Below are 130,383 nucleotides of genomic sequence, written 5' to 3' on the forward strand. Positions count from 1 at the left end.
TTTATTTTGCTCCTTTTGCGTCTGAAGTAAATGTTTATTTATTTAGCATTTTTTTCTAAATAAACCTGTTTGCTACAAGATTATGTGTCCCTGTCTCTTACTGGCTGGGTCTGCACCATTGCTGCTCTACACACTATAATACCCTATAGTGGCCCCTCTATACAGTATAATGTCTCACAGTAACCCCTCTACACAATATAATGTCTCATAGTGGTTACAGTGGTTCTTCCACACACTGTAATGTTCTATAGTGGGCCATACTTTTTTAAAAAGAATTTTCCAAAAATTTTATTTGTGCAATAATTCAACATTTTTGGTATTCACCACCCATAAACTATTATTATTCTCTGGGGTCTCTTCAACCTCAGAGTATATAATGAGGAAAGGCCAAGAAGGAGAGGAAATATTACTCACCTCTACTGGCCTCCGGCGGCAGTCTTTCTGCCTCTTCTGGTCACAGGTACATTATGAATGACATCAGAGACCCTTGAGGCCCAATCACAGTCACATTCAAGACATCTCTAAGACCAGGAGAGGCTAGAACACCAGTGCTGTAGCCCAGGAGAGATGAGTGACACTATTTATTATGTTTAAACACTTCCCCTGGGCCTCTGCTTGTTATACAATGGAGTATGAGACCACAGAGTATAATAGCTGCTTAGTTTCAGATCTGTTTGGTCTAAACTAACCCACTGGACAAATCTTGTGCAGTTTTCCCAACAAATAAAAAGGGCCTCTCATCCACATGCGATATGTCTGCCCCACCTAATAAGGGGTTAATAATATTGGGTCCCTGGCTGCCATTGGTAAGCATTAACATCCACTACAGATTAGTGACTCTCCTGAAATCCTTTTTGACAGAGTCGATTCTGTCTAAATAAATATAGTTAGAATTGAAAATTCACCAATTACTCTGCATATTTTTTTATTGAATTTTTTTGATACCCTGTCATAGCTGGTTTAGAGATGGGATAACCTCCTAAGACTCTTTTTGCAAATGTTGATGAGGTTCGCCTGACAGTTTTTTCGAGTGAATTTGTTCACTCCAAACCAGGAGAGCTATTATTATACTCAAGTCTCTACGGAGTACAATAAACAGATGCCCAGGGGAGGTGCAGAAAAATTATAAACAATTATCTCTTCTGCATTCCCATAAAGGGAGGAAGCCCAAAAATGGTGAGGGAATGTATCAGTGTTTTACTTATTTTTTGGAAACTCCCCTGGGTCTCTGCTTAAATATGTGGCTGTTTATGTGAAAAGGGCCCACACTGTCGATATGGAGTTCTTGGTATCATTGTAACGGTTATGGTGTAACATTGTCCGAAACAGCAAATTTTTTTTTATTGAAAGCACAATTGACATATTTTTAAATAAAATTTTTGCATAAAACAAAATTGTGATTTTTTTACCCAAATATGTTTTGGACTATTTTCTCTATAATTAGTATCGACGATCTGGGCCCTTTTCACGTAAACAGCCACATATTCTTGGATCTGAAAAGACAACAGATTATACTTATGATTTGTAGGCAGCGAATCCCAATTTTGAAAAATAAATTACAATCCATTTTGCTCAATTTTATTTAGATTATGCGGTCTGCAAATTAATCTCTGAACTAGTGGCAATCCAGCTGCTGACTGCAATGCCTCCACTACGGAGCTGGCCTTATGGTCATGCCATAAATGCACAGCATGTTATGTGAACATTCTACTTGGCATGACATAAATTAACAGCATGGATGGGAGAGGGGCTAAAGACCCATGATAGTTGGGAACCCTGTTTTTTTTTTTTTTTTTTTAATCTGAGCATTGTAATAATTATGGAGGTCACAGTGTTTTAAGCCAGGGGTGTAACTAGAAAAGACTAGGCCTCATAGCAAACTTTTTGCTTAGACCCCCCCCCCCCCACACACACACACACCATAGTGCTCCCTTTCCCGTCCCCCACACAATATTACATCCCATTTACACACACTATAGTGACCCATAGTGGCCCATGCACACAGTATAATGTTCCATAACGGCCCCTGTACTCAGTATAATGTCTCATAGTGGCCTCTCCATACAGTATAATGTCCCTTAGTGGCCTCTGCACACAGTATAATGTTCCATAGCAGCCACCATACAGACCCCTAAGGTCGTGGGCCCTGTACTGCTACAGAAGTACTTATGCCACTGGTCCCAGCTACAACCCCAGAAGCCAAGGTGGACTACTGGATACCCTCAACTGGATAAAAAGTTGTATTGCAGACTATGGGACATGCAATAAACAGATTGCATGTTTAAACCACTTAGTGCCATGGTGATGAAGCTATAGCTCACGTGCCAGAATGGGCACTCAGAGCTCTCTTTGTGGGGACACGTGCCTTTGCCCCAGCCAGGCTACTTGATCACTCGATAACAGGGTATCCAGTACAGCTGACCAAAATTTCATGGTGAGCGATCCAGCATTTTTTTCAATTGTGTGCATATTATTCGACTGTGTGTGCACTCAACGTGAAGCAGATTGGACTGTGTGGGGTCCACCGTGGAGCAGATTGAACTGTGTGGGGGTCACTGTGGAGCAGAATGGACTGTGTGGAGGCCACCGTGGAGCAGATTGGACTGTGTGAGGCCAATGTGGAGCAGAATGGACTGTGTGGAGGCCACCGTGGAGCAGATTGGACTGTGTGGGGGCCACCGTGGAGCAGATTGGACTGTGTGGGGGCCACCGTGGAGCAGAATGGACTGTGTGGAGGCCTTCGTGGAGCAGATTGGACTGTGTGGGGGCCACTGTGGAGCAGATTGGACTGTGTGGGGGCCACCGTGGAGCAGATTGGACTGTGTGGAGGCCACCGTGGAACAGATTGGACTGTCTTGGGACCCTTCACTATTTATATCACACAGTATGTTTTATAGCAGACATAATATTAGTACAGGCTGTCATAACATTGCACGGTCACTATAAAACAGATTCTGTGCGATGTGAATAGATTGTTCAAAAGTACCAAATGCAAACTTCTCGTTTTCATTTCAAAGTATTGAAGTTAAATTGTTGTGCTGGCATTGATATAAATTAGTGGGTTTTTTGGGTTGCAGTTTGGGGACTCAGTCTCTAAAAGGTTCGCCATCACTGACCTAGGGGGTACAACAAAATAATAAAAAAAACGTTTTTAAAATGATAAAAAAATAAATTAAAGTGACCCACCCTTTCGCTAGAACATATATAAAGTAAATTTAAACAAAAGTGAAACACATACATATTAGGTATCCCTGTGTCCAAAAATACCTGATGTACAAACTTATAAAAATATTTTTCCCATGACATAGGAAAAAAAAAAAAAAAAAATTGCTGAACTGACGTTTTTTCACTGTTTCACTTCTGATAAAAATTTGAATAAAAAGCGATAAAAGCAATAGACATTCTCCAAAATGGTATAACTAAAAAGTACATCTGCCCTCGCAAAATAAGACTCCCTATTCGTCCCTGTTCACAGAAATGTAAAAAAGTTATGAGTGACAGAATATTCCGATTCCAAGAAGATGAATTTTGTGCAGAGCTTTTGGATTCCTTTTTAACAGGTTAAAAATGTAAATAAAAATATATAACCGCAAATGCAGTTTTTCTCCAATTTCACCCCATTCTGATTTTTTTTCCAACTTCTCAGTACATTTTATGGAAAATTAAATGTTTCCATTACAAAGTACAATTTGTTCCGCAAACATTAAGTCTTCATATGGCTCTGTGATTGGCAAACTTAAAAAGTTATGGGGTTTGGAAGACAGGCATTTAAAAACAAAAATTGAAAAATGCCTGTGGTGAGAATGGGTCGATATTACAATTACAACACTCAACAACCATGAATCTCTACTGAACTGCACTTATATTATAGTACAACTACTTGGTGATCTTGGTGAAGTTTATTCCAGTACAACAGACATCTGTATGAATATAACATGGATATTATAATATCATCATATTAAGGCCATGTGAATCTGACCTACATTACATTCACATTCTGTATAAAGTCACAAAACTGCAAATCTGGTAGTACCCAGGGTCGGACTGGCCCACCGGTAAACCGGGGGATCCCCCGGTGGGCCCCCGAGGCTGACTATTAGTTTCCATTTCCAAATGTACTTTCAGGGACTTCAGGGGCCCGATCGGGATATTCAGGGGCCCGATCGGGCTCCTGACCATCCCAAAATGGGCCCCTGTACCATTCCCTGCGAGTGTGTGAGAATTAGCAGGCGCGAGGCTTCTCCTCCCTGCGCTGTGCACTGCCGGCATGTAGCAGGACGTGTGCTGCCCCTCCCCCACACAGATCGTAGAGTGCAGGGGGAAGTCTGCCGGCTACTGCAATGAAGCAGAGCTTTCACCACAGGCCAGACGGACAAAGCTGCACAGGAGCCTCCTCCATATCCAGTGCACCAGGCCAAATGTAAGTACATTTTTTGGGTAAAAATATGTATATTTATATGTATATTTAATGTTTGTATATTTGTGTAAAGTGTCTGATATACTGTGTAAGTCCTGTATGTTTGTAGATAGGTGTGTGTGTGTGTGTATATGTGTATGTATATTGTATATGAATGTATGTGTGTAAATATATGTTATATGTATTAGGCCTGGTTCACACCTACGTTCAGTATTCCTTTTTGGGAAGTCCACTTGGGGTTCCCCCGAACAGAAACCTATACGCATTAAAAAGCGGTGAGCAATGAAACCACACGGACCCCATATACTATAATGGGGTCTTTGTGTTTTCTGTGCGGTGTCCACATGAATCACGTGGAGAGAAAAGGAGTACTTGCAGCACTTTTCTCACCACACGATTCATGCGGACACTGCACGAAAAACACATGGACCCCATTATAGTCTATGGGGTCCGTGTGGTTTCATTGCTCACCGCTTTTTAATGCGTATAGGTTTCTGTTTGGGGAAACCCCAAGCGGACTTCCCAAAAAGGAATACCGAATGCAGATGTGAACCAGGCCTAAGTATATCCAGCATATGAGTGTGTTTCTGTTTTCTTCTGTACATGTCTACCATTATGCATACTAGAATTGTATTTTATAGTGTGATGTTCAGTATACTGAGATGTTACAGGGGTTATCCAGGAATTACAGTTCTCTGCAAGGGAAAGGTCACAAATAAGAAAAAAAGCAAAACCCATACTCGCCTGTCTCCGGTGTCTCCCACGTCCGTCTGGTCCAGTGGCTCCCGGAGCGTTGTTCTGGCAGATGTCATCGCCACACGTGACTGCTGAGGCCAATCAGCGGCCTAAGGAAAGGACACGTGACATCACAGGTGACATATGTGAGTGATATCGCGGTTTCTTTCCTTAGGCTGCTGAGGCAGATCATTGACTTCATCAGTTACGTGTGGCGAGGACTGAAAAAACTCTGGGGCACCGCTGGAGCGGACAGGGGTAGGAGAATCAGGGACAGGTGAGTGTGGGTTTTATTTTTTTTTTCCTTCACCGGCCTCCTTGTAGAAACCTGTAATTCCTGAGCAAACCCTTCAAGGATTAGGCCCTACTGAGCAAAACACAGCTAACGCTGGATTCACACCAGAGTCTGGTCTCCGTTCTGAGGTTTCCGTCTTCTGCATGCAGAAGATGGAAACCTGTCGGACCAAGTCTGGCCGTGAGCGCCGGTGAGCGTTTTATGTTCTCTGCGGCAAAACCGTTTTAAACCGGACACAAAGTCTTGCATGTCCGACTCTGTGTCCGGTTAAAAAAAACAAAAACGTTTTGCCGCAGGGAGCACAAAACGCTCACAGGCGCACACTTCATTTGAACGGGTTTGAAAAATGCCTGCAGGTTTCCATCTCCTGCCCAGTTTCGGGCAGGAAACGGAAACCTGAAAGTGGAGAGCCAGGGCGCAGATGTGAAGGAGCCCTTAAAAACACTTTCTATTTTTTTTAAGCACACGCATACTCTCCTGTTCCCAGTGTCTCCCAGTGCGGTCCAGTCCGGCATGTAACTACCAGCAGAACTGCAGGACCGGAGCACTGGGAACACATGAGTGTGTTTTTTTTTTTGTGTGCTTTGTTTTTCACCTCCCCGGAATAATTATAATAATAAAAAAAAAAATTATTCTGGACAACCTCTTTAAAGTGTGGGGCATTCGGGGGGAAAATTAAAGTGGTTGTCCAGGCATAATTTTCTATGGTTTATTGTCAGCATAGGCTATAAATGCCTGATCTGTAGGGGGCCCACACCCAGCCCTCAGACCGATCAGCTGTAAGGAGCCACTTCTGGCACCAGTCCTGTACACAATACGGGGCCAGAAGCAGAAAGCTCTGTCCACTGTATATCAGCCGGCACCTTCTCTGCATCTCGGCACTTATTGAAGTCAGTGGGAGCTGAGCTGCAGTGAATCTGCCAGGCAACTATACAGTGGATGAAACTTTCTGCTTCCAGTCCTGTATTGTGTACAAAACGGGCGCCAGAAGTGGTTCCGTACAGCTGATGGGGCCGCGTATCAGCCCCCTAATGATCAGGTATTTATGGCCTACCCTGAGGATACACCATAAAAATAATTAAGCCTGGACATCCCCTTTAATATGTATATGTGTGAGTGTGTAGGTAACTGTTGTGTGCAGTTTTTGGAAATCGCAGCATGTCATTTATACCTACAGAAACACTTACAGTGTCCCTATAGGTATAATGGAAGCAGAAAGTCCTCGGAGGAAACCTCTGTAGAGTTTCTGCAAAAAGCGCTGCAGGAAAACTGATGTGTCGGCGCCAGGGGTTTTCCTGCAGCGCTTTTTTGTTGCGGGACACTTGTGTTAGGCCTTGTCCTTATAGTGTGGTGTACAGTATATTGAGATGTTAAAGAGGACCTTTCACCTCCTGGGACACATGCAGTTTAATACACTGCTAGAGAGCTGACAGTGCGATGAATTCAGCGCACTTTCGGCTTTCCCGTTCTGTGCCCCCCGGTGAAGAGCTATCGGTGCCGGTATCGTAGCTATTCAGTGTCAGAAGGGCGTTTCTGACAGTCAGTCCGGAACGCCCTTCCTCACAGCAGCGCCTATAGCACTGTACTGTGCGCTCAGCGTCATCGCTGCCTGGTAAGCAGCGACCCCTCTCATAGTACAGCGCTATAGACACTACCGTGATGAAGGGCGTTCCTGACTGACTGTCATAAAGCCTTCTGACGATGAAGATCTACGGTACCAGCACAGAACGTGAAAGCCAATAGTACACTGAATTCAGCGCACTGTTGGCTTTCTAGCAGTGTATTAAACCTCATGTGCCCCAGATGGTGAAAGGTCTTCTTTAAGGATTAGGCGCAACAGCGAGATGCAGCTAAAAAAAACATTGCGGGAAAAAATTGCAGTAAATCTCAATATTTTTTTTCCACAGTGTTTTTCATTGAGCTTTTGTCCCCAGCACTCCGTTGTCCCCGCCTGTGTCTGTTGCACATCGTATGGCGGGTGAGCAGCATGGCTCCTGATATGTTATTACCTTCAGCTGCCCTGTCTTGGTATCGCTGGTTTGCAGGGATCCTGATGGTGGGCCCCTAGACACCCCAGTCCGACCCTGGTAGTACCATATGAATTTATAAGTAAAAAGCTGAGTCCTAAATATTTCAGAATAAGTCTAGGAAATATGAAAAAAATTCTGCATTCAATTGTGCCACCTTGTGGTTAGCAAGTGGTAATGCATGCCCTGTATTAAAATTCTCATTTAGTACATCACTTTTTTTGCTTTAATGATTATAGGTAGCTCATTTAACCCTATATTTCCATGTTTTCTTTTACTTTTCTTTCTTTACCCCTGCTATAACCTTGTGAGATATTGTTTGGAGGTACGTACTGAATTGCATTGTAAAACATATGCTCCGCGAAAAGCCATTCTAGTTTAACTGGGATATTTTCAGTCAGAAGAAGGCCAAGTTGTCTTATTCCTTCCTATCTGACTCCATTTCCACATCCCAATATCATTCCTAGACAATTCCCTTTTGTTTATTCCTTTTATCTTTCTCTACTTGTTTATGGGTATCTTGTGTTACTGGTCCACTACTTCATTACTTTAGTGTTCATTTTGCTGTCTTGAAATGTTGAATATTAAAGAATATGATTGTACCATTGTTTTGGTGGTTATATACCCAGAATGTTTGTACTATGTTTTTTTTCCTCTATAAATCTCAGGGAAAGGTTACACAAGGACAATTCGCCTCCATACAAAAGTGGTCTATGGAGACCACTAGCGTTCTTTTTTCCCCTAGCGGCAACATGCAAGCTGCAAAAAGAAGCGAGCTGCCCTTTTTTCAGGCGGATTCCGCGGCTCGCCGAGCCGCGTCTTCCGCCTGGCGGCAGTAACCTCATTCATTTGAGCCGACTCCGGAGGGGGAAGCCGCGACGGTCGTGGCAGGCGGGTTTTGACCCAAGAGTGACACAGCTCCCTGCATCACCCTTGGTGCCAAAATCCACCCCACTGCCCCCCCCATGTGAACGAGCCCTAAGGTTCCATTCCCACGGAGTAACGCACCACGCATTCAGACACATATACACGTGCCAGAGTGTGAGTGCTCAAAACAGATCCCATTCACTTCAATGTGTGCCAGCTTACAGAAGCTACACATTGAAATCAATGGGATCTGTTTTGAGCGCTCACACTCTGACACGTGTATATGTGTCTGAATGCGCGGTGCGTTACTCCGTGGTAACGGAGCCTAAGAGCTGCCTGTGCTTGTCAGCAGATCAAACAATCTTCTCTTTTGTTTTTGTGTCTGGACCTTCCAGATTCTGTACTCTGTATATGCATGTCTTCTTGTAAGCAACGCTCCCAACATCTCCTAACAGATAAGGGCTCGTTCACATCTGCGCCCAGGTGTCCATACTTCAGGTTTCAGTTTCCTGCATAAAACAGAGCAGGAGATGGAAACCTGCAGGAGTCTTTCTCACCCAATCATTTGAATGGGTGAGAGAGATGTCCAGCCATGAGCGGCAGTGAGCGTTTTATGCTCTCCGCCGCGAAATCGGGTTTCATAATCCGGACACAGAGTCGGACATGCAGTACTCTGTGTTCGGATTAAAAAAAACGGTTTCGCGGCGGAGAGCATAAAACGCTCACCGCCGCTCACGGCCAGACCGGTCTATGGTTTCCGTCTTCTGGCATGCAGAAGACAGAAACCACGGAACGGACAGCTGAACGCAGGTGTGAACCTAGCGTAAGTCAAGTTAAGGAAAGCCTAGATGGCAAGTAATTTGTCAAAACAGCCATTCTGCTTCTCTCAGTCCAGTGATACATCCTCTGTCAAAGTCTGTCAACTGGGAAAAATGGCTTCTAGAGCACTGTAGTGGTATGTCTAATAGTCATCATTATCTCACCAAAGTGGTGACTACCTAAAAGTAGCCTCTGAGAGCATTTTCATAGGGCAGCGAGGGAAGCACTTTTACACCTTCTTATGGCAAGATCCAGTGTCTAAATAGACTACACCCGTAATCACATACTTATCTACCTGAGACATAACTATATGCAGAGTTTTGCGGCAATCTGATATTTCTTTCTGGGTGCGTTACTTTATTTTTTGTCAATGAGTTAATTTCAAGTATCATATGCTTTTTGCTTTATTTGATGCCCCTAATCCTCTACACATAATTCCTTGACACGTTGGCATTGGTAGTGAATTACCAGGTAAAAAATTGCATATTACTCTGCATTCCATTGTTTTACCCGAGAAAATCTAATGAGAAAATAAACTTTTTTATGCTTCTCTAAATATAAAAACAAAATGGTTGCCAGTATATAGCATACTATTAGCCTAGAATAGTTGCCATGACTTGCATGATGTCTTTTGAGGATTGCACTTTCTAAAAATGCTAGTAATTGTCAATTTGCTTAGATTGTAAAATACCTTGGTCAATCCCTTCTCCTTCCAACCGCATCTTCTCAAATATCGATTGCCAGCAAATAATAACAGATTCAGCTAAAGAACACTGTGTTTACAGGAATCTAGTGAACATGAACAGAAGGAACGGAGGTCTCTCCTTATTTCTGACTCATTATTTGGATAAAGGACTGTAGTGACTCGATAATGCAGTAACAATGTAATAACTTCTCATTTTACGTATTTATTTTATTAAACTGCCCACCAACAATTAAGTAATTTCATGTTTGGCAAGTTCAATGCATTTAAGAAGTTGTCTTGTGAAGTCATTAGGAGTCTGTTTGTGACTATAAGGTCATGCTGCAATTTGCAATAGGCCTCTGTATAAAATGTAAAAAGTTTTTTTTTTTTTTTTTAAATTGTTGTTTGTTGGCACTAGAGATAGTCGAACCTCTCAGGATTTATTTAGGGTTTGGATGGCTTGAGTCCAAGATTGAACTACACTTTAAATTTAACATTTATGCTAAGGCCCACATTGCAGAAAAGCTGCTTTTTTTTTTTTTCCACAAATTTTGCTGTACATTTTTCAGACAAATCCAGAAGTGAATTGGGCATAACTCCTGACTTTGGCTCAAAATATGACAGCAAAATCTGCAACAAAAAAAGCTGCCTTTCCACAACATGGGGTCTTTACCTGAAGCCGGCCATACACATTGGATTTTAAACTTCCCTGCTATTGTTAGTCATTAGAGATGAGCGAACACTAAAATGTCCAAGGTTCGAAATACGATTCGAACAGCTGCACACTGTTCGGCTGTTTGAACGAATTTCGAACCCCATTATAGTCTATGGGGGGAAACGCTTGTTTCAGGGGTACGCAAAATTCGATAAAATTATACTTACCAAGTCCACGAGTGACGGTCGGGCTGGATTCCCCTTGAAGTCTTCTCCCGGCGCAGCGCCCCCGGCGTCTTCCGGCTGGAATTCACTCTGCCTAGGCATCGGGGCCTAGGCAGAACCGACTGCACATGCGCGGTTGGCTCTGCCCGGCCCGATGCCTGAGCAGAGCCAACTGCGCATGCGGGGGCATGCCCGCGCATGCGCAGTTGGCTCTGCCTAGGCCGGATGCCTAGGCAGAGTGAATTCCAGCCGGAAGACGCCACGGGGACGCTGCACGGAGAAGACTTCTAAAGGTAAGAGAAGAACCAGTGTTGAGCGCGATGCATTTTTTGGCGTGATTTTTACACATGTAAAAAATGTCATTGAAATCATTGGGAGTCTTATTTTTACACGTGTATTTTGCCAAAATGAGAGTGCGTTTACTCCGTGTGAATGGACCCTAAGGCCAGGGCCCCATGGGATGTAAACGCCGAGATTTACCTTCAGCGGAGACACTGGGGAAAATTGCGGCGTTTTACAGCGCAAGCAAAGGGGATGGGATTCATGCAAATCCCCTGCCCACTTTGCGGAAAAAAACGCAGTGCAGACACGCTGCGATTTATGTCAATTATATCTACGGAAATGCCAGCAGCTTTCCCGTAGATATAATGGGAAGAGAAAGTCCGCGGAGGAACACTCTGTGAACATTCTCTTCAAAGCGCTGCAGAAAGAACCGCAATGCGATCACGCCATGGGTCTTTCCGCGCGCTACACATTGAAATCAATGGGAGGCTTTTAAATTCATTGATTTCAATGTGTAGCGTGTGTAAGACTGGCACACATTGAAGTCTATGGGATTCTGTTTTACAGTGATCACTTTGACATGTGTTTACATGTCTGAATGAGTGGAGCTCCACGGCTCAGAATGAGCAGAGCTAGCCATACACGCAAGCACTTCCCATTCACTTCAATGGGAACGCTCGTAGTGAAAAAAACAGCCCATTCATTTCAATGGGGAGCGCTCATATGCCGGCTCCCATTGAAATGAATGGGAACTGCTTTATACGCACTGATTCTGAACGTGTTTTAACGTTCAGAATCAGGCAGCGTATCAGTAGTGTGAATGCACCCTTAGGGTGCATTCACACTGAGTAAACGCTAGCTTATTCTGAACGTAAAACACGTTCAGAATAAGTGGCGTCTAAAGCAGCTCCATTCATTTCTATGGGAGCGGGGATACGAGCGCTCCCCATTGAAATGAATGGGCTGCTTCTTTCACTCCGTGCAGTCCCATTGAAGTGAATGGGGAGTGCCGGCGTATACGGCAAGCTCTGCTCATGCCGGAGCGTACACGCCGGCACTCCCCATTCACTTCAATGGGACTGCACGGAGTGAAAGAAGCAGCCCATTCATTTCTATGGGGAGCGCTCGTATCCCCGCTCCCATAGAAATGAATGGAGCTGCTTTAGACGCCGCTTATTCTGAACGTGTTTTACGTTCAGAATAAGCTAGCGTTTACTCAGTGTGAATTCACCCTTAGGCTGCATTCACACAGAGTTTTTTGGTCAGGAATTTAGTCCGGAAAAATCCACTCAGGAAAATTCATGAGGCTTTTTTTGAGGTATTTCCTGAAGACTTTCCTGAAGTGTTTTTTGAAGCCTTTTTTAAAGTGTTTTCCACTTGAAAAAAATCAATGCAAGTCAATGGGAGGCAAAAAACACCTCAGAAAAAACGGTAGCGTTTTTTCCGCCTCCCATTGACTTGCATTGAATTTTTCAGGCGGAAAATGTCTGAAGAATGGACATGTCGTTTCTTTTTTTTCGCAAGCAGAAAATCTGCTAGTGGAAAAAAAAAATCAGGTTACATAGGACTGTATGGTGAGGCGTTTTTTGGAGGAGGATTTTGAAGCGGATTCCTGACCAAATTCCTGACCAAAAAACTCTGTGTGAACGCAGCCTAAGGAAGCATACACACTAGCACCGCTGTCACCCTTTGTGAGTCCATCGAAAGCTAGGCAAAACTGCATAGGGATGGCTTGCCGGCAGTCAGTTTAAAAACCCATTCACTTCATTGGGTTTATAAAGCAAACTGCTGGTGTCTGTATTCAGCCTCTGGACTGTTTTTTTGCACGGACACAAAGTGCAAAAAAAACCAAAAACGGTTTCACAGCAGAGAGGCTGCATACGGACACCAGCAAATCCATGGAAAATCCATGGAAATGAATTGGTTTTTAAACTGACTGCCGGAAAGCCATCCCTATGCAGTTTTGCTTGAATTTTTGATGGACTCACAAAGGGCAGTCAGCGGCGCTAGTGTGAACGCCACCTTGCACACATCCATGAAGTACACTTTATTTCCTTTGAGCACTTTATTAGCACCAAACAACTTTCATCTCTTTATTACCCAGATGTCTGGGGTACTCAGATATCTGCCTGAAGGTTTGTGGTTGTTCATGTGTTTGTAACATTACACATTTTTTACTTTTGTTTATGTGGAGTTTTTTTTTTTATTTGTGACAAATGTAAATTTCTCAATGGATTTTTCTGGAATCTCTCTCTTTTATTATAGAGAATACAATATAAAAAAGGCCACATTAATCCACAGCATGCTGCATTTTATAAGAGCATGTAGATTTTATATGCCCCTTCCCATCCCTTGGTTGAACTTGATGAGCATCTGCCTTTTTCAAGCTTGTCACGTATGTAACTATGTAATATTCTGCAACTGCCCTCTGTGTTTCTGAGAAAATAAATGAAAAATATCATAAAAATATAGATACATTGTTTGTGTGAAACTGGCCTAAGGAGGTTGGGGTCTGATAAAAAATTGATGGAAGCTCTTCACCCACATTTGAGACCCCATTTGACCCTTTATTGCAGTCAAAAGAAGCTCTGTCTATATATCTGGAACTGTTTAATATCTTATATTCCACCGTACGATGCAAAGAGATCGTGTAGTTCTACAAGGTAACATAATGTCTCATTTCTCTAATTCATTGCACAAGTCTATGAGAACTAACATTGTTTTCTATGTCTCTTATCTCGTAGTAAGAGCATCACAGAATCATTCTCTCTCTTTCAGAAATATATATTGCACAGTTCTCTAGTGATTGAGGGCCAAGGTTCTCCACATCAGCTATTGTAATACCAGTGGCTTTCTCGATGGTCTTGGCTCACTTATAATAAGATTGATCTTTGCTGACATTTTGTGTTTGTGAAGTAAAGGCTGTAACTGAGATGTCAAGTCTTTACTTTGCTCTGCCCGTGGAGAAATCTACAAGGTCATCTATGTGAGCCTTGCTCATTCTTAATCTGAGTTTCTCTGCCTGAGTGTGCAACTTTTTATTAACAAGGACCTGGAGGCAGCTATAAAATAAATGCAGCTCTGGTCATTTAGAGCAACTATGTATCTTCTCTATTTGGATGTAATAAGTGTATGTCAGTGATTGGTGAGATACCATACTATTTCACTGTACTGTTTTATGTATAAAAAGGATTGTCCACTCTAAAATGAGTTTATCTAAATGCCGTTCAATAATAGTGTTATGTTACTTACTATAAGATGCTTCTGACACCTCTGCAGCCTTTGAAAGCTTTCATAGTCACGGATGCAGATGAGTTGAATCCAGGACATACCTCCCACCGACCAGGACCACAGGACAGGACCCGCAATCCAGGACTGTCCCGTAGAATCCAAGATGGTTGAGAGGTATGCTCATATTGTCAGCATCTGTTCATACCATGGTGACAGCTGAAGGGACATGTGACCATGCTTAGTATGGAAGAGGCGGAGTGACGTAATAGTCACATACCCTCTTCCGCCCATCTGATGCCACGTGCACATTTCCATGGTCTGGTACCTGTCAGAAATCTAGCCATGATTGTGTTATTGTGTCAGGTAGGGACACTACATGCATGAGAAGATAACCCAGCCACAATAAGTAATCATGTCTATGATTCTGACAAGTCCCAGAACATAGAATGCTCCTCTATTCATAGTCAGCCGATGAAGACAACAGATGTCACCACTGAGACAGTTAGAGGAAATCTTAAAAACTCTGAAAAATACTTAATTACTTATGTTTGAAAAAAAAAATGCTTAAGTTTTAATTATTTGCAAATTTGCATAAATATGGTTATGTTCATAAGAAAAACCCTTTAAGCATCATTGCCCACAGGAGTATAAAATGAAGCACCTAGCTATGCAGTCCATTGGGTTATTTTAAACAACTTAAATGGGTTTTCAGGGCAAAAAAATAAATAAATCATTTTTCAAATACAGGCCTGTTAATGCTTTTAATCCTATCCTACTAATATTATAAATATGAAAGATTGGGTATTTGGATGTTTGTTCCTCAATCATACAAAAATGGCAGAATGGATTTGAATGAAATTTGGCTCATAGATAGTTTGTAACCTTGATTAAAACATAGGCTACTTTTTATCCTGGTAAATGACATGGCTTCATGATTGTTATGAATTTGAATAATATGAATAAACACACGCTAACCCTCAGTGGATTGTGTACAGGCATTTGCATATTATCTGATCTGCTCCAGGCAGTGCTGACAAACTGACATGGGCAAACACCTTTAATCCAAATTGGCAGTTTGCCAATTTTAAACATGCCTGGAAAAAGAAAATCTAATTTGTCGCAAGCAACGAGAGCTATGAAGGTAGCCAGAAGTCAACAAGAGTTCTCCTCAAGCGGAGCTGACAGGGCTCATCGATGCCAACAGCACACTTATTATATGGCATCCCAGCGAGCTGCTGAGATACCGGAACAATCACAGGCATGGTGTGAGGAACAAGTTCAGAAGCAGGACAGCTTGAGAGCTGCCAAAATGCCAGAACAGGCAAACCATTGACGGCAGCAATTTGCTGAATATAGGTGGATCATTGACACCAACAACCTGCAGACGAAGTTGCAGGCAGTGGCTAGTAGGTTAATAAGTGCAACTAAATACCTTTAGCAGTGTTTTGAGTGATTTCTGGGGTTCTCATTGAGCTGCTGGCATATTCTGCATTTGTTTACATCCTACCTTCCTGTGGTTTCTTTCCTACAAATCCATGATGCTTCACTTCTACTCCCTCTCTCACTTACCCCCTCCCTTTCTCACACACTTCCCCTCCCTGTTTCCCTAGCTAGCCCTACCACTACACCCTCAGCAGCCATCTTTAGACTCCTATTTCTCACTCACCACACCTATCACTCTCCCGCACCCTTTCTCACACACTCACCCTTCCTGTTTCCCTGTTCTTCCCCCATAATCAGGTATTGAACCAGCAGACTTTGCTGGAGGAGACTGCCAGCTATCGCCCATGCGCATAATCAATAGCCTCTCATGTACTTGCTGAATTCCAGAAGTTTGAGCTGGGAGAGAATGGGAGAGAACAAGCGCAGTTTACACGTGATTGCACTAGCCAGCATCTCCCCAGTTTCCCTATTATGCTGGGTTCTCACATGATCTACATATATTACTGTCTAAATATCCAAAATGTTTAATAAACATATGCTAGAAAATTGTAGGGGGCATGAGGGGCTTAGTTTAAAAATATTGTTTTATACTGGACTACCCCTTTAAAGAGGACCTTTCATGTCCTCGGGACTCACAGTTTAATACACCACTAGAGAGCCAACAGTGTTCTGAATTCAGTTATGCTTTGTGCTATGTTCAGTGTGCTTTCCAGTTATGTGCCCCTGCTGAAGAGCTATCAGTGCCGCTACCATAGCTCTTCAGTGTCAGAAGGGCGTTTCTAAAAGTCTGTCAGGAACCCCCTCCTGACAGTAGAATCCATAGCGCTGTACTGTCAGAGGGGGCATCCAGTGATGACGCTAAGTGATGAGGAATGTCGCCCCCCAGCACTAGTCTCTGGATGAGTACTGTCAGGAGGAGGGGATGTTCCTCACCACTCAGCGTCATCATGATTGCGCTCTGAGGGGAAGAACTTCCTCGAGAAAAAGGACAATGGTCGCAAATGTATGAGGATCACTGAGCTCTCAATCAAAACTACCCCAACCCCTACTTCTGAAGCATTAACCTCTACCACAAATGGTTGATCTCAGTCATGTGGCACTAAAACAGGAGCTTCAACAAAACATGCCTCAAGTTTCTCGAATGCCCATTCAGTGTCTAGCTGGTCAAATTGGAAACTTCCTTAGTAAGATCAGTCAGTGGCTTAGCTATGATATAGAAATTTTTGATACATTTCTAATAATCAATGATAGAAAAATTGATTGCTTCTTACCACTAAGTTGTAGTGTTGCGGGGTGCTAGACCAGCCTCTGGACCAACGAGGACGTCCACAATGGAGAAAATGTAAGAAGAAATGGCCTGCCACGCTCCGGAACTACAAAATTACTTCTTTATTTAGTCCATTAAAAACAGATCCACATAGAAGACATCAGAAAAAGATAGAAAAGATACACATGGTGCTGTAAAAATCGCTTACGCGTTTCGGGGGTAAGAAGACCCCCTTAATCATAGCAAGAATGCCATGTCAGACTTCATGGGAAGAATATGCAAATCTTTTCTTCAGTTAGGTCTGGATAAAGGCCTAAAGATCAGCACCATCAAGGTTCAGATTGCTGTTCTCAGTGCCCACTTGGATTCTAGACTGGCTGGGCTTCCGGTGTTGAAGAGGTTCATTAAATGGGCTTCTAGGTTACGTCCCTTTGTTCGTCCATCTGTTCCTCCTTGGGACCTCAATCTGGTGTTATCTGTTTTATCTGGTCCTTCCTTTGCAGTGGCGGATCCAGGGTTTGCGGGGCCCTGGGCAATTGACTTTGGCGGGGCCCTAAGCGCAGCGCGCCGCAGCAAATTAGGCCCATCCCACTTTTATGTTGACTCTGCCCATTCTCATTCATTTTTCATGTGATTCCACACAGTATAATCCTCCTACAGTCACCCGTAAATTATATGTCCCCCCTCCATCTCTCCCCATTTTCATATACACCCTTCATCTACCCCTAGTTTCATGTCCCCCTCCTCTATCTATGTCCCCAGTTTAATGCCATTCTACCCCTTTATCTGCCCACAGTTTCATGTCCCCCCCCGTCTCTGCCCCAGTGTCATGCCATTCTCCCCCCTTCATCTGTCCCAATGTCATGCCATTCTCCCCCCCTTCATCTGCCCCAATGTCATGCCATTCTCCCCCCCTTCATCTGCCCCATCATGCCATCCCCCCCTTCATCTGCCCCAGTATCATGCCATTCTCCCCCCTTCATCTGCCTCAGTGTCATGCCGTTCTTCCCCCCTTCATTTGCCCCAGTGTCATGCCGTTCTCCCCCCTTCATTTGCCCCAGTGTCATGCCGTTCTCTCCCCCTTCATTTGCCCCAGTGTCATGCCGTTCTCGCCCCTTTATCTGCCCCAGTGTCATGCTGTTCTCCCCCCTCCATCCACCCCAGTGTCATGCTGTTCTCCCCCCTCCATCTGCCGTGTCATGCCGTTCTCCCCCCTTTATCTGCCCCAGTGTCATGCCGTTCTCCCCCCCCTTCATTTGCCCCAGTGTCATGCTGTTCTCTCCCCCTCCATCTGCCCCAGTGTCATGCTGTTCTCACACACACACACGCGCTCACCTTTCCTTGTTCCCCCGCAGCTCTCTCCCTCATACACATATTGTAGGCGCGATGTGATGTCATCACATTGCGACTACAAATGCCGGAGCTCAGCGTTAAAACAGGAGCTGAGCTGTGACAGCTCCTGCTTTAAACGCCTATGTATTCAGCTCATCGGCATCCGTAGGAAATTGGGACATGCTGACCCAGGGCTGGCTCCAGGTTTTTATGGGCCCTTGGGCGACAGAGCCTCAGTGGACCCCCTTGTAAAGGAGGCGGGGGAGTCGAGACACTGTGCGTCGCAGATGAAGTGAGTGACGTCATGCAGGAGTGTGGCGTCACCAACGCCATACCTCCCAATTTAAAGAGTAGAAAGAGGGGTAAAATGTGCGGCAAATTTGGCTCCACCCACTTTTATGTTGATTCCACCCATTCTCATTCATTTATCATGTGCTCCCACACAGTATAATCCTCCTACAGTCACCCGTAAATTATATGCCCCCCCTCCATCTCTCCCCCAGTTTCATATACACCCTTCCTCTGCCCCAAGATTCATGTCCCCCCCTCCATCTCTGTCCCCAGTTTCATCATGTTCTCCCCCTTCATCTGCCCACAGTTTAATGTCCCCCGTCTCTGCCCCAGTGTCATGCCGTTCCCCCCTCCCCTTCATCTTCCCCAGTGTCATGCCGTTCCCCCCTCCCCTTCATTTGCCCCCCAGTTTCATTGGGCCCCCTCCATCTCTGTCCCCAGTTTTATGCCGTTCTCTCCCCACCCCCTTCATCTTCCCCAGTGTCATGCCGTTACCCCCTCCCCTTCATTTGCCCCCCAGTTTCATTGGGCCCCCTCCATCTCTGTCCCCAGTTTCATGCCATTCTCTCCCCACCCCCTTCATCTTCCCCAGTGTCATGCCGTTCCCCCCTCCCCTTCATTTGCCCCCCAGTTTCATTGGGCCCCCTCCATCTCTGTCCCCAGTTTCATGCCGTTCTCTCCCCACCCCCTTCATCTTCTCCAGTGTCATGCCGTTCCCCCCCTCCCCTTCATTTGCCCCCCAGTTTCATGGGCCCCCTTCATTATGTTCCACCTTTATATTTAATACAAAACAAACACTTACACTCACCTTCTATCACTCACCTTCCATCGTTCCCCTGACGCTCCTCTCTCCAGTCACATACGCGATTAAAGCAGGAGCTGTGGCCTCAGCTCTCGCTTAGCTCCGGCCCGGATTGCGTGTGTAGGCGCAATGTGATGACGTCATCGCGCCTACACACGCAAGCCGGGCCGGAGCTTTAAAGCAGGAGCTGATCTCACAGCTCCTGCTTTAATCACGTATGTATTCAGCTCATCGGCGGACGGACGCCGATGAGCTGAAATCGTGACAGGCAAGTGCCGGGGGGCCCCCAGAGGCTCTGTGGGCCCCGGCACTTGCCCGACTATGCCGAGCTGACCGGGACCATTTTGTTAGCCTTTCTCGGACAGTGCCGCAGCTCTAGTGAGGCGAGGTACTGCGGAGGGGGCAGCAGCATGGGCAATTTTTTTAATTTTACTTTTTTTTCCTCTAAACTAACGCAGTAGAGTTGCAGCTCTCCTGCACTGGTTCAGACATCTGTGTCTCAGCACAGGTAGCATCATCAGGCCGCCTACGCTGAGACGCAGACGTCTTACTGCCGGGTGAAGAGGAGGTGGCAGTGGGAGCAGCGCGAGGTTGGTAAGTAAAATAACTTTTTTTTTTTTTTTTTAAATAATAGGCCACTACCTGCTGGAGTATCCCCAGCAGGTAGCGACCTATTTACCAACCTCCCTGGACCTGTTCACTGCCACCCCCACTTCCCCTTGTACTATAGGCTGCGGAGGGCAGTAGTGAATAGGCCCGGGCCCAGGCCGCGATCCCACTACAGCTATTATTATACTCGGGGGTCTTTTCAGACCCCCGAGTATAATAATTGGAGCCCCGGGGAGGTGAGAGAACATAATAAACAGTGTTACTTACCTCTCCGTGATCCGATGTTAATCCTACCAGGCTTCGGGCCTATATGGTAATGTCACAGACGTCACATGGTCTGGGATATTACCATTTAGGCCCAAAGCATGTGCTTGCAGTACCATATAGGCCCAATGCCTGTGCTAGTAGTAATAGCCTGTTAATGCTAGCACAGGCTTTGGGCCTGTATGGCAACAGGATGTGACTGCTAGCACAAGCTTTGGGCCTAAATGGTAATATCCCATATATATTCCCCGAAGCCTGCTAGGATTAACATCGGATCCCGGAGATGTGAGTAACACTGTTTATTATGTTCTCTCATCTCTCCTGGGGCTCCAATTATTATTTTCGGGGGTCTGAAAAGACCCCTGAGTATAATAATAGTTCATGGGTGTGGAACTGTGGGGCATAATAGAGCTTAAAGGGTTTTCTGTGACCCCTGTAACCTCTATTATGCCCCACAATTTCCCCCCTGCAAACTCTATTATGCCCCACAGCCTATTGTGCCATATATATGAAGTGGTCATGAGATCCAAAGGGAAGAGACGGGAAATGTGGAAAGATGTTTCCTGTGAGTATTACTGCATTGTATTTATTGTAATGTTACCGCTAGCATCCCCAACCCCCCTGCTGTCTGAGGCAGACGGATGAACAACACCCCCTCCCCCACCCCGGACTCAATACCGGGGCGGGTGGGCGTCAATTGATCGGCCACTTCAGGCAGCAGAGAGGCTAGGTTCACCAATACTCTCGACATTGCTTTCCAGTGGCTGACCTTCAAAACTACCACTTTCAGTTGGCCATAAACACGGCCAGGCCTGTGGAGGAGATTCAGGCCTTTTTCCTGTAAGACCCTTTTTTGACCATCTTGGATGACCGTATTATCCTTAAACATCACCCTCTTTTTCTTCCCAAGTTAGTCTCAAAATTTCAATGCCTTCAGGTGTTCTTTCCATCATTCTGTCAGAATCCTTCACCTAGGAACAGGAGTTTCACAATATTGATGTGAGAAGATGTGTTTTGCGCTACCTCCAGTGCACTGAGGGTTATAGGTCCTCAGATCATCTTTTGGTGCAGTCCCAAGGAAAGAATAAAGGGACTGCTGCTAATAAAAGTTTGATTAGGGGCCACACGGTGGCTCAGTGGTTAGCACTGTGGCCTTGCAGCGCTGGAGTCCAGGTGTTCAAATTCTGCCGAGGGCAAAAAACCATCTGCAAGGAGTTTGTATGTTCTCCCTGTGTTTGCATGGATTTCCATCCCATATTCCAAAAAGACATACTGATAGGGGTAAAAAAAAAAAAAAGTACATTGTGAGCTCTATGTGGGGCTCACAATCTACATTTAAACAAAAAAAGTTTGATTGCCCAATGGATTTGTCTAGCCAGTTCTTCCTGTTATGATTTGAAGCAGATTCCAGTCCCGTCTGGTCTGAAGGCTCATTCTGCTTGTGCAGTAGCCTCCTCTTGAGCTGAGGGTGTCTCGGTTTCAATTAAAGAGATTTGTCAAGCAGCTACTTGGACAAATACTTGCATGTTCTACAAACATTTTAAATGTGATTTCAAATAGCTTTTGGCCACCAAGTACTGTCTGCTGTGCCCCCCCCCCCTTGATGGTCCTCTGTCATTCCTCATGTTGGTGCCATTGTAAAGGAGAAAGGTAAAGATAATAATGACTCTTATTGGTAATGGGATTTCTCTGAACCTCCACAATGACACAGGATTTTTCTCAACCTCAATTATGTATGATTTTTTTGTGTGTTTATATTTACATGTTTCATGTCCTCTGGTATTACTGTCCAGTTTTGCACTGGTGTATTTTGTATATCGTATGTGTGTTTCCATAAGCGTCTCAATTCGGATATCAGTGAAAAACCTGCAATCGGTTGTTATGGAGATCTGGAGTAAAGCTGTGTGTATGTGACCTTGTGTAACAGTGTCATCCACAGCACCCTGCCCCTTTAAAGCTGACATAGCTGGGTTGCTATGGATACCTGGAGTAAAACTCTAATATGTGGTACTCTGTGCAGAGCAGTGTATCTAATCCTCCGGCGTGTAAAACTGTGCGCATTGGCGCATATCCAATCCTCTGGCGTGTGGTATTGTGTGCAGTTGCGCATAGCTGTGGTATGTGGAACTGTGTGCAGATGTGCATATCTAATCCTCCTGCATGTGGTACTGTGTGAAGAAATGTGTATCTAATCCTCTGGTCTCCGTGTGGTACTGTGTGAAGACACATGTATCTAATCCTCTGGCGTGTGATAGTGTGTGCAAACGCGTGTATCTAATCCTCTGGCATGTGGAATTGTGTGCAGGTTCACGTATCTAATCTTCCGGCATGTGTTACTGTGTGCTGAGTTGTGCATCTAATCCTCCAGCATGTGGTGCTGTGTGTAGACGCGTGTATCTTATCCTCTGGCATGTGGAATTGTGTGCAGGTTCACGTATCTAATCTTCCGGCATGTGTTACTGTGTGCTGACTTGTGTATCTAATCCTCCAGTGTGTGGTACTGTGTACAGATGCGCTTATCTAATCCTCCCACGTGTGGTACTGTGTGCTGACATGCGTATCTAATCCTCTGGCATGTGGTATTGTGTGCAGACGCATGTATGTAACTCTCCCCGTGTGGTATTGTGTGCGGACATGCGCATCTAATCCTCCATTGTGTAGTATTGTGTGCAAATGCGCGTATCTAATCCTCCAGCATGTGGTATTGTGTGCAGTGGCGCATATCCAATCCTCTGGCGTGTTGTATTGTGTGCAGTGGTGCGTATCTAATCCTCTGGTGTGTGGTATTGTGTGAAGACGTATGTATCTAATCCTCCGGCTTGTGGTACTGTGTGCAGATGCACGTATCTAATCCTTCGGCCGGCGTGTGGTACTGTGTGAAGATGTGCGTATCTAATCCTCTGGTGTGTGATACTATGTGCTGACTTGTGTATCTAATCCTCTGGCATGTGGTTCTTTGTGCAGATGCGTGTATCTAATCCTCTGGCATGTGGAACTGTTTGCAAATGCGCATATATAATCCTTTGGCATGTAGAACTGTGTGCAGACGCACGTATCTAATCTTTCGGCATGTGGAACTGTGTGCAGACATGTGTAACTAATCCTTTGGCATGTGGAACTGTGTGAAGATGCGTGTATCTAATCCTCTGGCGTGTGATACTGTGTGCTGACCTGTGTATCTAATCCTCCAGCGTGTGGTACTTTGTTCAGATGTGTGTATCCAATCCTCTGGCATGTGGAACTATGTGCAGATGCATGTATCTAATCTTTAGCCATGTGGAACTGTGTGCAGACACACGTATCTAATCCTTTTGCATGTGGAACTGTGTGCAGACGTGTATCTAATCCTCTGGCATGTGATACTGTGTTCTGACCTGTGTATCTAATCCTCCAGCGTGTGGCACTGTGTGTAGACATGCATATCTAATCCTCTGGCATGTAGAACTGTGTGCAGACACACGTATCTAATCTTTCGGCATGTGGTACTTTGTGTAGATGCAGGTATCTAATCCTCTGGCATGTGGAACTGTGTGCAGATGCGCGTATCTAATCTTTAGCCATGTGGTACTTTGTACAGACGCACGTATCTAATCCTCTGGTGTGTGATACTGTGTGTTGACCTGTGTATATAATCTTTCAGCGTATGGTACTTTGAGCAGATGCGCATATCTAATCCTCTGGCATGTGGAACTGTGTTCAGACGCGTGTATCTAATCCTTCGGCTTGTGGAACCTTGTGCAGATGTGTATATTTAATCCTCTGGCGTGTGGAACTGTGTGCAGATGCGCGTATCTAGTCCTTTGGCATGTGATACTGCGTGCTTACCTGTGAATCTAATCCTCTGATGTGTGTATCTCAGTTTGGATATCAGTGTTGGATGGTACATGTGGAGTGACCATGTGTATTGCAGTTGGAATATGAGTGAAAGACTTGCAGGTTTGTATTGGCTAATGGGGGGGTCAAGGTGTTGGGAGAGCTGTATCTCCAGAACGGTACGTCCGAGTGAGTTGGGGCCTCATCTTAAACCTTTCCAGACACCTGAAGTATCTGTGTGCCAAATTTAGTGAAGATCGGTCCAGTCGTTTGGTCGTGCACAGAGAACAGACAGACAAGAATTCATTTTTATAATATAGAGACACACACACACACACACACACACACACACACACACACACGACCTGCTTCAGCACCTGACTGACATACCTGGGCAAGTACCAGTGCCCCAAGTTCCTCAGGGTGCCCATTGGGATGCCATGTGCTGATTGCCTCTCTTTGTCTCCCCCCACTTACATACCAAGTGTCTGCACAGGCTGACAGCTTCCTCCTCCACCTGGAGTCTTGTACTGTAGGGATCGATTACATTGGGCTTTGGCAGACCAGTGTAATCAATCCCGTACTCCAGGTATGTGCTGTGTCAAGTGTGTGTGTGTGTGTGTGTGTGTGTGTGTGTACATGTTTTATCTTGTGTTCTTCCAGACCTCTAATGCCTCTCAAGCCTGTAGATATAGCTACACACATGTTCCATTTTCTGTGTGTGTATGTATCCGGGTTTGTGTGGGCCCCTTTTTGAGCAAATCATGTGCAACACAGCACAAAAACATTTGAAAATGTGTGTTTTTTTCTGAGGCAGCCCATTCCATACAAGTAGGTAGAAAGAAAGAAGTTTCAAGTGGGCATCTGCCTTGGATTCTCCTTTATTTTCTGCCCCCTATTGATCTATCTATCTATCTATCTATCTATCTATCTATCTATCTATCTATCTATCTGTCTGAACCCTATATTTACAGATTATATATATATATATATATATATATATATATATATATATATATATACGCACACATGTTCTGTCTTCTGGGTGGGTTATATACACACACACAACACAAGGCAAAGCACATACCTGGAACCAAGTCAGTGATTAATTACACTGGTCTGCCATAGCCCAATGTAATCGATTGCTGCAGTACAAGACTCCGGGAGGAGGAGGAGTGTGGACACTTGGTAAGTAAGTGGGGGGAGACAGTCAGCACACAGAACTTGCTGACACCAATCAATAAAACAGCAGTTTGCATGAGATGCAGAAATACATCTTTGTGTATTGTGTGTGATTAGTTTTATTAGTATTTGTTATTTATTTTCTGCACCTATAATAGCAGGTATTAGGTTCTGCTTATACAATAACTGGGAAAATATTTATTCTGTTTTATATATCAACATACAGAAACATATATGCATTTTTTCCTACTATGCACAGCTGATACAAAAATATTTTCATTTGAATGAAATGCATTTAATAAAAGTTGCAGTCATTACAAATAAATATTATTGGATCTATACACAATTCTCCTAAATACTACAATAAATCTAAAGTAGCTAACCAAAAGTAATTGCGGCCCTTAATATGGCTTTTCTCTTACACTGGCATGCAGCATTATTTACAGCCAGAAGGAAATAGTTAATGAAATAATACATAATAGCACTATCCTGTCTTGCTTACACCGTGCGTTGCAATATTTAACATAATATCTTCTTCCATTCCTTGAAAGCATTTACAGTTCTTGGCACGAAGAAATTTCTGACACAAGGTTCTTGGAGAAAAATGTGTACTCTACCCAGGTTGGCTCTAGAGAATATAGAAGGAGATATTTTTAGAAAAATTCTCAAATCAATGTGTTCGGTCCCTTGAGAAGATACAGCTGAGGTGACCCAATCATTGTACAGCTTTAAGGCCCCTTATGGCACTGTTAAGTACATTACAGCCCACAGCATTAAATTAGTATGGTTAGGCTTACAGGCACCACAAGGATCCAACTTTTCCTAATTAGAAGAATACGTCTCTTTCAAGTGAAAAATAACCCGTGTGCTATAATGTACTAGTTTGTTGGAAATCCTATTTTGAAAATCTATTAAAAGGAATCTGCCAGTTTTATTTGGGTTATGCATCAATAGCCATCTTTAATAGTTTTTTCTCAGCTAACAGTTTTAATTTTTGCAATTCCCTCTTTTGCTTTTCCTAGTAAGTAGCTGCAGTGAAATTATTGTACATTCTTTACTGTTGTTATTATATGCCTTTCTATATGCCATGTTTTATTGTAGAAGCTCCAAGAACAGAGCCGTGGTGAAGCAGATGGTGTCTTGACCAAAGGAATCGTTGCTGATTTAGTGCAATGAGCTGGGATAGCCTTAGTGGCACAAAGAGACATCTTGCAGGGCTTTGTGTGGGCTATCACTGAAAACTGTGCAGTGGTCAGTTTGCTGTGGCTGAGGGTGCACTACGTGGCATAATACTGTGTGGAGGGGCCATTATGGGACATACTATTGTGTGGAGGGGCCTCTATGGATCATAATACTGTGTGCAGGTGCCACTGTTGGACATAACACTGTGTAGAGTCCACTGTGGGGAATAATACTGTGTGGAGGGGTCACTGTGGGACATAATACTGTATGAGGGGACCACTATATAACATGTTACTGTGTGGAGGGGCCACTATAAGTTTGCTGGGGGGTCCAGTTTTCATAGTTACGCCCCTGCACCAAGACATACAGAATGCCCTAAATATCAGCTTCCCACAGCATACCTATATTGTATGCAGTTTTTTGCCCTCCATTCAAGCAATTTGGAAAGTTGTACAAGATTATATATTTAACAATTATCAGGAGAATATTCCGCACAACCCTCCATCCATCCTATTCCATTCCTTTATCCCTCCAACCGCCACAACTACAACTAAGCACAAGCCTCCAACTATCATCCACATCACTATTTTAGTAGCTAAAACTGTGTCACAAGATGTGTATAGGCAGCACACAGATGGAGATGAGTGGATGTTCTGTGGGGGGGCTAAACAACTCCTCTCTAAACAACATAAAGAAAAGGAAGTAGAGCTGCACTCCAAAAATGGTTATGCTTCTTAATACAATTTGTAATGATGTACAAAAATGCAATGTTTTAAGTTAATACCCTTCGTCAGGCAAATAATGAACATATGGCGCGGAGAAAAATGAATATGGTGGCCTGTTTGGTCACATCTGTGGACCATAGTGGAGATGTTTACAAGTAACAGGTAAGGTCTGAGTACAGTTCAAAGCGGTAGAGCTGGTGAGCCTTCAGATAGTGTAGCTGCAGGGATGGTGATGCATGGTGTGAAGTTTCCTGGGTATGAATACCGGGCATTTTTGAAGTGTGGTTCTACTTCCTTTTCCTTATCGTAATAGCCAAATGATGCATATTAAATCATTTTAATATCCAACTCTACCCACGCAGACAGAAGTAACTTCATAAAAACCCCCACTATATTTATGTTGATAAAACAGAAACAGAGATATGCCGAGATACTAAGTCTAAATATTTCTTCCACAAATGGAAGCAATTCATTACTCGACATCTTACGCATGCTGAAATAGTGGATGTAATGGTCAGGTCTAAGTACACACCTTGGTACCAGCTGGATAAAAGCACACTAGAAACCTTGAGACAGAAATGAGGAGAAGGTAGGTGGCTGATACGCTCATTCTATCAATCATGTGTAGTTGAATAAGTTTTGTTTATACTTTATCCTTGTGGTACGTACTATTTCTTTTTGATGTATGATATATCCTTTCTCAGAATGTACTATGATTATTCATTTATTTCTTGAAGAACACTGTCAAGATTCAATAAAGGGTTTTGGAAAGCAAAGTCCTGAGATTTTTCAGATTACCAAGCAGTATCACTGTTTATGGGGTAACCATAAAAATTTTCTTAAACTGATTTTTCTGATTAACAGGCTGCGTCACCGTGTCACGTTTGGTAAACAAAAATAAAAACCCTTAACAAACAGAGATTTTTCAGATTAGCACAGGCAGAATCAGTATTTTGCTGCTACAATAGTAGTTCGCTTGTATTTTTTTTTTTTTTTTTTTAAAAACTTAACTTTAACCTGTTATCTTTTAAGGGTTTTTATGGCAAAAGTTTAACAGGATACTTTGTCAGAAAAAAACTATGTAAAGCACTCTGTGGATAGTGTCAGATCAAAATATAGTGCAAAACAGACTTTGAAAAATTAACTCTTTCATTTCCAATAATCTAAATTTTTCTGTGTCTGTACTACAGCAGTCAGGCTCAGAACACAGTGCAAATCCTATAATTTATCTCACCCTCTGCCGGTAATTGATCAAATCTGACTAAGCTCAGTTCTACTTCTCCTACTCCTATGACTCTCTAGTTTTATTTGTAAGTTTTGCTGCTGTATATTGCAAAAGAAAATGTATCAATTGGTTTAGATCATGCAGTGATGAATAACATGTCCATCCCTAGCTTGACTATTACCCAAACGCCTCATCATCCTGCCAACAGCATCTTACATAAGGAGTGTGACATCAGTGCTGGAGGCTCACCTACTGTTGATTATTGACTGAGAGGCTGTCATGCAAAAATCAGATGAGGTCAGGTCTCCTTTACATTTTCACTGTACAATGCATTTCATGGCTGGTTTGGTTTTTGTTCCATTACTAGTAACATCTCTTGTATATGATTAACAGTTCCCTCATACCCGGATGTCAAGAAGGAGATGTCAATTATGGCCAGGAGGTGTGATTATAATGGGAACAGTGTGACTAGGCTAAACCTGTTCCCGCTCACCATGACTACTTAGGGTCACTTGCATATGATTTTTTTTTTATATTTTCAAACATTTATTCCTTGCTGCAACAGAAAACTTCAGAAGAAGCGATGGGAGCACAAGAGAAGAGGAGGTCCGGAGAAGAAGACAGAGGCGTCGCAGGAGAGTTTTCAGACAGTACAGGGGACGCCCCCAGTGTTGTCTGAAAACTCATTTACATAAGGAAGAAAAAAGATATTTCTCAGGAATGTAGCACAAATCAGAATAATAAAGGTAAGAGAAGAATAGCCTTTCTTAAGGCTATTTCGATGTGTATTTAGTTAAAAACGGTATTCTAGTAATAGAATCCCTTTAAATGTCTTTTCTCCAGACTAAACAACTTTAACTCCTTTAATCATTCCTCAAAACTGACATAGACTGTACTGTACTACATAGCTTAGAGTCTTCTGCAAAATTAGAGACAGTGCTATTAATTCCATCTTCTATATAATTAGCCTATTTATGCCTGAGGTTGAATTTTTTCAGTTGTAATAATGGAACACTAGGCATAAATGGGTTAATAAATAATAGAGATGAGTGCACACTATTCGAAACAGCCGTTTCGAATAGCATGCTCCCATAGAAATGAATGGACGTAGCCGGCACGCAGGAGGTTAAATGGCCGGCCACCAGCAAAGTCTGCGTGCCAGCCGCTTTCATTCATTTCTATGGGAGTGTTCACTCATCTCTAATAAATAAGTTAAATAACATAGGCCCTAGCACTGAAGTCTGCCACTCATAACAGTCTGAGCTGCAGGAATTAACCACAACTCTCTGGATCCTTTAGACTAAGGCCTCACATAGTGAGCTGCAGTGAGATAACGCTACGGGAAATGCATTGTGGTTTTTACTGCAGCGCTTTTCACAGAAAGTCCGCAGAGTTTTCCTCTGTGAACTTTCTGCTTCAATTATACCTATACAGAAAATGCCAGTCTTTCTATAGATATAATTGACATGCTGCGATTTACAAAATTACAACGGTTTTTTAAATCGCAGGATGTCTGCTCTGGATATTTTTCTGCAATGTATGTATGGCATTAGCCAGAATCCCATCTACTTTGCAGGAAAAAATAAGGGTTGCACCGAGCTGATCCGTTACGTTGGTAAAATTAATTCTATTTAGTATCAGGTATTTAAGAGCAGCAGTTTAAACTACTTCCCCATAGGGAATAGTACACTGTAATGGAGGACAACCTATATGATCAACCTATGCATGGAGGATCAACAAAAAACTGCGCTGACCTGAAATCTCATTAAAAAGTTTTTAATCAAAAACACACAAATATATTAGTGTGTTTTTGATTAAAAACTTTTTAATGAGATTTCAGGTCAGCGCAGTTTTTTGTTGATCCTCCATGCATAGGTAGATCTACTTTGCAGGGTCTGTAAAAAGCAGCAGTGTTTACGTTACATGCAGCTCCAGTCTTAATCAGTTTTCAAACCAATTACAAACTATATTTCCCAAGCCAATGGACCTGTTTTTACCCATTAAACATCTACAGTATGTGGGCAGTGGCGTAACTAGGAATGGCGGGGCCCCGTGGCGAACTTTTGACATGGGGGGCCCCCCCCCATCCCAACTGACGCCGAAGACCTCGACCGACCCCCTCCTCCGCACTCATATTATGTCCCTTACTGGCCCCTGTACACAGTATTATCCCCCATAGTGACCCCTGCACACAGTATTAACCCCAATAGTGTCCCCTGCACACAGTATTAACCCCAATAGTGTCCCCTGCACACAGTATTAACCCCAATAGTGTCCCCTGCACACAGTATTAACCCCAATAGTGTCCCCTGCACACAGTATTAACCCCAATAGTGTCCCCTGCACACCGTATTAACCCCAATAGTGGCCCCTGCACACAGTATTAACCCCAATAGTGGCACCTGCACACAGTATTAACCCCAATAGTGGCCCCTGCACACAGTATTAACACCAATAGTGGCCCCTGCACACACTATTATGTCCCTCTGTGGACACCCATAAACAATCATTATACTCTGGGGTCTTTTCAGACCCCAGAGTATAATAATCGGAGACCCGGGGAATAAAAACATTAAAAAAAACACAAAACACTGTTGCTTCTTACCTGTTCCCCGGCTCCTGTGCTGTGCTGTCCTCCTGTGCTGACCGCCGCTCGCGTCCTTCGTTAATGACGTCGGACGTCACATAACCCGGGAAGCAGGCCGGGTTCATGTGACGTCAGACAAAGTAGGACGGAGGCCTGGCAGGATCGCGGAGAGGTAAGTAACAGTTTTTTATGTTTATTACCTCTCCCGATCCGCCGGTCATTATACTCGGGGGTCTGCAAAGACCCCTGAGTATAATGATAGCCCTTGTGGGGCCCGCGGTGTCACTTACCGATCCCGGCCCAACCAGGATCGGCAAGTGAATAGGGCCCGTGACAGCCTATTTAAAAAAATCGCAGCGGTAGCGGCTGTCACCGGGCCCCCTAATGGCCCGGGCCCTGTGGCAGCCGCCTCCGCTGCCTCTACGGTAGTTACGCCCCTGTATGAGGGACAGTGTTAAATGCGTTTGAAAAGTCCATGAACACTATATTTACAGCCTTCTCTATGTCCAGACTTCTACTCACCTCTTCATAAAAACAAATCAGGTTGGTCTGACAATGCCTGTCTTAATAAAACCATGCTGTCACTTATTACGTATAATCATTTACTCATGTATATAATTATAATTATCTTCCAAATATATGACCTATCTTATTTTCGGGGGATGTCTTATGCAGTGGCTGGAGCGAGGGACAATCGGCAGTCATGCGGTGCTTCCTTAGCGGAGCTCCGGCATGACTGCCGCTTGTAGGTGGTCAAGGAGGTGAAGGGGGGTGTCTTATTTTCAGGGAAACGGATATAGATAAAGAAATTTCTACTTTCCGTACATTTACAGACAATAGTAGCTCATTCAAGCTACTCAAACTTACCAGTCTGTAATTACCTGGGGAATACCTAGAGCTCTTATTGACAATAGGCACCACATCTGCCCTCTGCCAGTCCCTTGGCACTTACCAGTCTCTAGAGAATCCTTAAACATAAAGAATAAGGGTACAGCAATGACGGGACTGTGTTCTTTAAAGGGGTTGTCCCATCTCAAGAATCCTATCTATACTGCTAGCTTATGTGGAATTAAGACTTTTCCTAAATACATTGCTTCAATAAAACTGCTTTGCTTGGCTGCTATCTGAGATTATTCACTTCATTGTATACACTGTGTCTCCATAACCACAGACCTGGGGATGATTTTATCTCTTCGCCCAGGACAAGAGACATAGCTCACTGCTCTCAGGGAGGGAGGGGGAGCTGAGTGCTCGGAGCAGCTTGTATTTCTGAGCTGTTTATCTCTCTCTTCCAGTTATCAGGTCGGCTAATTGATAAGACCTGAGACAGGGAGTCTGTTACCTCTGTATGTAACACAGACCTAAAACTGAGTTTATTGCAAGCTGACTCTTGGTCCTGTAGCATGTAAGTTTGGGATTCTCATCACCTATCAAATCCAGCTCTGCTACATCAGCTTCATACTGTGCATCTTCCAGTGATACTGTGCTAATTTATTTACAACCATTCCTCATTGCTGACTGCAAACATGTACTGCTATGAAGAGAGCTAGCAGAGCAAGTGAAACCCTGCCCACCTTATTTACCAAGAAAACCAGGAAGTGAACAGAGCACACAGCCTGCAAGTTGGTGAACAGGTGAGTTTGGAAAACCCCTTTAAGTACTTTTAGTTTGTTAGCTTATTTATTTATTTTTATTATTTATTAATAAAGATATTACATGTATTCTACTTGTGACTCTACTATGTATACTTTGTAGTTGGTGTAGTTTGGGATGTACAGTTTTGGGATTTTGTTGCTGTTAGGCCCTTTTTTTTTGGGGGGGGGGTCGCAACAGAAAGATTACAGAGGACACCAATGAAAAGGGAATTACTTTATCCTGCACATGATGGGGCCAGTTTATAGTGGAAAAACCACCTGACAGGTTTCCTTTAATCTGTGTTTTACTTGGATTGCAATTTTACATTTTGTAAAAAGTATACATTTAATATTCACAAAAAAATATATTTTGCCTGGAGAAAGAGAAAATGTCCCACAGGAACATATAAAGACTAGAGATGAGCGAACACTAAAATGTTCGAGGTTCGAAATTCGATTCGAACAGCCGCTCAATGTTCGTGTGTTCGAATGGGTTTCGAACCCCATTATAGTCTATGGGGAACAGATACTCGTTAAGGGGGAAACCCAAATCCGTGTCTGGAGGGTCACCAAGTCCACTATGACACCCCAGGAAATGATGCCAACACCTCTGGAATGACACTGGGACAGCAGGGGAAGCATGTCTGGGGGCATCTAACACACCAAAGACCCTCTATTACCCCAACATCACAGCCTAACAACTACACACTTTACACACTCAATACCACCTCTCTGACAGTAGGAAAACACCTTGAAACATGTGTATTTGGCACTTGCAGTGAGGAGAGCTTGTCACCAGCAGTGAATTTGGCCCTTGTAGTAAGTTGAGGTTGGCACCAACATTTGTTTTGAAAATCAGGGTGGATTGAGCCTCTAACCAGCAGAGTTTGGGCAAATTCATGGTGGAGGGAGCCTCTAAACACCCCAGTTTGGGCAAATTCATGGTGGAGGGAGCCTCTAAAAACCCCAGTTTGGACCAATTCATGGTGGAGGGAGCCTCTAACCAGCCCAGTGTGGGCAAATTCATGGTGGAGGGAGCCTCTAAAAAACCCAGTTTGGACCAATTCATGGTGGAGGGAGCCTCTAACCAGCCCAGTTTGGGCAAATTCATGGTGGAGGGAGCCTCTAAAAAACCCAGTTTGGACCAATTCATGGTGGAGGGAGCCTCTAACCAGCCCAGTTTGGGCAAATTCATGGTGGAGGGAGCCTCTAAAAAACCCAGTTTGGACCAATTCATGGTGGAGGGAGCCTCTAACCAGCCCAGTTTGGGCAAATTCATGGTGGAGGGAGCCTCTAAACAGCCCAGTTTGGGCAAATTCATGGTGGAGGGAGCCTCTAAACAGCCCAGTTTGGGCAAATTCATGGTGGAGGGAGCCTCTAACCAGCCCAGTTTGGACCAATTAATGGTGGAGGGAGCCTCTAACCAGCCCAGTTTGGGCAAATTCATGGTGGAGGGAGCCTCTAAACAGCCCAGTTTGGACCAATTCATGGTGGAGGGAGCCTCTAAAAAACCCAGTTTGGACCAATTCATGGTGGAGGGAGCCTCTAAACAGCCCAGTTTGGGCAAATTCATGGTGGAGGGAGCCTCTAACCAGCCCAGTTTGGACCAATTCATGGTGGAGGGAGCCTCTAACCAGCCCAGTTTGGGCAAATTCATGGTGGAGGGAGCCTCTAAACAGCCCAGTTTGGACCAATTCATGGTGGAGGGAGCCTCTAAAAAACCCAGTTTGGACCAATTCATGGTGGAGGGAGCCTCTAAACAGCCCAGTTTGGGCAAATTCATGGTGGAGGGAGCCTCTAACCAGCCCAGTTTGGACCAATTAATGGTGGAGGGAGCCTCTAAACAGCCAAGTTTTGGGAAATTCATGGTGGAGGGAGCCTCTAACCAGCCCAGTTTGGACCAATTCATGGTGGAGGGAGCCTCTAAACAGCCCAGTTTGGGCAAATTCATGGTGGAGGGAGCCTCTAAAAAACCCAGTTTGGACCAATTCATGGTGGAGGGAGCCTCTAACCAGCCCAGTTTGGACCAATTAATGGTGGAGGGAGCCTCTAAACAGCCAAGTTTGGACCAATTCATGGTGGAGGGAGCCTCTAAAAACCCCAGTTTGGACCAATTCATGGTGGAGGGAGCCTCTAACCAGCCCAGTTTGGGCAAATTCATGGTGGAGGGAGCCTCTAACCAGCCCAGTTTGGACCAATTAATGGTGGAGGGAGCCTCTAAACAGCCAAGTTTGGACCAATTCATGGTGGAGGGAGCCCCTAAAAACCCCAGTTTGGACCAATTCATGGTGGAGGGAGCCTCTAACAAGCCCAGTTTGGGCAAATTCATGGTGGAGGGAGCCTCTAAACAGCCCAGTTTGGGCACATTCATGGTGGAGGGAGCCTCTAACCAGCCCAGTTTGGACCAATTAATGGTGGAGGGAGCCGCTAAACAGCCCAGTTTGGACCAATTCATGGTGGAGGGAGCCTCTAAAAACCCCAGTTTGGACCAATTCATGGTGGAGGGAGCCTCTAAACAGCCCAGTTTGGGCAAATTCATGGTGGAGGGAGCCTCTAACCAGCCCAGTTTGGACCAATTAATGGTGGAGGGAGCCGCTAACCAGCCCAGTTTGGACCAATTCATGGTGGAGGGAGCCTCTAAAAACCCCAGTTTGGACCAATTCATGGTGGAGGGAGCCTCTAACCAGCCCAGTTTGGGCAAATTCATGGTGGAGGGAGCCTCTAAACAGCCCAGTTTGGGCAAATTCATGGTGGAGGGAGCCTCTAACCAGCCCAGTTTGGACCAATTAATGGTGGAGGGAGCCGCTAAACAGCCCAGTTTGGACCAATTCATGGTGGAGGGAGCCTCTAAAAACCCCAGTTTGGACCAATTCATGGTGGAGGGAGCCTCTAAAAAACCCAGTTTGGACCAATTCATGGTGGAGGGAGCCTCTAACCAGCCCAGTTTGGACCAATTAATGGTGGAGGGAGCCTCTAAACAGCCAAGTTTGGACCAATTCATGGTGGAGGGAGCCTCTAAAAACCCCAGTTTGGACCAATTCATGGTGGAGGGAGCCTCTAACCAGCCCAGTTTGGGCAAATTCATGGTGGAGGGAGCCTCTAAACAGCCCAGTTTGGGCAAATTCATGGTGGAGGGAGCCTCTAACCAGCCCAGTTTGGACCAATTAATGGTGGAGGGAGCCGCTAAACAGCCCAGTTTGGACCAATTCATGGTGGAGGGAGCCTCTAAAAACCCCAGTTTGGACCAATTCATGGTGGAGGGAGCCTCTAACCAGCCCAGTTTGGGCAAATTCATGGTGGAGGGAGCCTCTAACCAGCAGAGTTGGTGGAAATCAGGGTGGAGGGAGCCTCTAACCAGCAGAGTTGGGGGAAATCAGGGTGGAGGGAGCCTAGTATTAGCAGAATTGTGCAACGCTTATGGTGGATGAGTATGAGGATGCGGAGGAATTGGAGAGGTTGAGTACAGACATGGAGTTTCATGTTGGGGTGCTTTACACAGGTGGGCACAAAAATGAAGGCTCTATCCAGTGGTGGTTCATTTTTATCAAAGTGAGCCGGTCGGCACTCTCAGCTGACAGACGGGTGCGCTTGTCAGTGATGATGCCACCGGCTGCACTGAACACCCTCTCAGATAGGACGCTGGCGGCAGGACAGGACAGCACCTCCAAGGCATATAGGGCAAGTTCAAGCCACAGGTCCAACTTCGACACCCAATACGTGTAGGGCGCAGAGGGGTCGGAGAGGACAGGGCTGTGGTCGGAAAGGTATTCCCGCAACATGCGCCTATACTTCTCACGCCTGGTGACACTAGGACCCTCCGTGGCGGCACTTTGGCGAGGGGGTGCCATCAAGGTGTCCCAGACCTTAGACAGTGTGCCCCTCGTTTGTGTGGACCGGTGAGAACTTGGTTGCCTACTGGAGGAACTGCCCTCCCTGCCGCCAACGTCACATGCTGGAAACATCTCCATCATATTCTGCACCAATTGCCTGTGGCAAGCATTGATGCGATTGGCCCTCCCCTCTACCGGAATAAAAGACGAGATGTTGTTTTTATACCGGGGGTCAAGGATAGCAAAGATCCAGTACTGGTTGTCCTCCATGATTTTGACAATACGCTTGTCGGTTGTAAAGCACCCCAACATGAACTCAGCCATGTCTGCCACAGTGTTAGTTGGCATGACTCCTCTGGCCCCACCGGAAAGTTCAATCTCCATTTCCTCCTCATCCTCCATGTCTACCCATCCGCGCTGCAACAATGGGACGATTCGAAGTTGCCCGGAAGCCTCCTGTATCACCATCACATCATCGGACAACTCTTCTTCTTCCTCCTCCTCCTCCTCCTCCTCCTCCTCCTCCTCCATTAAACGCAGTGAAGCGGACAGATGTGTGGACCTACTCTCCAGCTGTGACGGATCGGATGCTATCCCTAACTCCTCTGTGTGATCTGAGTTATCCCTGATGTCAATCAGGGATTCTCTCAGAACACACAAGAGCGGGATTGTAAGGCTCACCATCGCATCCTCAGAGCTCACCCTCCTTGTGGACTCCTCAAAGACCCGTAGGATGTCACAAAGGTCTCTCATCCATGGCCACTCATGGATGTGAAACTGAGGCAGCTGACTTTGTGGCACCCTAGGGTTTTGTAGCTGGTATTCCATCAAAGGTCTCTGCTGCTCAACCACTCTATTCAACATCTGAAACGTTGAGTTCCAGCGTGTGGGGACGTCGCACAAAAGCCGGTGTTGTGGCACATGCAGGCGTTGCTGGAGAGATTTTAAGCTAGCAGCGGCTACTGTCGACTTGCGAAAGTGGGCGCACATGCGCCGCACTTTCACCAGTAGCTCTGGAACATTGGGGTAGCTCTTTAGGAAACGTTGCACCACTAGGTTGAAGACGTGGGCCAGGCATGGAACATGTTGGAGTCCGGCAAGCTCCAGAGCTGCTACCAGGTTCCGGCCGTTATCACAAACGACCATGCCTGGGCCCAGGTGCAGCGGCTCAAACCATATTGCCGTCTCATCGAGGAGGGCATCCCTCACCTCGGAGGCAGTGTGCTGTCTGTCCCCCAAGCTGATCAGCTTCAGCACAGCCTGCTGACGTCTACCAACGCCAGTGCTGCAACGTTTCCAACTCGTAGCTGGGGTCAATCTAACAGCGGAGGAGGAGGCGGTGGCGGAGGAGGAGGCGGTGGCGGAGGAGGAGGCGGTAGAGGAGGAGGAGGAGAGGGGTGTTCTTCTCGTGTCCCTGCCAGGAATGTTAGGCGGGGAGACGAGGTACACCGGGCCAGTTTGGGAAGCAGTCCCAGCCTCAACTACATTCACCCAGTGTGCCGTCAGTGAAATGTAGCGTCCCTGTCCGCATGCACTTGTCCACGCGTCGGTGGTCAAGTGGACCTTTGTGCAAAGCGCGGAACTAAGGGCCCGCCTGATGTTGAGTGACACGTGCTGGTGCAAGGCGGGGACGGCACACCGGGAGAAGTAGTGACGGCTAGGGACGGCATAGCGAGGTGCCGCAGTTGCCATCAGGTCCAGGAAGGCGGGAGTTTCAACAAGCCGGAACGCCAACATCTCCTGGGCCAGCAGTTTAGCGATGTTGGCGTTCAAGGCTTGCGCGTGTGGGTGGTTAGCAGTGTATTTCTGCCGCCGCTCCAATGTCTGAGAGATGGTGGGTTGTTGTAAAGAAACGCCTGATGGTGCCTTTGATGGTGCAGGAGAAGGAGATAAGACAGGACCAGGGGAGGATGAGGTAGAAGTCAACAAAGTGGCGGAGGCAGATGAAGTGGTGTCCTGGCTCGTCCTCTGGAGTGCATCGCCAGCACAGTCAGCAGTGGCAGTGGCAGAGGCAGAGGCAGTGGCAGAGGCAGTGGCAGTGGCGTGAACGGCAGGCGGCCTTTGTCCTGCCGTTGCTGCCTGCCACTGATTCCAGTGCTTGGATTCCAAATGACGGCGCATTGAAGTGGTGGACAGGTTGCTCTTCTCAGAGCCCCTAATCAATTTCGAGAGGCAAATTGTGCAGACAACACTAGATCTGTCCTCGGCGCATTCCTTGAAAAAACTCCACACCTTCGAGAAACGTGCCCTCGAGGTGGGAGTTTTTCGGGGCTGGGTACGAACTGGAACATCTTGGGAGATTCCGGGTGTGGCCTGGCTTCGCCTAAGCTGCTGACCTCTGCCTCTGCCTCTAGCTACCCTTTTTGGTGCTGCACCTGCCTCAACATCCACACTACTTTCCCCGCTTGACATCCCCCCTGTCCAGGTCGGGTCAGTGTCCTCATCATCCACCACTTCCTCTTCCAACTCCTGTCTCATCTCCTCCTCCCGCACAATGCGCCGGTCAACTGGATGCCCTGACGGCAACTGCGTCACATCATCGTCGATGAGGGTGGGTTGCTGGTCATCCACCACCAAATCGAACGGAGATGGAGGAGACTCTAGTGTTTGAGCATCTGGACACAGATGCTCCTCTGTTAGGTTCGTGGAATCGTGACGTGGAGAGGCAGGTTGAGGGACAATGAAAGGAGCGGAGAACAGCTCTGGGGAGCAGGGACAGTTTGGGTTATTGTTCTGTAAAGCTTCGGAATTTTGGGAGGAAGGAAGACAAGACTGTTGGGTAATAGGAGGAGAGGAGGCAGAGTCTGACTGGCTGCTGGACAATGTGCTGTAAGCGTTCTCTGACAGCCATTGCAAGACCTGTTCCTGGTTCTCGGGCCTACTAAGGTTTGTACCCTGCAGTTTAGTTAATGTGGCAAGCAACCCTGGCACTGTGGAGTGGCGCAATGCTTGCTGCCCCACAGGAGTAGGCACGGGACGCCCTGTGGCTTCACTGCTACCTTGCTCCCCAGAACCATTCCCCCGACCTCGCCCACGGCCTCGTCCACGTCCCTTTCCGGGAGCCTTGCGCATTTTGAATTCCTAGTTAGAAATTGGCACTGTATACCAGTAGTAAAAATTGTGGGTGCACGTAACCCCAATATATTCTTTGAATTACCAGTCAGAAACTGGCACTATATGGCAGTAGCAAGAAATGAGGGTATTTGTATTCCCAATATATTCTTTGAATTCCCAGTCAGACAATGGCACTGTATACCAGTAGTAAAAATTGTGGGTGCACGTAACCCCAATATATTCTTTGAATTCCCAGTCAGACACTGGCACTATATGGCAGTAGCAAGAAATGAGGGTATTTGTATTCCCAATATATTCTTTGAATTCCCAGTCAGACAATGGCACTGTATACCAGTAGTAAAAATTGTGGGTGCACGTAACCCCAATATATTCTTTGAATTACCAGTCAGAAACTGGCACTATATGGCAGTAGCAAGAAATGAGGGTATTTATAACCCCAATATATTCTTTGAATTCCCAGTCAGACAATGGCACTGTATACCAGTAGTAAAAATTGTGGGTGCACGTAACCCCAATATATTCTTTGAATTACCAGTCAGAAACTGGCACTATATGGCAGTAGCAAGAAATGAGGGTATTTGTATTCCCAATATATTCTTTGAATTCCCAGTCAGACAATGGCACTGTATACCAGTAGTAAAAATTGTGGGTGCACGTAACCCCAATATATTCTTTGAATTACCAGTCAGAAACTGGCACTATATGGCAGTAGCAAGAAATGAGGGTATTTGTATTCCCAATATATTCTTTGAATTCCCAGTCAGACAATGGCACTGTATACCAGTAGTAAAAATTGTGGGTGCACGTAACCCCAATATATTCTTTGAATTCCCAGTCAGACACTGGCACTATATGGCAGTAGCAAGAAATGAGGGTATTTGTATTCCCAATATATTCTTTGAATTCCCAGTCAGACAATGGCACTGTATACCAGTAGTAAAAATTGTGGGTGCACGTAACCCCAATATATTCTTTGAATTCCCAGTCAGACACTGGCACTATATGGCAGTAGCAAGAAATGAGGGTATTTGTATTCCCAATATATTCTTTGAATTCCCAGTCAGACAATGGCACTGTATACCAGTAGTAAAAATTGTGGGTGCACGTAACCCCAATATATTCTTTGAATTCCCAGTCAGACACTGGCACTATATGGCAGTAGCAAGAAATGAGGGTATTTGTATTCCCAATATATTCTTTGAATTCCCAGTCAGACAATGGCACTGTATACCAGTAGTAAAAATTGTGGGTGCACGTAACCACAATATATTCTTTGAATTACCAGTCAGAAACTGGCACTATATGGCAGTAGCAAGAAATGAGGGTATTTGTATTCCCAATATATTCTTTGAATTCCCAGTCAGACAATGGCACTGTATACCAGTAGTAAAAATTGTGGGTGCACGTAACCACAATATATTCTTTGAATTCCCAGTCAGACACTGGCACTATATGGCAGTAGCAAGAAATGAGGGTATTTGTATTCCCAATATATTCTTTGAATTCCCAGTCAGACAATGGCACTGTATACCAGTAGTAAAAATTGTGGGTGCACGTAACCACAATATATTCTTTGAATTACCAGTCAGAAACTGGCACTATATGGCAGTAGCAAGAAATGAGGGTATTTGTATTCCCAATATATTCTTTGAATTCCCAGTCAGACAATGGCACTGTATACCAGTAGTAAAAATTGTGGGTGCACGTAACCCCAATATATTCTTTGAATTCCCAGTCAGACACTGGCACTATATGGCAGTAGCAAGAAATGAGGGTATTTGTATTCCCAATATATTCTTTGAATTCCCAGTCAGACAATGGCACTGTATACCAGTAGTAAAAATTGTGGGTGCACGTAACCACAATATATTCTTTGAATTACCAGTCAGAAACTGGCACTATATGGCAGTAGCAAGAAATGAGGGTATTTATAACCCCAATATATTCTTTGAATTCCCAGTCAGACAATGGCACTGTATACCAGTAGTAAAAATTGTGGGTGCACGTAACCCCAATATATTCTTTGAATTCCCAGTCAGACACTGGCACTATATGGCAGTAGCAAGAAATGAAGGTATTTGTATTCCCAATATATTCTTTGAATTCCCAGTCAGACAATGGCACTGTATACCAGTAGTAAAAATTGTGGGTGCACGTAACCCCAATATATTCTTTGAATTCCCAGTCAGACACTGGCACTATATGGCAGTAGCAAGAAATGAGGGTATTTGTATTCCCAATATATTCTTTGAATTCCCAGTCAGACAATGGCACTGTATACCAGTAGTAAAAATTGTGGGTGCACGTAACCCCAATATATTCTTTGAATTACCAGTCAGAAACTGGCACTATATGGCAGTAGCAAGAAATGAGGGTATTTGTAACCCCAATATATTCTTTGAATTCCCAGTCAGACAATGGCACTGTATACCAGTAGTAAAAATTGTGGGTGCACGTAACCCCAATATATTCTTTGAATTACCAGTCAGAAACTGGCACTATATGGCAGTAGCAAGAAATGAGGGTATTTGTATTCCCAATATATTCTTTGAATTCCCAGTCAGACAATGGCACTGTATACCAGTAGTAAAAATTGTGGGTGCACGTAACCCCAATATATTCTTTGAATTCCCAGTCAGACACTGGCACTATATGGCAGTAGCAAGAAATGAGGGTATTTGTATTCCCAATATATTCTTTGAATTCCCAGTCAGACAATGGCACTGTATACCAGTAGTAAAAATTGTGGGTGCACGTAACCCCAATATATTCTTTGAATTACCAGTCAGAAACTGGCACTATATGGCAGTAGCAAGAAATGAGGGTATTTATAACCCCAATATATTCTTTGAATTCCCAGTCAGACAATGGCACTGTATACCAGTAGTAAAAATTGTGGGTGTATATAGCCCCAATTCTATTGCTAGGGGACTTGCAGGGTATTTCTGGGGTGAAGGTGGGGGGGCACACCGTTGGAACGGGTATCGGGGTATATATCGGGTATACGGGAATACACTGACAGTGTATTCCATTCAGGATCCTGGGAAAGCTGGGTTGCGGCGATTGAGCCCGTCAGTGCCACGTTACACTGACAAGCTTCTCCCTGGAATTTAGCTCTTACAAGAGCTGTTGTGGTTGTCTTCTCCTTCCTATCCTAGCCTGTCCCTGCCTACCCAGAATCTAAGCCCTAGCTAGCTGGACGGAAACCTCCGTCCTCGGTGAATTGCAAGCTCAGAATGACGCGAACCTGGGCGGCGCTGTTCTTTTAAATTAGAGGTCACATGTTTTCGGCAGCCAATGGGTTTTGCCTACTTTTCTCAACGTCACCGGTGTCGTAGTTCCTGTCCCACCTACCCTGCGCTGTTATTGGAGCAAAAAAGGTGCCAGGGAAGGTGGGAGGGGAATCGAGTAATGGCGCACTTTACCACGCGGTGTTCGATTCGATTCGAACATGCCGAACAGCCTAATATCCGATCGAACATGAGTTCGATAGAACACTGTTCGCTCATCTCTAATAAAGACAACATATCCTCATGGGGACTTGTATGTGTTTTCTTTTTAGTACTTATTTCTCACATTCACATAACTGAGATTTATGTCATAGTGTTAGTCTTTTAAGCAATTAAACCTTTGCTTATACATACTCATTTTTGTTTGCAATTGTGTCAAAGTGTTTGGCAGTGATTTTCCAATATACTTTCTGTATTAGCTTCTAATGGTTTTCACTTGGCCTACGGAGACTAAAGATGAGCTAACCCATTCATCACAAGCCTGGTTGAACCAAATATTCCAAATTATTTAGTCTTTAACTGAACCAAATACTTTGTAATTTGTCTTAGGCAAAATAAAATGGCAGATGTGACATGCATTGCACAGTGAAAATACGGAGAAGACACGTGTCTGACATCCTGGCATCATCTGACAACTTCTTAGCCAATGATCAGTGGGAGGTGGGCATCTTCCAGTGCTGATGTCACATACCATGTGTGTATAACACCCCCCACCACCATGTTTTAAGCCAATTTAAGCCATTGTTTGTACCAAAAGTGTTTGCCTCAAAACACTGGCCCGAATCACTCGACACAAATGGAACCAAGAGATTCGCTTATCTCTGTCTAGTTTAAGTTTACACCACCTTTTAGTTTTTAATTTGAGCGAGGATTTATCTATAACCTGAATAGCAAATCTCAGTAATTGTGTTTTATGGAACCTCATCACAGCTGCAACATATGTGTAAACAGATACAGCACATGATCCTACTCATTCCTGGGTTGTGTGCTGTCTATGAAAACAAGTCTAAATTTTTTAAAAATGTTCTATAACTCAAAGTTTTTTGGGTCTGTGATTTTCCCATACGTACAAACTTTAATGGGTGCCTGTTGTCTATAAGATTGGTACTTTTACATGGGCCAACAATGATATGCAAAAAAAATTATAAATGCAAAGTGTGAAGTGGATCTCTCTCAGATCTGACTTTGTGGGCGGGTTCTGTTCTTGGAGACGGGTAGAGAGCACCAGGATCTGATTGGTTGCTCTCCTCAGCACTTTTGAGGCTTGGTACCTGATTGGATGAATTATTGGAGGGAATTTTGTATATAATTCGGGCTTTTCTTGTTTAATGTTTAAATGACTTGTAGCCTAGCCTTATATGCATTTTCCTCTCTCTCATGCCTATGTGAACGTTTTTATGGACATTTTTGGAAGACCGCCTTCTAAGAATACTCCGGTGAGTTCCACTCTATTTTTTTTTTTTTAACTTTTTCTACTTTTAAGTTCAATGTGCTATATACTGGGATATGAGCACCACCTGATTTTTTGCTATTTCTGACCTGCTAGTGCTGGCCATTAGAGATGAGCGAGTACTGTTCGGATCAGCCGATCCGAACAGTACACTCCATAGAAATGAATGGATGCACCTGGTACTTCCGCTTTGACGACGGCCAGCCGCTTAACCCCCCATGTGCCGGCTACGTCCATTCATTTCTATGCGAGCGTGCTGTTCGGATCGGCTGATCCGAATAGTACTCGCTCATCTCTACTGGCCATCATTGATGAGCATATGTTTTCCTGCTTGGTTTTTATGTATTATATATATATATATGTGTGCAATACTGACAATGACTATGAGCACAATATATGTGTCACAAAACAGTATCTTTTTACCTTTATAACACTCTGGAGGTTCAAGTGCGCCATCAAAACATTGGCTAGAAGCTGTATAACTGCAGGCTCGTGTTGTATTCTTGCAAAAAAACTCGACATTGTCTGAGTGATGCACTAGTCCCTCTTCAATTTCTGTAACCCAGACCTTCCGACCTTGGTAAATAACTTGACTTCGTTGCACTGGTACTTTGCACCTTGCTGTGTATAAAGCAGAAACGAAGACAAACAAATACTGTACAATTAAGAGAAAAACGTAAAAGAATTGTTGTACAAATTTCCTCTTTTTGGTTCAGGCCAAACATTGCAGAAATGCAGATTATTTTGGCTTTTACAGAAATGCAGCATATTTATTATAACTTACAATAGTTTCCTGATATTTCTAAACAGACTACATCTATGTATTAGTTGCCCAATAGCTAGAGTCCAGCCATGTATCACTTATCCCCACTTTGTCACATTCTTCACACACTTGAAACTTAACCCTTAACAAAAATTAAGCACAGATGTAAGATTATAAAAGTAAAAGAGTACCCCACTATACACCACTCAAACACAATGCAGTTAACCTTCAGGCAAACACATATAGCAACAATGTATACATTATAGGAGTGCTATTAGGCCTGATTCACATCTGCGTTTGGTATTCCACCCAGAGGACCCCATGAATGCAATACCGAATGCATTAAAAGGCAGTGAGCAATGAAAGCATAGACTATAATGGGGTCCATTTGTTATCCATGCCTTTCCTTACGAGTCATGTGGATTTGTGCGGACACCGTGCAGAAAACATACTGACCCCATAGAATATATTGCTTTCATTACTCACCACTTTATAATGCGTTTGGTATTCCGCTCGGGGGGGGGGGGGGGGACGACCTCAAGTGGATCCCAGGAATGGAATACTGAACGCAGATGTGAACCAGGCCTTACGTTACACGCTTAATATATAACACACTTGGAATAAAAAAAAAAAAAAACAATCACAAGCTTTTAAAGCTTCTTTTTTCCTAATCAGCAGCAAATGATTCCTCTGTAGCAAAAAAAAATGTGTCCTAGCATAGTTTATTTGTTATGTGTATAATATGTTATGATGTTCTTGCACTGAACTTGAATGTTCAAGTTAGGGTTGATTCACACTAGCGCTTGTATTCCGTCCGCAAGGAGTACGCATGGAGACCCCCACCGAACGGAATACCAACGCTAATGCAAGCGCTGTGCAGTTAAGCACACGGAGCCCATAGACTATAATGCGGGCAGTGTGTGGCAAGTAGAGATGAGCGAGTATTATTTGATCGAATACGATTATTCGATCGAATACACATATCAGTTGAATACCACACAGGAAAAATCCATTGAATTCAATGCAAAAATCTCCTCATGCTCCTCATCCTGCTATTTCTGGAACTTGGAGGATCCAAGGTGTCGAACTTTGGTTTCCATGGAAACCGGAACAACATAACCGTTTTTTCCCATAGACTATAATAGGATTCGATATTTGAACAAATACTACTCGCTCATCTCTAGCGGCAAGCACACGGAGCCCATTATAGTCTATGGGATCCGTGTGCTTAACTGCACAGCGCTTACATTAGTGTTGGTATTCCGTTCGGGGGGGTGTCTCCATGCGGACTCCTTGCGGACGGAATACAAGCGCTAGTGTGAACCAACTCTTAGTGTTCTAGTATTTATTGGAAGCTGAATTGTGCGGTGATTCCTTAGTGGTAGAAAGTAGTTGTACTTGTCAGTTGTACTCAGCGCCGCACCTCCCATGAGGCGACCTGAAGCAAGCGCTTCAGGCGGCGCTATGTCAGGACCCCAGGGAGGGCGGCATTTTTGATTACCTGAGCCAGTCCAGGACAAGCTGTTCTGGACTGGCTTAGCACCGACCGGTGGTTTGGGGAGGCCACTGGAGCAGCGCTGCTCCAGCAGCCTCCCCTCACGCTCAGGCAGAGAGCAATCCCTCTCCGTGCCTGCTCTCTGCCTGCAAACGGCGCTAAGCCCCTCCCCTTCGCTCCACCACGCCCCTCGCTCCGCCCCCTCATCCAGGGGGGGGGGCGGCTTTCTGTAGTTGGCCTCGGGTGGCAAAAGGGGTAGGTTCACCCCTGGTTGTACTGTGAGAGAATTTGGTTTTTGCTCACCTGTCGTGTTACACAGTGACATGAGATGTTGTCCAGGGTACCTAGGGAGAACATGGCTCCCTGTTCTCATGTTCTTGGGTAGTGGGCTGGCTTGGAGGACAGCTTGGAAGCAGAACCACTTGTTGGAGTGGAGGATAACTTGGACCATAAATAACTTGAGTCTAACTAGAACAGTTTCTTTCAACTGGCTAGTTAAATTGCCATAGATCTTATTTAACATCTAGGGCACCCCACAATCTATCAGCCAGGAGACTGCAACTTAGAGGTGCCCTGGGGAACAATAAACACTATCATCTGCACCAATGCATAGCCCAGAGCTTGTGGGAGTTTTGGCAGGAAAAGCCACTGTAACCAAACCATGATAGAGCCAAAAGCCAGAATTGCCTACTTTGGTCTAACTCCCGCCCCTGCACACCATTTTCCTGTGTGCTCTGCACAATTCCACATAGAGGGATCCAGTTTAAAAAAAACCCACAAAAAAACAAAAACATATACCATTTGCTTTTGGAAAACATGAATTCATATTGTTGACAGACAAAATCGGTCTTAGATTAACTGGCACCCTCTACAGAATGTCATTTAGGAACCCCAATACAGAAAAATAGAAAAGTGGAGGGTTTACAAACTTATAAACACCAGGATAGGTAGATAGATAGATAAATAGATAGATAGATCAATATATAAAAGAATGACCTAAAAAATTCTATTTTTTGTAAGAAGGTGACAGGCAGAGTGCTGGAGTCTCATTATATCAGCCCCAGACTCCTGGCATATGTGTGGTCCAGGGTGGATCTTGAATAAGCTACAGCCCAGGTGTAGGTCCTGGGGTCGTTACTGGGCCATAAAAGGCTGCAGAGCCGGCACTTCAGGGCAGATCCTGGGAGGAGAGGAAGTGGCTGGGTCTGCCCTGACACTGAGAGCTTTGTGTTACAGTACAGTGTTGTTTTGGTTGATTCGTATGGCTGGTAGTAAGCCACACGTACAGTTACTATTTTCTGTTACATGGGAAGAATATGCAAATCTGTCTCCCAATTCTGTTATGCTGCCCTCTATAGCAAGCAACCCTGAACAACATGACCGACTTCCCAGAAGCCTTTGGAGCATAGAGGGCAGCATAACAGAGGCACTGTCTCCCTGTTTACATCTTGGGAGACAGATTTGCATATTCTTCCCATGTTCCTTTGCAGTGGAGCAACTATGGCTATAAGTCTCCACACACCTGAGAAGGTGGTCTCTCCCTAAGGATAGATGTTATCCCCACAATCTATTTTCTGTTAGTTAGCGCTAAGATGAGCAGGTCTTGTTTTGCTTTTTGCCTAGGTAAGGCTGTATTTTATTTTGCTTATCCTGTGCCTGACATAAAGGTTAATTTATTTTGCAGGTTTTTGGGTTTTTTGCTGCAAGATTTATGTACCTGACTCTTGGTTGGGTCCACACCACTTCTCCTACCAAGCTACTACCTTCCCCACGCTATTATCTATCTATCTATCTATCTATCTATCTATCTATCTATCTATCTATCTATCTCTTGTTGGCACAAAATGTTGCCTATTGATTAAAGAGACTCTTGCCTACATAGGATCTTTATTCTGATTCCTTATAGGAGTGCACCCAATTAGGCTTACTATATGCTACTCTGGACATTCTGTTTTTTTTTAGATAGATAGTTAAGCAAAGTACTAGCACTGGTATTAGATAGATAGATAGATAGAGTGGTGCCTAAAAGTTAATGAATCTTTCAGAATTTTCTTTTTTCTACATAAACTGGCCTAAAACTACATAAAATGTTCACATAAAAGTGTAGATAAAGAGAACCAATTCAAACAAACAGGTAAAAAATACTGGATTTTGGTCATTTATTTATACAATTCCAAAAAAGTTGGGATGCTGTATAAAATAAAAAAAAAAACACAAGAATGCTATGATCTGGAAATCTTATATAACCATATTTTATTCACAACAGAACATAGAACGTTTTTGAGATTCGTTGCTACCATCAATTTCTAAAGGTGTTAAATGAAATGGAAAAATGTCTAACTTTCAACTTCTGATGTGTGTTCTGTTGTGAATAAAATATGGTTATATGAGATTTCCAAATCATAGCATTCTTGTTTTTTTTACATTACATTTTTTTTTACATCTTATACAGTGTCCAAATTTTTTTGGAATGAGGGGTACAGAAGCAAATGATCTAATATCCCCCCATGAACTGCTCACTTCAGGTCCTTCCACAACATTTCTATTGGATTAAGGTCAAGATTTTGACTTGCCAATTTAAAACTTTAACTGTATTCTTCTTAGCTATTCTATGGTAAAACAACTTGGGTCTTTGTCTTGTCACTTTCCTTTAGAATTTATTTTCTGCCTCAAAATCCTGACCTAAAAAACGTCTCCCACTGAAATCAATGGGGTCCGGTCAGTTCTTTTTTCCGGGAGCCGGAACAAACGGCTCCCGGAAAAAAGAAGCGACATGCTCATTCTTCAGGTGGATTCATCTCGCAAATCCGCCTGAAGACACTCCCTCCTCCTGACTAGGCCCATTCGTATGGGCCTGCACCAGCATCCAGTCGCAGTTACCCCGTATTTTGGGCAGGAACCTGAGGCGGCCTCCGCGTCAAGTTCCAGTCCAAAATACCCTGTCTGAACCCGGCCTACGGCAAACACAGCCAAAATTATGTATGCTGGTTTAACCATATACTGTTCTGCCACTCACTTTTATGTATTTTAATATTTAAAATGCTCTAAAAATGACCATTTATTGAGGAAAGGCGCCGTGGTTTTTTAGATACACATGCCAGTTAAACTGCAAAAAACAATGGTTTTATATACAAATTTGCCCATTTTGAATGTCAGTGCTATAGCTTTGTTATTTCTGAGGCCATTTTTTTGTTGTGAGCCTAGTTGAAAAGTGGCTTTTCAAAAAAAAAAAAAAAGCCGCCGAAAATTATCCATATATGGTAGAAGAAAGCAGCATCAACATTGTTTTGATGGATCGGAAAACTTTATTTGCAAATTAGCGAGAAACAAGACCAGGAGCCGGCTCCAATAATGTGTCCTACTCTTCTTATCCACTGATTTCAAACTTTCTGTCTGAGATAAAGTATCGAAAATATCTAAGTTCTTTAAGTATGGGTTTCAAGAGCTTGTGACAGCCATATTTCTGTTCACATGTTCTAATACCTTTGGATATGTTTGTATAACTTAGAATATTGGATGTTAATAACCATATCAGTGTGTAAGAGGTCTTTCATGGTAGAGTGATTGCGAAGCTAACTGAAGATGTACCTTCACAACCCAGTAAAAAAAATATGCAAATCTATTCTCCAGGATGTAATTAGAACAGTGCACTCTGTACGCCGCCCTCTAGAGGGCAGCATCCTTAACATCATGCATGACTTAGTTAAAAAGTCTAATTAATCATGATGCGGATTTAATTGCCAAATTAGTATTTCTATTCCAAAAGGAACAGATTCCCAGCTATGGACAGTGCTGTTTCGGCCTATTGGGCCTTCCTCAGCTTAACGTAGGGATACTTATTTGGCAGAGTGAGAGACTATAGACCAGGATCAGGGGATAATATAAATACTAATTAATAGAATACTAAATAATAGAATAGAAATACTAATTTGGCAATTAAATCCGCATCATGATTAATCAGACTTTTTAACTGAGTCATGCATGATGTTAAGGATGCTGCCCTCTAGAGGGCGGTGTACAGAGTGCACTGTTCTCCTAATTACATCCTGGAGAATATATTTGCATATTTTTTACCCAGAATTACTAGCGGAGCAGTAATGACTTGTAAGTCTCCGTACTGCCTATGTAGGCACACACTCTCCCTGATGTGTACGATTATCCCCTGTCCCTTCACAACCCAGTGAAGAAAGCACAGTGGAGATAGTGTATGTTAGATAAGAGAACCTTTACGTTCTCAGACACAAGTGACTTCTATTTTTCTGAGTTTGGCAAGTAAGTTTTAAGTAAATGCCTGTTCAGTAGAAGGACAAAAATTGTGACGTTAAAGTGTTATTGGCTGCAGTGTTTTTGTGTGGCTTCCTAGATTTGTGGCACAAATTCTGGGCATTTCTGGCTCGGCCTTTGAAGAGTTTCTTCATTGCTGCTATTGGGTATAGAGCATTCAGTGATTGTCTCTTCGTTTGCCATTCAGGTCTTGTGTAAGGTAACGTGGATCTGCATAACATTATACTGAAGGGCATTTCCTGAAAGCTGTATCTGGTTTTTCTCCTATAAAAAAAAATCATGCTGCTAATGTAGAAAATATATTACTCTTGTGGATTTATTTAGACAATATTAGAGGACAAATTTTATTTGGTATTTTGTATTGTCTGTTTTTTTTCATTTGACTCTGTTGTGAAATTTGGAGGGATCGGAGACAGCTCTTTGTAATTTTGGACTTTAACAGCCACCAGGCATAGAACAGTGCCATAAATAAGTGAGTGAGAAAGGTAAGCGTCCTTCTCCAACATAAGTTTTATCACTATATATTTTTGTGTTGCTATAAAATTTGTAGCCAAAATTGTATAAACTGACAAGGGTAATATATTTTGGTATCCCTAAAGAATGAACCTTTGAGTTAGCCCGCTGGATTGAATTAAGTGTTAGAGCAACCACCTCTGAAGTTTTACCTACTCCCAGTGGTTTTGTTTTTTATTCCTTAAATTAATCAAGAGGAGGTAAATAGGATGTCCGAGGAACAATTGTTACCCCAAGCCTCAGCATATTCTGTAAGAGAACAATTCATACCTGGCACTCAGGGTCCAGCTGACAGAACAGTTACTTATGTCTGTATGGGTTTGCCCATGAACTATATAATATTGCACTTACAATCCCACATGGAGAGATTTGTTGCAAATAATAAAAGTAACAGCGGGACAAATTAATACTGCTGCTATCTGTAAAACCACCAAATCCCTCTGAACGGGAAATTGGGGAGATGTTCCCTCCACAATTCTGGGCGAGGGTGACAAACATTCAGCAGAAAATAAAGGAACCTTCAGAAGATTACTTTGAAAGGTTTATGCAGGTGGTAGAAGAAACGAGAGGTAGTTTAGAAGATCAAGGATTTGGTAAAATACTGATTGCAATCTTAGGGTCTGGATTGGATAGAGAGATTCATAAGTTGGTGTCTGCTCATGCGGAATGGTGTGACAAGTCAGTCCCAGCACCAATGAATGTAGCCAGCTCAATTCAGAGAAATATACAAGAGGTACAAGAGAAAGATACAGAAGATACTGATGGTTAATGAAAAAGTAACACCACAAAAGGGAATATTCAAAGGAGGAAGAAGGTGGAATCTGAGCAAGGTAAAATGTTACAAATGTGATATATCGCTACATAGTACAGGCAGCACCGGGTATTTAAATACAACAGACACTAGACGCTAATGCCCTAATGTCCACAATCAATGCCGGCATTAACCCTCCCCATCTCGAGGCCCCATTTTGCAGGCAGTGCCTGCATGATGCCATTTTGTTTGGAAATCTCCGGCACCCAAAGCAAGATCCAAGGCTTGCGTCCTTTTGGCATGACATCTGGGAGCCTATTGAAGGCTCCCAAGTTTTCTGCCATTCATTTGTACAGCAGGCTGCTATAGGTAGCCTGTCATACAAATGCTGATATTTTGCAATGCATTGTCCCGCAAACATTAAAGGGATTCTACAATTAAAATACTTTTTTTTTTTTTTTATAGTTAACACGTCGAAATAGCCTTAAGAAAGGCTATTCGTCTTCTACCTTTATCAGTCGCCTCCGCCCCACCATTTGGTAGAAATACTGGGTTTTACTGGTATGCAAACGAGTTATCTCGCAGCACTGGGGGCGGGCCCCAGAGCTCAAACAGCACTGGAGGTGTCCCCAATGCTGCGAGAGAACTCTCTCCAGTGCAGTCTCCATCTTCGTCAGCAGCGTCTACTTCCAGTGCAGGTTTCAGACTTCTAGGCCTCGGGCCTTTGGCACAGCAGAATGCACATGCCCACAGGCCACGCGAAAATGGCTGCTTGCACAGTATTGTAAGCGGCCATTTTCGTGTGGCCTGTGGGCATGCGTAGTTTGCTGTGCCCAAGGCCCGAGGCTTAGAAATCGGAAACCTGCACTAGAAGACGACGCTGTTGAAGATGGAGACGCTGGAGAGAACTCATTTGCATACCGGTAAAAAACAGTATTTCTACTGAACGCCGGGCCGGAGGCGACTGATAAAGGTAGGAGATGAATAGCCTTTCTTAAGGCTATTCCGACATGTTAACAAGGAAGAAAAAGGATGTTAATGGTAGAATCCCTTTAAGACCTCACATGGCTCTGGAAAAATATATAAGTTATGGAATTTGGAAGGGAGGATAGGAGTCAAAAACGAAAATCTCTCACAGAAATCCATATAATAAATCTGCCAACAGCTTTCTTGACACATGAAATCTACAATGCAAATGCACTGCAAAACTGTCCTTGTTCAGGAATACAAAAATATGCTGTGAAGCTAGAAATGCAAAAATATAGTACAACTAAAGGTTCCCATATTTACCTCTGCAGGCCGGACCATCAGACCACGTTCCATTGGACATACAGGTGACACTATGTGATCCATCCATCAAGAAATTTCTTTTGCACATATAGTATATCACTTCTGAGACTTTGTACTCTGTTTTCTTCACTGCTACAAGAATACCTTCTTTGATTTCCGGAGGAGGTGGACAATAGATTTCTAAAATAGAAAGTATGACACATATCATTATAAACGTTGTAGTTTCAATTGTGGCTCTTAATAGATAAGTTTAATCTGTCATTGTTTGGAGTTAAGGAGATGCAGCACCATGCCAAAGAAGGAGCACTAATAAATGGGCCTTTATCATCAGTCATTATATGGGTCTCTTCATACAGGAAATAGGGGCCTTTTAGGCTCTCTCATACGGTGAGACTTGGGTGGCCACAACAATTTCACCTCATAAAATTATTCCCATATACATGTGTTCATGTTCGTTTTCATCTGTTCCATACACTAAATCTTCCTTTACTGAATCCCATGTAGATAGTAAGATAGAGCGAAAGATATCTAAATTAAACTATTCCATAATAGTAAAATGACAATAACCACTTACTTTCACATGTTGGAGCATTGTCAGACCAGGTCTTGTTCTCCATACACGTGGTGAATACAGGACCTTCTAGTCTGTAACTTTACAAAAAGACAATACAATGGTAAGTCCATTGAGCCCAGACAACTACTATATGTGTTATAGTGTATCAAAATATATACTAATAAACCAATGAGCATGTCTCAGAGGCCACCTATTTAGTTAAGACTGCTATAGATTAACAGTAAAGTAAAGACTGTAAGTTCACTTTAAGAACAAAATTATTGGGACATTACTGTACACATTATACCTATAGGAGTTTTTATGATATCCTTATTTAAATTTAGAGACATTGATATGGAGCTAGTCTTTCCTCTAAAGATTCTACTGTTCTGGAAAGGCTTTCTACAATATTTTGGACACTGTTTGTTGGAATTGCACACCCATTCTAATGCTACTCCAACTATAAAATATATAATATAATTCCCCATAATTTATAATACCCCAAATGCATCTTTAAATTAATAACTTCCCTGTGTACCCCCTTTAAATAGTGCCCCATATTAATAATGCCCAAGGTGGGGTTCCAATACTCGAGACCCCCCAGGATCAGCTGCTTGAATGAATTGTGGTACCTGTGTAAGCACCATGATCCCTTCTCTGTTTATGTTTAAGGGAGCATTCACACTACGTAACGCCAGCGTGTATCACAGCCGTACATGCCGGCGTTACAGCAGGGCTGCCGAACACTTCCTATTCATTTCTATGGGAGCCGGCATACGAGCGCTCCCCATAGAAATGAATGGGCTGCTTCTTTCACTGTGAGCAGTCCCATTGAAGTGAATGGGAAGTGCCGGCGTATACGGCAAGCTCTGCTCATGCCGAGCCGTATATGCCGGCACTTCCCATTCACTTCAATGGGACTGCTCGCAGTGAAAGAAGCAGCCCATTCATTTCTATGGGGAGCGCTCGTATGCCGGCTCCCATAGAAATGAATGGGAAGTGTTTGGCAGCCCTGCTGTAATGCCGGCGTGTACGGCTGTGATACACGCTGGCGTTACGTAGTGTGAATGCCCCCTAAGTGTTATTCATCTCATAGCTGCCATGTAATGTATCTACAGCCTGGTCCTATACATGTCTATGTCACAAGGCTGGAATTACATCACACGGTCACTATAAACAGTCAGTTGTTGATATAAACAAGCGCCATAGCCCCTTCATACAGCTTGTCAGTGGGGAGTCACTGATCTCTTATTGATGATCTATTCTGAGGGGAGATCAGCAAGAAAAATGAGCTTGAAAACTCCTTAAGCCGAGGCCCCATGTTGCGGAAACACAGCTTTTTTTGTTGCAGATTTTGTTGCGCTATTTTGAGCCAAAACCAGGACTAGATCGAGCAGGAGTTAGAAGTATAAAAGCTTTCAATATATTTCCAATTCTATTTGTACCCATTCTTGGCTCAAAAATACGCAACAAAATCTGTAACAAAAAATTCTGCGTTTCCACAATGTGAGGACTTAACCCAAGGCCGGGTTCTCATGTGGAATAAATGCTGTGGTATGGCCACAGTGTAAACTCTGCAAAAAAAAAATACGGAATTGCGGAATAATATACAGAGTGGACATGCTGCGATTTCCAAAACCGTTGTGGTTTTGGAATTTGCAGCATGTCAATTATACCTATGGAAATGCTGGAGGTTTCCCTATAGATATAATGAAAACAGAATGTCTGCAGAGGAAACCTCTGTGGACTTTCTGTGAAAAGCGCTGCAGGAAAAACGCAATTTGTTTCCACCACATTTTTTCCTGCAGCGTTTTTTTTCTTTAGCCTGCTACGTGGGGCCTTAAACTTAATAAAGTCCAAGTGCCACCTTAATTAAATGAATTGTCCCCTTATATTATGCCCCTGATTCCCCCTGACATAAATACTGCACCCCTAGTGACCCCTTGTATAAATGACTCCCCCCTTGTAATGCCCCCTAATACCTCTTATATAAATGACACCCCCTATCGTCCTAATACCCTCCAATGAATCCTCCTTTATATATCCTCCTGCTAACAGCCCATTATACAGTACTAGTAAAACACCCACAACTGTACTAAGAAAAAAAAAAAGTTATACTTACCTACCTGCAATCCTTTGCTGAATGGAGCCGCTATTGCCTCCTCTTCTCTACGCGCAGGGTCCATGCATGGGATGTCTGCGACCTGCCGCAGGAGGCATGATGACATAATCATGCTGGCCTGTGCCTGAGAGCACAGGCTTGAAACAGATTGCAATTTACAAGGCAATGATGGAATTTAATTAGATTGGCGTCTGCAGACATTGATCTAGTTAAAAGTAAAGAATTAATGGCGGCCCAGGGTGGGCCTCAGAGTCAGGGGGCCCGGGGCAGCCGCCCCCTCTGTTCTCCCCGCTAGCTACACCTCTGTGCAGCACGATTTATAAGTTACAAAAAACACATCCAAAATTTTGGGTGTTTTCCACCCATGAATCATTGATATACTCTAGGGTTTCTTGAAGCCCCAGAGTATATTAAAGGGGACCTTTCACATCCTCAGGGCAAAAACAATGTAATACACCGCTAGAAAGCTGACAGATCAGCTTTCCCATTCTGTGCCACCGATGAAGAGCTATCAGTGCCGTTACTGTAGCTCTTCAGTGTCAGAAGGGCGTTTCTGACAGTCAGGTATTCTTTGCCCTTTTGCTTGAAGTTAAGGCTGTATTTTACTTTTGCTTATACTGTGCCTGACATGAAAGTTTTTTTTATGTTATGCTGTTTTTCCAAATAAAACTGTTTGCACCAGACATTGTGTCCCTGTCTCTGACTGGTTGGGTCCACACCATTGCTTCTACTGAACTACCTTCCCCTCAAGATCCAAACACCCCCATTAGTGTGATATATCCTTGATGCAATGGCATCAGTGAAAAATAGGACATGTGTCCGGGATTCATTTAACGGACTCATAGTCCATGAAATAAAGCAGATGGAGTATGGAGGCATCTTGAATTAACCTTGAAAAGAATGGATACCTATGCTAGCTGCAAAAATGTTTCTGGCATATGTAGGTGAATTGTGAATGTGTGTATATGGTCTAACTATTGTGAAAATATTATGTTTGCATTTGCACTGCATTACTTTAGATAAGAACATAAAATCCAGTGAATGTTATGATATGGCTCAGAAATACTCAGTGCAATTTCTAAAAACCACTGTGTTATCATAAGTATGTTTATACATAGGAATATGGAGCCGAATTTGACGTGGTCTTCTGCCTCAAAATCTTCTACTAAACCCAGCCATGCAGAAAGCCAAGGCAGAGAGATATGATTCATTTACATTGGTTCTGATCAAGAATGAGCCACATGCCATGGTTTTCATGGTAGTTCTTACTCAGAAATAGTGGCAAGATCAAGAGGGACGCTTCTTTTTCAGTTTGCTGAAAAAAAAGAATCATCCATGGATAACAAAGGGAGGCAGAATCAAGTCAGTTTTTGAAGAGGATTTTGAGGCAGAAAATTCTTTTCCACATTCCTCCTTATTTTACAAATAATAATTCTCAAAGAAAACAACACTTTACACTTACCCTGCATTACATTTATACTCTACCAGTGCTCCCTCCATGTGATGTTCACTCTTTACAAAGTAGCCATTCTCAATGTTTGGAGGATCATTACAAGTGGATATGACTAAATTTAAAGCAAAGTAAAGAAAAGTTATTCAGTACAATGTGTGGAAAATATAGATATGAAAATATAAGGAAAGATTAATATTTGCTGGATATGAACATCATATGGTACTTGCTTGGCATAACGCTATCTTACCTGGATATTTTGCAGCTACAAGACTAGGGATAGCTTATCTGTTTTCGTAATGTATTAGCTTACTCTTTATTTTATTTGTTAGAGAGTCAATGTGATTTTTTTTTTCAGCTTTCTTTTTTACAGTTTTATTTTTTTGTTAGAATTTTTCCTCCATTCTACACTTATAATGGAGAAATGTTCTTGCCATTAAAGAGGACCTTTCACCATATCCGGGCACAGGCAGTTCTATATACTGCCAGAAAGCTGACAGTGCGCTGAATTCAGCACACTGTCTGCTTTCCCGATCTGTGCCCGGTGTGAAGAGCTTACGGCCCGGTACCGTAGCTCTTCTATGGTCAGAAGGGCGTTTCTGACCATTAGCCAGAGACGTCCTTCTGCCTCGCGGCGCCAATCGCGCTGTACTGTGGAGCGGGGAGGAACGCCCCCTCCCTCTGCTCACACAGCTTGTCCGTAGACGAGCATTATCAGGAGGGGAGGAGGCGTTCCTCCCCGCTCCACAGCACAGCGCGATTGGCGCCGTGAGGCAGAAGGACGTCTCTGGCTAATGGTCAGAAACGCCCTTCTGACTGTAAAGCGCTACGGTACCGGGACCGATAGCGCTTTACACCGGGCACAGATCGGAAAAGCCGACAGTGCGCTGAATTCAGCGCACTGTCAGCTTTCTGGCAGTATATAACACTGCCTGTGCCCAGATATGGTGAAAGGTCCTCTTTAAGCTTAAAATAGTTAGTAACAATAGTCTGGAGCAGACCCTATTGATGCATTGGTCATCGCCCAGAGAGGGGTGTAGATAAGCTGTGAAATCACCTACTGTGTGATTGGTGGATTCTGTGCATTATACATGTGAGCTGTGATCATCTGTGTGCTCTCAAGTGAGGTGGCTATTGCAAACAAATCTCCTACAGAAAACAGGAAGTCTTAACATAGTATATAGATATATGAAAATATAGATAATAACATGGACTTTTTTATTTTTTTAATTTTTTTAAACCTCATCAAAATTGTTTAAAAATATATGTTTCACAGAAAACTTGATTAAAATATAGGTAATTTTCTAAAAGTATTTCCTTTAATTTCTCAGGTAATACTATATAGTAGTGCATCCCTAATGTATTTCATCTCTTTTTTGGGGTAATTAGTTCGGGGCTAGCCTTATCGCCATTGTTTGGCATGGTGGATGAGTGGTAATATTATTGCCTTTTATAGCTGGGGTCCAGATTTCAAATTTGAAGGAAAATATCTGCATGGAGTTTGCATTGGTTTACTAAAGTTACTCCAGTTTCCCTGGAGTGAAGTTGTGAGTTTACTGAGGACATTAAGTGACTAAAATGTCTGTAAAGCAATGCAGAACATTCTGATGCTATGTAAGCAAGAGAAAGACGTTGGTGGGGTATTTTTAAGATTGAAATTTATATTTTCATTTTTATTTTGGTTGTCTGTCCCCTAACCTCTTCCTAACATTTTACAGTCTTGTACATAATAATGTCATCAGTTTAAGCTAAGCTCTTTGTATGGATAAATATTGACTGTATTATACCACAGAACCTGCTGCAAAAAGCGCAAGCATCGATCAACCACCTAGAAGCCACTGTCATTTGTAATCTTGGGATCAAGGACATTACAATGCAGGATTACCATCTTGGTATAGGGGACTGCAATCGGTTGTGATGTCAGCTGGCAGCTCTTTAAAAAGGATCCGTCACCAAGTACAAAATGCTAAATACCACACATAATTTGGTTCTCACGCCCCTGAACAAGTTCCTGTTTTTATTTTCAATACTTGTTCACCTGCTCAAAAGATATGGCCCCTGAAAGGTTATATGTGAACTAGCTCCTTCCCACATGAAGAATTAGGGCTAGTTTACATATAATCTCCCAGGGGCTGTATATTTTGTATGGATGGACATAATTAAAAATAGAACATCAAATTGATCAGGGATTAGGGTTGAGCGATCGGAAAAGATCAGATTCTGATCAGCCATCGAGAAAATTTCGCGATCGGAGTTCCGAACACGATCTTTTTCGGCGGGATCGAGGTTGGAGGTTATGTTCGCACAATGCTTGGCTACTGGCTAATCATTGTGGGAACAGCTAACATGATGCCTGAAACTCAGGCACCATGTTAGCTGTGGGCAGAAAGCTCATTGGTTGCCGGCAGCATCATCACACCCCTCTATATAAGGGCAGTGATGATGCAGACGCCACCATTGTGCTGCACATACTAGCTAGGGAGAGGATCTCAGTGGTAGCTAGGGTCAGTGTAGGTAGGTGTTTAGCTGTGCTAGTGAGGGTGTTATACTGTATATACCTTTCACAAAAGGCATCCGTTTATTCCTAACAACCAGTGGCTGTCTATATACACACACCTTAGCCAACTAGGTATACATCCACTCCTGACACCCAGTGGCTGTTTATAATCCAATAGGCAGTGCTGTCCTCAGAGATATTATATATATATATATATATATATATATATATATATATATATATATAAATAAATATATATGCGCGCACACACACACACACACCTTAGCCAAAAAGGTATACGTTTATTCCTGACAACCGGTGGCTGTCTATAATCCAATAGGCAGTCCTGTCTTCAGAGAGATATACAGTGTTGGCCAAAAGTATTGGCGCCCCTGCAGTTCTGTCAGATAATACTCATTTTCTTCCAGAAAATGATTGCAATCACAAATTCTTTGGCATTATTATTAGAGATGAGCGAACACTAAAATGTTCGAGGTTCGAAATTCGATTCGAACAGCCGCTCACTGTTCGAGTGTTCGAATGGGTTTCGAACCCCATTATAGTCTATGGGGAACATAAACTCGTTAAGGGGGAAACCCAAATTCGTGTCTGGAGGGTCACCAAGTCCACTATGACACCCCAGGAAATGATACCAACACCCTGGAATGACACTGGGACAGCAGGGGAAGCATGTCTGGGGGCATAAAAGTCACTTTATTTCATGGAAATCCCTGTCAGTTTGCGATTTTCGCAAGCTAACTTTTCCCCATAGAAATGCATTGGCCAGTGCTGATTGGTCAGAGTACGGAACTCGACCAATCAGCGCTGGCTCTGCTGGAGGAGGCGGAGTCTAAGATCGCTCCACACCAGTCTCCATTCAGGTCCGACCTTAGACTCCGCCTCCTCCGGCAGAGCCAGCGCTGATTGGCCGAAGGCTGGCCAATGCATTCCTATGCGAATGCAGAGACTTAGCAGTGCTGAGTCAGTTTTGCTCAACTACACATCTGATGCACACTCGGCACTGCTACATCAGATGTAGCAATCTGATGTAGCAGAGCCGAGGGTGCACTAGAACCCCTGTGCAAACTCAGTTCACGCTAATAGAATGCATTGGCCAGCGCTGATTGGCCAATGCATTCTATTAGCCCGATGAAGTAGAGCTGAATGTGTGTGTTAAGCACACACATTCAGCACTGCTTCATCACGCCAATACAATGCATTAGCCAGTGCTGATTGGCCAGAGTACGGAATTCGGCCAATCAGCGCTGGCTCTGCTGGAGGAGGCGGAGTCTAAGGTCGGACCTGAATGGAGACTGGTGTGGAGCGATCTTAGACTCCGCCTCCTCCAGCAGAGCCAGCGCTGATTGGCCGAATTCCGTACTCTGGCCAATCAGCGCTGGCCAATGCATTCTATTAGCCCGATGAAGTAGAGCTGAATGTGTGTGCTAAGCACACACATTCAGCACTGCTTCATCACGCCAATACAATGCATTAGCCAGTGCTGATTGGCCAGAGTACGGAATTCGGCCAATCAGCGCTGGCTCTGCTGGAGGAGGCGGAGTCTAAGGTCGGACCTGAATGGAGACTGGTGTGGAGCGATCTTAGACTCCGCCTCCTCCAGCAGAGCCAGCGCTGATTGGCCGAATTCCGTACTCTGGCCAATCAGCGCTGGCCAATGCATTCTATTAGCCCGATGAAGTAGAGCTGAATGTGTGTGCTTAGCACACACATTCAGCTCTACTTCATCGGGCTAATAGAATGCATTGGCCAATCAGCGCTGGCCAATGCATTCTATTAGCTTGATGAAGCAGAGTGTGCACAAGGGTTCAAGCGCACCCTCGGCTCTGATGTAGCAGAGCCGAGGGTGCACAAGGGTTCAAGTGCACCCTCGGCTCTCCTACATCAGAGCCGAGGGTGCGCTTGAACCCTTGTGCAGCCTCGGCTCTGCTACATCAGAGCCGAGGGTGCGCTTGAACCCTTGTGCACACTCTGCTTCATCAAGCTAATAGAATGCATTGGCCAGCACTGATTGGCCTGAGTACGGAATTCGGCCAATCAGCGCTGGCCAATGCATCCCTATGGGAAAAAGTTTATCTCACAAAAATCACAATTACACACCCGATAGAGCCCCAAAAAGTTATTTTTAATAACATTCCCCCCTAAATAAAGGTTATCCCTAGCTATCCCTGCCTGTACAGCTATCCCTGTCTCATAGTCACAAAGTTCACATTCTCATATGACCCGGATTTGAAATCCACTATTCGTCTAAAATGGAGGTCACCTGATTTCGGCAGCCAATGACTTTTTCCAATTTTTTTCAATGCCCCCAGTGTCGTAGTTCCTGTCCCACCTCCCCTGCGCTGTTATTGGTGCAAAAAAGGCGCCAGGGAAGGTGGGAGGGGAATCGAATTTTGGCGCACTTTACCACGCGGTGTTCGATTCGATTCGAACATGGCGAACACCCTGATATCCGATCGAACATGTGTTCGATAGAACACTGTTCGCTCATCTCTAATTATTATCTTCATTTAATTTGTCTTCAATGGAAAACCACAAAAAGAATTGTCAAAAAGCCAAATTAGATATAATTCCACACCAAACATAAAAAAGGGGGTGGACAAAAGTATTGGCACTGTTTGAAAAATCATGTGATGCTTCTCTAATTTGTGTAATTAACAGCACCTGTTACTTACTTGAGGCACCTAACAGGTGGTGGCAATAACTAAATCACCAAAGAACTGTCTGAGGACTTGAGAAGCCAAATTATGAGGAAGCATGAGCAATCTCAAGGCTACAAGTCCATATCCAAAGACCTGAATGTTCCTGTGTCTACCATGTGCAGTGTCATCAAGAAGTTTAAAGTCCATGGCACTGTGGCTAACCTCCCTAGATGTGGACGGAAAACAAAAATTAACAAGAGATTTCAACGCAAGATTGTGCGGATGGTGGGTAAAGAACCTCGACTAATATCCAAACAAGTTCAAGCTGCCCTGCAGTCCGAGGGTACAACTGTGTCAACCCGTACTATCCGTCGGTGTCTGAATGAAAAGGAACTGTATGGAAGGATACCCAGGAAAACCCCACTTATTACCCAGAGACATAAAAAAGCCAGGCTGCAGTTTGCCAAAACGTACCTGAGAAAGCCAAAAACCTTTTGGAAGAATGTTCTCTGGTCAGATGAGACAAAAGTAGAGCTTTTTGGGAAAAGGCATCAACATAGAGTTTAGAGGAAAAAAAAAAAAGAGGCCTTCAAAGAAAAGAACACGATCCCTATAGTCAAACATGGTGAGGTTCCCTGATGTTTTGGGGTTGCTTTGCTGCCTCTGGCCCTGACCGTGTGCATGGCATTATGAAGTCTGAAGACTACCAACAAATTTTGCAGCATAATGTAGGGCCCAGTGTGAGAAATCTGGGTCTCCCTCAGAGGTCAGGAGTCTTCCAGCAGGACAATGACCCAAAACACACTTCAATAAGCACTAGAAAATGGTTTGAGAGAAAGCACTGGAGACTTCTAAAGTGGCCAGCAATGAGTCCAGACCTGAATCCCATAGAACACCTGTGGAGAGATCTCAAAATGGCAGTTTGGAGAAGGCACCCTTCAAATCTCAGGGACCTGGAGCAGTTTGCCAAAGAAGAATGGTCTAAAATTCCAGCAGAGCATTGTAAGAAACTCATTGATGGTTACCGGAAGCGGTTGTTCGCAGTTATTTTGTCTAAAGGTTGTGCTACTAAGTATTAGGCTGAGGGTGCCAATACTTTTGTCCAGCCCATTCTTTGGAGTTTTGTGTAAAATGATCAATGACTTGACTTTTTTTTTCAGTCTCTTTTGTGTTTTTTCATTGCAAGCAAAATAAATGAAGATATTAATACCAAAGAGTTTGTGCTTGCAATCATTTTCTGGAAGAAAATGAGTATTATCTGACAGAATTGCAGGGGTGCCAATACTTTTGGCCAACACTGTATATATACCTTAGCCAAAAAGGTATACGTTTATTCCTGACAACCAGCAGCTGTCCACATCCAATAGGCAGTTCTGTCCTCAGAGATATACATACCTTTGCCAAAAAAAAGTATACTATTTTTTTTTTAAAAAACATTCCCCCAAAAACTAAAAAAGTAAATGGACCCAACAGTCGTGCTCTGGCCAGTGCTCAACCACCTGCTGTGAAAGGGAAAAAAACAGACGTCAGCATTGTGTGTGTGTGGCGAATCCGGTATTCTAAATGTTGATAAGCCAGTCCACAGACAACTAATTACAGAGCTTCGGCCAAGACTCTCTGCTGACAATGTCGATCGCCTGAGTTTTATAAAGATGAACGAGTCCTGGATTGAGAAGGGCTATAACACACCATTGGCATTATAAAGAAATCGATGTTGTTACAAAATGTCTCATCGATTTTCTGTAGCTTCTCCTGCACATATTTTTTTTTTTTAAGTTACAATTTTTCAGAGGCTCATGTGCTTCAATTTTTGGACTCCACGCTGTGTAGCCATGAAAATATTATATTTTACCGGCTATGCCTACTTTGGAAGAGGTCGTTCATGTGACTGAGGCTCGTATGCTTCAATTTTTGGACTCCACGCTGTGTAGTGATTAAAAAACAATGTTTTTATGGCCATTTAAGTGTTCCCTTGCTCTTTCTATGTATTCTAAGAACTTGTATCTGTTTTTAGGTAACTTTTTTTTGCTTTTAAAAAACGATCTTAGAAAAAAAAAATCCCATAGACTTGTAGATAGATCGGAATTGGGATCGAGATCAGGTTCGAATGAAAATTGCTCGGAAATTGGATTTCAAAATCAATCCTAAAAAGTCAAGATTGGCTCAACCCTATCAGGGACACAATGACTATCAAGGGTATATGCTACTTAGCAATTTGTTCTTGGTGATATGGGATCCTTCTAAGATGACCTATTTGCTATTATGGATATATAATAATAATAATAATAATAATAATAATAATAATAATAATAATAATAATAATAATAATGTGCCTGCAGCAAAGTGTAACAGGATTGTGTTATATATACTAGTAGCATATACTGCAATACAGACATATATTGTAGGGTTCTAATTCATCATGTTCCAGATACTGTACTGGATTCTGCAAGTGTCGATTTTTCTTCTGTTACTTGTAGTGTTCGAACGGGCAGAGGAAGATTAGTGCTTATTAAGTGAAGAATCCTGGGAACTGACAAGGACCTCCAAGGCAGACATGAAGGTCGCACTGGCAGTCGTCTGCCTAAAAGATGGGGCTAGTTGGGTACAGAGCAGAATAATACACCTATTTTGATTCCCTTTGGAAAGCAAGAAAAATTTCCTCAATTCTAGTTTATAGCTAGAGTCTAAAAGCATAGAAAACCAGTATTCATCCGTTTGCTTAATACTAACAATACTCTTAGTTACTATGAAAGCAACAGATCATTCAGCTTGCCAGCTTGTGCATGGACCAATGATTCTGCTATGGTTGGTCTGGGCCAGTGTAGTAATTGTTAACCTCATTTCTACACAAATAGGCATCAACCTTGTTCCTTGACAGAGATCCTGTTGCATGGGTTGGTCACAACAGGAGGGAGCGGAGGTACAGAATTGGTAGGCAGAAAAGGAAGTCAGGGAGCAGGAGCGAGAAGTCAAACAGTAACAAGTAATGCAGATCAGAAACTAAGACCCAGAGAAACTGAATAGCCAGCGAAGCAGGAGCGGTGGAAGTACGCAGAAATAGGTTCGGGAGTGAGAGTACAGTAAAGGAGCGGCACTTCAAAGCGCAACTGTAGAGGTGCTGGCAGCAGTCCTAACAGATCCATGACGACAAGACCATCTTCTTCACATCTCCAAAGGAGGCAGAGGACTGGCTGAACTTATTGCCTTGGTCTCGTAGTTTTGCATAAAGTGGCTGGTTAAGAGGCCCATTGAGTTTCATCTTTTACATCTGGACTTTTTTCTTATTTACAAAGTCTACTGCTTCAGTTTTTCTAATGGCAATTTGCATATACTCCAGAATGTTATAAAGAGTGATCAGCTTAACAGCAATTACTTGCAAAGTCAATATTTGCCTAGTAAATGAACTTTAGCCCCCCAAACACATTTCAACATCATTGCAGCCCTGCCTTAAAAGGACCAGCTAACATCGTTTCAGTGATTGCTCCATTAACGCAGGTGTGGGTGTTGATGAGGACAGGGCTGGAGATCAATCTGTCATGATTAAGTAAGAATGACACCACTGGACACTGTAAAAAGGAGGCTGGTGCTTGGCATCATTGTTTCTCTTCTGTTAACCATGGTTATCTCTAAAGAAACACGTGCAGTCATCATTGTACTGCACAAAATGGCGTAACAGGGAAGAGTATCGCAGCTAGAAAGATTGCACCTCAGTCAACAATCTATCGCATCATCAAGAACTTCAAGGAGAGAGGTTCCATTGGCAAAAAGGTTCCAGGGCACCCAAGAAAGACCAGCAAGCGCCAGGACCGTCTCTTAAAAGTGTTTCAGCTGCAGGATCGGGCTACCAGCAGTGCAGAGCTTGCTCAGAAATGGCAGCAGGCAGGTGTGAGTGCATCTGCACGCACTGTGAGGCGGAGACTCTTGGAGCAAGGCCTGGTCTCAAGGAGGGCTGCAAAGAAGCCACTTCTCTCCAGAAAAAACATGAGGGACAGACTGATATTCTGCAAAAGGTACAGGGAGTGGACTGCTGAGGACTGGGGTAAAGTCATTTTCTCTGATGAATCCCCTTTTCGATTGTTTGGGACATCTGGAAAACAGCTTATTCGGAGAAGACTAGGTGAGCGCTACCACCAGTCTTGTCTCATGCCAACTGTAAAGCATCCTGAAACCATTCATGTGTGGGGTTGCTTCTCAGCCAAGGGAATCGGCTCTCTCACAGTCTTGCCTAAAACACAGCCATGAATAAAGAATGGTACCAGAATGTCCTCCAAGATCAACTTCTCCCAACCGTCCAAGAGCAGTCTGGCGATCAACAATGCCTTTTCCAGCATGATGGAGCACCTTGCCATAAAGTAAAGGTGATAACTAAATGGCTCAGGGAACAAAACAGAGATTTTGGGTCCATGGCCTGGAAACTCCCCAGATCTTATTCCCATTGAGAACTTGTGGTCAATCATCAAGAGACGGGTGGACAAACAAAAACCTACAAATTCCGACAAAATGCAAGCATTGATTGTGCAAGAATGGACTGCTATCAGTCAGGATTTGGTCCAGAAGTTGATTGAGAGCATGCCAGGGAGAATTGCAGAGGTCCTGAAGAAGAAGGGTCAAAACTGCAAATATTGATTTGCTGCATTAACTCATTCTAACTGTCAATATAAGCTTTTGTTACTCATAATATAATTGCAATTACATTTCCGTATGTGTTAAAAACGTCTGACAAACACACATAAAAACCAGAGGGCAGCAGATCATGTGAAAATAGAATATTTGTGTCATTCTCAAAACTTTTGGCCATGACTGTATACGCCGCGTTATTTTGCACCTGTAATTTTGCAGCCGCAAAATTACGGGTGCAAAATAACGCGGCGTATACGCTCGTAACTCCCATTGAAATCAATGGGATCTTTTTGAGTGTGCAAAATGCTGACACGCGTATACGTGCCAGCTTACGCTCCATTTTACATCGTGTGAACGCACCCTAAGGGTGCATTCACACTACGTAACGCCAGCGTGTATCACAGCCGTACACGCCGGCGTTACAGCAGGGCTGCCGAACACTTCCCATTCATTTCTATGGGAGCCGGCATGCGAGCGCTCCCCATAGAAATGAATGGCCTGCTTCTTTCACTGCGAGCAGTCCCATTGAAGTGAATGGGAAGTGCCGGCGTGTACGGCTCGGCATGAGCAGAGCTTGCCGTATACGCCGGCACTTCCCATTCACTTCAATGGGACTGCTCACAGTGAAAGAAGCAGCCCATTCATTTCTATGGGGAGCGCTCGCATGCCGGCTCCGATAGAAATGAATGGGAAGTGTTCGGCAGCCCTGCTGTAACGCCGGCGTGTACGGCTGTGATACACGCTGGCGTTACGTAGTGTGAATGCCCCCTAAGGCTGCATTCACACGGAGTAAACGCTGGCGTTTGTGTGTTTTTTGCACATAGCGCCGCGTTTACGCCGCGTAGCGTCGCGTTAACGCCGCGTAAACGCCGCGTAAACGCCGCGCTATTTAGCAGTGGCGTTGCCCGGCGTTAACGCGGCGTATACGCGGCGTTAACGCGACGCTACGCGGCGTAAACGCGGCGCTATGTGCAAAAAACACACAAAAAACGCCAGCGTTTACTCCGTGTGAATGCAGCCTTAGAGTTTCACTTCACAATGATAAATGTTGTCCTTAGTCTTAATTTCCTTTTATTGCCTAAAAGATACTGCCCCAATCTTGCATCATCTAGGGTGCACTACTTCCCCGGTCTTTAACCCCTTAACGCTAAATCACGTACCTGTACGTCAGGGAATGTGGTTAGTTCCCGCATTCCCACGTACCTGTACGTGATTGAGATTGCACGGGCTCAGAAGCAGAGCCCGTGCGATCTCCACGGGAGGCCGGCTGTATCTGACAGCCAGGCTTCCCCTGTAGCAGCAGGGACGGTGATTTCACCGACCCCCCCCCCCCCCCCCCCCCCGCTGTTTAACCCTTAAGGTGCCATGATCCATAGTGATCATGGCACCCTAGGGGTTTGGCCGGGCTATAAAGCATGGTGCCGGCAGCATCAGTAGTCTGTGTGAGCTGTAATTTACAAGCTCCGATGGGGGGAGGGTTAACCCCTTGGATGCCAGGACGAGTGGAAGCTAGTCTATGCATCTGCATAGCTAGCTTCCTCTATAGACTGCAATACACGTGTATTGCAAGTCTATAGTTAGAATAGAACCAGTGATCCTCTCTGATCGCAGGTTCTAGTGTGCTTACAGCACAAATGTAAAAAAGTTTTTTAAAAAAAATAAAAATAAAGTGCGTAAAACAAACAAAAAAAAAACATAGTTACATTTCTTGTAAATCTGGAAAATCGCTGTTACACTTGTAAGCCTTGTAACGTTCAAAATAAATTAAAATACAATCAAAAGATGATGCCAATATAAAGCAGAGATATGGGAGATAATATTTATTACTGTATTTGGATGGTATGACTATCTGCCTGAAAAGCAGAGAATTTCACATTTTGAAAATTGCAATTTTTTCCAAATTTCCATCAAATTTCCTATTTTTTTAATAAGTAAATACAAAAATATTGATTAGTGTTTACCACTAACATGAAGTATAATGTGTTACGAGAAAACATTTTCAAAATCACTTGTGTAAGTTAAAGCGTCTCAAAGTTATTGCCATTTAAAGTGACACATGTCAATTTTGAAAAAACAGGCCTGGTCCTTAACATACTTTTGGGCTGTGTCCTTAAGGGGTTAAAGTGCCACATATTCCACAGGAGCAACCTTAGGTTTCTTAGCTGTTGTTAGTTTACCCCTTATGGGTACCAATTCTAGGTTTTGTTTTTGCTGCGGGTCCTTTTACATCACAAATATCCCAGAGTTATTACCCAGCACAGTGATTGGGGCTGCCTTCCTCCTGTACTTAATATGATGACATTACATTATGGCAAACCTTAATCAGGGGGCCTGATCACTAATAAAATACACTGCAATGCAGTAAAATTATAGAACTAATGTAATGTTAGGGCCCATGGAATCATAAGGAATGGGCCCCATGGTTTCACAGGCCCTGGCACGGTGTCTTAATGATGAATTTATGTTAATTATATGGTATGGTAGTTCTGTGTGTTTCTCCCTCCCTATTTTATGTTCACAGTGATTTTACCTTATCATCTTCGGGTCAGCGGTGCCATGGCATGAGCAGGTTCTAGAAGTTTCTTGAAGTTTGCCCAGCAGCAGGAGCATCAGCTGATTGGACAGCTGGAAGCTGTGGCAGAGGTTTTGATTGGGTCAGCTGTGTCTCTAAGGCATGAGCAGGTTATGAGGGTATTCTGCCTGGTAGCGGATACAGCAGATGATTGGTCTGTTGGTTTCAGTGGCGGGAAAAATGGAGCTTTATAAGGAGCAGTTTGTGAGGGATCTGTGGCAGTTTACCCAGGATCCAGATGGAGCAGCACCCGCCCCCCCTCCCTTGAAGATCCTATTTTCCTACCTGTCGCGATGCTTTGTTAGTGGGGAATTGTCCCCCAGCTAATGCTGGGGGGACTGTGTTTAATTAATTGATTTGGTGATCATTAATTGGTTAATATTGATTTTGGTTAATTATTGGTTATTTATTATTTAATAAAATATTTATTTTATGGTTATTTAACTTTTCATGTAACCCCTTAATAAAGGCATCGCGGCCAATTTTTATCCAATGAAGAATTTGGTGTGTTTGTGATTTATTTCAGGTAATTGGTATAAATGGTAAGTAATAAGTTGTGCAAATGGGCCTTTGTGAAACCATGACAAACCTGGATCACGGCTGTCATGGTAACAGATAGCCACCACTGGATCTCCTATGTGCCTGGGATAACTGCAAGCTTTGCTGCTGGATCTCTAATGTATAATACATCTGCTGTAAAAGTAAAGTGGATGTGAGGAAAGGGTTACACATGTTTAGGAAGTGAGGGAACACTGCAGGCTGGAGCATATCTAACTCCTTGGATGCAATGGTCATATGCTTCACTTTTACTTTCATTTCCCTGCATCAAATGGCTCCAGCGTGGTAAGATTGTGGCAGCTGTTTGGTTGCTATGGAAGCCAGGAGTCTTCTGAAGGCTCCAAGGCCTGGACTAGAAACATACCTCCCAACCGTCCCGATTTCCACGGGACAGTCACGATTTGGGTGACATGTCCCGCGGTCCCAGTTGGAGGGAGGTATGTCCCGATTTCAACTCAGATCTGCGTCCAGAGGACGCAGATCTGAGTTGAACACATATGCGGCTGAAGCAAGGAGCTGACACAGGTCAGCTCCTCGCTTCGCCGCTGCGCGCCTCTCTCGCTGACACATATGCGGCTGAAGGAAGGAGCTGACACAGGTCAGCTCCTCGCTTCGCCGCTGCCGCCGGTCTCGCTGACACATATGCGGCTGAAGCGAGGAGCTGACCTGTGTCAGCTCCTCGCTTCGCCGCGTCCGCCGGCTCCTGGCTCTCACATCGCGTCTACAAGCCAGGAGCCGGCGGCAGCGGCGAAGCAAGGAGCTGACCTGTGTCAGCTCCTTCCTTCAGCCGCATATGTGTCAGCGAGAGAGACACGCAGTGGCGAAGCGAGGAGCTGACCTGTGTCAGCTCCTTCCTTCAGCCGCATGTGTCAGCGAGAGAGGCGGGCAGAGAGCAGCGAGGGAGCGGAGGAGAAGGTAAGTTTAATGTGGAGGTGGAACGTGAATCTGGGGGCAGATGAAGGAGAGGACAGCATGACACTGGGGGCAGAGATGTGGAGACATGAATCTGGGGGCAGAGATGGGGGGACATGAAACTGGGGGCAGAGATGGGAGGGACATGAATCTGGGGACAGAGATGGGGGACATAAATCTGGGGGCAGAGATGGAGGGGGGACATTTATCTGGGGGCAGAGATGGAGGGACATGAATCTGGGGACAGAGATGGAGGGGACATGAAACTGGGGGCAGAGATGTGGGGACATGAATCTGGGGGCAGAGATGGAGGGGACATGAAACTGGGGGCAGATGAAGGGTGTATATGAAACTGGGGGAGAGATAGAGGGGGGACATATAATTTATGGGTGACTGTAGGAGGATTATATTGTGTGCGGGCACATGAAAAATTAACGAGTGGGCGGAGTCAACACAAAAGTGGGCGGGGCTAAATTTGCTGCGGCACGCTAAGCGCGCCGCACATTTTGTCCCTCTTTCAGTTCTTCAAAAGTTGGGAGGTATGTAGAAATATTTAGCTCTCAGAGCTGTTTTAGCCTCAATTGTAATACAGCATTTTTACTGTAAACTGCAAAAGAATATTGCAGTTATTAAAAATGTGAATAAAATAAAAAGTTAAATCTCTCCCCTTTCCCTAGAATACATATCAAAATCTACAAAAATAAACATATTAGGTTTACAAAACCAGACTTTTAATCCTCTCCCGGCATCCGCAGTACTAGTACAGTGGATGCCGGGTATTTAAAGATGGTGGCCGCTCTGGAGCTGGGCGTCCGCCATTGCCGCTGGGATTCTGCTGCTTTATACAGCAGACACCCAGCGCTAATGCTCATGATTGGTGCCCAAACTAATCTAGGGCATTAACCCTTCAGGTGCCTTGGTTAAAGTTGACCGAGGTGCCAGTATAATTTTGCCGGGATCATCGGCACCTGGAGCAAACTCCGGGGCCTGCCTCCCATTTCCTTTTCCTAGACAGCCAGAAGCCTTGTGAAGGCTCCCAGGCCTATCATTCAATAGATTCTATTTCAGGCTACTCTATGTAGCTTGCAATAGAAATGCAAATAGAAAGGCTATTCAGGCACCGCTAAAGTTATATTAAACTACCCCCCAGTTTTAAAATATTACCCTAAAAAAGAATGTGATCTACTTACGCATCGTGCATGATGGGCGGGCATTCAGGGTGCGCCGTCTTCTTCATCCACGCCTCCTCTTCCTCTGATGTCCTCGGGTCCCGTCCTCCTCCGGGGCTCCCGAACTGACATTTATAAAAAAAAATGGCCTGGGCGCATGCGCAGTAGCCGTAGTAGAAGCCACATGCTACTGCGCATGCGCCCAGGCCATTTTTTTTTTTTTATCAATGTCAGTTCGCAAGCGCCGGAGGAGGACGGGACCCGAGGACATCGCAGGAAGAGGAGGCGTGGATGAAGAAGACGGCGCACTCTGAATTCCCGCCCATCGTGCACGATGCGTAAGTAGATCACATTCTTTTTTAGGGTATTATTTTAAAACTGGGGGGTAGTTTAATATAACTTTAGCGGTGCCTGAATAGCCTTGTTAAAGGCTATTCACGCATATGTGGGGCTCTATCAGCATGATTTTGCTGATAGAGCCCCTTTAAATCACCCCCCTTTCTCATATAAAAGTACTTAATCACAGTGAAATACATACACATTAGGTATCCCTGCCCGGTCTACAAGTCTATAAAAATATTTTTCCCGTATGGTAAACACCATAGCGGGAAAAAAAATCAAGTGCCAAACTGCCGTTTTTTCACTGTTTTGCCTCTGATAAAAGTTTGAATAAAAAGTGATCAAAGCAATAACAATTCCCCAAAATGGTATAACTAAAAAGTACACCTGGTCCCGCAAAAAAAAAAGATGCCCTATGCATCCCCATATACAGAAGTATAGAAAAGTTATAGGTCTCAGAATATGGCGACTTTTAGAAAAAATGAATTTTGGCACAGTTTTGGATTTTTGTTAATGTAAATACAAATGTAAATACAAACATATAAATTTGGTATCCCCAGAATCATACAGAAACATAGAATACAGGTAACATGTCATTTTGGCTGCACACTGTAGAAACAAAGCCCGTAAGAAAGTCACACAAATGCACTTTTTCTTCCAATCCACCCCATTCTCAATTTTTCCCCCAGTTTTCCAGGACATTTTACAGAATAATTAATGGTAGCATCATGAAGAAAAATTTGTCTTGCAAACATTCTTAATGTTAATAATAAAAAGTTAGAGGGTTTGGAAGGGGGAGGGGGGGGGTCAAAGGTGAAAATGGAAAAATGGCTGCGGTGGGAAGGGGTTAAATTACTCTCTCCACTAATGAAATTTCCACACCAAGAAGGATTGATAGACATGTTAATGATAATATTCCATATATTTCAGTTTATTGAGTACCATATATGAGCGCCATGCGCAGAAGTTAACATGCTTACACGCATTAGCATCCTATCGATAATACTCTTAAAGGGGTTGTCCCACCACAAGGATCCTATCTATACTGCTTGTTAATGTGGATGTAAGACTTTTCCTAAATACACTGCTTCAGCAAAACTGCTTTGTCTGTCCACTATCTTACTTTATTCAATTCTTTGTGGCCACAGCCCTGACCTAGCTGCTCCTGAGTCAAATGATGTATCTGCCTGCTATCAGGGGGGAGGGGCTAAGTGCACGGCAGCCAGCCTGTGTATCTAGCTATTCCTGTGTCTACACCATGTGACCTAGGTCCTGCTCTCAGATAGAGGAGCTGCTTTCATTTCTTCTCTTCTCCCAGTTATCAGGCTAGCTAATTCAGTTGTGTTCATTATGGCAGAGACAGGCAGTCTCTGTATGTAACACAGAATGGAGTTGCTGCTGCCTGTACTTCATAGTCCAATGTGGGTGGGCGGAGCTACACGCGGATTTGGGGGCGGAGCTAAACGGCAGGTTGCCTGTGAAACCCCGCCCACCAAATGATGCAAGAAACCAGGAAGAAAGAAGATTTTACAAGAGTGAAGACTGCTGAGTATGTGAGGTGGGAATACCCCTTTAATGGTTGTCTGAGGACTGTTATGCCTCACTTGGGTATGCAAAACCCTTTGCAATTACCAACCAATGTTATGTTTAGGCCATGGAGGCTGCTCACAGTAGCATGAACAACAATTATCTTGTCATTGTCCTGTTGGAAAACGACTCCTGGGAAACTTTACAGAAATGGCCATACCACTGGTTACACAACCAAATCAACGTAACACCAAGCTGTTGGTGTATCTGAAATGAGGACTAGAGGGTTCCTGCTATGATACATCATTCTGCCCTACATCATAATCCCAGGAGTGGGACCAGTGTGATGATCTGTTCAGAAGTCTTCAGTCTGTCATGGTCTCCAGATCAATCCCTGGCTGTAATTTATTATCATCGAAGTAAAACACAGGACTCATCACTGAAGAGGATAGACCTTCATTCCAGCCTCCATTGTTTGCTTCCCTAGACTTAGGATGTGACATCCAATTTACCATAAAGTACAGAATGGATCACTAAGCGCCATTCTTCCAATGCACCTGTTCAGAGGTACACCTACTTGCACCTCTTGTTGGGTCTTGTTTGCTAATTCTGCTTTTGACGTACCTGCTCAGATTTGGTACTTGGTTTTGTATTGAATTTGTTTTGTCTCCTAATTCTACTTCTAACAACATCATCTGTTTTGACCAGTTTTCACGGTTTATTTTTTATTTCAGAACAGCAATACTAATAACCTGGAAATTGTATTGACTAATTTCTATGCTCAGACGAAAGTTAGTAGGGACGATGCCAGCACCAGGGACCTCTGTACGTAGAGGACATTATTCTGTGAGGATATGATGGAGACATTAAATTACCGTATATAGGGGAATAAGGAGGGCATTATGCTTTATTAGGTCATAAGGAACTAATATGAGTGTGGGTCACATCAATTATAGCTGTGGATTTTAGTAACAGTTTTCAATCTTTCCAATACAAAGGTTAATATTTAAGGAAGACGTACAGGATTGCAGCAGGTCACCACTACAAAATCTACTTGATTTTGGGTGTTTATATATTTGCTTCAGCCCTATTTAGAGGAAAGCGCTGCTGCCACATGAGTTGCATCGCAAAGTGCCTCTTTCACCCAAAGGCACACACAGACCTGACGCCCTGATAATGAGAGACCATTGAACAGTTATTACAACCTAATATTAACATGCTTGGCACATATACAATCTATAATGACCAATAATGAAAAAAGATTTGAACTACTTGCACAATAAACTTTCTGTCATAAATACAGTCATATCAATTTTTTTTACTTTGAACCCTACAGTCATGGCCAAACGTTTTGAGAATGACACAAATATTATATTTTCACACGATCTGCTGCCCTCTGTTTTTTAGGTGTGTTTGTCAGATGTTTTTATCACATACAGAAATAGAATTGCAATCATATTATGAGTAACAAAAGCTTATATTGACAGAATGATTTAATGCAGCAAGTCAATATTTGCAGTGTTGACCCTTCTTCTTCAGGACCTCTGCAATTCTCCCTGGCATTCTCTCAATCAACTTCTGGACCAAATCCTGACTGATAGCAGTCCATTCTTGTACAATCAATGCTTGCATTTTGTCAGAATTTGTAGGTTTTTGTTTGTCCACCGTCTCTTGATGATTGACCACAAGTTCTCAATGGTATTAAGATCTGGGGAGTTTCCAGGCCATGGACCCAAAATCTCTATGTTTTGTTCCCTGAGCCATTTAGTTATCACCTTTGCTTTATGGCAAGGCGCTCCATCATGCTGGAAAAGGCATTGTTGATCACCAAACTGCACTTGGACGGTTGGGAGAAGTTGATCTTGGAGGACATTCTGGTACCATTCTTTATTCATGGCTGTGTTTTTAGGCAAGACTGTGAGAGAGCCGATTCCCTTGGCTGAGAAGCAACCCCACACATGAATGGTTTCAGGATGCTTTACAGTTGGCATGAGACAAGACTGGTGGTAGCACTCACCTCGTCTTCTCCGAATAAACTGTTTTCCAGATGTCCCAAACAATCGAAAAGGCGATTCATCAGAGAAAATGACTTTACCCCAGTCCTCTGTAGTCCACTCCCTGTACCTTTTGCAGAATATCAGTCTGTCCCTGATGTTTTTTTCTGGAGATAAGTGGCTTCTTTGCTGCCCTCCTTGAGACCAGGCCTTGCTCCAAGAGTCTCCACCTCACAGTGCATGCAGATGCACTCACACCTGCCTGCTGCCATTCCTGAGCAAGCTCTGCACTGCCGGTAGCCCGATCCCGCAGCTGAAACACTTTTAAGAGACGGTCCTGGCACTCGCTGGTCTTTCTTGGGCGCCCTGGAGCCTTTTTGCCAACAATGGAACCTCTCTCCTTGAAGTTCTTGATGATGCGATAGATTGTTGAATGAGGTGCAATCTTTCTAGCTGCGATACTCTTCCCTGTTAGGCCATTTTTGTGCAGTGCAATGATGACTGCACGTGTTTCTTTAGAGATAACCATGGTTAACAGAAGAGAAACAATGATGCCAAGCACCGGCCTCCTTTTAAAGTGTCCAGTGGTGTCATTCTTATATAATCATGACAGATTGATCTCCAGCCCTGTCCTTATCAACACCCATACCTGTGTTAATGGAGCAATCACTGAAACGATGTTAGCTGGTCCTTTTAAAGGGGCTCTTTCACTGGGAAAAGTCATTTTTATCTAAACACATGCTTGCATAGGCTTTAGAAAGTCTATTTCACACCTACCTTTAGTATGTAGATTGCCTCAGTGGTCTCTGAATAAGTCCGTTTTTATTCATATGCTAATGGGCTTCCAGCCAGCTCAGGAAGTTCCCAGCAGCCTCCTCTCTCCTATTATCGTCTATGTGTGTGAAGCAAACAGGAAGCTGAGTCATCATCATCAGCAGCAGTCTCCCATAGAAAACAATAGTAGAGGTGTGCACGATCTATCGTGCACTCGTCTAATTAGCATATGAATAAAAACGGACTTATTCAGAAACCACTGAGGCAATCTACATACTATAGGTAAGTGTGAAATAGACTTTCTAAAGGCTATGCAAAGGTGTGATTAGTTAAAAATGACTTTTCCTAGTGATAGAGCCCCTTTAAGGCAGGGCTGCAATGATGTTGAAATGTGTTTTGGGGGATAAAGTTCATTTTCTAGGCAAATATTGACTTTGCAAGTAATTGCTGTTAAGCTGATCACTCTTTATAACATTCTGGAGTATATGCAAATTGCCATTAGGAAAACTGAAACAGTAGACTTTGTAAAAATTAATATTTGTATCATTCTCAAAACATTTGGCCATGACTGTAGATCATGGTGAAATAACATAACATTCAGAGGAATTTTGAGGGAGATATACTCTTGTTCAACCTGCACAATATTTGATTAAAGTTTTCCAGATTTTGCTGCTGCTATCTTGTACTACCCTAGATCTCACAGTCAGTAAGGTTCATAACATCCCTGAAGCAAGTTCTGCTCGGAACGTACAGCACTGTAACTATGTTCACAGATCTATGTCCCTGTAAGAAATGAATTCCAGTAACACTAACTTCAGCTAAACCAACATTAATTACAAATGGGACTCCCAAATGGGACTACTAAGTTCTAACCACCTCTGATCTAACAATCTCTACTGCCTCCCTTAATAGAAAATGCCTAAACTGCCCATTCAAGTGGATGAAGTGTGATATATTCTTCACACAGGAAACCCAATTCATTTGTAAAAATCATTCAAAATATAATTCACAATTTCCCCCCAGTTTCATGGCTTCAGATGTTGCTAAAAGGGCCGCTAACTGCTTTTCGGAACTTTGGAAGCTTCCATCTTCGTACTGGATTCATAGACCTGATGGGTCTTTTTTTGTTGAAAGATGTGACATTTATAATGTACCCATCACACTTGTGAATATATATATTTCCTCGTCGAAGGCTATATAGATTTTATTCCTATTTTATTAAAGAACTAAATAAGTTTTACAAAGTACTTTATTTCTTGGAGGTGATTCTAACTCTTGTTAAGGACTGCTCATTAGTTTCATCTTCCGCTCATAGATCTCCTTTTGTCACATCCCCATTATTACATAAAATGTAATTGTATGACACTGCCAACACGGCTTTCAGAAAGATTACAATGTCTATCCTCATCTCTTTGTAATTTTAAGACGTTATAGTGAAATTTTCTATACTCTTCAAATGTTATGCTGTTAGCAGTATATGTGACCTGATGTAAACATTACACAGAACAACTGTGTGTTCGTACAGGCGACATTTGGGACTCCCACAGATCTAATATAGATGGCCTATCTTAAAGGGAATCTATCATTGGCTATAGTGATTTTTAACTAAGTATATATATTCATAACCTTTAGAAGGGCTATTCCAGGCATACATTTTATTCATTAATCCTCCCAGCTGTTTTTGAATGAGCCCGCTTTTATTGATATGCTAATTATCCACCATGGAACAGCGGAAGTCTCTGTGATGGTCTCTAAGCACTGCTTGTGTGATGATGTGTAAAAAAGGGGGAGGAGAGCAGGGAAGGCTGCTGCTGCTGATGACCACTCATCAGCCTTCCCTGCTCTCACCTTCCCCTTCTTTACACATATCACACAAGCAGTGCTCAGAGAACATTACAGAGACTTTCGGTGCTCCGTGGTGGCTAATTAGCGTTTCAATAAAAGCGGGCTAATTCAAAAATGGCTGGGAGGATTAATGAATAAAAGGTATGTCTGGAATAGTTTTTCTAAAGGCTATGCAAATATATGCTTAGTTAATAATCACTATAGCCAATGATAGATTCCCTTTAAGGGAAAAAGCAGACAACCCCTTTCAGTACTTGGCGTAAAATTGCTAATATATGGGATGATTCACTTTCCTCCTGGCTTAGCAGATATCAGCCATGTTAATTCTTGTTGTTCAGCCCATTGCAAGCTGCATCCTCTGAATTGGCTCCTAAGGGACCTGCTTGTGATTTATAATATATGTATACCTTATTGCCATTGTTTACTGAGTGGGAATCCACAGGTATAGATAAGGAGCAGACTTAGTGTTTAGGTGTGAAAATATAATGAGGCTTAGCATTCCAGCTGCCACTAGAGACACAGATATAGGCTGTCTGCCTGATGTTATCTTACTTAGTATCTGTGTGCTGCAGTGTTAGCTCTGTTTTGCTGTGTATTGTCTTCAGTGTGAAAGAACATTTACAGTAATATTTATTTATAAAGGCATCGATAGTCAGCATGTTAAGTAGTAGTGATTTACAACATGCATGGGAATAAATCAGCTCCCTTCCTGGCAGACAGAAGATAACAGCTGCACCCACGTCCATCTTCTGGCTTTCCCACTGGTAAGGTGTTTAAAAATGCAAAGGGAAAGAATGAAGAGACTCCACATGCGAGCAGCATTCTTATGAATTACAGTGCTAAAATAAAAATGAATCATGTCACTTTGCTATTACCATCACAGGGTGCTGTCACACTCCACTTCTTGTCTCCTTGACAACGACTTTGTGCCATCTCCAGTCCATTGGCCATTTTGAATCCCGGATGGCAGCGCACTAACATCTGATCTCCAAAGTTCCATGTTTCCTGCTTCAGAGATATGTTTGCATTTTCAAGGATTACAGGCCACGGGCAGCTACTGCGGGCTTTAACACAGAGTCCACCATCAAAATTTGTTAGTTGCAATACAGATTATTGTACAGTTAATTTTTCTTATGATACTGAAATATTAAAATAGTAAAAAGCAAACATAACTAAATATATTTTATGCTATAGTCGTCATAAATAAATGCAAAACAACTGGATTTATCTCTGTGCTGCTACTATCACGAATTATGTAAGCTATTCTTATAGGGAGTCTGCAGTAGGAAAAGTAGACTAATGACAGTACCTTGTAGGGTGGATTCTATATTTTCCAAAAATGTCTTTTTTAAAAAAAAAAAAAAATTCTTTGTAATTTGGTTCTTATTACAAAACTAAATAAACAATACCAAATCAGAGAAAAGTCAATTTAGGAACTTAGCGTGCAAATTGTGATGGAAATAGTGATATACAGGAGCAAAAAACAAACAGATAACTGATAAACAACAAAATGACAAAACAGATCACATGATCACAATAGAGTCTCTGGACACAGAGGAAGGGAACCATCACACAAAGGCCCGGCTAGGAAGAGAAAGAGGGGTATAACAACTATAAGGGGAAGAGAGAGAGGGGGAAGAGAGAGAGAGGGAAGAGAGAGAGAGAGAGAGGGGGAAGAGAGAGAGAGAGAGGGAAGAGAGAGAGAGAGAGGGAAGAGAGAGAGAGGGAAGAGAGAGAGAAGAGAGAGAGAAGAGAGAGAGAGAGAGAGAGAGAGAAAGAGAGAGAAGGAGAGAGAGAGAGAGAGAGAGAGAGAGATCTCAACCAAGCAACGAAGTCTCTCAAGGTCTCATGATCTCCAGATACTCCTGTGTGCCTTGAAACAAAATCCAGGGGTCCAGGTGGAGATAAAGGAGTCATCCATCTTCATAAAAAAGGACATGAGGTCCTTCATCCTCTGAAAATCATCCACTTAGACCTGGTTCACATATGTGTTCAGTATTCCGTTTCGGGAGTCCGCTTGTGGACTCCCCGAATGGAATGCTGAACGCATTAAAAAGCGGTTAGCTAAGAAACCACACGGACCCCATAGACTATAATGGAGTCCATGTGTTTTCTGCATGGTGTCAGCATGAATCACGTGGAGAGAAAAGTGCTTCTTGAAGTATAATGGAGTCCATCTGGTTTCTTTTAATGCATTCGGTATTCCATTTGATGGTCCCCAAGCGGACTCCCCGAACGGAATACCGAATGCAGATGTGAACCAGGCCTAGTCTTTCAGAGTCCCTCTGAAAGACTAGGGTGCAAGTGGTGAGTATAGGTCTAATGCCAAGTCAAGGGAGGAAAGAAAGAGGGACCTCTATTGCAGTTTGCTCAAGGAAGACCCATTGCTTGATCAAAGATATCTTTCTTATTATGCCATGTAACTTAACTTTAAAAAAAAATATGCATTTTATTCTTATTCAAAAGAGCTGAAAACGACTTTAGAGCAGTGTCTTCTCCTGCCATGGCTGGTTACTTAGATCAGACAGTGAAGACCCAGTATCACAAGACACACCCTTAAAACCCCTTTCAGCTAATTTTCATAAGAATAAATGCTGATATTCATGAAAATGAAGATGCATACCAGAATAAGAAAGTCATATATTTAGAAAGTGCAGAAGCCTTCATAGAAGGTATTGTCATTAGTCTGATACCGCTTTTCCTGCTGAGAGACTGCCTTTAAGGATATAGCTACACAGGATGTATGAATTTTCCAAACACATAACTTGAAGCTCTTGGGTCCCAATGAAAAATTTGTAATAGTGTTACATGAAATAGTGATATATTTTATGGCAGAGGGACCTTCGGAGCACCCTCAGGGACAAGTAATGACTGTTACCACTGCACCCCTATAGCTAAACCCTTGTAGTTTTCTGATGTGGACTTGCAGTAGGGAAATCTGGTGTTATACAATAGTAGCAAAGTAGGTGAGATTTAAAGCAAACCTGAAATTATAACTTAACTTTTCATGACTGAACAGTACAAGTGAATATAAAAAGTTTGGAATAGCACCTATATCCATATTCATTTGAAAAAACGGAAGTCTGAAGAGTTGTAGGACATTTTCTAGATATTAGAAGTGGAATCAAAATAGCTATCTTAGTTATTAGGTTTCAGGGATGAAATTTGGTCAAGGCTTGCCATATTTACTGGCCTGACCAGTCTGCAGTTCCATAGTGTAGGCAGCAGTGCTGCACCTCCCATGAGGCGACCTGAAGCGATCGCTTCAGGCGGTGCTATGCCAGGGCCCCAGGGAGGGCGGCATTTTTGCTTACCTAAGCCAGTCCAGGACAAGCTGTCCTGGACTGGCTTAGCACCGAGTGGTGGATTGGGGAGGCCGCTGGAGCAGCGCTGCTCCAGAATCCTCCCCTCACGCTCAGGCAGAGAGCAGGTCCCCTCCCTGCCTGCGAATGCCACTTTGCCCCGCCCCCTTCGCTCCGCCCCCTCCTCCCGGTGTGGGGGGGTGGCGGCTTTCTGTCGGCCGCCTCGGGTGGCGAAAAGGGCAGGTTCACCCCTGGTAGGCAGGGACTCCTACCGTGTTTCCCCAAAAATGGGTCATCCCCGAAAATAAGGTATGGGGGAGGTTTTTGTTTAATTGCCTAATATAAGGCACCCCCCAAAAATAAGGCATCCCCAAAAAACCATTGCAGCCGGCAATCATTGCGTGATGTTCTGTGTGCACAGGAAAGCTGGCTGCTGCCTCTGCTGTGATACCGTAGATTGTATCCACTGTCCCTGCTGTAGGATGAGCTGAGAGATGCCCACTGTGCATATGCTGCAGGGAGTTGGCTCTCCCAGCTTATCCCACAGCAGCCAGTATCACAGCAGAGGCAGCATCCAGCTTTCCTGTGCACATAGAACACAGTGCACAGCATTCAGCTGGCTGCAATGCCCAGAAAGTGAGGCTCCCTGGCAACTGCCGGCAGCCTCGCTAAGCCCCACCCACCACTTCCGCCGCCGCGATCAACAGCAACACCAGCGCTCCTATGAAGATGGGGAAGGTAAGTAGTTTACCTCCCCCTCCCCTCGCCTAACCTCCTAACCTCCCGCTCCATAAGCCCCCCCCCCCAAAAAAAAATAAATAAATAAGACACATCCTATATTTAGGATGAAAATTTAATATAAGACACTGTCTTATTTTCAGGGAAACACAATAGCATAATAGATATCATTAGGAGTCCTCCCTACAGACTGTTCAGGTTGATAAATCTCAGTCACATATATGTGAATATCCATGAATGCCCACTCAGACAGGTTCTCACAGTGCAGCTGAATGTCAGGGGGTTCTCAGTTAGAAAACACAACCCCTTTAAACTATAGTATTTTGTTGAGTCCCCATGTGCAGTATTGCACCACAGCAACATACTGGGCATCATCAGCTCAAGAATTATTATTAGAGATGAGCGAACAGTGTTCTATCGAACACATGTTCGATCGGATATCAGGCTGTTCGATGTGTTCGATTCGAATCGAACATCACGTGGCAAACTCCAAAAAAATTTGATTCCCCTCCCACTTTCCCTGGCGCTTTTTTTTCACCAATAACAGCGCAGGGGAGGTGGGACAGGAACTACAACACCGGAGGCATCGAAAAAAATCGGAAAAAGTCATTGGCTGCCGAAATCAGGTGACCTCCATTTTAGACGAATAGTGGATTTCAAATCCGGGTCATATGAGAATGTGAACTTTGTGACTAAGAGACAGGGATAGCTGTACAGGCAGGGATAGCTAGGGATAACCTTTATTTAGGTAGGAATGTTATTAAAAATAACTTTTTGGGGCTCTATCGGGTGTGTAATTGTGATTTTTGTGACATAAACTTTTTCCAATAGGAATGCATTGGACAGCGCTGATTGGCCAGAGTACGGAACTCGACCAATCAGCGCTGGCTCTGCTGGAGGAGGCGGAGTCTAAGATCGCTCCACACCAGTCTCCATTCAGGTCTGACCTTAGACTCCGCCTCCTCCGGCAGAGCCAGCGCTGATTGGCCGAAGGCTGGCTAATGCATTCCTATTGGTAGCAGTGCTGAGCCAGTTCTGCTCAACTACACCATATGCCGGTCAGCCCATCTGATATAGCAGAGCCGAGTGTGCACACTCGGCTCTGCTACATCAGATGTAGCAGAGCCGAGTGTGCACACTCGTCTCTGCTACATCAGATATAGCAGAGCCGAGTGTGCACACTTGGCTCTGCTACATCTGATGTGCCGGTCAGCCTATCTGATATAGCAGAGCCGAGTGTGTGATGTAGCAGAGCCGAGTGTGGATATAGGAATCCATAGGAATGCATTGGCCAGCGCTGATTGGCCAGAGTACGGAACTCGACCAATCAGCGCTGGCTCTGCTGGAGGAGGCGGAGTCTAAGATCGCTCCACACCAGTCTCCATTCAGGTCCGACCTTAGACTCTGCCTCCTCCGGCAGAGCCAGCGCTGATTGGCCGAAGGCTGGCCAATGCATTCCTATTGGTAGCAGTGCTGAGCCAGTTCTGCTCAACTACACCGTGTGCCGGTCAGCCCATCTGATATAGCAGAGCTGAGTGTGCACAGTCTCCATTCAGGTCCGACCTTAGACTCCGCCTCCTCCGGCAGAGCCAGCGCTGATTGGCCGAAGGCTGGCCAATGCATTCCTATTGGTAGCAGTGCTGAGCCAGTTCTGCTCAACTACACCGTGTGCCGGTCAGCCCATCTGATGTAGCAGAGCCGAGTGTGCACACTCGGCTCTGCTACATCTGATGTAGCAGAGCCGAGTGTGCACACTCGGCTCTGTCACATCAGATGTAGCAGAGCCGAGTGTGCACACTCGGCTCTGTCACATCAGATGTAGCAGAGCCGAGTGTGCACACTCGGCTCTGTCACATCAGATGTAGCAGAGCCGAGTGTGCACACTCGGCTCTGCTACATCAGATGTAGCAGAGCCGAGTGTGCACACTCGGCTCTGTCACATCAGATGTAGCAGAGCTGAGTGTGCACATTCGGCTCTGCTACATCAGATGGGCTGACCGGCACACGGTGTAGTTGAGCAGAACTGGCTCAGCACTGCTAGCAATAGGAATGCATTGGCCAGCCTTCGGCCAATCAGCGCTGGCTCTGCCGGAGGAGGCGGAGTCTAAGGTCGGACCTGAATGGAGACTGGTGTGGAGCGATCTTAGACTCCGCCTCCTCCAGCAGAGCCAGCGCTGATTGGTTGAATTCCGTACTCTGGCCAATCAGCGCTGGCCAATGCATTTCTATGGGGAAAAGTTAGCTTGCGAAAATCGCAAGCTGACAGGGATTTCCATGAAATAAAGTGACTTTTATGCCCCCAGACATGCTTCCCCTGCTGTCCCAGTGTCATTCCAGGGTGTTGGTATCATTTCCTGGGGTGTCATAGTGGACTTGGTGACCCTCCAGACACGGATTTGGGTTTCCCCCTTAACGAGTATATGTTCCCCATAGACTATAATGGGGTTCGAAACCCGTTCGAACACTCGAACAGTGAGCGGCTGTTCGAATCGAATTTCGAATCTCGAACATTTTAGTGTTCGCTCATCTCTAATTATTATATATACAATACCACAAAATATTAGTTCAAGTTCACCAAAGGTGACCCTACATTTACAACAAGTTAGTAAATACAGCAGACACATGATCAAGAGTTTATGGCCATACATGTTAGACTTTATTGCTCCCAAACTCCCCCTTCGGCTAACTAATCAGTTAAAATAATACCAGATGACTGACTTTTGTCTAGCAAAAACTGATCAGCCAATATGGAAATTGTTTAGCCAATGGCTGCTCAAACATAAGAATGTTTTTCATACTTTCATACGTCAATTTGCTCAGACTCAATGCATTTTCTTCTTAACTAACCCCCATCCCCACTGATCTGGAAATTTGGTTGTTAATACTGATAGTGGAATTGTCTGTATCAATCATTTCATCATCAATCAAATGGCAGCATCAAACACACAAATTCTAACATGTATGGCAAGCTTTAGAGCAATTAGGGGAACAAACACAAAAAGTCTCACTTGCTGGCTGCAGGCTATGAGATGTGTAGAGAGCTTTGATGCATTTAAAATGTATATTTCTCATTGAGGTTTGCTTCTATTTGACAGTATTCATGTTTTCTGAGTGTGAACGGAATCATTTTATGACAGCTTGCACCTTTAATAAGTCATATGTGTATCGTGATATTAGAGGAAACAGCACCATCTGGTCACCTTCCCTTTGGTGATAAAAGTCATTTAACAGGCAGAGCATCTGGGTTTCCGCAATGCCCTCCTCTGCAACATGTGTGCCAGGGAGCCAGACCGATGTTTCTCTATGATAAACGTTTAACTGAGATTTCATTTTACAGTATGGTTCCCTGCTACAAGAATAGTCCCTTCCTTTGATATTTTATTCATATTTCATCATGTAGATGTGTCATTGCCTTTGTGATGTTAGTATTTACATGGCAGAAGCAATAGACGTGATCATTCCTTGGGATGAGTTATCACTGTTAATAATTGAAAAGGAGAGAGCCAACCATGTCATTAAAAAAATAAAAGGAAACAATACAAAAATAAATACTTGCCTGGCTAGGCTCTAACTGAACATGGAATAGGTTACCTCACCTATAATAGCAGAAATCAAAAGCCAGTTGAATAATTCAGGACACAGCTCCAAAAAAAAAGACCTCTCTGTTTGGCACTCCAGCCAAGCTCTACCAAAGTCTGCTGCTGGAGCTGGATTCTTAAGCCTCTTTGACGAGGAGACTCTCTGCAGCTGAGTCGCTTTCATATGGGCCTTGCCATTTCGCTAAGAACTCGATCTCCACAGTAGGCACCAAAATAAGGACTCTGTCCCCTGGGTTAATCTCTCTGACTCTGGCAGAACAATTGCTCTTTGCAGATGCTCTTTTACAATTGGCATGACGGTTGAAATGCGATTTTGCATTTGAGCTACATGCTATATGACACTATGGTATGGGGAAGCCTGCGTTTCCCAGGTTTCTTTGGCTATATCAAGTAAGCCCCTGGGGTGTCTAACATAGACTAATTCAAAAGGGGAAAAACCTGTAGACGCTTGTGGAACCTCTCTAATAGAGAACATCAGGTATGGCAACAGGCAATCCCAGTCACGACCATCTTTTTCTACCACCTTTTAAAGCATATGCTTGAGAGTCTTATTAAAGTGCTCCACTAACCCATCTGTCTGGGGGTGATACACAGAGGTCCGTATGTGGGTAATTTTAAACAGCTTGCATAGCTTTTATCACCTTTGACATGAACGGTGTGCCTTGGTCGGTCAGTATATCTTTTGGTATGCCTGTTCTTGAAAACATATAGAATAACTCACAGGCAATACTCTTTGTTGTCGTATTACACAAGAGAGCCGCCTCATGATAGCGAGTAGCATAATCTAAGACAACCATAATATATTGGTGACCTCTAGGTGACTGGACTATTGGACCAACCCAGTCCATACCAATCCTTTCAAAAGGCACTTCAGTGATGGGCAGGGGAACCAAGGGACTACGGAAATGTGGGGCTCGGGTATGTACCTGACACATAGGACAGGACGCACAGTAGTCCTTCACTTCCCTGTACATGCCTGGCCAATAAAACCTTTGAAGAATCTTCTCCTGTGTTTTCTCCGCCCCTAGGTGTCCCCCAAGCACATGATTATGGGCCGTATCAAGTACCATACGGTGGTATGGCTTTGGTACAAGAAACTGCTCCACAATTTCCCCATTACTTTTTGCAACCCGATACAAGAGGTCATTATGCATAGAAAAATATGGGAATTGGTGGTCAGCATCAGGTTCCTGAGGCACATTGTTAATAACTGTCACATTATCACGAGCATTAGCAAGAGTGGGATCTATCAACTGTGCAGTACTATGTAAGGATCCAGTTCTGTTTTTACGTTTCACCTGTCTGTGGGCAAGTCTGCCTCGTTGTAAGATGGCCGCTATAGCTTCGGTGGCCATCTTGCCTGCTCTTGAGGCTATATTAATGAATGCACCTGTGTTTCTCCCTGCTTGAGTATCAGTCAGATCTTTGTCTCGGCTGCCTCTAGCTCCCCGCCTCTATTGTGAAGAGTCCTGTGGTTCTCTTGTTCCAGAGTTCTGCCAGTTCCTACCATACCTGCATCTAGATACCTGTCTTCCTCCCGGCTGTTGCCCTTCAGCTTATCCCCTCAGCTGCACATGAGCTCCCCCTGATTGATTCAGTCTCTCATCAGGAAAACCTCTAGTGCTACACAACCTGCCTTTTACTACCGGCCGAACGCTACCCAGCTGTGCTGCAACTGACTGTAAGTTCGTCTCTTCTTTGCTGTAACTATTGTCTGCTGTGCATTTCCCCTATCAGCCATAGGTGTCCACAGAGCATTCACACATAGTGTAACAGGATACTCAAGCCGCACAAGATGGAGGCCGCTGAGTCTGGGGACTTGGAGACCCGTATTAAGAGAATACAGCAATACACAACTTCTTTGTATACAGAGTTGCAGTCGCTAAAGTCCAAGATAAATTCTCTAGAGATACAAGCTAACAAAAATGTGCAGGATCTTGGCAAAGCGATGCAGGACTTGCATACACGGACAACCGCGGTTGAGGCTTTGAAGTCAGCTCCCCCCGTAGTACTGAGCCCCCCAAAATTGCCACCATTTAGGTTTGGTGGAGACCGCGACAAGTACCGTGGCTTTGTAAACCAGTGTAAACTCTATTTTGATGCACATATCGGTCAATTTCCAAATGATCGCGCCAAGGTACTCTGCATCATCATGCTTCTGACACACAAGGCTCTAGCATGGGCAAACCCGCTAATTGAGACCGCTGATCCTTGTCTAGATAGTCTGACTCAGTTCCTTGATGGCATGGCCCTGATGTTTGATGATCCTAATCGTCGCGCCACTGCAGAGACCAACTTACTGGCGCTTCGACAGGGCCGACGTACGGTCACAGAGTATGCCATGGAATTTAAGAGATGGGCAGTGGACACGACTTGGAAATCTGAGGCGCAACTACCGTTGTTCAGGAGAGGATTATCCAGCGCCATTAAGGACGAACTGGCCCGTTCTGAGGCTCCCTCCAAGTTTGAAGAGTATGTACACCATTGCATACGGATTGATATCCGCTTATCCGAACGAAGACAAGAGAGATGGGCAGCAATGAATCGCAGGGACAGCCCACCAGCATTTTCTCCTGCATTTCCCAAGGAACCTTCTAATAGGCCCCCACAGGAGACTGAGCCAATGCAACTAGATGTTGTACAGAGGTCTGAGAGTAATGCTCGTAGGGAACGCCGGCTGCGTGACGGTCTATGTCTCTATTGTGGGGAGTCCGGTCACTTTCTCATAAATTGCCCGAATCGACCTCGCAGGACTGTCGCAGCCGTGGCCGAAGGAGATTTGTCTGACTGTGAATCAGAAGCCTCAGAAGCGTCACAGCCTTTGAATGCAGTTATTCAGACCCTGTCGTCGGTGGCTTCACACCTGGAGAAGAGGAAGAAGGAGACCCATTGCCTCCTGCCAATTCAGATTTGGACCAACACTCGTTGGATTTCCACCTCAGCAATGGTGGATTCCGGAGCTAGTGGCAACTTCATGGATCTGGCCTTTGCTAAGGAACATGGTATCGCAACCCAACATAGGGCCTCACCCGTGCTTATGGAGACTGTGGATGGTTCCCCCCTGGTATCGGGGCCAATAGATCAGGAAACCAGATCCCTAAGGGTATCCATGCCGCCTGATCATCAGGAAGAACTATCCTTCATGCTTATCTCCTCTCCTCATTTTCCAGTAATCCTAGGCCTCCCATGGTTGAAAAAGCAGAACCCAGCTATCAACTGGGAAACTAGAGAGTTACGCTTCCCTGCAAAGAAGAAGTCAGCCATTTGCCCGGTCACATCTGTTCCTGACAATCCTTCTAACCTTTTTTCATCAGTCTATTCTGACTTCTTGGGCGTGAGTGACAAGAAGAATGCAGATAAACTTCCACCACACCGGCCATATGACTGTCCAATTGAGCTTTTGCCCGGTGCAGCAATACCGTTTGGCCACATCTATCCTCTAGCCGGGCCGGAGTTAAAGGCCCTCAAGGACTACGTTGATGAAAACCTGGTAAAGGGGTTTATTCGTCCTTCCTCATCTCCAGCAGGTGCTCCAATCTTTTTTGTGAAAAAGAAGGACGGGTCCCTCAGACCCTGCATAGATTATCGGGAACTCAACAAAATCACTGTTAAAAACCGTTATCCACTTCCTCTAATCCCCGAACTTCTGGAACGAGTTCGCTATGCCAAGATTTTTTCCAAATTAGATCTTCGAGGAGCATACAACTTACTGCGGATTAGAAAAGGAGACGAGTGGAAAACTGCCTTTCGGTGTCGGTACGGACACTTTGAATATCTGGTCATGCCGTTTGGTCTATGCAATGCCCCAGCTGCTTTCCAACATTTGGTTAATGACATCTTCCGGGATCTCTTGGATCAGTTCATGGTGGTGTATTTGGACGATATCCTTATTTTTTCCAGCTCTCTACAAGAACATGAGGAACATGTGAAGATTGTTCTGGACCGCCTACGAGTAAACCAACTTTACATTAAACTCGAAAAATGCGAGTTCCACAAGACTGAGATCCAGTTTTTGGGCTATGTAATCTCACAACAAGGATTGTATATGGATATCAGTAAGATCCAAGCAATCATGGATTGGCCGGTCCCGAAGAATACCCGAGAGGTACAACGTTTCATAGGCTTTGCCAACTTTTACCGGCGCTTTATTAAGCACTTCTCAGAGATTGTCAGTCCCATTACCCAACTTACCAAGAAGGGGACAGTGTTCCGTTGGACACCCCAAGCCCAGGAGGCATTTACTCGCCTTAAGTCAAGGTTCACATCCGCCCCAGTATTAATACATCCTGATCCGGAGTTGGCATTTATAATAGAGGTGGACGCTTCAGACAGTGCCGTGGGAGCTGTCTTATCTCAGAGAACAGGAGAGAAGGGTCTCTTGCACCCTTGTGCATACTTCTCCCGAAAGTTATCTTCTGCTGAGAGGAATTACGATGTCGGAAACAAGGAACTGTTGGCGATCATCTCCGCGTTCAAAGAATGGAGGCATCATTTGCAGGGGGCTTCTCAGCAGATTGTCGTACTCACCGATCACCGTAATTTGGAGTTTGTCCGATCCGCAAGATGTCTTTCTCCCCGACAGGTTCGCTGGAGCCTATTTCTAAACCAATTTAATTTTATCATCTCCTATCGACCGGGCTCCCGTAATGGCAAGGCTGACGCCCTTTCCCGGATGTTCTCTACCGAATCGGATTCGGCTCCCTCATTTGAGACTATAGTACCCGACGCCAATGTGGTGGGAGTGATACAGAATGAAGACTTAATTAACGCCTTTAAGGAAGCCTATGTCACTGATCCTCTCTTGTCCCAGCCGGCTAATGACGTTCATCTGACCTTTAAAAATGGAGTATGGTTCCAAGGCCAATGCCTCTACGTGCCTAAGTCTGCCAAACTAAGAGTACTAAGACTGATGCATGACTCCAAGGTGGCAGGTCATAAAGGGGTGCAGAAGACTCAGGAGTTCCTCTCACGATTCTTCTGGTGGCCGGGGTATCAGAGGGATGTTAAAGACTATGTCCGTTCTTGTGTCGTCTGTGCCAGATGTAAGACACCTCGGTCTGCTCCGACTGGATTGCTACAACCTCTGCCAGTGCCTTCTCGTCCATGGGGATCCATATCTATGGACTTTATTGTCGAATTACCCATCTCTAAGGGTATGAATACCATTCTAGTTGTGGTTGATCGATTAACGAAGGCTGCCCACTTTATACCTTACCCCAGACTACCAACTGCTAAAGACACTGTGGAATTAATTATTCAAAATGTCTTTCGGCTGCACGGGGTCCCCGACGAAGTCATTTCAGATCGAGGAGCGCAATTCATGGCGAGATTCTGGCAAGGATTTTGTTCAGCATTAGACATTAAAGTCCGCTTGTCCTCTGCCTACCATCCGCAGTCAAACGGCCAGACCGAGAGGACCAATCAGACTTTGGAACAGTACCTGCGTTGTTTCATCAGTCATTTGCAGGATGATTGGCTGGATCTCCTTCCTCTGGCAGAATTCTCCTATAACAATTCCCAGAGTGCCTCTACAAAGGTGTCACCCTTCTATGCCAATCTGGGGTTCCACCCCAAAGTTTTTCCCAGGCTGCCAAGTGATGTCACCATACCGGCAGTTACGGAACGTGTGGCAATCATTCAGCAAAACTTGGAAGTGTTGAAGGAAACCTTGACTGCAGCTCAGGAGAGATATAAGAGATCAGCGGATCAGTCCCGCAGACCAGAACCCATATTCAAAGTTGGAGACTTAGTCTGGCTTTCTACAAAAAATTTAAAACTGAGAGTACCCTCCCCGAAGCTGGGGCAAAGATTTGTAGGACCATTTAAGATAAGTGCCATCATCAGTGCAGTGGCCGTTAGATTAAAGCTCCCCAACACCATGAAAATCCATCCAGTATTCCATGTTTCCCTATTGAAGGCTGCTATCCCTAATCCGTTCCCGGGACGCGCTGCCCAACCACCTGATTCAGTATTGATTGATGGTGAGGAACAATTTTTGGTGGAAGAGATTCTGGATTCTAGAATCCATAGGAACCAATTACAGTATCTGGTCAAGTGGGAAGGGTACCCGCCTGAAGAAAATTCTTGGGAACCTGTTGATAATATAAATGCTCCCCGTCTGGTGTCCAGGTTCCACCGAAGACATCCCGGTAAGCCTGCCCATAGGGTGTCCGGAGGCCACTCCTAAGGTGGGGGTAGTGTAAGGATCCAGTTCTGTTTTTACGTTTCACCTGTCTGTGGGCAAGTCTGCCTCGTTGTAAGATGGCCGCTATAGCTTCGGTGGCCATCTTGCCTGCTCTTGAGGCTATATTAATGAATGCACCTGTGTTTCTCCCTGCTTGAGTATCAGTCAGATCTTTGTCTCGGCTGCCTCTAGCTCCCCGCCTCTATTGTGAAGAGTCCTGTGGTTCTCTTGTTCCAGAGTTCTGCCAGTTCCTACCATACCTGTATCTAGATACCTGTCTTCCTCCCGGCTGTTGCCCTTCAGCTTATCCCCTCAGCTGCACATGAGCTCCCCCTGATTGATTCAGTCTCTCATCAGGAAAACCTCTAGTGCTACACAACCTGCCTTTTACTACCGGCCGAACGCTACCCAGCTGTGCTGCAACTGACTGTAAGTTCGTCTCTTCTTTGCTGTAACTATTGTCTGCTGTGCATTTCCCCTATCAGCCATAGGTGTCCACAGAGCATTCACACATAGTGTAACATACTATAATTATCCTGTGAGATTTCTAATTCAGGTATATTAGGCTCGGGGGCTGGGGAAGAGGCATCACCTTCCTCTCCAGCTAGAACCTGTAATGGAAAGGTGTCGCCCTCCTCATGCACTTTGGGCATAGGCGGGGTTTCCACCTTTGGCTGTGTGGTTGTACCTTTTCCCCACAAATCCCAGAACAAAGGGAAATCACGTCCCAAAATCACATTATGCATAAGGTTTTTTTTACAACACCCACTTCATAATAAACAGATCCTACTATAGTCTCTATTGGACCTTTGACATGGGGTAGTCCTTGACATCCCCATGGATGCAACAAACACTCATACGTTTGTCCGGGATAAAGTCCCCAGCTATCAAGCTGGCATGCACCAGAGTGACCAGGCTACGAGAGTCCAACAACGCCTGGACAGAATGGCCATTCTCCACAACTTGGCAGACCTGAGGCCCAGTCTCTAGTCCCGGAGCACACACAGGTCTGGCAAATAATGATCGATGCCCACCAGCATCACAGTCCATTGGCTCAGAGGTGAATGGGCACTGGGCAGCAATATGTCCCCGCTCATGGCATCTCCAACACTGTACCAGCCCTGGTTTCTCCAGCAGAGAGTCCCTTCTTGGGCTGGTGGACTGCTTAGAAAACACATCTCGAGCTCTTTTCCCTCCGCTCTCAAATAACGGAACAGTCTTACTGGGAGGTGCCCTCCGCCGGGTGTTCCTGGGGAATGGTCGCGCTGTAGGGTCATCACGGAGTTCCACCTCAGTCGCCAGGTACCTCTCCAGAAGTCTGACGAGCTGGTTGGCATCTTTGGGGTCTCCATGTCTAACCCAGCGCTGCAACGCAGGAGGAAGAGCTCTGGTGAACCGGTCTAGGACCACCTTCTCCACCATATTTGCAGGGGTACAGGTGTCTGGTTACAGCCACTTTTTTACCAGGTGAATCAGGTCATACATCTGGAATCTGGCAGGCTTGTCCATATGGTAGCTCCAGGTATGTACCCGCCGGGCACGGACAGCAGTGGTTACCCCCAGCCGAGCAAGAATTTCCACCTTTAACTTTTCATAGTCTTGGACATCCTGCTGGCAGAGATCATAATAGGCCTTCTGGGGTTCACTGGTCAGATAGGGTGCAATGACGTCTGCCCAGTCAGCAGCTGGCAATTTCTCCCATTCGGCCACTCTCTCAAACAGTCAGGAAAGCCTCCACGTCATCATCTGACGTTCTGGTGCCCCCCCTGAGTGGCTGGCTGCCTTGATGCGGTGCTCCAAGCTGGGAGCAAATTTTATCTTTCCTTTCTCACTCTTTCTCTGTATCTTCAAGAATCCTGTAACCAAGAAACTAGCACTATGAATTAGCAACTATAAATCGAACGGAGGACCCTGTGGAGTATTTTGTTCCTTTTGTTTCTATTGTATAGCATGGACAATGACAAGACCTGGTTCAGCTGGTTTCCTGTGTCTACACATGTGCCTGCTACCATCCCCCCACCATGCGGCATGGATGAAAACCTACATGGAAGTGTGGACTTCTTCTTCAAGGAGATGATTTTTTTTGGCATCTATTACTGATGTGTGAAGATGCTACAGCTGACTGGTATTTCTTTCTTCTACTGTGGACACGTGGGACTCTGCTACAGCCTGGGAACCTACCATCACCCACCTACCCCAAGAGTTATGGAAGCTTGGCAAGAAAGCAGCACCATGTACGCCTGGATGGTTTCTGACTTCTTTGGGGCAGTAGAACACAGTGGTAAGAAGGAAGGAGGAGGAGGGCTTGTGATGAAGGACATTTGGGGCATTTTTTGTGGTTAAAAGGACAATAGCGCTGACGCAAGATACCGAACTATCAGCTGTGAGCAGGAGATCTCACTACCTACCAAGAACTACCACATGTATCATGATAGCTGACTATGTCCCCCACCTCTGCAAAATTTCTGCTTGTTATATCCACATGCTGTGACCCCCTCCTCGTGTCCTACAACCACAGTCGGCTGTATTATTATTATTATTATTATTATTATTATTAACATCAATCCGCACAGAGAACTAAATGATCCTTCAGTGTGTCTGTGTTTCTTTCTTTTTTAGTTGCTATGATTCCTCTATCTGCCATGAGCTTCTATGTGTTTCTCTCTTGTTATATACTACTGTACCATCTATGAAACTGTATCACTGAAATTTCCCCATTGTGGGACTATTAAAGGAATATCTTATCTTATCTTATCTGGGGTCATCTTTTGCAAAGCTCTTTGTACAGCCTGCTTCTCATCTTTGTGCTCCACAGGTCTTTGTGGGCTAGTGACAACAGTCTCTTTAAGGAGCACAATTTACTCCATCAGCAAATGATTTGTTTGTTATTTGATAAGTTAAAAATGACTTTTACTAATGATAGAGCCCCTTTAAAGGAGAAAAAGCAGCCCAAAGTTTATTACACAATATCTTGGGGACAGACAACACCCCATATGTAGTTGTAAACTGCTCTTTGGGCACATAGAGGAGCTCAGAAGGGAAAACGCGCTATTTAACTTTCAAAGGGAAGATTTTGCTGGCATAGTTTTCGGGTGCAATGTCACATTTACAAAGCCTATATAATATCAATACAATGAAAACCCCTTAAAAGTGACCCCATTTTGTAAACTAGACCCCTCACAGAATTTATCAATGGATATTATAATTTTCAGTCCAAGAGTGATTCCCTAAAAGGTACAAGGTGAAAATTGAAATTTTTAAAGAAATATGTTTTTCATTGTCCAATACGTTGCGCCCACTTTGTGTCAACAGAGACACACACTCCTGAAAACTTTTAAGTGGGTTATCCTGGGTTCAAAAAAAGTTATATATGTGGGTATAAACTGTTTAGGCACACAATAGGGCACACCGGGGAAGAGGCTGTGTTTTTTAGCTTTTGTAGTATAGATTTTCAGGGACTCGTTTCTGGGTGCCATATTGTTTTGCAGAGCCCTGGAGGTACCAGTAAAGTTGAACTTCCCAAAAAAGTGACCCCATTTTGTAAGTGTTTTTTTTTTTATTTATTCAAACATGACATGGTATCCAAAAACCAACCATCTAGATCTGTGCTATTTGGACACCACATCATGTTTGCAGAGCCCCTAAGGTGCCAGTAAAGTAGAACCCCCTGAGGAGTGACCTCATGTAGAAAACTACACCCCTTATTGATTTTCTTTTTTTATTTAAATGTAGACTGCGAGGTCCACATAGAGCTCACAATGTACATTTTTTCCTATCAGTATGTGTTTGGAATATGGTATGGAAATCCATGCAAACACAGGGAGAACATACAAACTCCTTACAGATGTTTTTTTTGTCCTTGGTGGGATTTGAACACAAGGACTCCAGCACTGCAAGGCGGCAGTGCTAACCACTGAGCCACCGTATGGCCCTGCCCCTTATTGATTTTATCAAAGGGCATAATGAGCATTAGTTTTCCCAGAAGCGAATGCACAGCAGATGGTAAAAAATGAATACATAAGTTTAGGAGAACAGTGGGAATTCCAAATTCCCTATTTTCCCAGTAGCTCCTATGATTGGGTCACTTCTGGTATCTTACCCTTTGTAAGCTCTCTCACCTGGGGTGTACCCTTATGTATGCTTGCACAGATTATACATTCCCTTTCTGCCACAGCCAGTTTTGTCAGTGATTTGGCAATTTTGGAGTGTTTTGTCTTCACATTGTGCAAGCTTTTTTTTTATTATTTATTTAAATTTTTTTCTGGTGATGTAGCCATATGAGGGCTGCAGGATGATATGCATTTTGTAATGGCCCCATTTTGGGTTGACTTTGACTTTAATTGACTAAATTTTATTAAGTAATATGTCACATTCTCAGTATGATTACAGCAACACCTAATTTATATTGTTTTTTTATGCATTATTAGTTTTGCATTTGGGGGAATAAAACAATTATTCTTGCATTGCCATTTTCTGAGAGTTGTAACAATTTTATTTTGTTGTTGGCAAAGTTGGTTGAGGACTAATTTTTCGCAGGATGAGCTGTGATTTTTATTGCTACTGTTTTGAGCAAGATAGTGAAAATTCATTACTTCCAACATTTTTTTCCACAACGTTCACTGTGCAGGATAAATAATGTTTGAGCTTTACTGTATGGGTTATTATGGATGTGGCAATACCAAATATTTGTCAAAAAGAAAGATGGTGGCCTTAGACCCTGTATTGATTACTGGGGGTTAAACAAAATCACTGTAAAAAAACAATATCCATTGCCTCTTATCCCTGATTTATTGCACCAGACTGCTAGGTCTAAGTTTTTCACTAAGTTAAACTTAAGAGGGGCCTATAATCTTGTCCAGATTCAGGAGGGGGATGAGTGGAAGATAGCTTTTAAACACACCTGAAGGGCATTATGAGTACATAGTCTTTCAGGTTGAGTAATGCTTCTGTTGTATTTTTTTTTTTTTTTTTTTTTTTTTAATGTAGATTGTGAGCCCCACATAGAGCTCACAATGTACATTTTTCCCTATCAGTATGTCTTTTTTTGGAATATGGGATGGAAATCCATGCAAACACGGGGAGAACATACAAACTCCTTGCAGATGGTTTTATTCTCTTGGCGGGATTTGAACACCAGGACTCCAGCGCTGCAAGGCTGCAGTGCTGACCACTGAGCCACCGTGTGGCCCCTGCTTCTGTAGTATTTCAGGCCTTTGTTAAATGACATTTTCCGAAGTTTTGAAGGCCATTTTGTTATTGTCTATTTAGACGATATTTGGATTTTTTTTCCTCATGACTAGGAGTCTCACATTAAACATGTCAGGTCTGTTCTGCAAGTCCTTAGGGAGAATAAATTATTTGCTAAGTGGGAAAAATGTTTGTTTGGGGTCCGGCAATTATCTTTATCTTCTCTTTTCCTTGGCCATCAACATGGACCCATCTAAGGTTCAGGCTGTGATTGAGTGGGCTAGACCTACTTCCTTAAAGACTTTGCAGAGATTTCTCGGTTTTGCAAATTATTATAGAAAATTCATTGCTAACTTTTCCACTACAGCAAAGCCACTGACTGACCTGTCTCGGAAAGGAGCTGATTTAGTAAATTGGAATCAGGAGGCGATGCATGTATTTAAGTTCCTAAAGCATGCCTTTACTAAAGCTCCAGCTTTGGTCCAACTGGATCTTAGTAAGCCATTTATAGTGGAAGTAGATACCTCTGAAGTAGGGGTAGGGGCTGTCTTGTCCCAGGTCTCCACCTTACTCACCAATCATAGGTCCTGTGCCTTTTTCTCTAGGAATCTTACGCTAAAGGTTCCTTCATAAGTTGGGGCCTAAGTTTGTTGGTCCCTATGAGATCATTGAAGTTAAAAACCTCGTATCTTTTTGTTTGGCTCTCCCTCCTTCTGTAAAGAGTCATAAATGTCTTCCACAAATCCCTGCTTAAGAATTATTTTCCTCCTGCCCTTCCTTCTGACAATCCTCATCCACCTGTCTTCGTTGAAAGGAATCAGGAATTTGAAGTGGCCAGAATCTTATATTCCTGAAGGGTCAGAGGGGGGTTAGAGTATTTAATACACTGGAAGGGTTATGGCCCAGAGGACCGTTCCTGGGAATCTGCCAGGTCAGTCCATTGTGAGAAGTTTCCATAGAAAATTTCCTTTCAATCCTGTTCCGGTTTTTGTTGGCCCGGTGGGAACTGTTAGGAGTAGGGCAGAGGTACCGGCCCTCTCCTTTCTGTGCTCCCAAGTCCCCTGCTTCCAGGTCTCGGGAGGCAGACAGGAACCTCCACAGTGTTGTGATCTCCTATCCCCTGTCTCCTTTTGAGCCGGATGGGGGACTTCCAGTTGTTCGGCCTAGCGGTGGGCTGTATCCTATTTATGGATGGGCTCTTGCTCCGGACCATCACTGGCTATTCAGTGTTTCTCCTGTAGTATCTGATTGTAAACATTCTCCTGTTTTCTGATTACCTGTGTTATGACCCTTTGCCTTGACCTCTGACTCTGCCTTTTCCTGCTGTGTGCTGTGCCTGCTCCTGTTTATGACCCTGGCTTGCCTCTAGACCTCTGCTTCCTGAACCTGTTTTTGTAATTTACTACCAATCCTGTTACGGACTTGGCCTGCGCTGCCATCTTATTGATGACCTGGACTGTACGACAACGCTTGATTCTCTCCTGACACCTGCAGACAACCACTGTCTTTTGGTTCCTTGGACCTGCACCTCTACCCAAAACATCTTCTGGTAAGTGTTTCCAGTATCTGGTTCTACTGTGATTTGTGGTGTGCTGTGTGTTTAAAATGTCTCATACCATTCTGCCTAGCAGTGCCGTCAAGTCCATACCCACCATCTGGTGCTTTGGTGGACACCACTATTGGGTTGGAGTTGGTGCTGTCCTAGGGGTGTTGGAATGTATAAGCTGTGCGAACGTATATCAGGGTATACCTCACATTTACAGCTTACAAAAGGAAAAGATACCAGAAGTGACCCCCATTCATAGGTGCTACTGGGGATATAGTGGGAAATTTGCTTCACCATCTGCCGTGCATTCACGCCTGGGGCACTAATGCTCACTGCACCCCTGATAAATTCTTTAAAGGGTGCAGTTCTTTGGGGAATCAATTTTACTGGTAATTTAAAAGCCAAATAGTGCGCTTTCTATTGTGAACCCCACCATGTACCCATACAGCAGTTTACAACCACATACGGGGTATTGCCGTGTTGAGGAGAAATTGTGTAACAAACTTATTCTCCGTTATCCTCTTGTGAAAATAAAAATTGACGGTTTATTGGAAAAAAAACTTTTCATTTTCACATCCAAATATTAATAAAATCTTCCAATAGTCCTGAAGGAGTTCCCAGAGATGCTTAGCACTTGTTGGCCCTTTTGCCTTCACTCTGGTCCAGCTCACCCCAAACCATCTCGATTGGGTTCAGGTCTGGTGACTGTGGAGGCCAGGTCATCTGGCATAGCACCCCATCACTCTCCTTCTTGGTCAAATAGCCCTTACGCAGCCTAGAGGTGTATTTGGGGTCATTTTGAAAAATAAATGATGGTCCAGCTAAACGTAAAACAAATGGATTAGCATACCACTGCAAGATGCTGTGGTAGCCATGCTGGTTCCGTATGCCTTCGATTTTGAATAAATCCCCAACAGTGTCACCAGCAAAGCTCCCCCACACCATCACACCTCCTCCTCCATGCTTCACGGTGGGAACCAGGCATGTAGAGTCCATCCATTCACCTTTTCTGCATCGCACAAAGACACGGTGGTTGGAACCAAAGATTGCAAATTTGGACTCATCAGACCAAAGCACAGATTTCCAATGGTCTAATGTCCATTCCTTGTGTTCTTTAGCCCAAACAAGTCTCTTCTGCTTGTTGCCTGTCCTTAGCAGTGGTTATCTAGCAGCTGTTTTACCATGAAGGCCTGCTGCACCAAGTCTCCTCTTAACAGTTGTTGTAGAGATGTGTCCGCTGCTAGAACTCTGTGTGGCATTGACCTGATCTCTAATCTGAGCTGCTGTTAACCTGTGATTTCTGAGTCTGGTGACTCGGATGAACTTATCCTCCTCAGCAGAGGTGACTCTTGGTCTTCCTCTTCTGGGGCGGTCCTCATGTGAGCCAGTTTCTTTGTAGCGCTTGATGGTTTTTGCAACTGCACTTGGGGACACTTTAAAAGTTTGCCCAATTTTTTGGACTAACTGACCTTCATTTCTTAAAATAATGATGGCCACTTCCCTTTGAATGAAAAGGTGTGTCCAAACTTTTGGTCTGTACTGTGTGTGTGTGTGTGTGTATCAAATCAAATCAAATCAAAAAAGCTTTATTGGCACGTCCGAATAGATATTTGGCATTGCCAAAGCTAGTAAAGTGTGTGGGGGGGGGGAGTTGGCCTCGGGTGGGTGAGTGGTGGGGGTGGGGTGGATGGTTTGGGGTATAACAGTCCATGGAGTCTCATCTTCCTCTTCGTTGGTGACCATTATATGGGGAGGTGGGGTGGGGCGGGGCGGTTGGTTTGGGGTATAACAGTCAAACTTTTTCATAGGGCTGTATATATACACACACACATATATATATATATATATACAGTCCTATGAAAAAGTTTGGGCACCCCTATTAATCTTAATCATTTTTAGTTCTAAATATTTTGGTGTTTGCAGCAGCCATTTCAGTTTGATATATCTAATAACTGATGGACACAGTAATATTTCAGGATTGAAATGAGGTTTATTGTACTAACAGAAAATGCGCAATATGCATTAAACCAAAATTTGACTGGTGCAAAAGTATGGGCACCCTTATCATTTTATTGATTTGAATACTCCTAACTACTTTTTACTGACTTACTGAAGCACAAAATTGGTTTTGCAACCTCACTGAGCTTTGAATTTCATAGCCAGGTGTATCCAATCATGAGAAAAGGTATTTAAGGTGGCCAATTGCAAGTTGTTCTCCTATTTGAATCTCCTCTGAAGAGTGGCATCATGGGCTACTCAAAACAACTCTCAAATGATCTGAAAACAAAGATTGTCCAACATAGTTGTTCAGGGGAAGGATACAAAAAGTTGTCTCAGAGATTTAACTTGTCAGTTTCCACTGTGAGGAACATAGTAAGGAAATGGAAGACCACAGGGACAGTTCTTGTTAAGTCCAGAAGTGGCAGGCCAAGAAAAATATCAGAAAGGCAGAGAAGAAGAATGGTGAGAACAGTCAAGGACAATCCACAGACCACCTCCAAAGAGCTGCAGCATCATCTTGCTGCAGATGGTGTCACTGTGCATCGGTCAAAAATACAGCGCACTTTGCACAAGGAGAAGCTGTATGGGAGAGTGATGAGAAAGAAGCCGTTTCTGCAAGCACGCCACAAACAGAGTCGCCTGAGGTATGCAGAAGCACATTTGGACAAGCCAGCTTCATTTTGGAAGAAGTTCCTGTGGACTGATGAAACAAAGATTGAGTTGTTTGGTCATACAAAAAGGCATTATGCATGGCGTCCAAAAAAAACAGCATTACAAGAAAAACACATGCTACCCACTGTAAAATTTGGTGGAGGTTCCATCATGCTTTGGGGCTGTGTGGCCAATGCCGGCACCGGGAATCTTGTTAAAGTTGAGGGTCGCATGGATTCCACTCAGTATCAGCAGATTCTTCAGAATAATGTTCAAGAATCAGTGACGAAGCTGAAGTTACGCCGGGGATGGATATTTCAGCAAGACAATGATCCAAAACACCGCTCCAAATCGACTCAGGAATTCATGCAGAGGAACAATTACAATGTTCTGGAATGGCCATCCCAGTCCCCAGACCTGAATATCATTGAACATCTGTGGGATGATCTGAAGTGGGCTGTCCATGCTCGGCGACCATCTAACTTAACTGAACTTGAATTGTTTGTCCAAAATACCTTTATCCAGGATCCAGGAACTGATTAAAAGCTACAGGAAGCGACTAGAGGCTGTTATCTTTGCAAAAGGAGGATCTACTAAATATTAATGTCACTTTTCTGTTGAGGTGCCCATACTTTTGCACCAGTCAAATTTTGGTTTAATGCATATTGCACATTTTCTGTTAGTACAATAAACCTCATTTCAATCCTGAAATATTACTGTGTCCATCAGTTATTAGATATATCAAACTGAAATGGCTGTTGCAAACACCAAAATATTTAGAACAAAAAATGATTAAGATTAATAGGGGTGCCCAAACTTTTTCATAGGACTGTATATCGGCCTTGGTATACACACACATACATACAAATATGTATGTATATATATATATATATATATATATATATATATATATATATATATATATATATATATGCACATATACACATACATACATACACACACATATACACATACATACATACACACACATATACACATACATACATACACACACATATACACATACATACATACATACACACACATATATATATATAATTTTTTTTAAAGAAATTATTAAAATTGTAAGTAAATCACAGACAGGAATTATCTATCTTTTATCATTTGAAGCTATCAGATTTAGTACTCATAATCTTGTGTATATTGAATAGGCACTCTAGCTATTGAGCTACAGGTATAAAGGGGACAATGCTGGTGATGTACACTCACCGGCCACTTTATTAGGTACACCATGCTAGTAACGGGTTGGACCCCCTTTTGCCTTCAGAACTGCCTCAATTGTTCGTGGCATAGATTCAACAAGGTGCTGGAAGCATTCCTCAGAGATTTTGGTCCATATTGACATGATGGCATCACACAGTTGCCGCAGATTTGTCGGCTGCACATCCATGATGCGAATCTCCCGTTCCACCACATCCCAAAGATGCTCTATTGGATTGAGATCTGGTGACTGTGGAGGCCATTGGAGTACAGTGAACTCATTGTCATGTTCAAGAAACCAGTCTGAGATGATTCCAGCTTTATGACATGGCGCATTATCCTGCTGAAAGTAGCCATCAGATGTTGGGTACATTGTGGTCATAAAGGGATGGACATGGTCAGCAACAATACTCAGGTAGGCTTTGGCGTTGCAACGATGCTCAATTGGTACCAAGGGGCCCAAAGAGTGCCAAGAAAATATTCCCCACACCATGACACCACCACCACCAGCCTGAACCGTTGATACAAGGCAGGATGGATCCATGCTTTCATGTTGTTGATGCCAAATTCTGACCCTACCATCCGAATGTCGCAGCAGAAATCGAGACTCATCAGACCAGGCAACGTTTTTCCAATCTTCAATTGTCCAATTTCGATGAGCTTGTGCAAATTGTAGCCTCAGTTTCCTGTTCTTAGCTGAAAGGAGTGGCACCCGGTGTGGTCTTCTGCTGCTGTAGCCCATCTGCCTCAAAGTTCGACCTACTGTGCGTTCAGAGATGCTCTTCTGGCTACCTTGGTTGTAACGGGTGGCTATTTGAGTCACTGTTGCCTTTCTATCAGCTCGAACCAGTCTGGCCATTCTCCTCTGACCTCTGGCATCAACAACGCATTTCCGCCCACAGAACTACCGCTCACTGGATGTTTTTTCTTTTTCGGACCATTCTCTGTAAACCCGAGAGATAGTTGTGCGTGAAAATCCCAGTAGATCAGCAGTTTCTGAAATACTCAGACCAGCCCTTCTGGCACCAACAACCATGCCACGTTCAAAGGCACTCAAATCACCTTTCTTCCCCATACTGATGCTCGGTTTGAACTGCAGGAGATTGTCTTGACCATGTCTACATGCCTAAATGCACTGAGTTGCCGCCATGCGATTGGCTGATTAGAAATTAAGTGTTAACGAGCAGTTGGACAGGTGTACCTAATAAAGTGGCCAGTGAGTGTATATGACTGACTTCCTGGTTCCTTTCTTTAGGCCACTGATTGGCCTCACGTGCAATGAGGACACCCACCAGAAAAAACTCCAGGGTGCCGTGAGACCGAATAGCGGCTTGAGACACCGGCATGCCAGGGACAGGTGACAACTTATTTTTTCCCCCCAGCTTCCAGCCGAAAAACTGTTTTTCCATAGACAACCCCTTTAAGCGCATTAGGCAACAAAAATTATCTGACCAAAGCTTTAATAACATGTATGTTTGGTATATAGAAATACGTCTCTATATGCCAGTGTATTGTATGCTTTTTAAAAAAATTAAAAATTACTTATTTTTCAAAGTACATCATGATTTATTCTCTCTCTCTCTCTCTCTCTCTCTCTCTCTATATATATATATATATCTATATCTATATCTAATCAATAAATTACATATGCTTGGGATTAGCTAAGTCTGTAACTCAACCAGTAAACTTCCCATAAAGGTCCTATATTCCAACCATATCAGATCTACTGAGAAAGTTACATGAAACAGAACTTTCAGTTTGATGTCTGCATGTTCTCAGTAGTATTCAGTGCACTGCTTATGTCATAATGCTGTGAATATCAATTTGCTGGCTGCCGGGAGACTTGCATGAAACCCAGATGTTCTGAGATATACTTTTAGGGTACGTTTTAAGGACAAATTGTAATCAACATACATCTTCAGGGTACCAGTGTGGTCTAAATGGGAAGAAAGCAGGGCAACACAAAGTAAATACGGCTCCTGCCACACCCCTTGTAACAGCACTCTTGGCCCTGGGAAAGAGGTGGGTGTTGATCACAGGGCAGAAAGCTCTGTCCGGGGTAAGGGGGTGCAGCAACATATCATCTACTGGAGGATGGAAGGATCTTAAATTAAAGTGGATGATGGCATGCTGTGGCCACGATCCATCAAAAAGGGACATAGCTACAATATGTCTAGGTAATATTATCAGCATGGAGAGTAATGCCAATATGCCCAGAACTGCAAAGATGTGGTCAAGTGACCATGATGTAATATAGGATTTCAAGGCTATATTGAAAAGAGGTTGCTTTGGTTAAGTTTTTCATTGAAAGAAGAATGATGAGATATTGGACATGTCCAAAATGATCTATAGTGTACCTCATATCAGTGGGTAAAATACAAGCAAGCAAACTATACTTTGTTATAGCCATAATCCCAGAGAGGAGCTCTTAGTAAAGTATTTCTAATAAAACTATATTAGGAAATGAGGGCATGTCTCGTATTCTGCTAATTGAGTTCTATTTATATACTCCTGGAGAACCACATTGGACATCATGTTATAGTTCATGAAATATGATAAAGTTACAGAAACATTTACAGTACATACTGATTTAGGGTCGGGAAAATAGATTCTGTTGAAAATGCCCTGCAAAGTGTTCATACATATAAATCAATCTATTTTTGCACAAGTGGACACTACTTCATTTTTTTTTTTTTATTTCAGACTAAGTCCATTTCACTGGTCTAATAACAAAAAAATGTAGACATACGTGTAACACAGCTCAATCCACATTCTCCATCACATAAACATTTCAGCTTCTTCTTCGGACAGTCTAGGTCCTTTGTACAAGCCTTTTGACAAGTATGACCTATAGGATTTTTCTTTCTTGTGGGGCAGAAATCTGTAACATTTTAAAAAAAAATAATGAGCAAGTGGAACAAGTAATTAATCATTTATAGTAAGACTGCTATAAAGCTGCTAACTACTTAGACAGTACATTGGCAAACAAACATTCATATATGTTACAATTTGTGCTAATGATACTGAACAGGCTTGGGCAAAATGTTGCTAAACAATAGGCTAACGGCTTTCAGACCTGTGGTTCCTAAACCTTTAATACCATGACAAATACGTTTCCAGGAAAGTGTGTGAAAGTCAGGCATTCCTTGTACAGTCCGAAAATACCATACGCCTATTCTAAAAACACCAGGCATAGATAGAGCTCAGGTATCCCAACTCACAGATCGACACAAATAGATTTTATAGGTTGCTGTTTGCTAAAAATGTTCTCTTATGGGAAAAGGTGAAAGGCAAAGTGCTGGAGTCCCGCTATATCAGCCCCAGATTCCTGACTTATGTGTGGTCCAGGGCAGGTCTTGAGTAGGCCTCCGCCCAGGTGTGTTTGATAGGTTCATTATTGGGTCATAAAGCCTGCTGAGCCTGCACTTCAGAACAGATCCTGGGAGGAGCGGAAGTGGCTGGGTCTGTCCTTACCCTGAGAGCCTTGTGTACAGTGCGGTGTTTTTTTGGTTGACTTTGTGTAGCTGATAGTAAGCCTCATGTACAGTTAGTATTTTCTGTTTAGTTAGCGCTCAGATGAGCAAGATTTTGGTTTGACATTAATTAGCCTGAAGTTAAGGCTGTATTTTATTGTGTTCATTTTTGAGCCTGACGTAAAAGGTTTATTTATTTTGCTAGTTTCTTAAATAAAGCGCTATGCTGCAAGATTTGTGTCCCTGTCTCTGACTGGTTGGGTCCGCACCACTGATTCTACCTTCCCCACACTTAGTAAAGTGCAGTATGAGCAAATGTTACTTCACAGTAAAAAACAGTGCAGTGCCATAGAGCAGATGGGAGTGCTGTGATATAGAATCATTCTGCCTGGTATCTATTTCTGTGTATAGCTCATGCCTTTCCACATATTTAATCAGAACCAATTTTGGGAATGCAAAATATCAAAGCACCTCCCCCACCTACTCCCTTGCCCCTACTTTTCCCTCTTTATCATTCCTCTATTGTCCTTTAGCTTCTCACTTTAATAAGGCTTAATCATTTTATGATATTAAATTGATACCATTGTCCCTTTGAAGTTCTTATAGTAGATTTGCCCAAGATTGTGCGCCTTTGAATCTGTATAATGCAGTGACTGCTTGACAGATGGATTTAACTATGTGGCAGGATATAGAGAATCATAAGTTGGAAGATATGTTTGCATGTATCTGATAGTTTGTGAAGGGGTGTCAGGAGTATTAGTTTTGCCATTGTTGCTTTAAGGTTTCTTTGCCGAGCTGGAAGTTTCTGCAATGTCAGAAGTTCTTTACTTTTGTCTAATAACCAGCTCAGGAGATCTAAATTTAAAATTCCGCCCTCCTCAGTCAGCTAGCTGCCTGCAATTATTTTCATTGTTTGGCTTCGTGACCCGTGTCTTTGTGTATCACTGCTTCAGTGACCAGATAACTCTTGTCTGCTGATTCAAATCCTGACGTGTGCTCTTGGAATATCGGCCTTTACCAGAAATGACTTGTCTAATGATTTTTGTCCTGATGAAATCTCTTGGAATAAGACTGTTCTCACTATTCCAAATTAAATTTTTTTAACAAAACCGAACAACTGGCGAGTCACTTTGGACAATCAAAAATCTAGATTTTAAAAAAGGCCTAGCGCCAAGACCTCAAGGCGGTGAAGTCGGATAGAGCCAACCTGCAACACAGAGTGGATGACCTGGAGCACTTCCAAGCCTTCATCTCAATCTATACAATCACTCTCAAACTCCATGTCCAACACAGAAACTCAGTACCATAACTTGCTAACACACATCAACAATCTATAGAATCGCAAACGTGGCAAAAACATTCAACTTTGCAGCCTCCCTGAAGCAACTCCAACTTTGGACCTTCTTACTACTCTCAGTGACATCTTCAGCAGTCTCCTAGGTAGACCTCCTGACATCCGCATTGCGATTGACAGCACCCACCAGTACTTAAGATTTCACAGCCCTGACCCAACAAAACAATGTTTTTTGCCAAATCCACTCATACCTTAAATCATGATGAAAGCCACAGAACAGAAAATCATCAACTTCAACGGTGCCCAAATTTCTCTATTTCCGGGCTTATCCCACAACACACTTAAATCACTGCTGTCAGCTCTACAAGAGCATGGAATTCCTTGCCTCTAGGGCTTCCAGTTTGGCCTCCAACTACGTCTCAAACAGAAACTGCTCATCCTCGCCTTTCCCGGGACCTCCTGGCATTCCTGAAAAACCTGGGACTACCTCCGGTTCAGCTACCTAGATGGGAACTACTCCTAAGTAACAATGACACCTTGGGGATCCACATTTTGACTGGTGACAAAGATGACCACTGCCACTAGGACTTCTCCACTTCTCCAGGCCCAGTGATCCTGTTTTAGAGACCATTTCACTCCAGGATAAGTTCTGCCTACCTGAGATAACTCTCTTCAGGTGATACTCACTCTATGGACTAATCATGGTTCTACTGTTGTATTACTTTATTGTCACTATGCTCATGTTTATTCTTCATACTTTTCTGCACTCTCTCGCTCATTTTACCTCCCATCCTTACTAGCCTATGGGCCAGGTCTACCACTCACTTGCTTCACCTTTTATATCCACTACACTCCCCTGAGACCCCTAGTGTGCCCATCACATTCCCACATAGATTTGTGGCCATCTCCTGAGGCCCACCTTGAGACTTGAGCTCACTTACTCCATCCCCTTGAGAACAGCTGTACTGCTCTCTTTTTCTTTCATACTTCTTGTCCCTACCTTACCTCTTCACAGCTCCCGCTTTCCTCTATCTTACTCCTTCATAGCTGTCCTCCCCTGACCCCTCTACCTTCCTGCCCCCCACTATGGCAAACATACTTATTTCCTCCTTCAAAGCTCCCCTGCCTAAACACCCCCAAAAAACATTCCCAAATTCTCTATGGCTCAAAAAAACACAAGTCCACATTTTATGCTTACAGAAAACTCACTTCCTAGCCTCCTACATATCACTGTATCACTGAGACTATTATTATTTAGAATATTATTGGATCTCTCTATATACTACCCCCTCCCCACAAGTCTAACCCAAGACTGAACATCCCTTGCAATTCACCCCTTGCAATTCACCTCCAGATGGATGACACCACCTTCCTAGACACCCTGTTCTCTCCCAAAGAGCTGGAACTGGGCATAACCAACCTCCCGAGGGGTAAAGGCACAGGCCTGGACGGCTACACTGCCCACTGCTATAAAGCGAGAACTATTACTATTACACATGTACATAGTGTAAAGAGGTTTCTTTTCCAGTCTGTAACACCCCTTAGATTATCCATGTCCTCACTTCTCCCTCACACTGACCTGCTATCCCAAGGCAATAGAACTCAGTCCTCCCACTGGTAATACCTATAATTCCAACATCTTTACTCCATTGTCATAAAAAACACATAACCTATATAGACCCATTTGCACATCTGTGTACCTCCTCAACACCCCTGCATCATTCCATCTCTGTCATCTATGGTCTACTCTCTAACAACAAACATGACGCTTTCCACTTGTTTACTGCTGCATGGGAGAAGGAACTTGGGACCTCCTTTCCTTCAGACGTGTGGCTCTCAGCTTTCCAATCATGCAGTAAACTTTCTATCTCATGCAGGGCCCGGGAAACCAACTATAAAATCCTATCACACCATTACAGGGTTCTCAGTCGTCCACAAGATCTTTCCCTCCATCTCTGACTGTTGCTGAAGATGCTCTAAAAGTCAGGGCACCATGCTTCACATCTGGTGGAATTGCCCTCATTCACGTTCAAAATGATAGACTTCCTACTGGCCACCACCAGGACCATCATACCTAGATTATGGAAGTCCTCCTCACTCCCAAACCATGCACCTTGGCTCCAAGAGATCCTGCACATAAAACGCATGGAAGAAATTATCACTGAACTATGACCAGACAATACTTTTCATCAAATGTGTGGCTCCTGTGGAACACGTTTTACTACTCCGCCACCTTCCAAACATCCTTCCACTCCAACTCTTCATAACCCCTCCTTCTCCCATCTTACCTTGATTCTCATCTGAACCTCTTCACATGAGTATTCTCACTCACCCTGGACACACACATTTCCATATGTCTACTGGAAATTTCACTTCCCCCTCTATTATGTTCACCTTTAATGGATTCTGTTGATTTGTAATTTGCACTCTGTGACTGGTGCAAATTAGTGCAACATCCCTGTTTTAATTTTTAGGACTCACTCTCCCCTCCACATTTAATGTCCATTGTCTTCCCCCCTCCCCACCTCACCTAAATTTTGAAAGTTATCTCCCCAGTTATTCTTATGTTGTATATTGTTTTGAAAATTTGAAAAATCTCAATAAAACATTTTAATTCTAAAAAAAAAAAAAAAAAAAAATAGTGGAAAGAAAATGACAGATGACAGACAAAAGAATGGAGAGGTGGAAGCACTCATGCAAGCAGTCCCTTGGATCTCATTGTGGGGATCCGAGTAGTGGCGGGGGAAATGCTTGATCGTGATCTTGCCCCCAATCCATCAGGATGCTATGATCGCATCTGAGGGGTTAAGTCACTGGAGTCAACCTAAAACCATCTTAAAGAGGACCTTTCATGTCCTCATGAAAGTGCGGTTTTTATACCGCTAGATACCGTTTTCGCAGTTTGTGCCCCAGTGGTGAAGATATTGTTGCCATTAGTTTCAACATCAAAAACTCCCAACTTTTAGAAGGGCAACCTCTGAAAGGAAAACCCCCTCTGACCGTACAAGACTCTGTTAGAGTAATGTCAGATGGGCGTTCCTTACCACTCAGCAATGACAGTGAGCTATGAGGAACACCCTTCTGACAGTAGGGAGATGTCAGTGATATCAGAGCACTGTCTGCTTTTTAGCGGTATATAAAACTGCACTTTCATGTAAACAGGCTTCTGACATGTGACGTGTCACTTTATGTGGTAATAACTTTAGTGGTGGTAAACATTTTAATTTATTGAAGTTATTCTGAGATTTGAGTTTTTTTGTGACACAATCACACTTTGTGTTACTCTTAAGGTCTGGTTGATTTGTTTTAATTATGAAAAATATGAAGTTTGGTGAAAATTGTTGGGAAAAAAAATACAGTTTTCAAGCTTTTAAATTACAAGACTTACATATAGCTAGCCCTACTACCCAAATTATTTCCTAAATATAATTTGCCATATCTCTGCTTTAATGTTGGCATCGTCCTTTAATCACCCTTTAAGATCCTTTCCAGCCTTTCCAGATATTAAGTTCAGTTCAGCATTTCACAGGAATGAAATTAGGTTCCGTTCCCATGGAGTAACGCGTTGCGCATTCAGTCACATACACACGTGTCATGGTGTGAATGCTCAAAACAGATCCCATTCACTTCAATGTGTGCCAGCTCATGCGCGCTACACATTGAAATCAATGGGTTAAAAAGCCTCCCATTGATTTCAATGTGTAGCGCCTGTAAGCGCATTGAAGTGAATGGGATCTGTTTTGAGCGCTCACACTCTGACACGTGTATACGTGTCTGGATGCGTGGCGCGTTACTCCATGGGAACGGAGCCTTAAATTTCTTTGACCAATACAAAGAAAATGTTTGTTTTTCTACCGTGTTAGCCAGTGGGTAGGAAATATAAAAAATATTTTTTTAAAAAAAGGTATCAACTACTGAAGACCCTCAAGTTTTTTGTTTTTTTTATATTTGACTAATACATTAATTTACCGTAGCCCTAGTATTCACACATTTACTTGACAAGGCTAAGGCGAAAAGCGCGTCGGGACATGTTTTGACGCCCCAGAGTTTTCACTTTCCCTTACTACCCAGGTATATATTGTATCTTCTCTTTGGTTTGCTTTATGTGCATTTATTTACTCCTGGTATACAATGTTTATTATCTGGATTACCTTGTGATTTGTTCACCCTGTGGTATGGAACACTATTTTATGTGATATGCATGTCATTTTTCATCTTCTATCTTTTATATATATTACAATAAAATATTCCTCTTTCATATAATTTTTGTGTGTGTCTATGGTATATATTTATGATATTTACAAGGGGTTAAATGAGAAAATGGATGCTATTATCTGTTATGCATGTGGATGTAAACTGATGTATGGGCACACAGCAAGACGCAGAAGGGAAGGAGTGCTATTGGGATTTTGGAAGGAACACTTTACAGGAATAATTTTTAGGTGCCATGTCACTTTTTTTTTTTTTAAACATTTTTGATCTTTATTTTGTTGCCTCACTAGGGAGCTCGTGATTGTTGTTTCAGTAGTATATATTGCTATATACATTCACATACATAGGCTAACGTCTACTGTTATGGGCATGATCATCCAGGTATATGGCACATGCAGACCTAGGGTCATTGATCAGACCCTTGGTTGTCAAAAATAGTTATCGGCAACCCCCAAACATGCAATGGGGGGCAGTCTACTTGTGCAAACCTCCTAGATACCACAACATCTATGGAATAACACTCGTGATCAGAGATCAGCTACTACCGTGGATACTGGAACAGGATGATTACTGTTGTATGGGGTAAAAGAGTGGTGTAGTATTTGCATAGATGCAATGATTGTGTGGTGCAACACAGGGGAATAAGTATTGTATGAAGGCATATAGGATACATTTCTGCTCATATACAGGTCACTATTAATGTATGAGGTTACAAAAGCACTCTCTCTATCACACCCTTACAGACAGGAAAAGAAACCTCAGACTGTCATTACACTATGTACATGTGTAATACTAATAGTTCTCACTAGATGTCAATGGAATCTCTAAACTCATTTTAATTTACCATTGTTAACATAGTGTAGGATGAGGATTACATTGCTATTTAATACTCGACTGGAAGGACATGTGACTTCTGAATGTATTAGTAACCAAAGATACCAATAGTGGGCTGCAAAATTGTTACTGCTCATCATCACAGCTGGCAGTAACTTACATTAGAAGATTTCCTTATTCACCTAGCAACGGAACAGTAAAAGTTGCATTAATGAGTTTTAGATCCCCAAAATGGCAAATTATAGCAAGAGTATCCACCATAGCTGCGGAGCAGAATTAGTTACTGTATATCCCAATTATAGACTAGTAAGAGAAAATTATATTACATTTAATTTTACTATATTCTCCTTTAACTGAAGACAGTTTTCCATGTTTAATGCAACTTGTCGTACAATAATACAAGGAATGTTTGACACAAGAAAGGGCCTTGTGCTAAATGTGTGCCACAATATTATTCTCCCACTATGTACCCTGTCATTTACTGTATTTCATAGTCCATAGGCTTATAAGGTCTGTGGTCTTTGACACACAGGCTATGCTAGAAACATGGTACATGTGGTTCAGATCAGAAGAAATCACACTCTGGCTGTATCCCGGCACCTGCTCGCAAGGATTAAAGACTCCCTGTAGAAAAAATGGTACTTAGTTAGGCAGGGTTCACACTACCGTTGGATTCCGTTATGAAGGTGTCCGTTAAAAATAAACAAAAAACGGACACCTATCATAACAACCATTAACGGACACTAACTGATGTTAATGTGTCAGTTTTTTTTAACTGATCCATTTAATGGATCAGTTCTCTATCAGCGCTCTATCAGTTCTCTATCAGCGCTCTATCTCCGCTTTGCAGTTTTCCGTTTCCTGCCTGAGAAACTGGACACAATTTCCCCATTGTGGGACTATTAAAGGAATATCATCTCTTATTTTGTGACAGAGTACGCTAAGGAAATGAAGTATCAGTGCAGATACAACAATTCTAATAAATAGATAGTGAAAAAAAACCTCTAAAACAGTAATACTGAATTATAAGAGGACAATTCTGGAGCATTGTTTAGTTGGATTTAATCAATTTTAGACAGATAGGTAGAAAGTCATAGGAATGGGGGGTGGGGGAGAAACTCTGCACTGTACAGAGGGTGTAGTGTGCACTGTGTTATACAGTCCTATGAAAAAGTTTGGGCACCCCTATTAATCTTAATCATTTTTAGTTCTAAATATTTTGGTGTTTGCAACAGCCATTTCAGTTTGATATAGCTAATAACTGATGGACACAGTAATATTTCAGGATTGAAATGAGGTTTATTGTACTAACAGTAAATGCGCAATATGCATTAAACCAAAATTTGACCGGTGCAAAAATATGGGCACCTCAACAGAAAAGTGACATTAATATTTAGTACATCCTCTTTTTGCAAAGATAACAGCCTCTAGTTGCTTCCTGTAGCTTTTAATCAGTTCCTGGATCCTGGATGAAGGTATTTTGGACCATTTCTTTCTACAAAACAATTCAAGTTCAGTTAAGTTTGATGGTCGCCGAACATGGACAGCCCGCACTCAAATGATCTGAAAACAAAGATTGTTCAACATAGTTGTTCAGGGGAAGGATACAAAACGTTGTCTCAGAGATTTATCCTGTCAGTTTTCACTGTGAGGAACATAGTAAGGAAATGGAAGACCACAGGGACAGTTCTTGTTAAGCCCAGAAGTGGCAGGCCAAGAAAAATATCAGAAAGGCAGAGAAGAAGAATGGTGAGAACAGTCAAGGACAATCCACAGACCACCTCCAAAGAGCTGCAGCATTATCTTGCTGCAGATGGTGTCACTGTGCATCGGTCAACTATACAGCGCACTTTGCACAAATAGAAGCTGTATGGGAGAGTGATGAGAAAGAAGCCGTTTCTGCACGTACGCCACAAATAGAGTTGCCTGAGGTATGAAAAAGCACATTTGGACAAGGCAGCTTCATTTTGGAAACAAAAATTGAGTTGTTTGGTTATAAAAAAAGGCGTTATGCATGGCGTCCAAAAAGAAACAGCATTCCAAGAAAAACACATGCTACCCACTGTAAAATTTGGTGGAGGTTCCATCATGCTTTGGGGCTGTGTGGCCAATGCCGGCATCGGGAATCTTGTTAAAGTTGAGGGTCGCATGGATTCCACTCAGTATCAGCAGATTCTTGAGAATAATGTTCAAGAATCAGTGACGAAGTTGAAGTTACGCCGGGGATGGATATTTCAGCAAGACAATGATCCAAAACACCGCTCCAAATCCTCAGGCATTCATGCAGAGGAACAATTACAATGTTCTGGAATGGCCATCCCAGTCCCCAGACCTGAATATCATTGAACATCTGTGGGATGATTTGAAGCGGGCTGTCCATGCTCGGCGACCATCTAACTTAACTGAACTTGAATTGTTTGTCCAAAATACCTTTATCAAGGATCCAGGAACTGATTAAAAGCTACAGGAAGCGACTAGAGGCTGTTATCTTTGCAAAAGGAGGATCTACTAAATATTAATGTCACTTTTCTGTTGAGGTGCCCATACTTTTGCACCGGTCAAATTTTGGTTTAATGCATATTGCACATTTTCTGTTAGTACAATAAACCTCATTTCAATCCTGAAATATTACTGTGTCCATCAGTTATTAGATATATCAAACTGAAATGGCTGTTGCAAATACCAAAATATTTAGAACTAAAAATGATTAAGATTAATAGGGGTGCCCAAACTTTTTCATAGGACTGTACATACACCATTTTATGGTACCTGTAGCCTCGATTATTATTTTTCCTGATAACGAAGATGAAATTTTTCATTGCTTGACTTGTTATGTTTGTCACAGGAGGATATTACAAATGGAATTGTAATTTTGAACTTTATGAATCTACTTCCTCTTTTTGTTTAATTGAGAACAGTCAATAGGAAGTAGCGGAGGTAGAGGTGGAAAAGGAAGAAATGACTGTTGGTGGTACATGTCATAGTGGTAAGGAGTGTGGTACTGGTTGCCATGCTGGTAAAGGCATTACTGGAAAATCTCAAGGTTAGAATAATGAGGGTATGCAAGAATCTTATGGCCATGATGAGTCAGAAAAAGTGGGGATGACAATGACATTTAATGAAAAAGATGGAGGTGAAAAGATGGAGAAAATTAGCTGAGGCCATGCAGGAACAAATAAAACTAGGAACTACATCTCTCCAAACTCACATAAAAAAGTACCACCAGCTTATTTGGCAATAGAATTGGCACTGGAAGCAAGATCATTGTACTCTATATCCCTGTGATCTTTCTCGTAGGCAGGCCACATTCCCACCTAACACATAGTTGTTGTTATCTACTTCTCCATATAAACAAAGATTCTCATACATCTCCAACTGATGCCAGTAAATAGATCTTCCACTGCATCTATCAATCTGTATCATGTTCCATTTACCCTTCTGCTGATGTTGCCTGCCACCCCTAAACAGCTGGACATTGTCACCTGCTACCTGCTCTGTCACATTCCTTTAATACTGTACTGTTGCCATTTATGTTGCCACAGCTTCCACCACTCAGCTAGACATCCCCTGAAGCCTGGTCCAACAAGTTTTCTTATTCCATACTGTTGGTACTACAATGTTGGCATAATAACAAATTATTAAAAAAGTTCCTACCTCAAAAACTCCATGACATTGTTTCTTACAATACCAATGCCATTTTGCTCCCAGGGTATAATTTTGGTGGCTTTTTTTAAATTCAAGTTTTCCTGAAATTTTGTAATTGTTACTTCTTGGTGTCTTTGACTTATAGGACTAGAAATGGGCTAAATGGCATCCTAGGAGCTCTTATAGTGTCATACACTATATTTTAAGCAAATTTAAAGAAGGTATTTCACCAACGCAAGTTCTTAGCATCTGTTAATAGCATAATTGAAATTTCTCTCTACCTTCCTTAATTCCCAAACAATCAATGCTTTTTCGTCAGGCAAGTAGTGTCAGAGCTCAGAATCACACCCATTGCCAGTGACAATACAGAGTCCAAATAACATTTGAGGCACCAAAACCAAGGCCCTTATTGCTCAGGAGCAGTGAGGGCTAGCGATTAATTTTAACTGCGCTGGAATCAATGGAGCTGCACCTATTAAATGATGCAACGAGCTGTACTTGACAGAAATGATGACAGGTCTTCTTTAAGGCCCCTTCACACAGCGTAAGCACGTCGCTCAATTAGACACGTATACACGTGTCCGAGCGCGGCGCTTCAAAACAGAGCCCATTGATTTAAAGGGAAGCGCGCGTATATCGGCATATATGCGCGTTTCCCATTGAAATCAGTGGGCTCTGTTTTGAAGCGCCATGCTCGGACACGGGTATATGTGTCTAAATGGATGGCACGCTTACGCTGTGTGAAGGGGCCCTTAAACTCTAATTCATGATGAACTTATTTGACATGACACAACTTTTTTGACTAAACCACCACAACCTGAAGTGAATCTTCATAGGTTCACCCAACTCTAATCAACATCTGGTGCTCTATGGATGGGAGGTTTGTGCAGAGAGGGATAGGTGTAGAGTGTTCTAGAAATGTGAGGCTATGTGTCAAATTCTGTAGAGACATGACGTGTTTGGGAGAAGTCATCATGGAGGTCTGGGATGGGTGAAGGACTTTGAAACTGAATGGCTACAATCAAATGTCACTGATAAGATACTGGACGTAACTATTTTCTATTATATGGTCTGCAGAGTGCCTTTGTAAAGCTGGTATCTACCACTATAGCACAATTGTGTAATACATCTGCTCCTACTTAGATTCTGGACAACAACTTTATTAGCAATGGGTGACACTCCTGAGTCCTGACGCTTTCACTCATACTGTCAGACTTTCCAGTCGAGAATAATACAGACTGGACAGAAACAACATGCAGTCAGACCGCTGAACTCTGGGAAAAGTGCGAGAATTCCCCTTTTGAGTCCTCATCCATGTATAAACTAAATGTCACACTGTAGACAGTGCAGGGTCATAGTATGGGGCAACATAAATAACTTTCCCCTGCGGTACAACACCTAGCCACAACTTAGCAGCAGCACGTCATATTACATTAGCAAGCAATAATGCAGAACTTTAGAATGTAAGTATAATGATCAACTATTGGGCAGTAAAACAAACATAACACCAAATATACATGACTTAAAGAGAGGATCCTAGTCTTGGATAGGGACATCGTATATGGTTGTGAACGTTCACCCACCTTAAGGTTGCTAACTATAGAGGTTGGCCTAAAACCTTCTACAACTGTATGGCAATAATATTGCTCCTTGATGGGCATGTTTGATTCAATATAGTGGTAAAATTCAGTCACTATTTGGTGGTAACATGTGTTCATCTTTTGGTAGAAATTTGGCTCATATATAATGGTATTATTGGTAATTTTGGTGTAAACGGTCAGTGGGAAAATTACTTTAAAGCTGCTGGGATTTGTCTAATCTATAGGTGGATTTCAAAAGCATTATTTACTTTAGTGATAGATCCTTTCTGCAATGTAAGCAGGGAAAAATTGAAACATCAACCTGCAATAACCAAGTATGAAATGAATACACTAGTGTACAGTATATTTCAATATGTAATTACAGTAGATCAACTTAACTTTTTCTATAAATATAAAAGCAGGTCTACTATATTATTATGGAGTAATAGTGTTAATATTACTCCAGTAGCATAAAGTAAGTATTAATACTGGAAATGAAGGGGTCGTAAATGGCAGCCTTGACTACAAAGTACCCTACAGAGATTTCCCTGGATATTGGCTGTAATTGGAATGTTCTGGAGCTGTTGTCAGCAGAATACACTTTTCTAGCTTGCTAGTGTTTAGTATAATTAGTTTGTTCATGGTTTGTTCATATTGCTAAGGAAACCTCCGGAGGCTCATTTTGCATAGAAATTATCATATAGTGTTTGGGATCCTTGAAATGTGCATTGAAGAGAAATCTCAATAATGGTTAGTAAGGGCTTCCAGGGGCCTGACTCTAAGTTCACCAATTCAACAAATACCAAAAGATCAAGTTGCAACATTTGTTCACCCATTATTCACAGGGAAACATTTCAGTTCCTGAATAGAAAATGTCTCCTTAGAGAAGCTGAAATACTGTTCTGTGAATAGTGGGTGAATACATTTTAAAACTTCTCTTGATCCATTGCTGTGAATTCCAGAATAACTGTGACCGTCACAAGGACAGTATTTCTCTGCCAAAACACAGCTGTGTGAATTGGCCTTTAATGCATGAAAATGTTAAGATGTATCTAGACACCTCTAATTCACTAATATTTAGAAAAATATTCTATCATTCCTATAGCAGATGAAATTGGGCATAAAATGACAAAACAAGGCAGAGGGTAAAATCCTAAACAGCTTTTTAGAACTAATATATATTATCAATGGGTAGTCAATAATACTATACCTTGATCTCCAAAGACACAAAGGAAAATAATCGTAATGAAAACAATTATGAAAAAAATCTTTCTAGCCATTTGTGGAATTGTCATTATCCAAATGTTGTTGCTCTTCACTAGATTATATTTTGCAAGTCTGTACCTTCTTTATAAATAAGAATTGTTACTGATTAACCAGTAACTAGTATGGAAAAGAACAAAATTTGTGTCAAAGGCCATGTTGACTGTGGGCTCATCCTTCTGTTTGGATCTTTGACCTCTCCCACGATGTTAGTTTAAGAAGAAAGAAATAATTATATGATCAGATTTCTGTCCATCAGGAAAACATAACCATTGAACATAATTGATATTTTTCAATGACAGCAATGTATGCTTGAATGAGAGTTTGTACTTCAATAGAGTAAAGAAAAATGACAAGAGATGCTTCATATGCCAGGAACAGCATACACAGTTGATATATTTCAGTTTGGATGCTCACCTTGCTCATTTATAGTAGCACAATTCCTTGTATACTTTGGCTGCTACATGGTGGGCTTATTCCATCTGGCTGGGAACTAGAGATGGATGAACCACACAAGATTAGTTTTAAGATTAAGATTAAGATTAGTTAAAAGACTTTTTAACTGAGTCATGCATGATGTTAAGGATGCTGCCCTCTAGAGGGCGGCGTACAGAGTGCACTGTTCTCCTAATTACATCCTGGAGAATAGATTTGCATATTTTTTACCCAGAATCCCTAGCAGAGCAGGAATGACTTGTAAGTCTCCGTACTGCCTATGTAGGGAAACACTCTCCCTGATGCATACGATTATCCTCTGACCCAAGATTAGTTTTGTGAATATTGGTAAGGTTCAGCCCTCTGGCTTGTTTAGTACAAACTTGTTCATATAAAACTAGGTGTGCTATTATTATATCGCTATATACTGTATATTCTCATCAGACCTCGCAGTATGATAAAGGTAGGTGCAAGGAAAAACAACATTTATACTGACCTTACCACAACGAGCATCTTTGCTGTGTCTGGCGGTGGCTGGTGTCTTCTTCAGACATCTTCTGACCTCTGTCTGATGTCACAGACATTATGTGACCATTGAGAAACAATTAAAGGCCTCCTGAAACCAAAACTTATAGAAATTTCAGGTCAAACTGATTCGCCCATCCCTAGCTGGGAACTTGTGCAGGTGGGGTTCTTTGTGGTACTCTGCCTAAATAAAGGCAAATGTTAACAAAATCTTTACAGAAAATACCCTAACAATCTGGACCATAATATAAATATCACAATAAATACCCAAGGAATAGCTGGTGACTATCATATGGTGCCCTTCAGTAAGATTTCTTGTGCTGAAAAGTCAAGTTATAAGCTTTTAAAACTTTAGGTCTTCATATGCAAATTTACCTTAAATAGGCCAAGGAGGTCGAGAGCAGCTTCATATAGTCATGCAGTCATCACTTTGTGAGACGTAATTGATGTGTGAATTGCCAGTGCTGTGCTTACCAGGGTATTATTTTTCTCAGCAGAAAAATTCATTTCCTTACTACTTCTTCGTATTTTGCAGTTCCAATTAGGGACAGTGCCCACAGAGTTTTTTGGCGCTGATTTTGACGCTGAATCCACCTCAAAATCAGCCTCCAAGAAAAGCCTACCAAAAGAGTTCTATCGAGAGGCTTTTTTTGGAGACTGATTTTGAGGCGGATTCAGAGTCAAAATCAGCCCCAAAAACCTCAGTGTGCACTGACCCTTACTGTATCAGCAGTCTTTTATATACTTATGCTGCTGTTGTAGCTGGGTGTGCCTTCCTTCATGCAATTTGTAGGATTAACAAGTACACCTGTGAGTTCTTCTCAGCCAATCGCCTATTTTAATCTGCTCTACCCTCAGCATAGTGTCTGAGCAATAGAGCATTGCCATGGACCTGCAACTACTCCACCTGCTGTCCTGAGTACAGTCCTCATCTCAGAAGGTGACCACTGTGGGAGATCATTCATCTATTCCTGCAGCTGCACAGCAGGTCACACCAGCTTAGTTCAAAAGCATCATCAACAGTGGTATAAATACCGTTGTAGTAGTGGTAGTGGCGGACACAGGACCCAGGCCCCCAATGTTTTTTCTTTTTTAACAGGCCGTTACCTGCTGGAGTAACCCTAGGTAACAGGCCCTATTTACTTACCAATCCCCGCTCCTGCATACGGCTGCCTGCGTTTCCCCTTCTGCGGAAGTAGAGGCAGCTGTGAGCAGGAGCCTGGATTGGTAAGTGAGGCTGCAGGGCCGTGAACCTTACAAACACTGCTATCATTATACTCTAGTGTCTTTTCAGATCCCAGAGTATAATGATTGGAGGACCAGGGGAGTTGAGGGAACATAAAAAACACTGTAAGGGTGCATTCAGACTACGTAACGCCGGGCGTGTATGAGAGCCGTACACGCCGGCATTACGGCAGACTGCCGAACACTTCCCATTCACTTCAATGGGAGCGCTCGTAAACGCCGCTGTTACGAGCGCTCCCATTGAAGTGAATGGGAAGTGTTCGGCAGTCTGCCGTAATGCCGGCGTGTACGGCTCTCATACACGCCCGGCGTTACGTAGTCTGAATGCACCCTAACTTACCTTTCCTTTGCTCTGGAAGTCTGTGGACCTGTTTGGTGACCTCCAAAGACATGACGTGGGTCAGGCCAGCATCATTATGTGTCTTCACACTGGCTCGGCTCATGTCACCTCGGGTCCAATAATGAAGATGGCCGAATGTAGTGGCGAGAGCCCGTGAGAGGTAAGTAGCAATATTTTTTATGTTTGTATCCTCCCCTTGGTCTCCAATCATTACATTCTGGGTCTGAAAAGATCCCAAAGTATAATAATTGTTCATGGGTGGGACACAATGGGGCATAATAGTGTGCAGGGGCGACTATGGGGCATAATAGTGTGCGCAAGGGCCACTATGGGGCATAATAGTGTATCCAGGGGCCACTATGGGGCATAATAGAGTGTGCAAGGGCCACTATGGAGTATAATAGTTTGTGCTGTGGCCACTGTGGGGCATAATAGTATGTGCAGGGGCCTCTGTGGCATAACAGTTTATGCAGAGGCCACTATGGGGCATAATGGTGTAGAAGCCACAATAAGGCATAATAGTGTGCAGGGGCCACTATAGCTCATAATAGTGTGTGTTGGGGCCACTATGGGGCATAATAGTGTGTGCAGGAAGGTGTTTTGTGCGGGGAAGGGGGGGTGCCATGTCAAATGTTTGTCTTGGGCCCCAGCCATTCCAACACTGACCATCACCCCTGCAATGGTGACATTTTTTAACCGAGTCAGAGTGGGTCCAGGTATTTTTTTTTACAGTAATCTGGCCTGTGGGAGCTACCACCATTGCCAGACAAGGGGCTAAGCCATGAGGAATTTGACACCAACAAGTTTTGTGCCCCTCAGTCAACTCCTGGCTAGAGTGATTTAGTCATAGTTGCCAAGGGCGGCACACGTCAAAAGAGGAGGGAATTGCAGCATCCCGCTGGTCATTGTCTTTTATCATTACTTGCCACTAGTTGTTTATATTGTCTTCATGTTGTAATATGTGTAGTTTTGTATGTTTTGCAGATTCCCTTTTATGTGGTCCCCAATGGTATTTCCTCACTGTTGGCTACCCCTCTGCTTTAGAGGGCTTGGTTCAGCCTTGGCCAATCTCAGGCCACTAGGGAGGGTTTGAAGACTGTAGGTCTCTGTGGAATTGCTAGAGCCTCAGTAGTAGTTAGTTGTAGTGTGTACTGGGACTCTGACGTGCCCTCAACAGCTCCTGAGGGAAAGGTGAAAACCAGCCCAAGATTCGCAGAGGACAGCCTGAGAAAGGGATGGTACAACTGTCATTTCACAAGAGACTGGTTGATAGCCTAGAAGGAGGATAAGAGTTGTGATTCTCAAGAAGCTGCATACCAGGTCCTATTTGTCATACAGGCATTTCAGCCCCTGGGACTTCGTTGTATTCTGCCCTCAGGACTCAATACTACGTATTTGGAATCTAGGCATCAAATCAAATCAAATAGGCTTTATTGGCACGACCAAATGGATATTTGGCATTGCCAAAGCCAGTAAAGTGTGTGTGTGTGTGGGAGGGGGGGGAGTTGGAGTCGAGGGGTAGAGTATGGGGTGGGGTGAAGAACGTGAGGTGGCTGACTTTGGGTCTAACAGTCCGTGGAGTCTCATCTTCCTCTTAGTTAGTGACAGCTGTATGGGGAGGTGGGGGTGTGTGTGATTTGGGGTCTAACAGTCCGTGGAGTCTCATCTTCCTCTTAGTTGGTGACCGCTATATGGGGAGGTGGGGTGGGTGGTTTGGGGTATAACAGTCCGTGGAGTCTCATCTTCCTCTTGTTTGGTGACAGCTGGACACATATTGGGCAGCGATCTCCACAGTGGCCTCTTCTTCTCCCAGTAGGATGTAGAGTTTCCTCTTCTCGTCAGCAGATATGAAGTCTGGGGTGTGAGCAGAGAGTCTTTGGTAGTAGACGGCCCTCACAGCTGAGTATTTGGTGCAGTGTAGCAGGAAATGGGCCTCGTCTTCTAGGGCCTCCTGGTCACAGTGCTGGTACAGTCTGTTCTCCCGTGGCTGGTACGTCTGCCTGTGTCGCCCCGTCTCCATCTCTAGGTTGTGGGCGCTCAGTCTGTACTGGCTCAGGGTCTGTCTGTGTTTGGAGTGGCGTATTCTCTCCAGGTAGGTGGCCATGGTGTAGTCCCTTTGCAGTGACTGGTACACAGTGAGTTTCTTGGAGTTATTTATTGCGCTTCTCCATTCCTCGATGTACTGCTCTTTGTCTCTCTCAAAGACTCCTTTTATTTGAGCCTTGTTCAGGGCATGTTGGGGGTTTTGGCTTGGCAGATGGTTGATGCTTAGTTGGGGGGCATCAGTTTTTCTCAGGGCTCTGTGGCTCAGCCAGGCTTGGTGGTGGTAAGAGACAGGACTGCTGCCCTGTATGTGAGTACAGAATGATAGCGCCCTCTTCTGCATGGTGAGACATAGGGGGGGTCTGCCTAGCTCTGCCCTGCAGGCAATGTTGGAGGTGCTGCGATGGACATGGAGCAGGTACTTGCAGAACTCCAGGTGGAAGGTCTCTGTTGGGCTGGAATCCCACTTTTACTGGTCTGGGTAGGTGGCTGGGCCCCAAACCTCACTGCCATAGAAAAGGATCGGAGCGATGACTGCGTCAAATATCTTCAGCCAGACCCTCACCGGTGGTTTGAGATGGTACAGTTGTCTTCTGATGGCATAGAAGTTTCTGCAGGCTTTTGCTTTCAGGGTTTCTATTGCTGCTTTGAAGCTTCCTGATTGGCTGAGCTCCAGTCCCAGGTAGGTGTAGCTGTTGGTTTTCTCCAGTGTGGAGCCGTTCAGTGTGAATTGTGGGGTGGGGGCTTTGTTGTGGCCCTTCTTCTGAAACACAATGACTTTGGTCTTCTTCTGGTTGATGGGTAGGGCCCATGCGGTGATGAATTTTTCCAGCACTGACAGGCTTTCTTGGAGGTCTTTCTCGGTGGGGGCCAGGAGTAGGAGGTCGTCAGCGTATAGCAGGAACTTCACCTCCTGATTGTTCAGGGTGAGGTCTGGGGTTGGTGAGGCCTCCAGGGCTGTAGCCAGTTCATTGATGTAGATGTTGAAGAGCGTTGGCCTCAGGCTACAGCCTTGTCTGACCCTCTGGCCTGTTGGAAGTATGCTGTCCTTTTCCCATTCACCTTCACACTGCACTGGTTTCTGGTGTAGGAGCTCTTGATGACGTCATACGTTCTTCCTCCTATTCCACTCTCTAGGAGTTTCAGGAGCAGGCCTGGGTGCCATACTGAATCAAACACCTTCTTAAAGTCCACGAAGCAGGCAAATATCTTGCCTCTTCTGGTGTTGTGGACGTGCGTCTTGATGAGGCTGTGCAGGGTGTAGATATGGTCCGTGGTGTGGTGGTTTGGCATGAACCCTGCTTGGCTCTTGCTGAGGACCCAGTGTTGTGTGAGGAAGGTGAGGATTCTGTTATTGATGATGCTGTTGAACAGTTTCCCCAGCGTGCTGCTGACGCAGATCCCTCTGTAGTTGTTGGGGTCGTATTGGTCTCCATTCTTATAGATGGGTGTTATGAGGCCTTTGTTCCAGTCTTGGGGGAAGTGTCCGGTGTTGAGGACAAGGGTGCATCCCTCATCCCAAGCCTGGGTGTAGTTGGAGACTACTATCCTCAAGCTGCGTGACTTGCGAGTTATATGGTTCCCAGAGTAAAGTTCACTTTGGTTCAACTGCAACTGCCTCCTGAGTCATTCCTGCACTTACCATTAGTGATATAAATAGAGAAGAGCCCATGATGCCCATATAAGTGCCACAGTCCTTTCAAAGTTGATCAGCAGGGGCTTAGTTATACCTTAGTTTAGACTGCCATCAATTTCAAAGCAGCCATGCGATGTAGTTACAGCCTCATGCCACAGAAGTGAATGGAACAATGCCGCTATTACTTTGCAAACAGAAGGTTTGTGGTAAAAAAGTTAAGAGGTTGTTAACTCGTACCAGCACCAACTCGTACCAGCACCAACTCATACTAGCACCATGGCCCCCTCAAACAGCTAATCAGTGGGGGTCTTATGTGTTGACTCCCAATTAATCAGTTGTTGAAAAAAGGAGCTGGACAATTCCTTTAAGGCTGAGGTTCCACATTGCGGAAATGCAGCTTGTTTTGTTGCTGATCTTGGTGTGTTTTATTGAACCAAAGCCAATGATAGCTACAAAAAGGAATGTGTAAAAAAGAAGTACTTATACTTCACAAAGCTGTGTTTTTGAAACATGGGGCCCCAGTCTAAGGGCTAGTTCACACGAGGGGATTTTGACAGCAGATTTCACCTCAAAATCCACCTCCATACAATGGTGGTCTATGGAGACCACTAGCAAGCTGCCCTTTCTTCAGGTGGATTCCGCGGCTCGCTGAGCCACAGCTTCCTCCTGATGTAAGCAACCTCCGGAGTCGGCCCAGTCATTTGAGCTGACTCCAGAGGGGGAAGTCACGTGGTGCCACGACGGTCGTGGCAGGCGGGTTTTGACCCAAGGGTGATGGGGCTCCCCGCGTCACTCTTGGTGCCAAGAATCCGCTCCCCCCCCCCCCCGTGTGAGCCTTAAAAGTAATTTGCAGTGAGGTTGAAGGGAGTTGTTATTTAACTGTATGGATAAATGATTCTGAATTCACTAAGCATTGTACAGAAAATAACATCCGTGGTGCACTGGAATTTAACACATTGTTGCTATGTCAACAGGCAGGTGCAGTGACCATAGAAATTGATGATCTCGAAATTGCCAACTGATATGCAAACAAACAGCACTCCTATAAAAGCTGGGGGGGGGGGGGTGGCAAGTCTAAATGCAAAGAGCTCGACCGGGTTTATATAACTGCAGTGGGGTGGAAAACAACTTACATGGAAATGAATGTAAAACGATGTCAAATGCTGTATAAATAATTTTATGGCCACGAAAATAAATTTTAAATAATTCTTCAGCTTGTCTATTCATATAGGTCAAGGATGTATATAATAGAATATAGATTTTGAAATCGATGCAGAATCTAAAGGGTGCAGTAAGTTTGTGTATCTGCAGCTGCATAAAAAAAGCATTATAGCAGATGGTAAAGTTGCTTAGCAACCAGGAATGCTGGTACGGTAATAGTCCTGCAGCTTCACAAATGGAAAGTTAACTCCTTTGGCCCTTACTTGCATTGGGCGATAGTAATATTTTTTTTTAACGGGATCACTATTGCAATGTAATAACCCAACTTTCCTGTAAGTGTGTGTAAAGGGCATATTTATGAATTTAGAATTTCATTTCGGTGGATCACTCTACATCCAAAGCCTAAAATTAGTGGAACAAACACAAAATTATATGGACTACAGAGTTATCAATCTTTGCAATAGATGTTTATTATTAACCCCTTCCTGCCACAGGAATTTTTTTTATTTCTTTTTGTTTTTTCCTCCCTGCCTTCTAGGACCCATAACTGTTTTATTTTTCCAGTTACAGATATATGAGGTCTTAATTTTTGTAGGATACATTGTACTTCCTAATGGTACCCTTCCATATTCCACACTGTGTATTTGGAAGCAGGAAAAAAAAAAAACAGAATGGGATGGACTTTTTTAGAGGCTTTGTAAGCCAAAAGACATATTACCTGTATTCTAGAACTTTTTACAATTGTGATGATATCAAATCCATATAGTTTGTCATGTTTCAACACCTTAAAAAATATCCAAAACTACTTTGAAGTTGCCATATTTTGAGATCTGTAACTTTTTTATATTTCTGAATACAGGGCTTCATAAGCCATCTCTTTTTTTGGGGGAGGAGGGGTGACAGATTTAATTTTGTATTTATATCATTTTGGGGAATATCTGATGTTTTGATCACTTTTTATTCAAATTTTTAAAGGGGGTAAAGTGAAAAAAAAATGATGGTTCTGTTCTCTTGTTTTTTCCCCCCGCTTTTGCATTCCCTTGGGGGCAGTGCACGGCAAGCACATGGACCCCATTATAGTCTATGGGGTCCGTGTGCTTAACTGCACAGCACTTGCAGTTGCGTTGGTATTCGTTCGGGGTGGTCCTCATGCGGACTACTTCTGGACGGAAGCCAAACGCTAATGTAAACCTACCCTTAAAGTGCATGGACCAGAATTAGGCCATAACTGAACCATAAGGGAATTGAAAGTAACTTCAAAAATCAATTATATACAAAAACCCAATAAATAAAATACCTAGATAATGTCACAAACAGGATTGCTTATCACATCAATCACTGTTGTTCTTCCGTTACTCATAAAATTGACTCTTCTACTCCAAACCACCATTGTCAGTAACAATATCTTGATCTTTCCATCTATCCTATCCCACCATCTGATCTACTCCACAGCCACTCCCAAACCTGCAAGCTTTCTGCTTCAGAAACACACAACCACCCTACATTCTCCTACTTACACCCGTTATCCCTCTCCCTACTTCTCCTTACTTCTGGTGACATATCTCCTAATCCAAGACCACCTTAGCACATTTCTACTGTCAGAAAACCCTCATGAATTTTCTTTTCATGGGGTCACAGAAACATGGCTGAAACTCTCAGACACTAGAAACTGCTAGTCCACGCCCTCATAACCTCCCACTTAGCTTACTGAAACACCCTTCTCCACGGCCTTCTAGCATATGCTCTCGCTTTTCTCCAGTCCACCTAAGGCTCTGTTCCCATGGAGTAACGCGCCGCTCATTTAGACACAAAAACACGTGTCAGAGCGAGGCGCTTCAAAACAGATCCCATTTATTTCAATGGGTGCAGCCTTACACACGTTACACATTGAAATCAATGGGAGGCTTTAGAACCCATTGATTTCAATGGGTAGCACGCGTAAGCCGGCACCCATTGAAGTCAAAGGGATCTGTTTTGCAGCACCTCGCTCTGACACGTGTTTGATGAACGAGATGAACAAGATGAACGAGTAGTATTCGATTGAGTAGGTATTCGTTCAAATACTACGGTATTTGAAATGTTCGTACTCGATCGAATACTACTAGCTATTCGCAGTAAATACTCGATTCAGAGCAAGCGTTGATTGGCCAAATGCTATACAGTGTATAGCATTCAGCAAATCAAGGTTCTTTTGCAGGCTTTCCTTGCTAGTCAGGAGAGCTGGCAGCTTGCTGTTATGATGGAGCTGACTTTCTTTCTCATAGGAATGAATTGACCAGCATTGATTGGCCAGTGTACAGCATTCGGCCAATCAACGCTGGTTCTGACGGAAGCTTGTCTGTGAGGAGGCGGAGTCTAAAATCGGAGCACAATGGAGACTGCTGTGGTCCGATCTTAGACTCCGCCTCCTCACAGACAAACCTCTGGCAGAACCAGCGTTGATTGGCCGAATGCTTTACACTGGACAGTCAATGCTGGTCTATTCATTCCTATGAGAAAGAGAGTCAGCTCCCTCATAACAGCAAGCTGCCAGCTCTCCTGACTAGCAAGGACGAGCCTGCAGCAAATCAACACTGGTTCTGCAGCAGGTTCGTCTTTGCTAGTTGCATACCTCCCAACTTTTGAAGAACTGAAAGAGGGACGAAATGTGCGGCGCGCTCAGCGCACCGTGGCAAATTTAGCCCCGCCCACTTTTGTGTTGACTCCGCCCACTCATTAATTTTTCATGTGCCCGCACACAGTATAATCCTCCTACAGTCACCCGTAAATTATATGTCCCCCCTCTATCTCTCCCCCAGTTTCATATACACCCTTCATCTGCCCCCAGTTTCATGTCCCTCTTCCATCTCTTCCCCCAGATTCATGTTCTCTCCATCTCTGCCCCCAGATTCATGTCCCTCCATCTCTGCCCCCAGATTCATGTCCCCACATCTCTGCCCCCAGATTCATGTCCCTCCATCTCTGCCCCCAGATTCATGTCCTCTCCATCTCTGCCCCCAGATTCATGTCCCCCATCTCTGCCCCAGATTCATGTCCCCACATCTCTGCCCCCAGTTTCATGTCCACTCCATCTCTGCCCCCAGATTCATGTCCCTCCATCTCTGCCCCTAGATTCATGTCCCCACATCTCTGCCCCCAGTTTCATGTCCACTCCATCTCTGGCCCCAGATTCATGTCCCTCCATCTCTGCCCCCAGATTCATGTCCCCACATCTCTGCCCCCAGTGTCATGCCGTCCTCTCCTTCATCTGCCCCCAGATTCACGTTCCACCTCCACATTAAACTTACCTTCTCCTCCGCTCCCTCTCCGCCCGCCTCTCTCGCTGACACATGCGGCTGAAGG

General features: G+C 43.7%; 1 protein-coding gene across 1 annotated transcript; it reads right to left on the bottom strand.

The window, feature by feature from the left end:
* Positions 1–25,610: 25,610 nt before the first annotated feature.
* LOC142210019 (beta-2-glycoprotein 1-like) lies at positions 25,611–113,429 on the bottom strand. The gene is made up of 8 exons (XM_075279049.1): positions 113,390–113,429; positions 106,105–106,248; positions 79,802–79,990; positions 57,472–57,574; positions 53,909–53,985; positions 53,335–53,514; positions 44,662–44,859; positions 25,611–25,868 (listed from the first exon to the last, which is right to left on the bottom strand). Exons 1-8 carry the CDS (start codon positions 113,427–113,429, stop codon positions 25,795–25,797), a joined length of 1,005 nt encoding a protein of 334 aa, XP_075135150.1. The 3' UTR covers positions 25,611–25,794.
* Positions 113,430–130,383: the final 16,954 nt, after the last annotated feature.

This window comes from Leptodactylus fuscus, chromosome 6, assembly GCF_031893055.1.
Source record: "Leptodactylus fuscus isolate aLepFus1 chromosome 6, aLepFus1.hap2, whole genome shotgun sequence".
In the NCBI taxonomy this organism is placed as follows: domain Eukaryota; kingdom Metazoa; phylum Chordata; class Amphibia; order Anura; family Leptodactylidae; genus Leptodactylus; species Leptodactylus fuscus.

What these genes read in the sequence shown, in the direction of transcription:
- LOC142210019 (XM_075279049.1), bottom strand. Translation starts at nt 113,429, where the DNA reads ATGGTGGATACTCTTGCTATAATTTGCCATTTTGGGGATC. An exon ending in TGTGACAGCACCCTGTGATG is followed by an intron (nt 57,575 to 79,801) that starts GTAATAGCAAAG and finishes CTTTAAATTTAG; the next exon opens with TCATATCCACTTGTAATGAT. An exon ending in TGATGGTCCGGCCTGCAGAG is followed by an intron (nt 44,860 to 53,334) that starts GTAAATATGGGA and finishes CTTTATACACAG; the next exon opens with CAAGGTGCAAAGTACCAGTG.